The 144,179-nt window shown below is 37.8% G+C and overlaps 4 protein-coding genes across 6 annotated transcripts; all 4 read left to right on the top strand.

Annotated features, from left to right (window-relative positions):
* The first annotated feature begins 17,941 nt into the window (after positions 1 to 17,941).
* On the top strand, positions 17,942 to 22,253 carry LOC140241780 (uncharacterized). Its single transcript, XM_072321532.1, has 5 exons — positions 17,942 to 18,064; positions 19,040 to 19,100; positions 19,577 to 19,693; positions 19,974 to 20,429; positions 20,843 to 22,253. The coding sequence occupies exons 2-5, from the start codon at positions 19,040 to 19,042 to the stop codon at positions 20,911 to 20,913; spliced, it is 705 nt and encodes a 234-aa protein (XP_072177633.1). The 5' UTR covers positions 17,942 to 18,064; the 3' UTR covers positions 20,914 to 22,253.
* Positions 22,254 to 50,180: 27,927 nt separating this feature from the next.
* LOC140241339 (uncharacterized) lies at positions 50,181 to 74,236 on the top strand. Its single transcript, XM_072321071.1, has 7 exons — positions 50,181 to 50,380; positions 64,515 to 64,735; positions 66,548 to 66,622; positions 67,883 to 67,887; positions 70,515 to 70,941; positions 73,066 to 73,274; positions 74,024 to 74,236. Exons 1-7 carry the CDS (start codon positions 50,181 to 50,183, stop codon positions 74,234 to 74,236), a joined length of 1,350 nt encoding a protein of 449 aa, XP_072177172.1.
* A 10,171-nt stretch (positions 74,237 to 84,407) lies between these two features.
* LOC140241634 (uncharacterized) lies at positions 84,408 to 112,516 on the top strand. 3 transcript variants are annotated; one of them, XM_072321373.1, is made up of 8 exons: positions 84,408 to 84,597; positions 89,625 to 89,749; positions 96,518 to 96,717; positions 97,950 to 99,251; positions 99,803 to 100,008; positions 100,590 to 100,646; positions 106,867 to 106,954; positions 107,945 to 112,516. In XM_072321373.1, the coding sequence occupies exons 1-8, from the start codon at positions 84,478 to 84,480 to the stop codon at positions 110,650 to 110,652; spliced, it is 4,806 nt and encodes a 1,601-aa protein (XP_072177474.1). In that variant the 5' UTR covers positions 84,408 to 84,477; the 3' UTR covers positions 110,653 to 112,516. The 3 variants fall into 3 exon arrangements, with proteins under 3 accessions (XP_072177474.1, XP_072177473.1, XP_072177475.1); XM_072321372.1 differs by having other exon boundaries at positions 99,800 to 100,008; XM_072321374.1 differs by lacking the exon at positions 100,590 to 100,646 and having other exon boundaries at positions 99,800 to 100,008.
* A 4,976-nt stretch (positions 112,517 to 117,492) lies between these two features.
* Positions 117,493 to 138,417, top strand: LOC140242082 (uncharacterized). The gene is made up of 9 exons (XM_072321841.1): positions 117,493 to 117,558; positions 121,854 to 122,002; positions 123,136 to 123,309; positions 124,690 to 125,083; positions 126,750 to 126,838; positions 131,286 to 131,418; positions 134,838 to 135,024; positions 135,983 to 136,090; positions 137,955 to 138,417. Exons 2-9 carry the CDS (start codon positions 121,912 to 121,914, stop codon positions 138,141 to 138,143), a joined length of 1,365 nt encoding a protein of 454 aa, XP_072177942.1. The 5' UTR covers positions 117,493 to 117,558; positions 121,854 to 121,911; the 3' UTR covers positions 138,144 to 138,417.
* Positions 138,418 to 144,179: the final 5,762 nt, after the last annotated feature.

The following is a 144,179-nucleotide window of genomic DNA, read 5'->3' as shown; positions in this document are numbered from 1 at the left end:
TGCAAAATACATGGAGATATTATGGTCATTGAATGGCGTTATTAGATTGAGGTTTGGTTTCAAATGTTTGCAAACTGACCAATGGTTTAATTAATGTCAATCTTTCCGATTATTTTGCCGTTGATTATAGATCGCTGTCAAGCAGTTGCACAAGATGTTTGATCTAATGTAGATTATACATGTTTGTGTCATCACATTTTCCACCATTCCAAGCTTCGAATGTAAGCTACCTTAAATAAACTCTTACAAACCTCTATAGAGACTCAGTACTCTGTTCGCAAAATGCACTTGCATGATATGTTCTGTGACTTGAAGACTGGTTATATTTCTTGCACACTACCTAACAAAATGTGCTGTTTTGCGCTGGAAGTATATGCTACGTGCCATGTCAATACAATGTGCTTGAGTGGTTTTACTGTAACTGAATTCTGAAGAAGACGGAAATAAAACGTCATATTTTAGTGTGATAAAATGTCAATGGACTACTCGCTCTGTATGAATCAAACACGGCTCTGTTGCATAGCTAATGAGTGCTTAGTATCTCGCGAATTTATGTGTGTGTCAGTCGTGTGTGTGTGTGTGTGTGTGTGTGTGTGTGTGTGCTGCGTGTGTGTGTATGTGTTATGGATTTGTTTTCCTTATAAATATTATGCTACGAGAATAAAAAAAAAAAGCACCACTTCCCCTTTGAGAGATTTACCATCATCGCTACTGCAGTATAAGGGAGTTCACGGTTGCGATTTGCGCATGTGCAAAATAAAGGTCAAATGAGAATGTTTGTGTATTTGCCATTGACTTTCAAACGAAAAGAATCCTCAGGCAAATGAGGATTTAGAATGTTAAGTTTTGTGTTACACCTTGTTAGAATGCACAGGTGAAAGTGATTCATCAATAATGATTAACAAAGGCTGCACACGCATTTCATTGACATTGATTGCAAAGTTGGCATGCTTAAAAAAAAAAATGCTCTGTCACAGGTCCTTTCCATGTTATTTGAAAGTCTGTGATGTAGGGGCCAAATGAAACATGCGCTAATCATGAATTCCCTTATTGTCAGACACCGTTTAATTTATCGCGAGAGGACGTCATAGGTATTGTACACAGGAAGAGTCAAATTCATATATTAGTTTTATTTTTAAAAAAGTGCTGAACCACCAAAACTATAGTTACACCAAATTTCAAACAGAATGTGAGCAGCGTAGTTGATATTATGATTATGACACCAAAAGAAATAAATTATCACACATTCATTTATTATACCACAAGTGAATGATACGTGGGCAGTGTTTCCACAAGCCGTAATGTCTTGGTATGCGAAGGGCGGAGGGAATTCCCTGTTCATCTACTAACTGCACTTCCTGTTACAATGTTCACCCTTCACTCACCGTTTCTCGTGTCACAACAAAGAGGGCAGCATATCTCATTATGGCGTACTGACAACGGAATTACAAATGTTCATACTTGACTGGTGTTGACGAGTCGTGTGGGTTTAACTCGTGACTTGACATGACCTTGAAATGGAACAAGCAGCACAAGTGAGAAAAAAATGATGACAAAACAAAACCTAAATTTTACACAGAAAGGTACAAATTTTCATTCCATTTAGCAATCACTGTTTAATTCATAGGTTTAATTGATAATTACATTAATAATATGGATAGTTATAAATGTCGAGGAGACGATAATGAAAAAAAAAAGTTTTTATGTCTCATAAACTTTGAAAGTAAATCATATTCACATTGTATCCACAAAGGCAATAACAATAGCAGGAAAAAATGAAAACAAACACGAATTTAGTACTTCGACACTGCGTAGAGAAGATTCTGAAAAAAACAGGGAATATCGTGTTTTGTAATAAGGACTAATTACAAGCGCTCACAAAAAGCTTTGAAATATCAACACTCTCCAAGTGCGCCTTCTCTGTGTGAATGTCCAAAATAACATCATGGGTTTATTTTTGTATGTTAGAGTTCTTGTTAATGCATGTTATGTACTGACAGTACGTCCACGTGATTTATCAACAAAGTGCCGACATGATTTACTTAGTGAGTCCAGTCTGTACCAACTCTATCAATATTTCAGAATCTCGAATAAGGAACAGGCTGATATTCGAACGAGCGTCATTCGTCGTCTGACAATTTTCTTCTCAGCTGGTGTTCATGGAGAAAAGTTTGTACCGGGTGAATGACCAATGTTAACTAATTGTTAAATGAAATATCTTTCGTTAAAGAATTCAGTCTTCATTAGTGCTGTCGATGTCGGTGTTGCTCTCTCGCTTGATCCAATTGAGGGCGCTGTTCAAACATGTAACCCAGTGCCGTATATATACGCAACTGATTTGACCCATGCCACGTCAATTTCTGATTTCGAGATCATCTCTGAGCAGCGCTCAGTGGCGCAAATAACCACACAAAAAGTACTAGCACAGAACTCAAATTATGAGTCACATTAGCATGGTATAAAGCAGTCAAAACTGACTGAAAATATAATCACAAATATAGAACAGCAGTAACAAAAAAAGCAACAACAAACAAACAAAACAAAAAAAAAAAAAACCGACAGGAATAGATAGATGCAGACATAGAATTATTACAAGATTGCGTAAGGGGAAATGGTTATCAGATGCAGCATGTAAATTTTGACGCAGTGCATTTTCATAATTATTGTCGTATACCCAAACATTGTAGCTCGAATGAAAGTAAGTGGTCTTGGTGACAAAAACAAAAGAAATGACACATCCCTGACTACCCTGCTTGCTTGATTGTGTGTGTCTGTGTCAAAAATACAAACAAACAAATAAATATGTGCAGAAATAAGAATACAGATTATATGAAATTCAATGTAAAACGTTATCTATAGTGGCAGAATGAAAAATGAAAATGTGTGGAATGATCTGTGTGAGTTTGTTTTGGATTGATACTATTTATTGCTGTTTAAGCCTTGTTCCCAGCACAGCAAACCAACAGAAAATGATATTACGATACTGTATCATAAGCACAATGAAAGGGGAAAAAAAATAACTCAATTTCCGCACAATACTTTATTCCTTTCTGGCGAAACTGAAATATTCTGGATAAGTGAAGGGGTCCACCAAAGAGCATGTGGGTTCCTAAAAACTATGAAACTGAAAATAATAAAGTACGTTAAACAACGGGATATAAAAAAAGAGACAACCTGTCGCAGATGACGACAATAACATACAATGGTTGATGTAATTATGTAGAGGAAAATTCAAATATGATGCCTATATGAACGAATAAAAGTATCATTATATCACGTTTGCTTGTTTGTTTGTTTGTTTTGTTTGGTTTGTTTTATTTATACACGGGTTTAAATACTTGCACTCAGCATGTCCGTATGATAAACAGAAAACATGCAGTGGTACAATCAACGTATAAGATAAAACCTACAAAATAATCATTACAATGAAACAAAAAGATGAGAGAAAAAATAAAACATACACAACACTCTTTGTCAGAATCAAATACAAAAGCAGTAAAAACGTTAATTGCGGCTTTGATGACTAGAGAAATGTGATGTAACAAAGTTATTTAAATAAAACAAAAACCAGTACAATTTTAAAAGGTCCACGGATTTTTTTTTTCTTTATTTCAACTTTGTATTAGTTTCTTTCAGATTACGTATTGCCTCCTTGTTGGAGATGAACATGAATGAATAATAAATGTATTTTTTGGGGGGTGGTTTGAAGTATGAGCCATCATCTTTGATATCGTCAGGTCAGGGTATATATTCTAAGTAGCAGTAATAGCAATAGAAGTAATAGTGATGAATCATTATTGTCAATGTTACAATCATCATGCAAGAGTTAACTTTACTTTTACGGAAAGAATGATGCAATGAATGAATGCATGGTGCAATGATTTAACGCAAAATACCCCTCCACTTGCTAAAACCTTTAAGGATGCTACCCTCTTTGCCAGTTTTGGTCCGGCCAATCTTATACTCATGATGATTTTAACGGGCCGGGGATTTACGTCGCCACGCGAGTATATACTCGTATTATTTGCTGCAGAAATGCCCATTAGATGAAGATCCTGAACTAAGTGATCCAACGCCTATTTGAATTAATTTGCATATGAATTGCTCTGCTGGTGTGTACCAGTCATTTGTTCGAACAAGCCAGACGTTTACCGTTCTTTGTTCGATTCGTATTTACTGAGCAACGACCTTCGCTAATATGCACGCTGATTAAAGCAATCACCTTCAGATTGCGACAATACCAGCGATACGATTCCACGGAAGTGAAAGGACAGAAAAAACGAGCTTATATGAACTCAACCAGTTCCTGATGTTGGAATCAGGATGCTTGTAAAGCCAGTAGTTCAGGTGGAGCCTTATTTTATTAACTTTAAATTTTCCTGAAGCAATGTTAAGAGACGCTCCTCGTGATCTGTGCGAAATTGTTTGAAAAACGAAACACCAAAAACGTGAAAACTTTATATTGAGAACTATAGGGATAGATGCGTACTTCATGTAATGCAGTTCGTATTGGTCGAGTATTATACACTTACACCAAGAGAATCAAATCTTAGTTGTCAACGGAAACAGCTGGCCATATAGGACATGTATAAGATAGCAACGATTAATTTTGTTTAGTCGCTGAGTTTAAGGTATTGGTGATTACAGAATTATGATAATAAGGATTTAAATGTTTGTTTTATTGTAAAAAGATTATTTGCGTCAATTTCGCTTGACGCAAATGAAATGAAATGAAATGAAATGTTAATGATAAAAAGACTGCATGCACTTGATTGCAAAGGAGGAGAGTCACAGCCACGTAGATTACAGTATCGGTATAATGTGGTGACGTGAAAATTGTCTTATGAGTTTCAACACAAATAAAAAAAAAAAGAAAAAGTTACACAGATTACACTGACGTGTCGAAATGAAAAGCAAATAAAAATATTCCTGAAAGGGCTGCAAGCAACATTCAGTTCAATTAAGTTCAATTGAATTGAATTCAACTCAATTCAAATGAAATTATATTTAAATAGCACATTTTTGATGATACAAGTTCAAGGCGGAGAAAAAGAACAATGTATTTCAACAATAATACATACATGTGAAACTAATGTTCAAAATAATAGTGTTATTTGGAAAAGAGAGGCCCACGTAAAAGACAAGCTTGCATGAACGTGGGCCACTTAGAAAATTGAACTCACAATACAGAAAAAAAATATACAGTAGGAAAAGTACAAACACAGGCACAATTAAAACGCTCACAGTAAACAAAGACGGAGGACAAACAACTAGAGACAATTGGAAGGGGAGAGTGGGGAGAGGGAAGGGAAAGAAAAAGGATGAAGGAAGGAAGAAAGGAGGGAAGTAAGGAAGAGGACCAGTATCAGGGGTCCTCAGCGCTTGAAGGGCTATTGCCAGACACTATATCCATTGTCATGAGTAAAGTAATTAACATTAAAAAAAAAAGTTATGCAAATGAGATGAAAAAATATGTAGTTTATAAATGTTATCTAAGAACCAACCAAAACTGTCTTTGATTTTCTTTTGAATACAGCAAGACTTGATGAAACTTTTAAATCATCACATTTTGGTTCCAAAAGCTTGGTACTGTTACGTGGGCGAGGATGGTGCGGAATAAAGTTCAATGAAATTCATTGGATTTTATTGTCGGATACATTATGAAAACTGGGCCATTCCTACTAAAAAATAATCAAATACTTTAGACAGCTCATTTTTCTAGATTTAAACATAAATCAAATATCATGCATTTTCATGGCCTGTGTAACCTCTGGGCTGAATCTATCGCTTGACAGAATATGAGGGCTGTGATTTAGAATCAATTACTAGTAGATCAGCGCCTGGTAATCGAGGTGAGAAATAATGTTTAGTGTTGGACTTAATCGTTGTGAGTGTGTTAGAAGTAATTCTACAATATAAGATGATGCGTCTTCCTTGGGGCCAGACACATAGATTCAGTTTCCAGCTTGATTTTATATCTGCATTATTTCAACATTCCTTTACAGAACAACATACTTGATTATTATTAAATGAAAGAAAGATATTATTCAGCAAGGGGTGGAGGTTCAGGTGTGAGTTTCTTCAATTCGTCTCCCTCTATACAAATTATTGATAATATTGATAATCATTTTTCAACATTACCGACTGGAAAATATGTAAACAGAATTGTCATTTTAAACGATGAGTAATCAATGGCAGAGAGAGAGAAAAAAAAAAGAGGAAAAATCACGTAGGTATAACGCAGCAGGCTACTCATCGTCAGTCTATGCTTGTTAAATGATGGCAGCAGGGGAGGGGGGGGGGGGGGAGAGAAAAGGGAAACGAAAGGGGGAAAAAGATACTGATGACTGTGATGAGATGCAAATTAGGAGGATGGATATAAAATTCCGACAGTGAGTGAGACATTCATCTCTCTTCAGAAATGATGAAGGATGAAAGATGAAGGAACATCTCTGTATTTAACTTCCCGACGAGCACTGGCTGGAGGTTGACTATCGATTTCTCTTGCTTGTTGGTCGGAGGAGGAAGATGGCATTCAAGGATACCATGGCAACGAAGCGCCCCCTACCAAGACGCAAGCATCTACCGGGAGTGTCGCCTACGTTATATTATGTAATACATATCACTTAGCAACAGAAGACGCAGGGTCAACACGTGAAATTAATTGTCGGTTGTCGTACAAGTCGTCACCACTGGCATGTGACTGGGAGCAATCTTATCGGGGCCGGGTGTATGCAAAGTCGTCGTTCTTGCGTCTGATGTACAGTATCCTTATCATTTTCGGCCTTCTCCTCCTTCTTTCTCTCTCTCTCTCTCTTTCTCTTAACCCCTCCCCCATCTCTTTATCTCAATTTTGACTTTAATCTTCTCTGTTTGTTTGTTGTTGTTGTTTTTTTCCATCAATCTATGTCTATCTCCCCATCGCGTGAATCAGCACGGTATGGAATGTCTGTGACACCAATTCTTGTTTCTCTGAACAGCCATATGTTTTTTCCCCGTATGAAATAGCTATTGCAGTCTTTGCCGATAGATACCTGTGTAGTGTACTATGCCGACATGCAAAAGCTTTGTGAGGAATGAACAGAATGAGTGAACATTATCAATTGTGAGACTTAGCATCGGGTTTCATGATTTCATGTGCATTGTTTTTCAATATGAATTCTGAACTTAAGAATGTGTAGATTAGGGCAAAACAACATTGTTCCTTTCTTTGTTCCTATTCTTTTCCGACTCCTTCTGCTGCAGTTGCAAACCCTTGTAATCGTAATTTGAAATAACAATCATAATTATATTCGTGATGATTATCGCTATGATTAGGCTTCTTTGATTCAAGATTTCTATTATTCGTGATGTTCAAGATCACCTATTCTCATAACCATAAATATCATGCCCATGTTCATGTGTAAGTGATTAATGTTCTACTTTATATTTATAATCGGTGTTCTGAATGTTCTGTCATCAACCTCCCCCCCCCCCCCATTCCTCTACTACCACCAACATGACGGTATTGTCTATTATCAATACGCCCTGATATACAGGGTTCGCGTGAATCAGTAACGCATTTTTGGTAATCTGTATCCAAGTAATGCGTCAGAGACCTTCACATCTTTGGGCACACACAGTGATCGATCCTATATACCCTTCGTTCGTCGACACATATGGGGTGAGATGCGATGTCGCCTCCCATGGGCAGCCTAAGGTCTCCGATCGAAAATGAAGCCATCGCGAACCGAAAACATTTGGCAACAGGCGCCAGTTGTCAGGGTAGAAGTTTAGGTATCATAGTATGGTTGAAATAAAATGTGTCTGAAGTGGCAAAATTATCACAATGTGTGCTAATATTTGTATCATTTGACCTCGAACCATTGTTGACTAACCTTGTTTGGCCGATTTCCACCCGTAAAAACGTCACAATTTTCATACAAAACAGTGTATTGTTGTAAACCCATCAGGGAAATTTCTATAGAATATTGGCCCGAATTCAAGAAGGTTGTTTATGCAAATTTCTTGCGCTTAAATACGATTGACAGATTTCGTATGCCACCAGACGTCCAGTGACAAACGAGCGTTGATATGCGCATGACAAATTTTCGCCTATTTCACGCTTATTTCAGACCATGGTCTAACTTTGTACCTTGGTCTACGTTCACACTCACTTTGTGAATTTGGACCATTTTGTCTGAAAGTGTACTACAGTGTTCTTACATATGCATCTCCTTGAATTTTCCCTTGTAAAGTGTTACTGATTATTTAGATGTTGAACGTCTTTCTCATTTATTGCGGAAATGTTCAACTTGTCAGCATGCGTCACTTAATCTTTTGCCTATTTTTTTTTTTACTTTCAATCACTGGAAGCAATTAATTATATACAACTAAGTAAAGTAACAAATTGCATTAAAAATAATGTGTCTTACAAAGACTGATATAAAGACAGAGTAAAATTCACATGTTTTATTTGTACGTGATATTTGCACAAACAGAAATCAAGTAAATGTTATAGTGAATCAACTAATAATATTTCATTTAAAGAATCATATTTTTGAAAAAAGATATAAAGGGGGAAATATCATTTATAGTCCGATATATCTGTATAGGTCTACAGTGGATGTAGACCCATTCTTTGTTGTTGTTTTTGTCGTCTCTGTGCGAGGTGAACACAATATATGGGGTCAACCGTTACCCACGAGAACAAGCTCAACAAATCCCAATTGGTACTCCGCGGCCTTTATTCAGAATGAAGCCTCAGCAGGACCACGCGCTGTTCAGGGAGAAAAACAGTGCCTTTATTGTTGTTGTCTACGGGTGGTGCCTTGCCACTGTTACTATATCGCTGTTGTCCTTGTTTTGTTTGGCGTTTCCACGTCTTGTGATAGTGAAGGGAAGTAACAGATGACATCCAAACACTCTCTTCCCTGGATAATACACGATGACCGGGTTTAGCGTATGTTGCGTGATTCAAGGTCAGCCTTATGAAAGAAAGAAAAAATGGTACTACCTCGTTTACTTGTTCACCAAACATCGCGAGTAACCACAGAGCAAGGTAGTACACAAAGTAACTGCATCGCGACCTGTAGCCAAGTAATCATTGTGGTTACATGACAAAAGCTTTTAACTGTTTTTCATCTCTCTCACTTCTTCACATTTGTCATTCTCCCAAGCATAAATGGACTGTCATACAAGCCACCATTATGCAAATAGGCTTGAAATGTAAAGCCTTTTAAAGAGGGCATATCATGCCTATCTTGAGCAGAAAATATGTGACTATAAGAGATCGTGGAAAAAAGGACAAACGAAGAGACAAATGCTCTTTAATACCAGCCTTTTCGTTTAGGCTGTAAACTAAAATGTTGTACTGAAATATTCAAGGCGATCATTGATTAAGCAAATGATTGAGAAAAGTGTCGACGCAAAAGAAAGTGTAAAACTATACTCTTTTGCAGATTTCAGTGCAATATTGAAAATAGACAGGACAAAATAGAATCCGGTGATCCTCTAACAATGTCTATCAGCAGGGCGTAGGTGGAAAACCATGACAGAGAAAGGAAAATAACAGTAACAATAAACAAAGGAAATGTCTTCACATATTCAAGGACATTCTACAAAGGCGACCAATATCATACTACTCGGAGAAACGTGTGAACCTTTGAAAACGAAACCCAATTAATCTGATCTAGTGTTCAATAGTGTTTTGATTTGATTTTTTTTTCTGTTCTGTTCTTTGAGGTGTGAAAAGTAACTTTATTTGCCCAGAACTTGGTTTTAATCGAACGCGGAATATGTCACAATAATCGACCAACCCCGTTAGCATTTACAGGAAACCGTGGGAAGATCTCTGCTCATCCCGATACCATGGTTCTCCTTCTCCGTGGATCGTATCGGACTTTGCAGACGACCCCCCCCCCCCACACACACACACACACCAATACACGCAGACACACACGCGCACACGCACATAAAACACGCACAGTCACGACCAGATATTTGCCAATCACAACTTTTTTTGCTAAAATGAATATCTATAATAGAAGTAATAAAAACTATTTCTAACAATTACAAAGACAATTATTGTAACAACTGATAAAATTCGTACTTTTTTGGTGTCTTTAAACCAGATGTGATTTTAGAGATGATGTTGAAAAATACCTTTCGCTTCTCTCTCCCTCTCTCTCTCACTCTCTCTCTGACAATATGTTTACTTCTACTGTATATATACGTTTATATACATAATATATATATATATGTACATATATTATTCGTATTCATGTTTTATACATATTGTATATCTATATTTTCATTTATACGTATTATGTGCATATAGATAGATAGATATAGATATATAGATAGATGTCTTATATCATCTTAAGTAATAAGCTGTTGGTATTGACAGCATGATACATTTCTTGAGTTTTGTTCTATTTGTTATATATGAGTGACTAGAAGAAAGTTCAAATTGTGGACAATTAGCCCCCATAAATTATATTTCAAGACTGATAGACTGCATTGTTTTAGTGGCTGAAGAATTGATATCGGAGGATACTCAACACGCCTGAGAAATTACTATCTCTTTCCTATTTATGATTGGTTTTGTTGTGCCATGCAAGTCTCGCCATAAGGAGCGTGTTTCCATGGAGACAGTGAAAAGTTCTATCTGAAAACATGAATGGATCATAAATGCACAGTATCAATTTATCAATCACCAAGTATGCCTCATCATTATTTGAATAGTAACGAATCAGTATAAATTCAAATTTTCAATGTTATTACTATATTATCATTCAACACCGTTCTGTTTCGCGCGTGATGTGATTACTCACGGTAGATCAAGGCGTGGCCCTTTCATGACACCAATACAGCTGTCACGGATCCACCTTCAAAAGGAGGTGTTGGAGATAGGGCAGAAGTTGAAATATGGGAATACATTGGCTAGAAAAGGTAGGTTCCCCCCCCCCCCCTCGCCCTTCAAACTCCCTTGTAACCTTATTCATATTCTATACCCTGCCAGGAAAAGTTAGATATCATGCAATGAAATCATTAATATGAAGGGTGTTCTGCATCTGACGAATGTTCTTCGTCGCGCCCCTTCTAATATGTTACCTTGATTATTTTGTTCACACGTTTTCGTTGTCCTTTTTCTTATCCTTTTCATCGTGTTTGGATACATTTGATCATCACTATTTTTTTCTGGTGAAAAAATATGTGTCTTTTCCACAAGTTTCTCTATCATAGTTTGACGCTACTCGATTAGTGTCAAGACAAGAATCGATTTTCGTTGATGCGTTGATTAATTTTGATTGAACTTTTGTGTTTTGTTTTTAAACAGAATCAGAGTTCTCGGTTATAATTTGTTTTGATTATTTGCTAATGAAACAAAGCGAGTTTTTTTTTTTAAAGTTGATTCTGAATAAGCTTTTTCTCTATTGATTGAATTTTTTGTGTTTTGTTTTAGAACATGAGCTCTCACTTTTAATTCGTGTTGATTGTTTGCTAATGAAATGAAGTTATTTTTTTTGTTTAAGTTGATTTTGAATAAGCTTTTTATCTAAAGTTTAAAAAAAGACAAATTAATATGAAACAATTTTCATAAAAAGGAAAAAGGATTATGGGTGAATCTTGTAAATTGAAGCTCCTCAATGAAAAAAAAAAAATTCAAGACAAACCCTAACAGATATAATATTTATAATGAGATTGACCCTAACAGACATTCGCTGCTTGCAAGTGTGATAGCGCCCTCGCAGATGATGTAGGCCTGTAACTACAGTATAGTGGAGGTCATATTTCTCATTTGACTTTTTAACATCATAAATGCGTTTTTGATGATATTTGCCCCTACATCATATGGGAAATTACACATTCAAGGGTTATAAAGCTTCTCAAAGGGACACTTTTGAAAATCATGCCCTTTGGGGTTTTTTTCAAAAATAAATCGCGCAGTGTTGATCAGTTCTTCATAAGAAGAATACATAGATTCAATTCAATTCAATTCAATTCAAAATTTATTTCAAGAACATAAACATTTCACTTTCATTGGTAACAGAGAATAAGGTTACATAATCAAAACAAAGTAAAATTGAAAAGAGAACATAATTGTGGAACCTTGGGGTAACAAATAATGTTGTAATGAAAATTGACTGAAGTGATATAGATAGATGCAGACAGTTATCCTTGATTATGGGGGTGTCATCATCACCTTATTGCCTACAAAGTACTTTAAAGACTTTGTTTCGTCAAACAGACTAACTTTATGTATTTTGAGCTGTTTCAGTAGTAGCCAAAACAAAGAAATACATTAAAATAACACAGTCATTCAAAGTTTTGTGATACTGATGACTGCTATGTACTAAGATCTAGTACCAAAACAACATAATAAGAAAACAAATTGTAGCCAAGCAGAGTTAAGGGGGGGGGGGTAGAAGAGAGGGGTGTGGGGGGGGGGGGTAGGAAGGAGAGGGGGGGGGGAGGGAAGAAGAGATCTGACACAATAGATCAACATAAACCAGCAGAGCTTGTATGGGATGAATACTTCCCATAGACTTGTGTGCATTGCGTGCATTCTCTATATAGGGCTCACACGGGTAAATAATTCTCCATAGAGACGTGTGTTAAAATTCAAATTTCAAAAAGTTCTGTAAAATAGCTGGGAGAAATGAGGTGTTTCAGCTTCACTAACCTGGATAAGTGAGATATACCCTTTCATCCATCAAATTTCCAGGGTGGGTTCTCCGGCTCAAATTCTGTCCAAGGGTTCGCAAAGGCAGACTACGAGTTCTTATCACTCAAAAAATCACCTATTTTCCGTACACGTACCCAATGAAATATAGTCCCCTCAAATTCCATCAGAAAAGCTTTCATCTTCCAACCAAAATGCAGTTTGTAGAGGAATTCATACTCAATATCTACAGTTATTCAGTTTTTGCCAAACTACATCATTGATTTTTAAATAATTTTTTTTCTTCATTTATTTTGGTATCTTTGGTACGAATTTGTGAAGGGGTCTGGGACATTCTATTTCATTTACAGGTGTGAGCCCTATACGTACGAGCCATGTATCCTGTGTCAACATGCACTGTGTTGGGGCTTCCCCCTTTTGGTGGTAATTTCGCAAAGTCCGTGATTTTACTGGCACTCTACTTGAAATATTTTGCAATTTGGGGACTAATACCGCAGGTTGAACAAAATAACAGGAACGAATAGAGCAAAAGAAAACGAAACAACACAGTGCAATGCACAAGTATCGGTATATCTTGAGGTCGTACATAATTATGATATGGATGTATTATACACACACTTAGCACAAACAGTTTTTCCTCTTTTTTCCACTTGATCTTTATTGATTTCATTTAAATCGTACATGAATTAACCAATTCTGGGTATGATATGAAAAAAGACAAAACAGATACTATTAAAAAAAGAAATGAATGAATTTGCCATATACTGATGTAGCAATAATCTCGCTCTTCAACATCTTAATCAAATAAATCAGTAAATCAATTATAAATCAATCGCACACACATACACATACACACACACATGATATATGTGTATATATATATATATATATATATATATATATATATATATATATATAGATAGATATGGGTATGAATGTATAAAGTGTGTGTGCGTAGGTGTGTGGGAGTGTGTGTATATTGAGACATAATGAGTATTAGTTGCTGCACACAGACAGGCTTTAACGTCTTTTTTGGGGGGAAGGGGGTTATATAGGACATAACAATAGCTGAATGATAAAATTTTGAAATACTATGTATGCAGCAATGTTTGTACACATCGGTTTTTTTTTTTCTTTTCTTGCCCATTTCCCCCTTATTCTTATCAGATTTGTCCAAAGGATGTCAAAATAAATACCTCGTATTTACAAGATTTATCCACACAAAGCAGTGAACTCGACAATGTTTGGCTCGAGTAGTTAAAAACCCCAGCTCAAATTCTCGCTAAGTGTGCTATACATGTATCAAATAAATGCCTGAACGTGTGCAGCGCCCCAACGAAATGGATATAGAGAGTATGAACATCACATAGTTATCATCGTAAGAGTCTCACTGCTTTGTCACTGTTTGAATGTATATAGCTAGGATTGACGGACACGTGTTTCTTCATATCATCACGAAATGTCTAAGGATATCATATTCATAGGAATAAGACACCAGGGGAAAGGAAGTAACTGTTATACAAAGACCAGCAGAATTTCAGCTTATTTGACTGAGGTGCAGAAGGAGATAACTTGAGATAATCCATCAGAATCACTGATGTTAGATTTACTGAATTAATGTAGATCGATTGGTTGTCGTATACGTCTTCGTCGCATGGACACAAGTAATTTTCTGATGAACTCAAATCCAGTTGTCTGAACTTCTCAAAATGTAAAGTTTGAGCAGAAAGATTTGGAATTGCTTTTCCCACCTTCGCCTAGAGTATCAAAGCGAGAATATTCTGTATTATGAATAAAAATGTCGGGTTTTATATTTCTACGTAAAAAGGCATGGTCCTACCATGCGATCAGGATATTTCCCTATAAATGCATGTGAATTAATTCCACCCGCAGCAGATGAGCTTGGACCGCAGAGAGCAGAAAGGCTAAGCCATCTTTAGAAATAAAAAATGAGCAGAACCGGAACGCTCGTTGTATAAGGCGCTTTACCCTTGGTGATTGTGTCTGCCTAGCAACGGATAAACAAAACAGTCTTTGTGTTGTGTCTGAAGGGATCGCCCCCATCATCTGACGAAACTATATAACGTCTTGAACAATGTGACCATGCGTCCTTAGCGAAACATTTTAATTGCAGCCAGTGCAATAGAAGAGACTGCTGGGAGATCCGAGTCATAGGGCGGACGCAGACTACCGGAGCCCGTCCGCCATTACGTTCCAGCACGTGTTGAGAAAAACGACAATCTCTTCCCACAGCCTATCATTCTTCATCGTTTCAGCAGATCTTGTATTCACTCCGAAAAGGTGTCATTGAACAAATAATCAAAGTTCATGCCCTTTTCAGACCACGTGGTCATTGAAAACTGAAGCAGCACCCCCAGTATTCTCGGCACTTTCGTTCAAAGTGCATTCCGTTGTGTCGGCCATCTATATTTGGTATTATCAATTCTTAGCAGAAAAACGAATCGACAGAGCCTTAAAAATTTATATAAATACATGTTTCGTCTCAAACTCCGTCATACGGGAATTGATATATGTACTAATGAACACTTACACACACAGTCACACACACAAATATAATACAAATATAAAATAAATAAATTATTTGAATGATTTATAAATGAAATTAAATAAAATAGGTAAATAAATAAGTTGCTGCATCCAATCCCGATGCATCTACCATCTATCTCAAGTTTACAAACGCCGGTGGCACAGGTACTTAGTGGTACAATACCCCCACACCCTGCAATATAGTCTGTGAGGCTCCTGAGTTTCTCACTATTCTCCCTGGCTATTGTTACTCAAGATAGGAAGTATACACTAGGATTAATAAGAGAACAGTCTCCTTCTGTCTATGCGCAAGGGAAGAATATTAAGTGTGCATGCTTACTATTTGTAGCAGAACCGGTAGCAGGAGTGAGCTCTCCTACTGCGAGGAAAACGATTGCTATTGGGCTGTGCATGAAAGTAAAAAAAAAAAAAATCTATAAGATAATCTCGGGCGGTTGTATTCCCTGCGCTCACATGTGAATGGGATTGACATCTATTTATCGGTAGTCTTGTTTGGATTCATGTTTTTAATGTTAGTGCAATTTCATCACAACTTATCCCCCCCCCCCCCCCCCTTTGTCTCTATTTCAAAGTTGGCAAACTTTGAGTTAAATAATGCCTCTTTACTGAACATACTATATATCATGTACATCTATTCATGCGTACAAGACAAAACAGATGTATAGAAATAATCATACAGAAATCTGCTATTATTTACAACATCAATTACTTTCTAAATCTTATAATTTGGTTATCTTTAGTATCTTTAATTACTCCCTTTTCTGCTAGAATTACCCGGTCAGGTGTTAATCTAAATCATACATGAAGAAATAACTGCCTTAACCAAGTTTAATATTGTATAATTACGGCAGAACAGGATTTTTAGTTTTTTGCTAAGAGACGAAGGGACAGGTCTAAACGCAATTTTTGTGCAGTTTTGACATTTTATATCAGTCTTCCCTATTCCTCTTCTAAAAGGTCAATTCTTGATCAGTCAAAAGTAGTCTGAAAAGAAAGAGAATGGTTATAAGCACAGCAGTGAAAATAATTCAGTCAAAATAAGATGAAATTTAGGGTGTTTATAAAATTGAAAAGTTTCGTGTGGTGTTTTCTTTTTTTTTTTTTTTGCAAAATAGTTCTCGAACAGTTGGTATGAATGTGCAATTGAGTGAGTTGACGACGTCATCTCACACTATCCTATTCATCGTGTACAAAAGAAGAACAAACTGACATAAATTCAAATTTTCTACTGTTAAACTGTAAAAATTGTTGTTCCTGATCTAATGAGCTCAGAATAATGAGCAGTCGGATTTACAATGTATTAAGATACAAAACTGCGGCATAATTTTGAATGTTCCTGTTGTCTCTTTAAGAAGTATTTTGTATTAATTAGCAAAATTTCACTATATCATAATTTTTATTGTATTTTGATCAAATCTTAACAGTTGTGCTGACTTTCGTCTTATTTATTTATTTCTTATTTATTACAGTATCTAAACCCGTTCCATACGTGAACCTGGTGGCCTGCGCATAAAGTCTATGGGCATTTCAGAATTCAGTATGGAACGGGTTGAGTAGCTAATGAATAAAAATAAAGGGAGATGAATACTGCTTATCCAATATAGTAGCGAGTCATCAGATTGAAATTGAGTCAAAAGCGGCTGAGGTTATAGATAGTTAACATTCAAGTAACCTGGAATTCCCCATTAATCATTGTGAATTGCATAAAATCAAAGTATTGATAAACTTGTTCAATAGTTGGAAATTCTGAGGATATTATGGCGAAATAAAACCCAATCGAACAGCGCTAATACTCAAGCAAAAGGTTTGCTTCTTTTCTGTTTCTTTACACAAAACGGAAATTTTCGAACATGACTTTTGTTCAGCAATTGCTCTTTACTGCTGCATTAACAGTTGACTAAATCTATCGGCTAGTGGGAAGACCATGCTTCCCTAGCCCGTCTTGTAGATGGTTCCCTGGTGGCTCGCACATTGGGATGGCAACGTGCGTCATTCCGAAGCGAGCATGAACTCCTTTCCTTTTCAAAGATCTTCCACCGTGGAATCATTGCGGCATGGGGTACAATAGTGAATTGGGGGCATGGACGGTCTACGTTGGTGCGTCCACTGGAAACACTTAAGTGGGTCGGACAAAGGCCGAGCCCTTTACAAAAGGGATTATCGTAAGGAGCGTTGAGGCGTAGCACGGACGGGTCGATTGACTATGATTTAGGGGTGATCGATTTGTTGGGGGAGAAAGTAAAGATTGCTGAAAATATTGATCACCTTATGAATATTTTATTTCGCAGAGAAAGATTTGCGGCCAAGGATAAATGAAATCACTGCCTGCGACGCTATTCCATAGGATCTCTGTCCATATCTACCGTAGATGTTTGACAAATAGTCTGAGTTCTGATTCTGGTACTAGGAGAGCAAGAGCTTCTTCAATTAGGATGAAGACGATCAGACTAAGTTCTCGACGCTGGCTTTGGCTTGGATTCGTCCATTGTAATCCCGGACAGTCACACAAGGGAGTCTTAGTAAGAGTCTTATGCAAATCCACATGCCGCGTGTTATTTGGCGTCCTTCGCTACGACTGTAGTATCCACAGTGATCGCGGCAATATTGCCACGGTTGCCAAGCTATTGCCTAGCAACAGACGGCAGTGCCCTAAACATCGTCTTCAGGTGGGACCGACACCCATAGCGCGCCACACCGGTCTTTGCCCACATTGTAGAACTCGCGAGCCATTACGAAAGAAGGAAAAGTGTTGAGTTCCCGCACTTCCACATCTAACTTCAGGACTAAGTTCACAAGGTGTTTCAAATCTCCCTCTACAAAGCAACAAAGGTAAGCACTGACGTATTCCTAGATAATTTCTTTTTATTTTAGTTGTTTTAACCTAGAATATTTTGACGAGCCACTGGATTAAACGTTTATGCTCTGTGTGAATAGTTCTCCTGTTGGTTGTAAGACGTGAACTAGATAACGTATACGACCAGAAGTTCTCGGTTAAATAAAGTTATATAACTAACATGATGAGCACCTGTTAAATATAGTTTTTCCTTTATAACATATCCATGCAAACCATATACATTGTATTATGAATCTCGCTTTAATGATGAACGCTTAGACATTAGATCACGGTTATCCAAGATCACATGTCCTAAGGTGACAACTTTTTTTGATATAGTTAGTATAGAGCCCTGTCTATCCAGTTAACGCACTTGATAAGGTACATTTTGGGGGATAATTAATTGTATCTTGTTGAATGTGTTTCGTTTCAAAGTCTTTTGTCAAGCTATAAGGTATGCATATATCTTCCAAATAACTGTGGTGTGAGAAAAGATCACCGAATTCTCTTTCTTGTTTACTGTTTTTCAAACTCGATGCAATGTGTAGCGGAATATCAACTCTTGCAAGGGTACAACACTTTCCCCTTTTTTTTACATCCGCCATTATATTGCGCTTTCACGTTCAATCATTGGCTTGGGTGAGCGAGGGCGATGTGAACGTACAGTTCCTCGTTACGTAAGGTATTCGCTCTACAAAGAAAAGCTTGGACCACATTCACAAAAGGAAACGGGAAAGCTTATCTAAAAGAATAGTGGTTGGTAAAACATCAGCACGTATACTGCCATTTTTCATTCAGCGTTCAGAGCCCCTTCATTCTTGTTACCACCGCTCAATGCAGGAGCAACGCTTGGTTGTTGGTTTCTCTGCATGTTAAGTAGAACAGATAATGGAGTAACACTCAGGGAGATGAATGAGAAGACACACGCACATGCATCTTGTTTGATTCAATGTATCTCTATCTTTCCGCAGATGGCTAGCATGAACGCTCTCCTGTTTGCACTCATCGCCTTGTTCTGCCTCATGACATCAGGTGAGCGAGTCGATTTAAGAATATTGCTACAGATGAAATACTATATGCTCGAAAAACAAGAGAGAGAGAGAAAAAAAAAGACACCCCAAAATAAACATGTGTTACATTTATTGTTCTTGGTTTTTATCAGGACAGGGGTGAAGTTAACTTCATACTTTGCGACGTTTTCTTAGACTTCTCTTCTTCTTTTTTTTTGGGGGGGGGGAAGGGGGACGGGCGTATATTGTGTTTTTTTTTTTTTCTTGTTTTTTTTTTTTTTTTTTTTTTTTTTTTACTTTTACTCTTGGATGAGTATGCAGCTCACTGAATTCTTGTGCATTTGATCAGCCTCTCTCTTCTATCTTCATTAGCATTAGTATTTGTCTTTTTTTTCCAGCGCGGATTACCATCACTCATGATTTGTCTTTGAAAAATAAAAATGGTCGGGATATGCGTTTGATTATATTTTTTTTTCTCTATCTGTGTCCGCCATTCAGTGTCCTGCGACGAGGGGTCAGGTGACGAGGGGAGTGCTGCCACGGAAACGATGTTTGACGTGACAGAAGTGGTGACTGAGCTGGTGACTGACGAAGACGATGATAACTCTCCCTCTGGTAAGATTTCCCGCACAATCACGTGGTCAGGCGTCGGACGTTTAAAGCCTTGTTGCTTCCTTTCAAACATTTACGCTGCTGAATGCCTTTTTGAAGAGCAATGTAATGAAATTCTTCAGTCGAGTAAGGATTTGCCCATAAGAGGTTTGCATTTTTCATGAAAGAAAAAATCTTTCTTGAAGTGGAAATGGTAGTGTCGCATCACAACAAATTTTCCGAGAATCTTGCTAACAAATGTCTTACAGTACTCTTTTCCTTATTTCTTTTTTTGTCTTCACAGATATCCAAGCGTTTGGCTTGGTCATCAGCAACGACTTCGAAGAGTTTGTTCTTGACATCGACAACATCGTCACATACAGCGTCACTATCAAGAACGCCGGCGGCACGAACATTGCCAGCAGTTCAGACGAGCTATACGACCTCAGCCTCGTCCTCAGCGACAGCTCGAACCCGAATTCGAATTCAGCAACAACTTCCACCATTACTCCACTGCTGACGTCAGCGACGAACCTCAATAGCGCGATCGCTGCGGGTAGCTCCATCGTCATCGAGAATGTTCACACCATGATCAACATCGCCAGCGAAAACTGCACCACGTACGAAGGTGGCTACACGTGTATCGTCATCTCGAAAGCCGATGGGGCTTCGTATGAGGACTCGAGCTCGACGAACAACTATTACTGCCTGAGCTTCGGGGCTGTTGCTGACGGCAATGGTGGCACCTTAACGTGTTCGGGTAAGACGCCGTTTCTTCTCATTTTTCTTCTTCAAAGTCTGTGCCTCACTTACCGTACAATGTACTTGCTTCAAACTGGTTCATTTACGTAACGATCTCATCACAAAGAGTATTTCTGAATAACGCGATCTTGCATCTCGGCATGAGAGTACCGATAGGCTTGCATCTCACATACAGTAAATGCACAACAAGTAGATACTGTATGCGAATGTCCTAAAAATACACCTCCGAAATAAATGTACATCAAATGTCATAGATGTTTTCATTTACATAGTCGGTTGTATCTGCAAACAAAAACGAGATTTGCATTTAACGAAATCATCTATTAAAGTAAAAACTTAAAAGCATCTTTTTAACTTATTGTAACTTAAATTAACCGTATCGATTCTATCTTTCTCATTTTTTCCCGACAGCATGCGCCGCGAAAGTCAGTTTCATCGTCTTGCTTCTGTCAGCGTTGATGGTTTTCTTCACGTCTACATAGGTCGTCGAAATTCAGACATTCACTCCGAATTCAACATTATAAACTACTTTATGCATCGGTGTTGCCTTATCCCCAAGTTTCCACTTCGTGTTCTGACGCTCTCTTTCGAACATAAGTCATGTACATGATGCATTTCGATGATCTCGAGGGACTGCAACCGTCATGGGGTAAAAGCCCATGATCGTTTTATTCGTCATCGATTCTTTCCGTCCATCGTTGCTGATTGAAGCAACGAGTATTTTTTCAGTGTGACGAATATTGACGCGTGCCATCAATAGGGCGCCCCCACCGTCCTCACATCGTGCTGCAGCGTCCGGCAGCCAGTCAGCATCACTGGAGGTCAGCATGAGGGGTGCTTTTCAGACTGCATGTGTCAGTAGGGATCCACCAGAAGAGTGCATATTGTGACGTCACTTCCGATCATGACAAGAGCTGCGCACGAACTCCACCAGCAACACTCTCTGAAAAAGGCGGCGACCAGCGAAAGATAACGCCCAGTGGTGGAGACTCGTTTATTCGTTTACTACCGCTGAGGAGACGTATAGCAGAGTTTATGGTTGACAGGAAAATACGTTGATATTGGGTCGATGTGCTGAGTAAATCGTTTTGCATTCCAAAGCCGTCTCTGTTAATCATAAAGCTCTGTACTGTCAAAGTTACTAGTAATTCATGGTATGCCAAATTGTTTTCTTTCTTTCGATAGATCGCGTAAAATAAAGTTTTTCCTACTGTATATCTGGAAACTCTTCAAAATGCTACACGAATGGAAGCATGCCAATCATTTCTTGTTCATCTAGGAAGTTGTTTTTTTTTTTTTTTGTCCCTAACATTTTAAATCAAATTTTACCAAATTTTCTGCATTTTAACCCTGCATTTGCTTGTTTTAGAGCGGCCTGCCATGGAACGCACTGAAGTGTGTGACTTTGTACAGTGTAAATACTTTGATCCAAATTGTACATATTTATATAAAATATTCTTTAGATATGTCTGTATTGCAAGAAAAAAAAAAACCCTGAATGTGTTTGATACTGCTGCCCTGATTCACTCTCTCAATTCAGTTTTAAAAAAAATACAATTATTCCCCCTTTTTCATCGGATGAAGGACTTTTGTAATGCTTAAAATTGTCCAAATTCAGCACCAAAGACGTTGCGTGTCTATCTTCTCCATAAATCAAGAGCATCGTGAGAACAGGAGCAAGCTGTAAAATTATTTTTCTCTTGGAATGACTGCTTGGCGTTCTGGTTAGCATGACTGAAAGATTATGTCATTGATGCAATAATAGCATTCAATGTGTTTGTTTTTTATTTTTATGTGAAGTTTGGCTGACTACAAAGAAATACACTTGATATGAAAACTGATTTTTGTCTACCGATCATCTAATATTTATGTCTGATTTGTAGCTGGTTAGAGAAAGAGAGACATTCAGTTCCCCTACATTTATATCAGATAGAGCAAAGACAGATCATGAGTGCAAACCAACCAGATACGAGTAGAAGGACGGACAATAGATTAATGGAGAGTGAGAAAGAGTAATGGGGTGGGTCGAGGAGGAGAATACATCAGGGATGTTCTATAACAATACGGTCATTAATATCTTACCTTCATTTGCACAAGATGTTCAAACACACGAAGGCATACTCACGCATCACCACACCCACGTACTTACACACGTTGCTTTCTTTGGCTCACTGGTGCCCAAATGCAAGCTTCGATGCACATTTAAATTGTCACACTACATCACTACATCAAGTAGTGACATTTTGTGTGCAAAGCGACTGAGAAGAGGATGGAGAACAAGCGAGAGGAAGACAAAAGACACACAATGTGTCCTCATTCTATTGTCTGACATTGCACCAAGGCAATCAAATCAAATCATATGCTTAAGTGTGTGTTTGTGTGTGTACACGTAATACGTAGACAAACATTCGAGTAGGGCCTACGAAAGATGAAAGATGAACCATTGCACCTTACACTATTATAAGATATTTATATGCATATCGTATATACACACATACGTATGTACATAATATGTACAGTGTATATAGATACAAATATAAATATAAATATATATAAATATATATATATAAATATATATAATATATATATATATATATATATATATATATATATATATATATATATATATATATATACTAGCAGCACCCGCGGAAATCCACGGGTCTGAGGGCCCCATATTTTTAGATTTATATATATTTCTTTCGTCCCATTTTATTAGTTGAAGCGAAAGAACTTCCTGTTTGTTTATGTTTTGTTTTGTTTTGTTTTGTTTTTTTTTTGTACATGAGTCCCCTCTGGCCCCCACAGACACACATCTTTTCTCTTCATTCGTAAGCTTGAAAGAAGCTTACATTGTATGTCATGATTCATACTTCTTTTACCACATTTTCATTAAAAAAAAAATTATTTTCCCTCCCAACGAAATCCCATCTAATAAGTTGTCGTCCGTTCCCAATGTTGATACACCTGTTTGATCGATCATTACACACACATAATAACACACACACACACACACACACACACACCTTTTCGGTTCAATAAAAAGATGCAAATGGGTTATATCATCATTTATATCTCTTTTCCGACGTTTTTATTTGAAAAACCCGTCTGTGCTCCTTCCACCCGATGACAATCTCATCTGAGGGTTATGACTTGTTCCTGAAATGCACTTGATGGATCATTCATTGATTCCCCCTTCTCTCTCTCTCTCTCTCTTTCATTCTGATGTTCTTTAATTTCCTCTCGAGAACATGTGTCTATATAGACAAAGTCAGACTTTTCATTAAACCACCCCTTCATGTGACTCGGACTTTTGTGGTATTTTCTTACTTCATGTTTTATATATTTCATATTTGTTTGTTTTCTTAAAAAAAAAATTGTGGTGTTTTGTGTTTATAGTATAAATTGTCACTGGAAGTACGCTAAGAATTCCACTGCTCAATTGTACAGGATATGAATAAGAGTGTAAGAGAGGGTGAGAGAGGGAGAGGAAGAGAGAGCTCGATAAATTTCCAGAGAATATTTTCTGTCCTCTTTCTCTTTGTCTCTTTTTTAATTGATAGCATTGTTTTTTCTCCCCCTTTCGAGAACACGTGTCTGCATGCACGAAATAAGGCCTTTCAGAAAATGACCTGACAATCTGATCTGACTCACTGAGAGAGGGAGAGGAAGAGAAAGCTCGACAAATTTCCAGAGAATATTTTCTGTCCTCTTTCTCTGTCTTTGTCTTTTTTTTTTCTCTTCATGAAAAAGCTGAAAAGTGGCGTATGTCATGAATAATATTCAATTTACCACGTCATTTAAAAGAAAAAAAAAACCCACACAACGACAATATGTTTACATATCCTCGCCCGTTTATCTGCTTCAGACTGTACATTATCATTACCATCATTATTATATGAATACTATTATTGTATCATCATTTAATAAATATTATTTTGGGAAGGGGGATAGTCATTATAGGTTTAATAAGTAGGCATCCGTGGGTATCCATGGGTCTCAGGGCCTCGTATTTTTTCTGTATTTCTTTTCCCACGTTATGGGAGAAAGAAGAATATTTTCGTCGTCATTTGCTCCCTCTTTTTTATTTTTATCACCAAAACTTGGTTTGATGCACCATAGAACCATACATTTGATGTCCACTTGTAACTTCAAAAATTGGCGGTCAAAGCGAGGGTTTCCCCCGCGTCCGCTCGTCTTATGAATATTCATGTTTACAGCAGCCATGCAGTAAACGAATGAACAGCGGCGCGTGTACTCTGATATGGAAGGGTACGATCGGCGAGGACAAAATTTAAGTGGATATTTAGCCGTCCTGAACAGTCTGAGTACAATGATACCCGACTTGAGAGTAAACTAAATGACGTACCTGAGCTGCATAGTATCCTGCAGTTGTGCAAAATACAATAAAATAACAGCATTCGTTGTTTTCATTTGGGCACGCCAATGGCGAACGTCGCTGTACGTAAATGCCCTTGTACTAACAATGACCGCGCCGTGTATTGTACCATAATGAGTGTCCATATCACGCGCACGCAGATAGTGTTTCGTGTAACCATCGTCAATACATACACAGGCGCAGGCCACACACTGGCATACCGTACCCGAGAGTACATTGTGTGCGTGCGTGCGTGTCCGCCGGAATATGACAGAGATTTCGCTGCACGCCATCATCTTTTTGATTTTAGTATCCCCACTGTCTCTGCAAGCTAAAAGATGGACGATCGAGAAAGGCAGGAGTCCAGCGCAGGATCGGTGAATATTAAAACGCTCGGCTCTGACGTCACGCACAAAAATGCATTATGCATCTATCTCATTAATTTCTCTTTGTCGTCCTCGACGTCGACACGGAGGCGGAGCGCGAACGAAACCCGGTCCAAGGCATGTAGGAGACCCTCCCGCTGCCGACGGCACCGGTCTCGGGGGCCCGGAGCCGACGGCTCGGGAGGAGATAGACAAACCAGCAACGCCAGAATAAAACAGGAAATACATAAGGCCCCGACAACAACAACAACTTCGCCTTTTACTGTATAAGATATATATATACATATGTGTGTGTGTGTGTGTGTATGCATCAGGTAGATTTACCTTGTATGCTTCGAAAACGTACATCACGATGTCTTTTACGATAGCGAGACATATACATGTCCAACTAATGTGTAGACCAATGTTTTTCAACACAGAGCAATTTGAATTGGGGCTGAATTTGATATAACAGACGATTTAATAAACAGAGTCCACGTAATAAATCCGCTAAAGGTAGGAATTAGGATTACATATATAGGCCCTATAGGGCGCTCAATTGACGAACCTTCAAGTTTAATTGCCTTAAACTGTGTATTTATTGATTGGGTGGAAGAAACGTGCGACTTAGAAATGCAGATGAAAAGTAACGATTCTTTCGTCGAGTTGATTTTCTTGTGACCGCTCAGCCGGTGGTGGCGCTCTCTGGGCTGAGAGTACAGCTCCAAAGAAGACACACATATTCCTTGGTATAAGCTCGTCCAAGAGTATTACATTAGACCCAGTCAGTATAGTCTTTCTCTCCTTGAGCATGATGATATAAACCTCCGTAAACAAGAACAAGAACAACGACAACAACAACAACAACAACGACAACAACAACAAAACAGCAACAACAGCAACAACAACAACAACGACAACAACAACAACAACAACAACGACAACAACAACAAAACAGCAACAACAGCAACAGCAAACGAGGAAAAAAACGTAAAACAAGACAAAACAAACAAACAAATCAAAACGAAAGACAAACCTATAAAACACAAGTACAGAAACTAATGAACCAAAAGAAAAAAAAAAAGAAATCAACATTGCGTGCTTTATCCTCATATGCTAAAACCTCTGGTAGTGGAGTTTGCAGATGACAATTTCTAGGCACATGATTTGATAATTATTCCTTCGTCAAATTATGCTTTATGTGAGATTAAAGTCAGTTCGTAAAAATAGAAGAAGTATGCTGTGAAGCTTTGTTTCTTTGTGCGAATGATGGAATTTTCACTTTATAATTTTTATCATCAGTAGTTTCAGAGCTATCATCCTTAACGGGAAACTATATGTAAACTCGACTTTCTCTATAACAATCCTGCGTCGGAAGTTTTATCCGGGAATGTACAAGGGTTTCATTAGAATATGTAACGATAATAACATAAGATAATGCGTCTTAATGATGTTAGTATTTTTTGAAAATCTAGAAAAAAAAAATAAATGCAGTCTTACATGAAAGACGCATAAAAAAGGACCTGACTCATAGGTCGAGACAGAATTAAATTATTTCTGATAAACTACTTACGAGCAGTCCACGGGAAAAGATGTAGGTATGAATGTAACAAAAGTCTATGGAGATTCCAGGATATCATAGAACAAGTAGAATGGATTGGTTTAAGGTGACAAGTTCATCGATCAATTGCGCCAACAACGACAAACACACAAAAACACCCTTCTCGGAAGCCAAGCATGGAATAGACGGAGATTTTAGCCATATGTTGGCGAAGTACTGTCGTCAAAACATTGATACATTTTATACATTAATGATTTGTGACACCCTGACAATGGAAGGCGTTGATAGAACCGTCTGAATTTGTGGTACACGCCCTATTTCGGACGGCGCATATATACCAGGAGCGGGACAGATGCGTCTCCACTCCTCCAGCGTCCTACGATCAGTAAGGTTTAAAAACCTCAGACGAGTTAGTTCTACCATTGCGTCTTGGTCTAACGTGAGGTGAGTTTACACAATTACAGTTTTCAAATCGAACTTATGTATGAAATGCAGCCATAGGCGAAAATCACCACTATAATTATGAAATCTTAAGCAGAAATGCTTCAGGATGTTAATGAGAAGCAAACAGCTTAACTTACCAAGAACGATGTTTAATTAGATAAATGACATCTTGCGTTGAATTGCTTTTGTTGCAAGTTATTGACGAATTGCTGTTCGTATAAGTCACTAACAAACGATTATTCAGTAGTAGCCATGCTAAAAATGTCTGGAACTTCAAAGAGTCATATTGACAGTGCTTCTACAAAAGAAAACTATACATATATGCACCAACTCAGGTTATCAAGACCATCCAGTCATCTTCTTTTTTTTTTCAATTCAATAGTTCAATAGTTTATTTATTTCCATATCAAAAAAGAAAGAAAAAAGATAACATGATTCAAAGCGGTACAAGTTGTCGATTTGTCTTTCATTCGTCTAATAAGGGCATTTTTCCATATACAATATAAAGTATATGTACGAATGATGTCATAAAAAAAGAAACAATGCACTTTGTCAAGGCAACAAAAATAGTAAATAACCATAACGATGGAAAACAGTGTTCCACTAAAAAGCCAAACTTGTAAGATGTGGAACACTGGAACAAAACAACGACAGCACTAATTTGTTATACCAATAAAATATATTTATATTGAATTCTTTTATTTATAGACTATTGTACATTGATTTTACTCATTGATATAAGATGCTAATGCTATAAACAATACTTACTATGATTTTAGAATGCAAACATATAACATAGCACATTTATGGCACAGACATTATTTGGCCGGGTATGCATGGTATGCCAGGAAAAATGACCAAAAACGAAGATATACACGCGGCCAAACAAAACAATAACGACAACAATAATAACAGCACCAAACACAGAAATAACAGAAATGGAGAAAAGTGTACACACACAGTTACTGGACAACGAAGAACAAGGAAAAAGGAGCACAAGGAGCAGGGAAGAATGGAGAAAGAAAAGGAAAAGGAAAGGAATGGAAGAGGGCTGTGGACACGCTTACAAAAATCTCAAGGACAAGTGAAACATGGCAGATTTTTTTTTTCATTAAACGGAATTAACTGGTATATATACACGTAGAAAGCAAAATATTTTTTAAATTTATATTTGAATGTAATTAACTTAACAGATTTTTTGAAATCATTATCTGAGCTATTTTTTCTCATTATTTCAGTTAAACAAGGATATACATTCTTATCCCACTAGACAATCTGAACAATTTCATTTACGCAGTCTAGATGGCTCTGAAATCTATTAGACACACCGGAACCAATGATTTGGAACTCTTCCTTCTGAAATTTGAAGTTTAAAGCCTATGTACTCTCTTAAGAAAACTGTAAAACAATGTTGCTCTCTGGATATCATTGATTTCATTATGTCATTGTAAGTTTACTGTACATGAGATTCCTTCGTGGAAATATCGCCGTACTTAATCTATTACGTATATCATGCCACCGACCATGATCTGTAACTGTTCACCTGTACCTCGGAGAGAAAATGAATTTTGTCATGCCTTGCTGATCACTGATCCAGGTGACCTAACTTTTTGTAAACGTTTAGCGAAAGCAGACAGACCTCTCCTTTCCTTCCCCCTTTCTATCATATCTCCATGCAAGTCACCCCTCCCTCCTATCAGGGAGGTGCTAGAGAAGGAGTGACAACTACTGCTCTCCTTTGAAGTTATGCGCTCAACTACAGGTGTTACCCATGTGCTTTGACAAAAGAGAGCATCAATAATCGCGACTAGCGCTCTCACATCTGTAGAAATACTTACCCCTACTTCAATTCGCTCTCTCTTTCAATGTGATGGCAACAATGAATTTGTGTACCTTGAATTGGAGCAGCGAATCAAAATGCAGTGTAAAACTTACAATTTTAACAGCAAATAGTTTAAAAGGACGCTGGAACACGCTTTAGCGGATTACTTTATTTGAAAGATCAAAATATAGCAGATTAAAAGATAGAAAACTAACATGCGGAAATGTGCGCATTATAGAAAAATATTAGGTTTTTGACAGGGCCTAATTTTCATTTCATTTCGATTTGCGCATTACGAAGAAACTAGATATACATGTTTATAATATTGAATTCTTTCCTAAACTATACTAAATCAATTCGAGTATTTCATTTCAGATTTTACGGTGCGCATTACGAAGAAACTAGAAATACATGTTTATGATATTGAATTCTTTCCCAAACTATACTAAATCAATTCGAGTATTTCATTTAAAATTTTACGGTGAAATAAAGCTTGTAATTCAACGAAAGGTGAAATGCGCTCTTCGTCCCCGAACTTCGTCTTGCAACTAGAGCGGTGCCGAGCATAACTTCAAAGCGTAGTGGAATGCTAGACATCCCATTGTAACGCCTTGAACCCAATTTATTGTGTTTGCATGAATTAAAAAGAGTTGCCACTCCATCACTGTAACACCTCCCTGCTCCTACTTATTTTGACATATTTATTATGTACGAGGGGCGCATGGAAATCAAGCTACGCTTAAGCTGTAGCACTTCTGCCTTATTCATTGTATCGCTGGCACGTTTTGCTGTACATTGTAAAGGCAATTAAGAAAAACTATTTTGTAAACAACTTCTGTTTATGTATGCATGGCACCAACAATACATGTACATGTATGATTACGTACAATAATGATGCAGGAACCAAAAAATCAGGTCAAATCAAAAAGAAAAGTCATATATAAACACACTGGTTCAACCCGAGTATGGCGTTTTAAAGCAGAAACTAATCAGCTGTACAGAGATCGAAAGTTCGGGCTTATTGTTCATTGGCTTTTAAAAGAAGTCGAGACCTCGAAGATATCAATGTCGAATAGACTACAATTTGCTGTTGTAAACTTGCAAAAATAATCGAGCTCGCGCAAACAGGTAATTAATTTCACAGCCAATATCGAAGTATTGAATTTCATTTGTATTCTATACACTTCAAAATACGTGTGATAAATCGACAAACTGGGTTGAAAGAGGGATTTTTTTTGTGTGTGTGATAATTCCTATTGATAGTCCAACGACTATCAAGCTGACAACCTAACTCGAGTTTGACTTGTCCGAGAATTGAAACATGCGTAATGTTAATATCTTATGGGAATGTCAAATATGATAATCAGGGACGAAAATCGTGAGACGAGGAGATGTGTTAAATGTTCGCTATTATTTTCTTCATTAATATGCAGACAGCAGAAACAACGCTGCCATGGCGACAAAGGCTTGTATCTGCTTGTTGGCTGCGGTATTCATTCTTGGTAAGTGTGTCAAACCATTTCCTCATTATCACACCTCAAAGGGTAAAATCGGAAATGGACCATTTTTGTTGATGTTGTTACTAAAAGCGACACCGACCTTAAAGGGATGGTATAGTATTGGTGGAGATGGGGATTGGGCTTTTAACTTTTTGTGAGATTATGAAATAGTACAGAGCATACCATTCTTAGAGGAATTCAAAGTTTATTTGATGAAAATCGGTTTTAGAATGGTGGAGATATAAAAAAAAAAGCTGAGAAAAACAAAGCCAGCATAATTAAAGGTGAGTCCCACTTTTCATTAGGGCCGCTCTGTTTTAGATATCTCAGCCATTTCAAAACCGACTTTCATCAAATAAACGGTGGAATTACATCTCTCGTATTCCATAAGAGCTTCCTCCTTTTCTCGCTGAAAAAAATATGTTAGAAACGTAAAAAAATTGCGCGTAACAAAAACTATACGATCCCTTTAAGGCATTAAGAGGGCTTGAAACGACCTCTTTTCACTATATTCCCTTAAAAATACACAACTTTTTCTTATCCTTTAGAATGAATCTGATAATTTAGGATATTGAGAAAAAATGTATCATACTTCCATCTGAAGACGAGGAGGTTTTCCCGTAGATGGTATCATTGCAAAAATAGTTGAGTTCACTGAATCATCTTGGATATCATAATATATCGATCATAATCATTGAGTGTGGAGGTGGAGCAATCGTACGCTTGTACCGGCGTGCCTCTAAAGAATGTTAAGCACAATATCACGTCACTGCCAATCCACCTTATGAGATAAACCTTTCAAAAGGCGGGATTAGAGCTGTTTCGTCAACATTGCACAGCAACTAAGAAGGCTTTGGAATGTTAAAATGTCACATGCATGTCAGTTTTCACTGAATATGAGCATTCATTATACTACTGCGTACCCTGATCACACATGGAAATTAAATCATCATTTCATTGCACGGAGTATAGGCAGAAAACAATCTGATTTAGTCCATTATTTAGTAACCACGACAATCCCTATGCTGGGTGAAGAAGTTACAATTACCAATAATTGCAAGGTTATAGTACAACACAAAAATGATATGATGCGAAGGATACATGCTGTTTCGTTTATTCTAGGCCCAACAAAGAAAAAAAGACAATCAGTGATAGAGGACGTGTGGAAAATATTGTCGCTTTATCACCATGGATCGCAAAAACATGTGAAAGTTTAGAATTCTATTGCCTTCTGTATCTCTTGTCTACTTTTAATGAAACTTCTCTCGCTCAATTTTTTCGATTTTGCTCTATTCACTGAAGACAACACTGACATAATGTTGAATTGGCATTCTAAGCGGGTGTGAATGTACTGTTAAGGTACAATGTGAACCATTAAAGAGACCAAGAATCTATCAATGTCAGTATACCTAAGAAGGAAGGAACGTTATAGTGATAAAAATGTGCGTGTGTGTGTGTATGTTTGTGTGTGTGTATGTGTGTGTGAAGTTGTGATAATGCAATTGAATCAACATACATGTAATAAGATTTTTTTACTCTTTGCAAGGTGAAAATGATAACGTTGAGTGAGTGAATTGGAATGAAAATCAACTTTATTCCGAAATTGAGACAATGAATGTCAATTGGACTCGTATGAATTCACAGGAATCGTCAGCACGGCAGCACAGAATGACGGGTCATTCGAATGCTCACAGCTTGAGATGGCTAATCTCTTGGCAATCTACCCCAACTGCCCAAAGTGCCGTAAGAGCAGCCAAAACGGCGACCCCAAGTGTGACTGCGGCGACACGGGAAGCGGGCCGGGGTGCGACGAGTAGAAGTGATTAAATTCTCATCCTTGATTAGAAGAAGACGTGTTCACATGATCACGTCACACGGAGACTCAAAAAAGCCCTAAAAATGTCGTTTTTTAGGATTAAAAGTATATGATAATAACGATTAGACTATTATTCACCGACAAATAAAACCATACTGTTTTCTTATTTCTTGTATAGCAGTATTGACAACTTGTAAACCTAACATTCTCAGGGGAAGCTTGTAAAGTCATGTTCTAGGTATCCAAAAAGAGAAAATGCTACAGTCGGCTATGAAGAGAATCGGGAATAGAAAAACCTGAAGGCAGAAAAGCAGGAGTATAAAATATCTAGGGCACGAACAAATTCAGAAGGGAAAGCGAAACAAATGAAAAACTGTTAAAGCGGCTGACGTTCAAATAGAAATACAATTAAACTCTCTTTATAACTATATTTCGATGCATTGAAAGAAAAAAAAAGAATGTGTTTGATGCTGCTACCCTGATTCACTCGCTCAATTCATTAAAAAAGAAATGTGCAATTGTTCCTTCATTTACACCGGATCTCATCCCTACATCAAGGATATCGTGAGAATAGGAGCAAGCTGTGAATTTATTTTTCTTTTGGAATGACTGCTTGGCATTTTGATTCGTCCGACTGAAAGATTATCGATGCAATGCGAACATTCAATGTATTTGTTTGTTTTTTTATTTTTATGTGAGGTTTGGCTGACTACAAAGAAATACACCCGATATGAAAACTAATTTTTGTTTACCGATCATCTACTGTTAACGTCTGAATTATAGCTAGTGGGAGAAAGAGAGACATTCGATTCCGCTATTCGATTCCGCAAAGACAGAACATGAGTGCGTAGAATTGCGGTATCGTTGGATAATTAATTATTTTACTCGTATAGAAAATAGAAAAATGATCAAAATGGCCCTTTCTATCTTCTATCCAATATAGAAAATAGAAAATACAAATTTTGACCCTTCTCCAATTGTGTATTTTCTATTTTCTACCATTAATTGATAGTAGAACACGTCAAAAAAGCAATTTTCCATCTCTGTAAAAATACAAAATTGAAGCCAATTTTCTATTTTCTTTTGTGCATGTCGAAAGCAAAATATAAAATTGACGGACCCAATTTTCTAATTTAATAAACTAGAAAATTGAAGAGCGCCCTAAACGTCTAATTTCTATTTTCTATTCGAAATACAAAATAAATATTAAAGACCGCCCTCATCGTTGAAACGTGCGCGAGAATTTTGTAGTCTACCGTACTGAGACTGAGCGCAGAGAGCATGTTCAAAAAAAAAAAAGCAAAAACAAACACAAACACAAAACGCGGGCTGGATGCACGTGCGCTTAAAGGGAAGATAAACCCCAAGAACAATGTGGATTGAGTGAAAGCAGCAACATTAGTAGAACACATCAGTGAAAGTTTGAAGAAAATCGGACAATCGATGCAAAAGTTATGAATTTTTAAAGTTTTGGTGTTGGAACCGCTGGATGAGGAGACTACTAGAGGTTATGACGTATGAGTGGACTACAATATCAAGAAAATATAAAGAAAATACTACAAAAATCCATTTTTCATGAAAATTACAAATTCCATCAACTCGATATTGACATATGTTAAGGGTAGCAATTATTCCCCCTGCTTTCTGAAAGCGGTTGGTCCACTGCTCTTTCATAATTCCAGAAAAGTGAATTTTTGTTGAATATCCTTTATATTTTCTTTGTATTGTTGTCCACTCATACGTCATATCCTCTAGTAGTCTCCTCATCCAGCGGTTCCAACACCAAAACTTTAAAAATTCATAAGTTTTGCATCGATTGTCCGATTTTTCTCAAACTTTCACTGATGTGTTCTACTAATGTTGCTGCTTTCACTCAATCCACATTATTCTTTGGGTTTACCTTCCCTTTAATCCAGCCATTCATCGTATCTGACCCAAATAAGCATGCATGCGATAGATGTCTCGCGCAACTTCAGAACGCTGAGGGCGGTTTCTATTTTCTATTATGCATTCTGAATAAAGAATAGAAAGCAGAAGATGAGGGCGCTCTTCAATTTTATTGTTGTTGTTGAGAGAAAAAAAAAATCAAGATGGAAAATTGCACCTTCGAGTACTAAAGATGTTTAATCTCCTTACACCATGTACACCGTAGATTTATCGATTCGAGTGGAAGAAATGTGCGATATAGAAATATATACAATTTAAAGTACAGCTGTAACTGGATTCTTTCGTCGAGTTGTTTTCCTTGTGGCCGCTCAGCCGGTGGTGGCTGCGAGTATAGCTCTAAGGAAGACATATTATTATTCCTTGGTATAAACTCGGTCAAGAGTTAAGACCCACTGAGTACTCTTTCTGTCCTTGAGCATGATGATAACCTGCGTAAGGTTACGGTGCACCGGTCGGCATCTGCAAAACAACAACAACGACGACGACGACGACGACGACGGCGACAACAACAACAACAACAACGACAACAACCACAGGAACACATTGCAAAACAAAGCAAAACAAAATACAAACTTTAAACAAACAAAGAAAATATCTAATGAAAAAAAAAGAGAAGAAATTAACATTGGATGCTTCACCTTCAATTCTAAAGCCTCTGGACGCGAGGTTTGAAGATGACAATTTTATACACATTTTACGGTATGATAATGTGAGATTAAAGACAGTTCGTAAAAAAAAGGACTGATTGTTTTGTTAAGCTTTTTTTCTTTTTGCGATTGCTGGTATTTTCACTTTCATCGTTTTTATCATCAGTAGTTTCAGAGTCATCATCTTTTACGGAAAACTATTAACGCGATTTTCTGCATTACAGTCCTGATTTAATGGGATATTGTACCAATTGTTAGTACTGGAATATGAAACAGTAATACCATTGTATGTTGATGATGATGGTGATGATGACGATGATGATGATGATGATGATGATGATGATGATGATGATGATGATGATGTTAGTGCTTTTGAAAATCTACGCCAAAAAAAATTAACGCAGTTCTACATGAAAGACGCATGAAAAAGGGTCTGACATTTGTAAGTCATTATGACTAGTCGTAACAGAATTAACCTATTTCTGATAAACCGCTTACGAGCAGACCACGGGAAAAGATATAGGTATTGTGACGAAAGTCTGTGGAGATTCCAGGATATTATACATGTTATAGAAGGGATAGGTTTAAGGTGACAAGTTCATCGATCAATTGCGCCAACAACGGCAAACAAACACAAACACTCTTCTCGGAAGCCAAACATGGAATAGACGGAGATTTTAGCCACATGTTAACAACTTACTGCCGTCAAAATATTGATAGATTTTATTCATTTATTGGTTGTCACACCCTGAAAAGTAAAGGCGTTGCTCGAACCGCCTAAATTTGTGGTACACGCCCTATTTCGGAGGGCGCATATATACCAGGAGCGGGACAGATGCGTCTCCACTCCTCCAGCGTTCTACCATCAGTAAGGTTTGAAAACCCCAGACGAGTTAGTTCTACCATTACGTCTTGGTCTATTGTGAGGTGAGTTTACACAATTACAGATTTCAAATCGATTTTGTGTATAAAATGCAGCCATAGGCGAAAATCACCACTACTATCATGAAACCTTCAGTATAAAGAAATGCTTCAGATGTTAATGAGACGCAAACCACTTAACTTAACCAAGAACAATATGATATTCAATGAATGACATCTTCAATCGAATTGTTTTTGTTGCAAGTGATTGATGAATTGCTGTTCGTCATACGTCACAATAAGCACCGATTATTCAGTGTTTCAGTAGTAGCCATGCTAAAAATGTCTGCAACTTCAAAAAGGTCACATTGACGTTATATCGCTTCTACAAAAGAAAATTGTACGTATATGCACCGACTCAGGTTATCGGGACCATTCAGACCCTCTATTCGCAGAATTAATAACACTGAAGGTAAACGATATTAATTAATCTTTATTTGTTGTTGTTGTTGTTGTTGTTTTTTTTTCAAAACTCACTCTTTATGTTTCGCTTACATAACGGTTAGTTGCCATCTTCTTTTTTCTCATTCTTTCAGTTAAATAATGATAAACATTCTTATCCCACTAGACAATCTTATATAAATTTGATTTACATAGCCTAAAATGGCGATGGTTCTGAAGTCTATGAGACACATTTCACAGCCATTATCAAAATATTGAATTCTTGATTTCATGTTCATTCTATACACGTGAAAACATGACAGGTTTGATATATCGACCGACTGGGGTGAGAGAGGGATTTTGTTTTCTGTGATGATTCCTACATCGATATTCCACTGACTACCAAGCTGATCACTTAGCATGAGTTTGACTTGCCCGAGAATAGAAGATTCAAGATTCAAGATTCAAATTCATTTTCATTTCCATCAAAAAGACAGAGAAATTATATACAATGTACGTATGAGCAGTACATTTTTGTAATAATTGCAGAAACGTAAATTAACAAGGTGCATGTTAAAATGGAACATGTATAAAGTAATTATCTTACCTGGTATAAAATGTCAATTATGATAATCAGGGACGAAAATCGTAAGACGAGGAATATGTTCAATGTCCGCGACATTATCTTTGTGTTATTTTCTTCATTGATATGCAGACAGCAGAATCAACGTTGCCATGGCGACAAAGGTCTGTATCTGCTTGTTGGCTGCGGTATTTATTCTTGGTAAGTGTGTCAAACCATTTCCTCATTATCACACTTCAAATGGTAAAATCGGAAATGGACCATTTTTGTTGTTGTTGTTGTTGTTACTAAAAGTTACACTGACCTTAAAGGGATGGTATAGCATTGGTGGAGATGGGGATTGGGCTTTTAACTTTTTGAGAGATTATGAAATAGTATAGGCAGGTGCACATAACATTCTAAGAGGAATTCAAAGCTTATTTGATGAAAATCGGTTTTGGAATGGTAGAGATATAAAAAAAAAACTGAGAAAAACAAAGCAATCATGATAAAAGATGGGTCACACCTTTTATTACGACAGCTCTGTTTTGGATATCTTAGCCATTTCAAAACCAATTTTCATTAAATGAACGATGGATTTTTTTTTTTTTTTTGAATTACGTCTTTCGTCTTTCATAGGAGTTTCCTCGTCACCTCACTGAAAAAAAAATGTTAGAAACGTGAAGTAAGGTCGGAACAAAATCTATACGCGATCCCTTTAAAGCATGTAGAGGGCTTGAAACGACTTTTTCCACTATATCCCCTTAAAAAATAAACAACTTTTTTATCCTTTAGACAATCGTCAACATCGCACAGCAACTGAGAAGGCTTTGGAATGTTAAAATGTCACATGCATGTCATTTTTCACCGAATATGAGCATTCGTTATACTACTGCGTATCCTGATCACACGTGGAAATAAAATTATCACATTTTCATTGCATGGAGTATGGGCAGAAAACAATCTGATTTAGTCCATAATATAGTAACCTGCTCCACAATCCCTAGGTGAAGAAGTCATAATTACCAATAATTGCAAGGTTATATTACAACACAAAAAATGATGTGATGAGAAGGATGCATGCAGTTTCGTTTATGGGTGCGTTTATCAACTCTTTTTCTCGGCAGAAACAGATTTTCCAAACGGCTTTCAGACAATTTTTACGAGATGATAAACGCAAAGCTGTTTTGAAAGCCCTTTCGGAAGCCTTTTCGAAAGCCGCAAATTTGTGCTTTCCGAAACAGGTTTCCTGAAAACCTGTTTCTAGAAGCCTTTTGAAGCGAGACAAACGCAAAGCTGCTTTGAAACGGCTTTGTACTGCAGTTACGAACCATGCACGCCTTATATGACCTCTTCTCCTCGGGTCGAATTGCGCAATGCAGCTGCGCAGTGACAGGCCAACTATCGTGTTCGCGAAGAGTTGATAAACGCAACTATTTTGGAAGCCGTTTCTAAAGGGCTTTGAAAACGGCTTTTGAAAGCCGTTTAAACAGGGGAAAGATGATAAACGCAGCCTATTTTAGGTCCCAAAATGGAAAATGCGAGAAAAAAAAAATCAAGTGTTAGAGAACGTGTGGAAAATATGATTGCTTTATAACCAGTGATTCGCGAAAACATGTGAAAGTTTAGAATTCTACAGCCTCCTTAATCTCTTGTCTGCTTTTTGTTGAAACGTCCCTCTCTTGATTTGTTCGATTTTGTTCTATCTGCACTGAAGACAACACTGGCATAATGTTGAATTGGCATTCTAAGCTGGTGTGAAGGTACTGTTAAAAAAGAAATCCAGTCGAAGTATAAGTTAGTCTGATAAGAAAGAGTAAAATATTATGAGTTCAATGGTATAATTTTGATTGAAATTGGATGAAAAATAAAGAAGATATGACATTATGAAGTTTCGCTATTTTTTTTTTTTTGGAGGGGGGACAGTTCTTGAACGGACAATATGATTATGCAAATGACAAAGTGAGCATGTTATTGAACCCACACGCATATATATATATATATATATATACTTATATTCATATATATGTATGATATTATATATTTGTTTGTATGAATCCTATAAAAATGTGTGTGTGTGTGCATTTGTGTAATGCAATTGAATTAAAATATCGTAATAAGATTAAAGAAAACCAAAATCCCAAATGTCATGTGTGGACAACAATATAAAGAAAATATATACGGAATTCCACAAAAATTCACTTTTTTAGCATAATGAAAAATTACTTGACTAACCGCTTTTGGGGGAACAATTAATACCCTTAACATAATGTCAGTATCAAATTGGTGGAACGCGTAATGTTCCTGAAAAATAAAGTTTTGTTGAATTCCCATTATATTTTTAATTGTATTATTGTAGTCCACACAGGACGCCATAACTTCTAGTAGCCTCCTCATCCAGCGGTTGCAACACCAAAATTTTTAAAAAATCTTTTGCATCGATTGTACGATTTTCCTCAAACTTTCATTGACGTTTTCTACTAATGTTGCTGCTTTCACTCAATGCACATTTCTCTTTGGATTTTGGTTTCCTTTAATTACTCTTTGCAAGGAGAAAATGGTAACGTTGGAGTGAAGTGAAATGGAATGAGAATCAACTTTATTACGAAAATGAGACCATGAATGTCAACTGGACTCGTATGATTTCACAGGTATCGTCAGCACTGCCGGACAGGATGGCGGGTCATTCGAGTGCTCACAGCTCGAGATGGCTAATATCAAGGCAATCTACCCCAACTGCCCAAAGTGCCGCAAGAGCAGCCAAAACGGCGACCCCAAGTGTGACTGCGGCGACATAGGAAGCGGGCCGGGATGCGACGAGTAGAAGTGATTAAATTCACATCCTTGATTAGAAGAAGACGTGTTCACATGATCACGTCACACGGAGACTCAAAAAAGCCCTAAAATTTCGGTCTTTAGGATTGAAGATATGTGATATCAATGATTAGACTATCATTCACCGACAAATAAGATCACATTGTTTTCTTATTTCTTGTAGCAGTATTGACCACTTGTAAACCTAACATTCTCAGGACAAGTTTGTAAAGTTATATTCTAGGTATCCAAAAAGAGAAGATGCTGCAGTCGACTATGAAGAGAATCAGGAATAGAAAAACCAGAAGACAGAAAAGCAGGAGTATAAAAAGTCTAGGGCACGAACAAATTCAGAAGAGAAAGTGAAACAAATGAAAAACTGTTAAAACGGCTGATGTTCAAATAAATTCTTTTTATTCTTTAGATGCATTGAAAGAAAATAATGAATGTGTTTAATGCTGTTGCCCTGATTCACTTGCTCAAGTCAATTCGAAAACTTTACAATTTTTCATCCTTTTACATCGGATCTCCTCATTAAATAAAGAATATCGTAAGAACAGGAGCAAGCTGTGAAATTATTTTTCCTTTGGAATGACTGCTTGGCATTTTGATTCCCTGCGCCCGACTGAAAGATTATCGATGCAATGCGAACGTTCAATATGTTTGTTTTTTTTTATTTTTATGTGAAGCTTGGCTAACTACAAAGAAATACACTTGATATGAAAACTAATTTTTGTTTACCAGTCATCTAATGTCAATGTCTGAATTATAGCTAGTCGGGGAAAGAGAGACATTCAATTCCGCTACGTTTATATCAGATACAGCAAAGACAGAACATGAGTGCGTATGTATAAACAGCCAGAGAGAAAGACGCACGAGAAATTAATGGAGAGTGAGAAAGAAAGGGAAAAAAGGGATGGGGCAAATGCAAAAAGACACGCATTGTGGACCATTCTATTGTCTGAGACTGCATCACAGCAATCACATCAAATCATAAAGTATGCTAGTTTCATATATCATATAAATGGCATTATATAAGTGTGTGTGTGTGTGTGTGTGTGTGTGTGTGTGTGTCTGTGTGTGTATGTGTGCGTGCGTGTTGGTATGAGTGTGTGAGTGTGCTTGCGATTTAAGTTGACACACCTTCGAGTACTAAAGATGTTAATTCTCCTCACACTGTAGATTTATTGCTCGGGAAGGAAGAAATGTGCGATATAGAAATGTACTACAATAACGGTACAGCTGTAAACTGGATTCCTTCGTCGAGTTGTTTTCCTTGTGACCGCTCACCCGTTGGTGGCGCTGTCTAGGCTGCGAGTGTAGCTCCAGGGAAGACACCCATATTCCTTGGTATATAAACTCGGCCAAGAGTTAAGACCCAGTGAGTACTCTTTGTTTCTGTCCTTGAGCATGATGACAACCTGTGTGAGGTTATGGTGCACTGGTCAGCTCCTGCAAAACAACAACAACAACCACAACAACAACAACAACAACAACAACACAATAACAAAATAAAAAATAAAGCAAAACAAAATATAAACTTTAAACAAACAAACAAACAAAATCTAGTGAACGAAAAAGTTTGAAGATGACAATTTCATATAGGCACATGATATATGGTATGACAGTTTGTAAAAAAAGGACTAAGTGTTTTGTTAAGCTTTGTTTCTTTTTGCAGTTGCTGGTATTTTCGCTTTCATCGTTTTTAGCATTAGTAGTTTCAGAGTCATCGTCCTTAACGGAAAACTGTAAACGCAATTTTCTGTATAACAGTCCTGGGTTGCAAGATTTAATGGGATATTGTACCAGTTTTAAATTGGAATATGAAACAGTAGTACCATTACTTATGTTGTTGTTGATGATGATGATGATGATGATATGATGTTAGTACTTTTGAAAATCTGGACCAAATAATAAAAAATGAATGCAGTCCTACATTTCTGATAAACCGCTTACAAGCAGTCCATGGGAAAATAGATTATGCAGGTCATGTGGCAGAATCTATGGAGATTCTAGGATATTACAGAATGGATTGGTTTAAAGTGACAAGTTGATCGAACAATATTGCGCCCACAACGGCACACAAACGCAAACACTCTTCCCGGAAGCTAAGCATGGTATAAACGGAGATTTTCGCCACATATTGGTAGAGTACTGCCGTCAAAATATTGATAGATTTACATCGATTAGTTGTCACATCCCGAAAAAGGAAGGTGTTGTCCGAACCGGAAATTTTGTGGTAAACGCCCTTTTTTCGTGAGGCGCATAAACCAGGAGCGGGACAGGTGTTTCTCTGCTCCAGCTGCATGCGTCCTACCATCAGTAAGATTTGAGACCGACACCCACGAGTCATACAACCCACGAGTTATGCAGGTCACAAGTCATACAGCCTATGAGTTATACAGCTCACGAGTCATACAGCCCATTAGTTCGACACTAAGATAACAAGGCCCACGAGACCGACAAGCAGTGTTGTGTCTGTCGAAATCGTGGGCTGTTTTTACCTAGTGTTGGACGCATGGGTTTTATTTGCCTAGTGTCGAACTCGTAGGCTGTGTGATTCGTGAGCTGTATGACTCATGGACCTGTTTTCAATGTCGCACTCGCACTCGTGTATGACTCGTGGGTGTCGGTCTAGTGGGATGACCCCGTTAGTTCTACCATCTTGGTCTGACGTGAGTGTATTATATTAAGTACATATAATGGGTGTAAAGTCTAGTGATCATTATTTCCCCTCTGATACTCCTTGAGATTATTGCATGAAACTCGTGAAGCAAGACATGCTTTGAGGATTTGTATAATTTCTAAAGTGTAGACTACGAATATTATTCGGTAGAAATGGATCAATGCTTAGGAATCTGTACAGAGTGAAACAAGCCTCGGAAATCCAGCGAGGTATGTATCTCTTTTCGTATTTATATAAAGCCATATTTATTATATATTGCTACTTCCGTGCTAGATTCCGAGGTCAATTGTTCTTGCACTTCAATCCATTCCTTTACAGCTATATAATCGGTATGCATTGTAATAACAGAGCATCTACATGAATATACCCGTAACTGCTAATCTAATTAACATTTTGGTTTCAATTAACTACAGTCATACTTGTCTTAAGTTTGAATTTTTCATTTCATTTCACTTCATTTATTAAGTTTCCACACAAATCATACAGTGTTGTGTTTACAACACCCATCCATTACAAATTAACACATGAATTACAAGTTATATGTTCAGTATATACAAATAGCTTTTACATGGCACAAATCAATTGAAATCATTCTCAAGTACATTACATTCATCACGTATATGAATAAAATTGTGTGTGGTGGGAAACTACATAGAAACAGATGCTTGTGAGAGTAGGTTCCCCGAAAGAAAGTCAAAAAAATTGCTGTTTATAACGCACTTTTTACAAGTTCAGAAAAAAAAAGTACACGTGTTCTTTTAACAGATAATGAGAGTAAAAAAAAAACGGATAATAATCCACCTGGTATGAAATAAAATGAAATGAAATCCAACTTTATTCCTAAATGGAAACAATGAAAGTCACTTGGACTGATATTGTTTCACAGTTATCATCAGCGCCGCCGGGAAGGATGACAGTAGGGGCGATTGCACAGCCATCCAGTGGTATGGTTTCAAGGAGGCCCACCCCAACTGCCCAAAGTGCCGCGTGGATGCACAGAGCCAAGATGCTAAGTGTGACTGCGGCGACTCAGAAAAAGGCGGACCGGACGGCACAGAGGTGATCAGCCAGCAATCCAGCGCAAGGTAGCAATGTAGCGCAAACCGAACACCAAGAGAATACAGGATGTAATTATTAAAGTCATTGATGAATTCTTTCTGTCCCAATGAGCAAATGTGCACACACACACACACAAATCACATAATAACCTATGGAGAGGTAAATAATGTGGAACACATAGGGTTAAGTAATGAGGAGACGTGTTCGCATGACCAAAATAGTCTGTATAAAATGAGATAATAGATATGGAGACTGTGAATGCTCTAAAACAGCCCTAAAATGCCCGGCTTTTGGAGGGATATGACATGATTGGACGATTCACTAACAAATAAGATACCGCTTTTATTTCTCTAGTTTTATTGTGGCAGCACTAACCACTTATAAACCTAACATTCTCAGGAGAAGCTTCTAAAGTCATATTCCAGATATCCAAAAAGAGAAAATGCTGAAGCCTACTATGATGAATCCGAGGAAAAGAAAAAAAAATTGCAGATTTAGAAGGGAGGGCGGAACAAAAGAGAAACTGTTAAACGGCAAAATCAAAGGTATTAAACATGGATAAAATTTCAAGATATTGCAAATAGAGTTTAAGCCAGCCCCAGTTATTACAATTCCCGACCTCACGGAAAAGATTTATGCAACATAAAGCGAGGTGAATAGGCCTACATTCTCCCTTCTATTAAAAAAAAAAAAAAAAAAAAAAAAAAAAAAAAAAAAAAAAAAAAAAAAAAAAAACTCGCCGAACACGCTCGATACTTAATTGTGACGCCATTTAATGGAATCAGCAAGCAAAAGCAGACTACGTTCCATAGACAATGCAGGTTCAAAGGTGTAACTGTTTACCTTGGTGAGCGTTTTATTGATATTTAGCCGGTGTAGCAATGGAAAGAGTTGTGCGCCCGCTTCTACCCCTGTCGGAGCAAATTGCCTCCCTTCAGAACACCACTTAGAAGGTACGTAACAAACTATTTGAATATCTATACAGAGGCACGTTTATAGTTGTGTAGAGATCAGCAGATTTATCTTGAAAAGAGGGTAACTGATGATTATGAAATCAAACCAGATTGCGAACGTGGGTGGTAATGACAAGACTACAGCACACTTTCTATGACGATAGTCATCTGGATAAAAGTTCATTTTGTCACGATCAGTTGCAAATTGCCTGTTTGATGAGACTTTCGCCCGTTGGATCTGTATAGCCTTCTTCATATCGAATGCTATGAGAGAGTCGTTTTCCCAATAGCCGACGTAGCTGGCGCACGCCGATCTGAGAGAATGGGATTGTATATTGAGTATGGCCCCAGGTCTCGGTTGAAAGTTTTTCTGTAAAAACCTCACGATGGATAAAGGAAGCCGTCCACATTCGCAAACAACACGGAAACTAGTGTTAAGTGAGGATGCCTGTGTACTCGAACAACAATTCAATAAAAGCAGGTTTACAACAAATCTTGTGACATTGGTTTGTTAACTATGAATTGAACTATAAGACAAACGTGTGCGCTTTCTCCCCTTCCCTTTCTCACACATCCACACACCCACACACGCACACACACACACACACACACACACACACAAAATATTATAATTTCGGAACTTCAGGTGACGTATACTTTAAGGAATATCAGGTCAACGAATTGAATTCAAGAAAATACTCTTTACCGCATGTCTTACACTGATATTTCCCGCGTTTTAAATTACTTCGCTCCAAATACATCGCTTTGTCTCTTCAGGTCTTCTAGACGAAACAAACCAATATACACGTACATGTACAAGCATACATCAATCATTCATCCATTCTGTATTTATTCAGCCACTTATCTTTTCTCAGTGAAATCGGGAAATAAAAAGATGGCATGATACTCACGAGAACTGCATGGCAAATGTATCGAGAGAATTACAAAAATACAAATCCTCAGACATTTACTAAATATGAATTGCACGGCAAATCAGTAGCAAAATGAGAAGGGTCTACTTCCCAGAGAAAGAGAGAGAGAGAGAGAGAGAGAGAGAGAGAGAGAGAGAGAAACGCAAATGACAATGATGTCAAAATTAATATCCTTCAGAGTAACAGAATTTCTGTGTTTTACTCAAACACTCTAGGTTTCATGGCGACGACACTATCAGAATGCTTTTGCTAATCGCTCAATTCTAATACTATCAATATTTACAATTAGTTTTGTTTTATGTTCTCTGGGTAGTGTTCATTTTACATGATATGCCTTTCTGTACAAAACAAAGATTTTATGAAATTTACCATGTGATTGTGCCCCAAATGTAATAACCCTGTAAAATTCCTGAGACATTATGAATTATAACTTAATTGTCTATCAAAAAAGTTGATTAAAAAACCCCGAAAGATAGAAAGATATTCAAAACAGTAGCAATATTCCATTTATATAGTTCCTTTACAGGTTCTCACAAAATTTTCTGTACATGAACTTTTATGACAGGCTGTGGAAACCGACCAATGATTATAACAACAAAAGATAACAGATTCAGAATCACTTTATAAGGTACATATATCTAGATTGTTTGCAACATCAAGCAAAAGTTGCATAAATTACACTGTTGCTGTTTATTCGTCTGAGTTTCAATACCGTAATTCTGCAAAGCTATTGAGTTGGTACAATCAATGATAAATGAGCTTTCTTATCGCTTAAAATTGTGCTGTACTTTGAGGCCTATAGAATAGCCCTAGCACTGAATCCATTTCATTTTCATCAGCAAAGGGATGTAAAATATTGCATATATAACAAAGTAAAACAAACTTAAAGCTTCTTTTATATTAATATGGACAGAATTTCAAAATATCGGACCGGAAAAGAGAATACAGATACAGCAAGAACAGTTCTGGTTAAAGATAAATGATATTCATTGGATTGCCGGGTAGGATATGAATGGAAAGTTTCATCTTTTATGAACATAAAGCCAAATACAGAAGGGAGAGAATTATTGTTAACCTTTACATTGTCCGAAATACAAACAATGTAAATCGTAAGTGTTTAGGATGTTGTTTTCATAAATCAATAAAGCATCAGTATGGCACCTCGCCCTGGCCTTCGTTCATCTGACCTTACTCTTCAGATGCCCGTTACACATCTCAAGGAATACCGAGACCGGGCATTTTCCTCTATCGCTCCTCGCCCATGGAACTCCCTCGCATCTATATTCTCCGTGAAAGTGACGATGTGAATCACTTCAAAACATCACTCTAAACTCACATTTTCACCGGGCATTCAACTGCTAACTCTCTTGGAGGAGTCTGCGCCTTTGAATGTTTCTATATCAGATATATGGCGCTAGACAAATCCTGTGGATCATCATCATCATCATCTCCATGATTCCTTACTTAATGATACGAAGATCCTTTTCTGTAGTAATGATATTCTTTCTTAATGAGAGTTACATGTGTTTCCCTCAGGTGAGTATTCCATGGTTTAAACAGAGCAATATCAAAGTAGAGTATAACATGAAACGAGCATTTTTGGAAGAAAAAGGAATAACCTTTTTTTAAACGCCTATATGTTTCTTGAGATACTACGACATAATATTTTTGTAGTCAATATGTAATTTCCAGGTAAGTCTTTTATCAAGAATACAACCAAGGAAATTGATTGAAGAGGTTTCCTCTATAATTGTGTCATCCAGGAGAATATTCCGTGGTAGAATTTCCAGAGAATTGCTAAAACACATACACTTAGTTTTTCTTGTAAATCTATCGACAATTTATTTGCATTTATACACTGAAGTAATGTTACAAGTTCAATGTTCAAAGCATCATTCAATACATCAGGATCAGTGCTAGATAAAAACACATTAGTGGTGTCAGCGAATAATTAAAAAAAATATTTAATGAATTTGACAAAGAACAATAAAATGGGTCCAAATTAAAGGACAAGTTCACCTTCATAAACATAAGGATTGAGAGAATGCAGCAATATTAGTAGAACACATCAGTGAAAGTTTGAGGAAAATTGGACAATCGATGCAAAAGTTATGAATTTTTAAAATGTTTGTGTTGGAACCGCTGGATGAGGAGACTACTAAGGCTCGTGATGTCATATGAGTACAACAGTATAAAGAAAATGTAAAGAAAATTCAACATATTTTCACTTTTTTTCGCATAATAAAAGAGCACTTGACTCGCCTCTTTCTAAAGGCAATGGGAATAATATTACCCATAACATGTTAGTAACGGGTCGAGGGAATGTGTACTTTTTCAAAAGATGAAATTTTGTGAAATTCTCTTTATATCTTCCTTATATTGTTGTACGCATGTGACATCATACACTGCAGTAGTCTTCTCATCCAGCGGTGACTGCACAAAAACTTCAAAAATTCATAACTTTTGAACGGATTGTCCGATTTTCCTAAAACTTTCAATGATGTGTTCTACTAATATTGCTACATTCTCTCAATCCTTATGTTAATGAAGTTGAACTTGTCCTTTAAGCTTCCTTTCGGAACACCACAACTGACGTTTTGCATAATAGATTTATAAACATTCATGAGATAAATACATATTGTCTGCGATTAATGAGGTAGCTCGTGAACCACGCATGGCCTTTCCTCTGATACCATGATAAATAATACTTGGAGAAGTATCATGGTCAAATGATATCAAAAGCCATGGAGAAGTCCAGAAAGATTATACAATGTATATCGTGCGTTATATAGAACTGCTCGAAGACATTGAACGCTTGATACAGAGAAGTGTGAAATAGCACATTTTGTGGGAATATCATGTGCAAAGCATTCGACAAATCGGGCAGCAAGTATCTGTCTTGGTCTAGCATGAAACATGGGGGCGCTTTCCGTCATAGTGTGATGTGAAACAAGCGCTGTGGCATAGTGGATAAGACTCCCGACTCCCGATCGGAGGACACGAGTTCGAATCCCGCCGAGTGCTTACGTCCTTGGACAAGATGTTTTACCCACCATGTCCCTCTGAGTCTCGACCCAGGAGTATAAATGGGCACCTGGCAACGCTAGGGTAATAATAATAGCAGGGCCCTCTGGTAGATTAGTGGCAAAACTGAAGAGGCTACCATGGGTAAATAAGACCTTATTATGATATTGTTATTATCACTGTTTGTGCATTTCGCCTCAGATGAAAGAATGTGAAAAATATGACTATACGGTTTCTGAAACTCACAGCAAAACAGGTTACCTGACAAAGAAGAGCAGTTCCGTACACATGCACTACAGAGCTTGTAGAAGAACCCATCTATCTCGGCATCTGCACATTCTTCTCCCATACACGCGACGAAGACCCGCAAGACCTACATTGTTTGTTCATCATCAGTCTGTAGTTTAAGCTGATGATAACGGCAGGTACCGATACAAATCGAGGCTACAAATTTTGAGTAACAGTTATAAAGAAGCAAGACCACATACCCTCAAAACAAAGTTTCTCTCTCAGAAATGATTAATCACTTAAGTTCCTCAAATCTTGCAACAGATTTCAGAATTCTTCGTGATTATTCAATGGGTACACGCATGATAACAATAAATCACTTTGAAAGTAAATATACATGAACGAAATAAGTGCCATCAGTGCCGTAAAATTAACACATAACATCACAATGATTATCATACTCACGAGGAAAAGAAAACTTTGGAGAATATGTTTTCTGGCTCTTCTTGAACGCTTACTTTTATCTACATTTTTACTTCATCCAGCAACATTCTTCTCTAGGGCGATATTTCCGACTCCACATTTATGCGGCCTCTTTTTATTTCTCTGCCTTTGTGGTTTTGTTTTTTAAAAGGTTTAGCTACAAGAATGTTTCATCTCGGAATAACAAGCAACCAAGGTCGTCACCATACCTTCCTTCACTCCCTATTGAGAAAAAAACAGCAACTTTCGAAAGAAAAATAAGCAAAGAAAACTATGTACCATATCGGACAAACTAGTGATCTTCTCTCTGTTATTCAGATCCGGTGGAGCTCGACTAACTCCACAGGTCCGTTACCAAATCTAGCCCCGCGTGTGCAGTCCAGTGTGACTGTACTAATCCTTTCCCCTACCACCAGTCGGTACAAGTTGTTGGTGACAAAGGACCCATCCAGGACCTGAATCGGGGATTAAAGACTTGGTTGTCTTGAGACCCTGTGAACAAAATCTCTCCCCGGCACTGAAGACGGGACCGCATTGAATGGGGTGATAGAACTCATCAAAGAATACAGAAGCTTTTCTAGTGAATATGGAGTAAAGCGTCATGTTCTGAAAGCCGTTCTCGAGAGATGGATTATCAGCACTAACTGCGGGGCACGCTTAAGACTCTTCCCTGGCCCTCTGCCTTATAAGAATATTGTTTTTTCTCTTTTATTTTTCTCTGAGCAGAGGACAATGCCGACTTTTTTCCGAGCTACGTGTAACGGGATCGCCTGGATGAATAGTGGTCAACACGTACGTAGTGGTCACTCTCCCAGCTAACGGACTTTGAATGGACCGCTATCAGATTCGACAACCAAAACGCTACACGACAGGGCCCACGTTGGTTTGTTTGAGACAACAAACGGTGCAGATGTTGCTGGACGCATTGCAAGTTTTGAATTACTTTCCCAATTCCGGAAAAATTCATGATACGATGGAACTGGAACTCAATTTTTTTAATTAGATCATAGAGGGGCATTACTTCGGAGCATAATATTTTGAGAGAAACTAAATTACTCTCCCTCCTTATACGGGCACACGTGACCCGTGATTCATGCTCTTGTGTGTTTTCAGAGGGAAAGCAAGTGACCAGAATGTCACAAAGCAAAAAATCAAACACTTGTGCAATGCATGAATTACAGTGGTAATTCCAGATTAACATTCAATCAGAAAAAGAAACATTCGAGTATGGAAAAATCGTATTACCCAAGCACTGGACCGGCAGAGCCAGCGGTATATCGACCGAGGAGCCCGGCCGCTGCGGTAGGCGAGAGGTCGCTGCTGACCGCACACTCTCTTCACCAGACGCACACTCCGTTGTCAGGGTACGAAAGTAACCACACGCCTGTGCACTTCAGCGCCTACAACACCGGGGCACAGCCTATGAAGTGAGTGGCCAATCCTACACAGATTTTCCTCTGTCTTCACTAAGTGGTTGATTTTCTACAGAAGTATGGTTTGCTATGTACGCACATTGTACCTGTCTCTTATTACATATCTGTTTGAAATACTGCCGTACATACTGTAGCTAGGCCATTCCATTTGATTCTATGTGTATGTGAGTGTGTGTTTGTGAAAATTGACTTTACAGTCTGACTGTATATTGCCTGTTCTTCAAAATGTTCTACGAAGCGTCCTAGCTTGCTAGGACGCTTCGTATACGAATAAAACGATACGAATAAAACATACTTCATGTTTTCAGCGTCAAGACTATACCAAATTAGAAAAATAAATCCAAGAGAAATATTTCTGGCCTCAAAAATATTTTTCATACACAGTCAAAATGACTGGTATCGGTACCTAGACAGGTGCCTTTAAATAGTGTAATGAAATATTGGTAGATTTAAACCAATATTATATACATTTATTTTCGTGTGCTGATTTCTTCTGTGATGACATACGGCTTTCTTGCTTACATTGTACCCCACGGTATGTCCACTTCTATTTAGATTTCAAAAACTTTATCAAAACAACCGCTTATCAAAAGGCCATTGAAAAAAAACACGATAAATCTCAAATATACATAGGACCAGCTATACTAAATTTATGTAATATGATTTTATATACAATGTAAATATACGCACATATACTCACATATATTTGAGTGGGTGTGTGTTCTAGATATATATGCATATGTATAATATATATTTTAATTATATGTACATAAGTCCAAAATATTGGCGTTCATCCCACTGTTGCTGTGTTTTAAAGAAAGAAGAGAGAGAGAAAAAAGCTTCATGCGCCCGTTTTATAATATGTTTACGTAATATATATAAAGAATGTAAATGCGTTCTTACAGTGTATATAATATACATAGCGTGCTTCTCAGTGTGTGTGAGTGTGTGTGCGTTCACGTGCATTTTCTGCATACAGCTGTACATGGTATGATTTGCTTTAAAAAAAAAAACAACAACCGAAATATATTTTTCGACTTCCAGTACACTGTCTGTTGAAAAAATAAGATTTTGCAGCGCAAGAGAGAAGAAGACAGCTGCTGATTTTTGTTCATATTAATTTCATTGTTAACATGGGCCTGATATCGAATGAAATTCAAATACAGAATATCATAAACCCCAAAAAATGTATGCAAATAAATATTAAGCGGAGATATGAAGTGTTTCATTACACATGTGGTATAGCGTCATTTTTAAATATATAGGCCCATCATCCGTTGGAGGAAAATAAAACCTTTCCAGTGATAGTTAACTCACTCGTTATATAGCAAGGAGCATTCTTGGAGTTGTTATTAAAACTTTCCTATCATATTTTCTTATTTATTTATCTTTCTTTCTTTTATTTTTTTGCTCTAGCCCTCATTTTGCGATCAAACTGTTAAACCCATATTCTTTTCTTCGGTTTTGTCATTTAATCAATTGTTTATAACATCTGTAGTTTAAATTTGGTATAGTAACATTATAAGTTTTGATATGGTATGACTACAGACAGAGACTGGCAAAATTACAATTTGTTTATACACATGACGATGATGAAGGAGTTTTTGTGAGGTTTATTTTTTCCAAACATGAAACAATGTATGAATATATACAATTAATCTGTTAATAATTGTATGTAGAAGAGAACAAAAACAATACCAAAATGATGAAAAGATACCATGATTGATGCACAGGTTATTGACATTTCATCTCATTTGTTATTCTTTTCCACGCAAAGTGCACTTGTAGCATACATCTACAGGTCAAGAATAGTATACCACACATTTGAAGATTCTGACTGAAGTTTACATAATATTTCAGGGTACACAGTGGATTTAAATCAGTATGGAATAAGTCATAATCATATTGGAAAATTCAGATAATGTATGAGGGAACCAACAGAAACGCAGGTGTTGTGGGGTAGGTCCCCAGAAAAACAACAACAAAGAAACAAATAAGCACGGCGATAATAGAGCTTCTTCTTGCCAGCGCGCCTTATATTCAGTATTTAGTTGAGATTCAGCAGAGGGCATGTGCATTCCAATCCATCACTGGTCATCTAACCACCTGCAATAAAGTAACTGCATGCTCCTGATATGTGCGATATTTGCTAGTCAAGTGTGGTGGACAGCACTAATCACCTTACCTGGGCCAAGTATGTCATAGAATGAGGTCCTTCGAACTATCCGCATTATCACCTTGTTGGCATGTCCTTTGATATGCAATTTTATATATGTATGTAGGTATATACATATATATATATATAAATATAAACACGTATATACTGACAGAGATAGAAAGAGAGAGTATTTCGGCCTCTGGCACAACACACACTTACAAACGAACAGATATGATAATTATCCAGCAGGCAATTTTGAAGAGATACTGTAAGCAAGGCACGTGTCCGAAGTGCCTTTTTTCCCTTCTGCGTACGCACACGCCAACGGTATTTTCACAGCTCATTACCTAAGTGAATCTGGCAGGTGTTTCAACAATTTATGAGAATACCAAGAGTGGGTAAGGATTACATTATCCAATTCTAGTTTTCTGATTTGCAAGAAGTATTTTGAAAGCTGGTTTTTCAATCTTTTCCTTGACTACCTTTTATTCGCAGTAGAACTGATGAACTTAAAAGAAAAAAAAGGCCTTCATTGCCCATCGCGCAGATGCAATTCATGCTTAACGCTTAGAAATATATTTTTGTTTATATTTACAGTAACTTTTGAAAAAAAAAGTTTTTAAATCGTACAAAATAAGCATAGGTATCCAATTTGTGACTTACCACTGTTAATGGGACTTCAAAGAAAATGTGTAAGCGGTTGTCTCAAAGTGAACATTTTAAACCTTTAAATAAACCATATTTCAATCTGTTTTGAATTCCTGGAAATCGAGAAATTGATACAGATACCACTGACTCTGCCATTATTTCATAACCATAGAACACTGATGTGTTGATCACATCATAAAAAAGTCATTTTGACATTCAGATAATTGGAAAAAAAAACTTTCTCTTTCTGCCTTGAGCAAAACGAAAAGAGTCTGAAAAATTATAATAAAATTGCCATATTGTGTAAAGAAGTTGTGTAGGAGCCGTACATTCAAAGTACAAACTGATAATCCTCCAACGTCAGATTGCATGACTTGAACTCAGCCATTTTAATGTATGTACAAAGGATGGAGTCTACTCTGAGTCACCACATACATGTAATAGGCAGAATTTGGCTTGAAGGAGCAAGGTTTCAAACAACTCTCTAGGTATTATAATTGATTCAGAGTTAAAATGGGGCCTACACAGTGGGCAACTGTGTGAAAAGGTCAGCAAGATGATGGTGGGTTTTGTTTTTTGTTTTTGGAAAGAATAAGAGGATTTCTCAAGGAATCAAGTATGAAATTGCTGTATAACACTGTAATTCCACTATATTCTGATGGTATTTTGGTGGTATGATCTGGCACGCAGCAGCCAAAGCCCACGCAGAAACGTTAAAGAAACTGCAGAACAGAGCAGGCAGGATGATACTCAAAGTAAAGTCATCATAAAACAATAAGTGAAATTCATGATAACTTAAATTGGGAAACTTAGAAAATCTCAGCACAATTCATGTTTATTCGACGGATGATGTACAAAACTTTTCATGAAATGGCACCTAATCAATTACGTGATAGATTTACTTACAAAGTAATCAATTACTCTTTAAGACAATGTGAGAAATCATTGAATTTACCGAAAATATTTCTCAAAATTGTAAAGGTACGTTTTTATATCATGGCAGCAAATTATACAATGATCTGCCTTTGTCTGTTAGACAGTGCAGCAGCCTAACTAATTTCAACGAACAAATAGACAATAGTGTATGTATAGATTTTGAACTGTAGAACAGTATATTTATTCAAAATGAATCCATAAACATATATGTATATACAATATACCCTGTATCATCAGAGGTTTAAGGTGAGTACCTTGGAGACAAAAACATATTCATATCACTTTCTTGGTAACAAAGAATAAGGTCAGCAAAACTATGTGAAAAGAAACGAAATTGCAATAATTGTAAAATCTTGTAGTAATCATACATTGTCATGAAGGCTGAAATGATCATAGTGAAGTAAACAATTTATACGCAAGGCGCGAATAATGACCCACTTGAGAGATGAAGCTTGCAGTTGACTCAAGCAAATAGAGCATAATTGGATAAACAGTATAGAATGATTTCATCAAATTCGAACTTGAGATGATTTAGTGAATTTTAAGGGATTGAAGCTTGTAGTTGACTCAAGCAAATAGAGCATAATTGGATAAACAGTATAGAACGATTTCATCAAATTCGAACTTGAGATGATTTAGTGAATTTTAAGGGATTGAAGCTTGTAGTTGACTCAAGCAAATAGAGCATAATTGGATAAACAGTGTAGAACGATTTCATCAAATTCGAACTTGAGATGATTTAGTGAATTTTAAGGTCTCACATGGTTTTACTGCATAGTAACATTGCCACCGACGATTATTTACAGTATACAAAATAAATAAGCTAAGGAGACTGTAACCAACTCGTAATTCCTGCATTGCTTAGTTTTAAATATCACAAAACCTCAGTATTCGGTCTGTAAGAAAGATTGGGACATACATTTTGTAACGGAAATTGTAATTCATACCAGAACATTCTGTTAAAATCATTATTTCACCGTCTTAGTTACATCCAATTTAAGTTCTTAGTTTCTCGCGTAGCGCTATAATCTAAACAGAATGTGAAACGTATACCCTATCCATGATAATTTGTTGAGAGTGAGTTCTATAATTTTCATTAAACAGTCTGATCTCTTATTTGAAACAAAAATAATGCAAATTCAATGTATAATATCATTCCAAACAGGAACATTCATGCAACAATATCTGCATGGTGCATTGCCAGTCTTTTGTCAAAATGCGTTATCTCAACCAGAGTACAATGTATTCACTCCCAAAACAATATTTTACAAATATTTCGCCCACCTCTTGCTCCAGATTAGTCGGAAAGTCAACAACATTCAAACAAGGTCCAATGCTATGGAATGATGTGCTCGTAAAATTCTTTTCGAGTCCTGGCAGCAATAAAGATAAAACTTCAGACTGAAGCACTTTCTGTATACAGCAATTGACTCATGTTTGATTTGTCACTATTTCTCCGTATTTCATTCTTCAACTTAATTGTTTTATACTGCTTGTGTATGATTCATTTCTCTCTGGTTGAACAGCTGACCACAATTTACAAGCCCTGCTTCTTAGTTGACCACTCATTTTTTAGTGGACCCTTCATCTTTTTTTCTTCTCAGAACATAAATAATCCATTTTACGCATGCCTGGAAACACTCTTTACATACATTCGATTTGCTGATTATAACTTTTTTTCCATTTTTCAGTGAACATCGGTATACCCAAAATAATCTTTAAATTCTTTGTTTTATGTTCTGTGAAAAAAAAAATAATTTGCATGAAATAAGTTTAGTAAAATTGGTAATAATCATGTCTACCCCATCACTGTGACACTGTAGTTATCGTTGATTGAATGATGGAAAGAAATAAAATGAAAAGGAATCAAACAATTCAGCAACTGCGACAATTTTCCCAATAAAAGTCGTCGTTGCTGTGCAACTGTACAAATTAAGAATGAAAAAGATACTTACTTTGTTCCCTCTTATTTCACTTTTTGACAAATGAGGTTTGAAGGAATTCATGATGAGGTCAACGGGAGACTTGTGACACCAAAAGCATCATCAATTCGTGTAATTTGGATTTGTGATTGCTCCTAATATTCCTTCTTTTTTTTGTGAAACACGTAAAACTTTCAAATCCAAAAGAGTTTCTTGTTCTGTGGCTGAATTGAAAGATTACACGTGAATCTTTCGAGGCATTGCATTTTCATTTTACATCGCAGACGACAAATAAGATTAGTGATTTCATTTACTTGCGCTTTCTAAATTCAATAGCGTGCATACTGTAATTTTATTACATTGATAAAACAAATCTTTTTTTTTTCACAAGTTCACAAGGGGGTGACTGAAAATTCGATGCTTTTTTCTTTGCATGAAGTGAGGACCACTTCACTTCGTGATTTTGTTTTTCAAGTGCAGTAATCAATTGCAGGAGCTAAATCAATCATTAACATGCAGAAGGTTAATTGGTCGACGCCATGGTAACTATAAATGCTGCCACTCGTAATAGTAAATTGCAAAGCTCTCTATGTTATGTGCCCGGTCTTCATATTGGTCTTTGCTCTGCTACAGACAGCACAATTCTTCTTCGTGTACAAAATGGAGACGTAGCAGACGACAATATTTTTCAAACTAAACTCATGCTCCATCTTAACTATGGACTCAGCTGCTATATCAAATATCCGTACATGGCATCCCATTCAAAACTCTGAAAAAAAAAAGATCTTCCAAGTCATCAAAATTGACATTCCCGTCACTTCTCTCTGAAAAGAGTATGTTGAGATTGCTATATTCATACGAATGAACCATCGTTCTCATAATCATCATTCTAAGTCAAAAGAATAACCATACCGTCGATGAAGAAACATTTTATTAATTCGACTCGCTGTCTTGAAGGCAAATTGAAATTTAAATGAAATTTAAATGACATTTAAACGAGAAAATGTAGTTTTATAAAGGACAAAAAAAAATGAATGATGTTGCCGTCAATCTTGCCATTTTGCAAATATCCTGGTAAAATGCTCCCTTGCGTCTATCTCCAGAAATGTGTTATACAATCTATTTAATATTTCTTTTAATGGGCATAAGTCTGAAGAATGGCGATTGGGCGATGAAGATATTGTACCCTCGTTATTTGAAGAGAATCTCAATTCCATTAAAAACGTTTACAGAGAAAAGAGACATTATCAAAATAGCTAAAGTTTGAGAAACTTTATGGGAGTTTAAAGTTTACATGTCTCATTAAGAATTGATGTGCAATTTATAAGTGCAATTTATTAAAGTGCAATTTGGCTGAGGTGATGACACAGTTAATCACACGTCTCCATCTGATAACTCTGAAAAATTATTCTGAAGTGTAATCAATAAATTTATGATTAATCACTTCAAAGAAACTATTCCGTACTAGCAATAATCTTCGTTTCTTTTTGTTTATTTTTATTTCATAAAAAATGAAATTGCAATAAAAACATTTGAATTCACACAATGACACAAAATTAGTATAACAGTGCAATCGAGGAAAATAATGTCAACTGTATAGTTGTGACTTGTATGACAAATACCGAATCAAAGTTGTTGAAAGTGGAGGAGACTGCTAAATTTGTAGTTTGCAGTCTCCTAATAAAAGACATCTTATTCCTAAACTAGTAGACCTAGGCAAGTTGCCAGAGGGAAAAAAACAAACAAAAAGAAATAAACATACAGACATAAACACACAAACATACGAAAAAAAAAAAACTTTGCAGTGGCTTTTTTCAGATGACAAAAATGCGCGGTTTTTATCATCTTTTAGTTGGAAGGCGATGTTATAATTTCTCAGCCAATGAGTATGTGTTCAACAAACGTTAAGCTCTGTCTTATTTTTTTTTTCGTCCGAATCAATAGATATCTTAAGAGTTTTGATTTGTCTTATTTTGTTCAGCAAAATACACTCGAGCATGACTCAAATGTACTTGTTTCCTTGCATGTTTGTTTCGAATATATGATTCCACAACAATGATGCTTCAGTGAGTCAGAAACAGTATAAAACCGAGTGATAACATCTTTCAGGTAAGACTCTTCTCTAATGCCAAGGTCCTCAATCTATAATTATGATTATCATTTCCAACATCACCAAAGGTATCTTTGACGTCAAAGTTTGATTAAGAAGAATAAATGTTGTGATATTGTGGACAAAATCGTGAAGACGTATGCACAGGAATACTTTATCTCTCACGTGTATAAAACTTGTACTCATACTGAAGTGCAGGCTTATCTTTGGGTAGAATGGTTTCTTAGTGCTGACTTCGTAGTGCTTTGGAAACCCAGAGTAAACTATATAGTAAACCATTAGCACTTTGAATCAATAGAAAAAAATAAAATAAAAATAAAAAGATCAACTATCATCATTATCATTATTAACATTAAACTAAAGAAGAGGCATACAGTTTTGCTGTGTGATTTATGACGTTAACGCTGTCATTCATCTTCGACCACTTGTAAATCATAAAGACTTGCGCTACTTGAAACAAAGTGACTGAAACAGTTCTGAACAAGCGCTAGACCTGCATTGGTACTCTGATTAATGATAATGTTCAAACATTCAATAGGATGTTAAATTTTGTGGTGGCTCGATGTTAGCCAATAAAGGTGTGTGTGTGTGTGGGGGGGGGGGGAGTTAATGACAATGCGGGAACCTGAAATCATGATAGCATGAAGTGATATTCGGATAGACTCGTATAGGAATTTCATCAACGATATTTAAGAAGGGACTTCTTGTCTGAAGACGTTTGTCCATGAAGACGATTCAAATGTCCTTCCCTAGTCCAAAAATCTAAGAATTTAATTGATGTTTTTTGAACAGGAAGTTGGCGCTAAGTAAAGTTGATGTCTCTCTTTATACGACGGGTATCACGTCGTTGCATCACGATCGGTTGTTGAAGCAGGGAAGATCTTATTATAGAATGTGAACAAGAACCGAGTGTGGTTATTCGGAGAAACATATGGAAAATAACGATACAAAGTGTGCATTGTACTAAAATAGCCCACTATTACCATTACTCACTGAGATAAAATGACGAATACCAGAGGTACGAAAAGACGCCGGAATATGAAAGCACTCTGAACCATTCCTTGATGGTCACTCCAGATGAATGGAAATATAACAAGCATCAACGATGGTCAACAATAAGTGTACATTCTACACTATTGTGGCGTTACAAAAGTTCACGAGTAATCAGAGGTATGACCGGGGGTGCCCACTGACCAATACAATATCCATCACACTGACCAACGCACCGATAGCCTTCGCATTTTTTCTATTCGTCATATTTCCAGGGAAAATGTCTTTTCTTTCGAATTTCTGTAACTTGTGGGCTTCCGCATCAAAGCAATTGAACGTTTGAGTGATCAACGTTTGAGTGATCAAACTTCTCTTTTATTATGGTGAATTATCATGGACGGATCAAGAAATGATAAATGTACATTTATCAAATTTGTTGCTACTATAATTATGACAATAAAATGTAAAATATTTCGAAATAAGAAAAAAAAATTGCGGGGATAGTGGTAAAACAAGATGTCAAAATATGTGGATTGTGGAAGATGATATTGTGGCCCACCCAGTATTAGTGCTTTAGTCTATGTACATTTAAGTCTCGATTTGTTTTAGATATCTCCTTGCGAATAGCGCGTCGATATTTCTGTTGATTTCAGCGGATGCAGTTTTATGCTTCAATCGTAGATATCAAGCCAAAGTCATTGCAAGTATATCGTGCCTGAGGAAGATGTAAAGTAAGGAAAGATACGTTATAAAGGGTTTTGAATTCAAATTTACTCCCGTATCGATTACTCTTTTTTTTTAAACCTAAAAGTGGAAGGTTAATAACCAAGGGGTGCACGTCATGAGCCCGATAACCCAAGAATCACACAGCCCATAAGTTCGACACTAAACAAACAAGGCCAACGAGATCGCTACATTAAGCTCCGTGATGGAATGTCGAACTTTTGGGTCGTTTTTACCTATAATGTCGAACTCGTGGAACTGTTTTGCTTCGTGTCGTACTTCTGGGTCTTGTTTGCCTAGTGTCGGACTCATTGACCATATTTGTCTAGATGTCGAAATCACGTGCTATGTATGACTCGTGGGTTGTATCACTCATGAAACTTTATTCAATGTCAAACTCGTGGGCCGTGTGACTCGCGAGTGTCGGTCCGGTGGGATGACCTCGTTACGACATGGTAAATGAAGATAAATATGACCGTTTGTTGCAGGGTAACGTCAAGCAACGCTCGCACTAAAAGAAAAACTAACAAACAAACAACCCTATCTGGAGCCCATTTCCTCATTAGGTTGAGCCGTAACGACATTTCCACTGGAATGTTTGCTTCAGTTTTAGCTTAGGCAGTTCGAGGATCAAAATCTTTCCAGATTTAAACGTCTGTTCCTATGAAGCTTTCATCCGGTGCTGAAATAAGAACCATTTATCACTTGCGTAGCAAAAAATTGACATGATAGAAAATTATAGTTCCAACATAAACTTAGAATTTTCTGTAATCGTAGGATGAAAACTACAATTTCATTTCCCGATCTTGTTGACAGGAAAAAAAAAACACCTTCTACTAAACATACAGTAATGGCTAGAATAACATTAAGGACCACTGTGCACTGTCACACAATTTAGGACAGTTATCCAATAATGGGTTTTGACAGTAAACCCATGACGACCGAGTTCAAATAATGCGTAAACAAAAGCATCAAAGACATTAATGATACTTCCGATTTCCCTTCTAAAGGGTAAAGGGAAGCCTTAATTTATTTATTTTTATCTTTACCCTAAATTACATCAACATTTTGGATAGATTACAAGAAGCCCGCCACTTCACTGCAAGGGTTTCAAAGTCAGAATTTTCTCGTCAGTTTCATGGATTCCTCAAGCTTTATGTCGACCCCGTTTTGCGCTCTAAGTGAAGGCGTGCCCGTGCGGAGGCGTTTGCCGCAGCGAGGAGAGAGCGGCGGACCGAGCTCTTGTCTCATTGGTCTAGTTAGAAAGTAACAACAGAAGCCCGGTATTGTGTGCGATTATCTGCTTGAAGAAGACACTGAAATATTCGACATAAGTTTGCGAGACGCTTCTTATACATCCACTCTACCGTCCACCTCTTCGGTAGCCAAACAAAGGGGAACTATGGAGTCAGCGGGTCTGGTGGATACATTGTTTAAAGATTAAGACTGGTCCTCAGCTCCTTGCCGAGGCTTCTCGCCTGGGGCGCATGAGGTTGCCGAGTCCTCTCCGTCTTGTTCCCGCCATATTATCCTTTCCCCCCTCATCCCATCACCCGCCTACAATCCCTGCTAAGTCTCCTTTTCCAAACCCTGACCAATGAATAGCCGCCCATATACTCTATACAATTTGGTGAAAAACTGATTTTACTCCTTTTTACTTACCCTTTCTAATGCTCCCTTTCTTTCCATCCTCCCCCTTTGCAACGTTGTGCAGGAGACTTAGAAAATAATTTGTTTTTCACAATAGTTGAGGATTTGTTAGTGAGAATTAATATTTTTTCTGCCTCGGTGATTAAATCAGGGTTTTTTTCACATTCTCTCCGTTGTTGTAATGTTACAGCCTGCGGGTGTTTTTATGTTTGGTTTGTCGCTCTGAAATAAGAACAGACTCTTCGTAAACATGTCAAGCGGTTTGCAACGCGCCCGTGTTTGTTAAGGAGTGACAATACAGACGAATTGCTCCCAAGGTCCGTCATAGTATTGGGGAGTAATGCAAATTAACGAAATGCATTGATGGGCTCAAAGTAGACGGATTAATCTGAGGAAAGGTATTTCTGAACGTTTAAATGTAGTTGATAAGCTTGTTTCAGAAGATGGATACGAGCAGTGAGGAAGAATAGAGTCAAAACACATGAATAGACTTTCAGACAAAATTCTAGCTTCAATCTAAAACAAGTTTTCGGGGTTACACTTCTTTTCAAAACCTCGACAGCTAGGCGTGAATTACAATGCAAACTGAAACAACTATTACGGAAGGAGACAAAGCAACTCCGATATAGGGTGAGAAAAAAAAATATCTATCGTTCATACTAGGGAACGATAATTGGTTATGTTCAATGCAAAAAGTGCCATAAAACACGTGAAGAAAAAGGAACAGATCCATTCATTTTTATCTTAAATCTGTGTGTCTCCTCGTGTACAGATCTGTTCGGTATTTGTGTGTGTGTGATTACGGTCCTAGGCAGATGCAACTTTGATCAAGAGTTACTTTAGAACTAATCGAAAGGAAAAATCGGCTCCATCGTCATGATGATACTTATGATAGCAATAAAAACAATAGGTTCGAATAATTAGAAGGATACAAATTTCACATTATTATATTTTTCATGAAACTGTGATACCACAAGCCCATATGCAAATCAGACAAAATGGGATGGTAAGGTGGATTCAATGACATTTCCTCCTGCGGTAATTGCTCCCATGAAAATGTCTGCACGCTGCTTCAGCCAAACATAAATTCTACCCAAAGACATAGAATAACCCTAATCCTTATCCAAACTAAACAAAACCCTATTACAACCCAAACCCTAACCCTTAGTCCTTGGAGAAAATGAGACCGGAGCAAATGTTGCAAAATCAAAAGTCGTGTCACCGATGATGTTAGATATCGCCTTACAACTTTCCGCGTTTGTTTGTACATAAACTTATGAATATGATGTTTTGTCTTAAAAACGTTAGCAAGACTCTTTGCAAAAATCTATTCAACAAAATCTCTCAATATTGCTACAAAATTTGTAATAGAAAATAAGGTTTGACTCTCATTGAATCCATTTCTAATCGAATCCTATACATAGCATGGAGATTTTGCGAGGACTTGTTGTCAAGTCAGTGAGAGCTTTGTAAGATGATTAAAAAAAAATGAAATGTCATAATTTCTTCGTTGTCATTATTGTTTTCAATAATACTTTCACTGCTCTGTTTGTTTGATATTTACCGAGGAGATTCAAAAGTGGGAGAGCGAACTTGATCTAGGTGCTAGATGTCGTCATCTTTGAGCAATCTGAGGATTAATTTTTCATGGTTTATTTTGCTTGTTTATACATTTATGAAATAGACATATAAAACAAAAGGCAATGTGCGCAGAAGTGTAAATCAGAAATATTAAATGTTGTGAAAGTGTTTAAACTTATAGGCTCTTGATGGAAAGCCGATTTTATTACTTTCCCGCGTAATTCCGACAAATAAAATCGACATTTCATAATCTTCAAGTTCAGTTCTTTAATGTCAAATTAGTGTCCAGCCACGCCCGGTCGAATTATTTTGATTTTTCGTTCATCAATATTTGCGCTTTTTTTTTTTTTGCGCGTCCCCGCGTCTTTGACATTATGCACATCTTATCTCTTACAATATAGGGACACGAGGGATGGGGAAAGTAATTACCACAATAAAGACATCGTCTTCTTTAAAGAGTGGCTGGTCAATGAGACATGAATCAAGTTTCTCCCTTTATCATGTGAAGCAGGTCTAGTTTGGTACTGACTTCAAATATATTTGAATGGCGACGTCAAAATTAATTCAAAAGGATTAAGACTGTTTTTACGTCATCTCTTGAACCTCTTTGATTTTACTTGTACGCCAAAAAAAGGGGGAAAAAGAAAAATGAGCATGGAGGGTTCTTTCCCTTTAATAGTATCGAAGATTATAATTGGCATGCAGACGAGCACCTAACACATGAATTACTCTAGGAATAACACAACAAATTGAAAGCGATGACGAAAAACCGTGTCTTCTATATTTTCCCATACGTCTTGAAACGTATACAGTATTGAAACATGCACTGGTAAAAGCATCTATGTGTCGGAACGGGTATGTATTTAGCCCCGTGTCTTTGGCCCGAATTCACGAAGGTGGTTGTGAAACCGTGGTTTAAACAGTGGACAACTTTTATGGAGCGCCAAGTGTCACATGGCCTGTTTCGTTACGAAATCAGTCATTTCGTCGACGAAATGACAATTTCGTTGACGAAATGTTTATTTTGTTAACGAAATGATCATTTCGTCGACGAAATGTTGCCATTTCGTTACGAAATGATCGTTTCGTTGACGAAATGACATATTTCGTAAAGAAATAGGCCATGCGACACTTGGCGCTCCGTACAAATTGTCTATGGTTTAAACCATGGTTTCAATTATTGTACCACCTTCGTGGATTCGGGCCTTTGTGTTTCGTGATAATGTTCTTCTCATGATACCCACTATCGTCACATTATACTCTGATATACTAGTACACGTTGCGTACCAGTGTATCTGATACAAGAAATATGCTTAAGATTGGACCAATTCATCTTGAAAGTGTTCTCTTGAGCAGAAAAAAAGGAAGAGCGAATTGACAACCCCCACCTCTTGTCATTCTTTCCCACAGGAACATTCCCATATACTCTGAGAGCGAATTTACGAGACCCCCGCAAATGGGCCACATGCCAACTCTCCATTCTCCAGTGGTGTTACCAAGGAAACCGGTGCCAGATTATTCATTAGGAGGCGTGTCGAATATTCACCACCATCATCACCACCATCATCAATCCGTGATGCCCCAAGGAGCGGAACCGGCCACCCATCATGGCCCCGTTTTACCTTACTCTGGTTAGTCGTCACTCCATTAAGGGTCAATTCCTACCACTTAGAAGTCATTTTAACAAGAAAGAGAACAATATGATATGTACAGCGTTGAGAGATTGATCAAAATTGGATAAAAAATAGGAAAGCTATGAACTTGTGAAGTTTCGCTTATTGTCACAAAACTGTTCTTGAACAGTCATACGAATAATGCTATTCAGTGAGTTGATAATTCGTCACCCCCAACTTGGTATAATTATTGTACATAAAACCATAATATTATACTTTTTTGTTGTTCAAACATAATCATGGCTAGTCTCAAGCTAAATATATCTGACTGATCATTACTTTGAAATTAGTCAGTCAGGAAAAACATGTTTTATATTTTATAGCCGAAAAATCGAGTTATCCGTTCATTTATCAGTCAACAGAAAAATGTGAGCTGATGACGTCATCAGCTCACTCGTTTTTTGTATTCATATCAACTGTTCGAAAACTGTTTGGCAAAAATTAGCGAAACTTCACAACACCTCTAATTCTCATCAATTTTTACCAGATTTTTACGGTTGTGATCATTTTTTTTTCTTTTCAGACTAATTCTTAACTGGTCCAGAATTGCCCTTTGACTTTGTCTGATTTATAATAACACCGGTAATGATGGGAAACAAAAAAAAGTAACTTATAATCAAACTGAAATAAGGTGTTACATCAGACATCTAAAATGTATCTTCCTGCTGTCTGTTCTATACGGGATTCCACCCTTTAATCTTAGGTTAAGTTTGCACATTTTCGCTAAGGTAAAGTACTTGACTGAAAAAAAAAAAGACGATGAACTATTTCATCCACTCCCTCTTCACATGAAGAAGAGAAAGATAAATTAGGATCAGAATCTAGACTCTTTTAGGGGGTTTGGTTTTCTCTTTAACTCATTTCATTCCTGTATCTTCTTAGTTGAAAAAGTAGAAAAGATGATTGAGTTTCACCGTTATACGTTCCTCAATATTTTCTTCAATTTGCAGCCATATATCCGTCGGTTATCATAAATACTTCGTCTTTATCGTTGATAATTCATTGGAATGAGGCCAATAAGTATGAATTCATATATAGGCCTGACTATAATTATTGGCCCTTTACAATGTGTTTACATGGGTGATGTCATAATCATCACACCTGAATGTTTACATTTTCGTCCGTTTTATAAGAATGCTTACATGGTTTCTTATGTTATCATTATATAATTGATTTCGAATCATATTTATGTTCCACTGTTGTATTTTGTTTTCAGTGTCTTTGACAGTTTGTAAGTTTTAGCTAGTAAAGATGGGTATGTGTTTATTATCAAGGTTTTTATATTCATAATTAAGATTTTTGTGTACGATTTTATACAATTGTGAAGTGAACAGCAATTCAGCGTATTGACTGCTGTGTTCAGTTCACTTCAGTTAAGTATGGCATCTAATTCCGTCCATCCATCAAAAACTGAAGCAAAATGAAGAGTACACCTGACACAATATTGAATGACTGTTGTGTAATTCTGCTATATTTTTGCTATGTTCCATCTACTGTGCAAGTCATTCAATAAACCACATTAGTCAATCAATCAATTCAAAATATGACTTTATAGTGAAATAAAACTCGAGGTTTATGAATCAATGAATTACAACTGATGATTGATAGGATGTTGCATACTTTGCATTTGAGAATACGTCTTACGAGCAAAGTTTCCATAAAGTTGTAACTTGCAAAGAAGAAGATGAGTTTCTTCCAAACAGAATGATCTGTTGAAAATGTGAGAAACAATTCGTAATCTAAACTTTTTTTTTCGATATGCCCGAACAGAATTACTTCGGGACAGTTACGGCATGCAGGGAGGCGAACAGCAAGGGTACGGCGGCTCATGGCAGAAACCTAGCAGTCTGATGAGTATTGATACTCCACGGATAGCCAAAGATATAACACCGGTATGTCAGAATATTCGATGAAATAAAATATATATATATATATATATATATATATATATATATATATATATATATATACATATATATATATATATATATATATATATATATATATCCATATTCTTAGAGTTGAGCTATAGTAACAGAGTGAGATCAATTAAACAAAAGTGGTAGACATTATGTTCAACTGAATACAAGATAATACCGACACTATTACTACTCTACGATTCAATGGGAAGAATTACAATGATTTTTAATCTTTTGACAAAAATGAAAAAGAAAAATTCCATGAAGATTCGAAGGCAAATAAATGAAAGACAGGTGGGGTGATGTCATAAATCATCACACCTTTGTATAATATCAGTTATGACCAATTTTACTGTACCGTGTCAATTTACTCATTGTTTATCTAATTTTGATGGACCCTTTTTTTGTTTAGTTTTACTCTATTTTTAAAGTGGTATTTCACTCTAATGGTGTATATTATATGGCACAATATCAATGTGTTGTGTGTATGTGTATCTGTGTGTGTGTGTGTGTGTGTGTGTGTGTGTGTATACGTATGTGAGGCTCTTTCAGGCCCCTCCCCCTCCAAGCAATCACTATTTTTTTCCGCAGCATTACATATATTTGAATTCGTCTTTCAGGGATTGAAAGCACATTATTTTGTTTGAGGCGCACATAAGGTATGGGTGGTAGATTAAAATAATGTACGTTTTCTTGTGTATCATCCTGCTGAAAATAAATATATATTTGCTCTTAAATTCAATACCTGTCCAATATCAAAAGCTATCAATATGTACTTCTTTAATTTGCCTAACATACTTATTTTTCGTATTAATCGTTTCTCTACAAACCAAAGTAAAAGGGTCTTGAAATATATAAAAACAACACTATACATGTCATTGGAAAAAAAGTAACAATGGCAAATGTAATATTTCCGTGAAAACACGTGAAAATTTTATGTTCCATATATAGCATTCCTCTCTTGTATAGTAATAGTAATGATAACATCAAGTTATAAAGAGCAGACCGTACTTATTTTCTTCTGCAAGAGCTTCCGATACGCTTAACAATAGCAGTTAAATTAACAGTTAAATGAATAAATGTATTTTGAGTTTATCCGATGCCGATGAAATCTCACTGCATGTCTCCTTGGTTTTACACCATTTAAAGGCATTATGTATTATTTGCAAATGAAACAAAAACCCAGCTTTAGTGCTTCAAATTAGTTCCAAAATGTGAGTTAGGGATAGAAGCAACCAATGAAAAAAAAATTGAACCAGTGTAGTCAATGTTTAGTATTGTTAGATATACAAAATATGAACATTAGTTATGATAAAAATGTTTCTAGGCTAAACCATCTACAGTTATGGTTTAGCGGGGAAAATAGTGATATCTCCTTATACAGTATTTTATGATTTATCACAAATCTTTTCTATGGTAGGATGTTTTGTGATACAACTGACCTACACATATGCATCAAATATGATATCTCGCACATTTTCTTTTTTAAATCACTGCTCCCAATGGTAAACAGTACCTTTAATTATACATTGTGTCTTTTAATGAATGGTGCCGTCCACATAAATCATTACGATTACATATCCTTGTGATTCTAACGAACATTAAAGGAACACATCATCTATAGGTGTCAACAATAATCGTCAGATGGACAGCGGACATGGGGATTTTATATGTACTGTCTATCACACTGTTCTGTAATATCACTGTAAGTGTTCCCCTGTGAATGTGTCACTAAATGAATGTCCAATAGTCAATTATAATCATGTTCTATATAGAACATGATCAAAATTTTCCTGTTGATTAAACTTGAATTGTTATTGATACATACGGATTTCATAAAAAGGTAATCATGATTATTTTGATGCTAAAGGAAGACGTGATTGATATGAAAATACCAGGAAAAGTATTCACAATATACTCTGTGCATTAAACATTACCATACGCGTTTATATCTTGGCTGTTGTGGCACTAGCTGTTGTTGCAATGTAGGGGCCTACACAAAGTATGACATGATATTGTGTGGAGTGAGGCAGAATGTTCCGTACATCCAATCTTCTTGCCTTATCGATTTTCGAGCAATCGATTTTCGCGTTCGGTGTGTGATAATTTTCATGAATACCTGGTGGCTTATAAGTGGATATTAATTCATGCCAGTTGACGAGGACTGAAAAGCATGGAGACATTTATTTTGCAATTTTGATATCAACAACGCGATTTATATTGTGTGCTAATTCTATATTGCAGACGTAGTCCATGCACTTAAGCGAAGATATCAATGGAAACAGGCTATGAGACTCTGTTGAACGGTTTGTTGGAGCACTTTCAGATCAGTACATAGCAAAGGTTTACAAACATGAAGACATGACTCTACATCCACAGCAAACGTCAATTTTTCTATCACCTTAAGTGAGGCGCAGTCCCACCTCCCTGCTCCAACCCAGGTCCATGGTGATATAAAGCTTTTCTCTGTTTTTGTCTTTCTTTTCTTGCGTTATCCTGTCCCTTCGCGTGATTGGATATACTTCACGAAGTGTAAATGTAGGTTTTTTTTAGATCCAAAGGGGTCTACGACAAAGATCTGTTTACAGGTGTGAACAGGAACAAATTACTACATGATAAGGGGGCGCCGAACCGGGGGTTAAATAAGCTCTTTAAAAATAACAAAAATGAAATCACAACAAAACTCATAACTCTGCGATGGTTCCGGAGGGGGGGGGGGGGGGGAGGGGACGACCCTGATCCCCATCGGCACGCATCCCCCTTCACACACACACACTGAAAAATAAAATCCGAAACAAATAACGAAAAAAAAAAAATAAACATCGACAAAATTGAAAATGTAGTGGTCGACGAAATAACATCGTCTCTAAGTAAATCATTTTAGTACAAAAACTCATGATTCTAGGAGTCATGTAATTGAGACATTTAAACAAGGTCAATTCAGCCGCATGAAGTTACCCTAGTTGTGCATGACGGAATACAATGTACATTACCATTGAAAACTTCCTTCTTTTTTGACAGTGTATTATAAAACAAACAAATTAAAGGGATCGTTTAGTTTTGGTTGAGACCTAATTTCAGGTTTCTAACATTTTTCTAACCTCTTATGAAATATGAAAGAGCATAATTCCATGAGGAATTCAACGTTTACTTGATGAAAATTGGTTTTGAAATGGCTGATACATCCAAAACAGAGCGATTCTAATAAAGTGTGGGACCCACCTTTTATTACGATCGCTTTGTTTTACTTTGTTTTTGGATGTTTCAGTCATTCCAAACCCAATTTTTATCAAATAAACTTTGAATTCTCCTTAAAATGGTATGCTCTGTACTATTTCATTGAAGTGTTTTAAGATGGTACAAATGAAACCATGGTTTAAACCATGGACAAAAACCATGGAGCGCCAAGTGTCGCATGGAACATTTCATCGTTACGAAATTGGTCATTTCGTCAACAAAATGACCGTTTCGGTAACGAAATTATCATTTTCGTGGACGAAATGTCCATTTAGTCACAAAATGTTGTCATTTCGTTACAAAATAATCATTTCATTGACGAAATGACTGATTTCGTAAAGAAATATTCCATGCGACACTTGGCGCTCCATGGTTTTTGTCCATGGTTTAAACCATGGTTTCATTTGTATCACCTTCGCGAATTCGGGTCTAAGTGTTTTTTCTAGCCAATAATCTAAACATCATTTATTCATAATAAATATTAATTGGTCTCTCAATTAGTGTCAGACATGAATAGTGTCGTAAAGTGAAAACTAAGAAATCATTTGTCAGGTCTACGTTTATCCTGTTTTTGCTTTCAGAATGGAACAGCTGGTATTCTGCCTTGCGCCGATCTTTTACCTCACAACCAAACCAACTACCTGAACTCATCCTCCGCAGCAGCTGCTCGATCACAGTCCGCCCACAGTCCAGGCCACCATCCCACCCACCACCCGCATTCCGCCAATCCGAACCCCCACCAAGCGTCACCATTCGTCCCTGCAGCATCCACGCCCACCTCAATGGGCGGAGCGTCGTACGAAGACTACGCCTCCAAGTTGCGCTCTTCGGCCGACGAGAGCAGATTTCCACTACCGTATACGTCGACACCACCGACTTGGAGGAGTGGTCATCACCACCATCCGTCCCAACAGACAGCCCCACCCCCACCGCCACCTCCTCCCCTCTACTTTTGTGGGCGGATGGTACAAGTCAGATCCAAACAGAACAAGAACGAACACAAGAAAAGTAAGAGAGTCCTTTAGAATCAGTACTGATTTATCAAGCGATAATCTTTGCTAGAACAGACTATTGTAGAGTAGGCTTTTTAAAAAATAAATTTTCATTGACTTTTTCTTCTGCTCACCGTGAAAATATTGACGGCATGCATATATACATCCTAGACACTGTCCCATGCATATTTAAGTAAATTTTTGGTGAAAGTGATGAAAAACCTTTCAATCAAAAACAGAGGCAAGGATGACGATCTTGTTGAAGGAATATGGTTGTAAACATACAAATACATATATCGTATGTGTGTGTTTGACACCTGTGTGTGTATGTGTGTAGAGTGAGAGAGACGGACGGACAGACATAGCGCATAAAGATATCTTGTGATATAAATTCTCTATGCATCTCATATCAGCGTAACACGGTGTTGAATGTGTAAATGTACATTAATTTGAACACAGTTCAATTCAATTCAAGTCAATTTATTTTCATATTTCTCAATGAAGGAATAAACATTTAATATAGAAAATTAAAGTGAAACACAATATCCGCCTATAATGCACAATAAATTATTGTTAACATAATATGACGTGGTGGTCAATCTTTGTCATCAAATGATCAAATAAAGCTGAATAATATCACTTTTGAAAGGGTGATTATTATTCATCCATACATTCTTCTCCCAACCAAGACGCCTCTGTGACAGGGCCATGTAGTGTTGGAGATAGAAAAGGTGAAGGGAGTGTCAGTGAATTCCTAAGCAGTGAATTCAGATGTATCGTAGAATCTTCTACCCTGCTAAGTCCTCGGAGAAAAAAAAAAAAGGTTATTAGAAAATCTCTCTAAATGTCACATGACATCTCTGTGAACGCTCTTAATAGAAGCTTAATTTAGACACACTATATTATCAATGTGACTGTGGTATTCCACATTCCCCTCCCGATAATTCGCTGTCAAAGATTAGGAAGACCTATACATTCGAATAATCACCTCGTTCAAAACGCCGACGAATTTAGGCGCTTGTATTCCAATCACACTCGAGTGTGTCCAAGAAAAGCTACTTGACAACCTTTTGAAATATAGATGTCACTGTTCGTCCAAAAAGTTTGTGATGAAATCGTGCAAGTAAGTTGTTAGATCAACGAATTACAAAGCAAATCTGTGTCAATAACAGTTAGTGTTCAGAATAGTTCCAAATTGCAGAGAATAGGCAAACGTATAACCCATACCCTTTCATAACAGGGCATGAGGTTTTATAGATGACTCTGAGTGTAGTTACGCACTCAACAAACGATCAAAAGGAATAGGATTGTTTACCCCAGAGTTCGACACATCCGTCCATGGATAGCGCTGTTTCCAACTTACTGTTATATCTACAACGAATTGATTATCATATCCCCCGTTTACAGCATTTATTCAACTGCAGGATTTGAGGGGAACTCTGACGTGTATATAAAATATCATGCACATGAATTCAAAATTTAAACTTATTCAAAGAAAATTGCTGAGTGAAGACGGGCTTCCATCAAAGAAGTATCGACTTTGGTGAAAGTTTCTTTGGGGCCGTAATTGAAAACTTCATAAAAAAAAAGAAGATGCGTAGCTTGTTTGTTTTCTCAAGATGAGAATATTTACATTTGTCAATTCATTTTCGTCTTTTTTCTTTAGTTCAGAGTGAGTGCTTTCAGTCATCACTCAAGACTGTATCCATAGAGATGTTCTCAAAGACAAAAATACGGCATATTGGTAACCGCTCCAGTAATGGGGAAAGAGGAAAAACCTAAAATAGATTACTGTATTACACATCTCTGTCCGTATTAGATTAAAGTCGTCATGTTTGATAATTATTCTTGCTACAATATAATATAGGCTTACAAATGTCGTTATTAACTTTCTGATTGTGCGCAGAAATTGTTTTCCTCTTTGTTTTGTTGTACAGCACAATTTAAAGATTAGGTGCTACTTTGCGTTTTACCTGGTGATTCTGACCTTAAGTACATTCATTATCCTGTACTTTAAAAGAAAATACCTCCTTAATCCATTATCCCATTAAGCGTGAAACATTTGCTTACCGCGTGATATTAATGCGACTTCTTTACCTTCTAAATCTTATTTAATTCCTCTGTGCCTACCTCCTTTCAGACAGCAACCAGTGCACCATATGCGGCAAGTCGTACGCCCGACCGAGCACGCTGAAGACTCACATGCGGACTCACTCGGGGGAGAAACCGTACCGCTGCCCGACCTGTAACAAATCCTTTTCGCAGACGGCCAACCTCACGGCGCACATGAGGACGCATAGCGGGGAGAAGCCCTTCAGATGCCTCATATGCAACCGCCAGTTCTCGCAAGTGAGTTTCGGTGATGGCGGCTAGCAACCAGTCACACCAACAGATTTTTACCATTCTCAACGGTTCTCTCAAATTGGCTAAAAACAATGTGACGTCTGCTTATTAGCATTAGAAGAATGTTTATCTTATTCTTTAAAACAGGTGAGTGTTCATCATCTGTGAAACATCTTACCCGATGAGTGGGTTTCGTCCATCCAAAACGGAGATAGAAAACAAAAGAAAATAAAGAAGGAAATCAACAAAAGTCTGAAATGGGGTCAACTGAATAGTGATGTCATCTCTACGAAATTCTGTTGAGATGTGAGTTTTTTTTTATACATTTGCCTGTAAAATGATAATAGGAAAATAGTCTCTGGGACAAGAATAGTGACGTGAAACATGTTGACGAAAAGCAATGACCTATCACTGACACTGGAGTGAAACTGGTTTTCGGAACTGAAGAAATTATGTAAGAAAATAAACAGAAATGACATCATGAAAAGTATCACCTATAAGTTCGAAAATCACAGATACGTTGTAGTATGAAAATGGAAAACTTCCCTGGGTTTACACTTATTTGACAGATACAGTGTAGGCCTAATCCTGGAGTATCATATAGTTTGCATGAATAAAGACAACAACAAAATCTCGTGATTCTCAACATCTGAAGGCTTAAACTATAAGATGTAAAAATGATATCATTTTAATCGGAATCTAGATAAGAATGTGGTGACGATGAGCCATTTTTATCACCGTTCATTTCACCCCAGAGCTCGTCGGTCACGACGCACATGCGCACACATTCAGGAGAGCGCCCATACCGATGCGCGTACTGCCGGAAGGCCTTTGCAGACAGCTCAACCCTCACCAAGCACCTTCGCATCCACAGCGGGGAAAAGCCCTACCAGTGTAAAATCTGTCTCCTTAGATTCTCGCAGTCTGGAAATCTTACGCGCCACATGAAGGTCCACAAGAACGAATAGGTGGGGAGAGAGGGCATACACATCCTGCACACATCATCTATGAAAGCGCGATTGCGCCATCTCAAGTTTGCATGGTGCAGCTGTACTACTGGCAGTGACTAGTGGCTCATCCCAACTCACACGAGGAATCCTTCTTCTTCTACTTCTTCTTCTGATTAAGTCTGCCTCCTTCAATAGATTTAAGATTCTTGCAGACTGGTGCTATTTACATTATAATACAATTTATTTACAGATATTTACAAGCACATAGAAAATTTGACGAAAATAACTAGCCACTGTGATCAACCATTAGACGGTTTCGAAATGATCCCACAGATGGCGCTGAAACAATTTCTGACGACAGGGAATTCCAGTTCCTTACAGTTCTTGGAAAGAACCAATGGCGATGCGATTCAGTTCTCGAATATGGTACCTGATAGGAGTGTGGTTGCGAGGCTCTCGTCAACTGAGTAGCCTGTTTGATAATAATTAGTCCTGTGCTGAAAGAGGAGTAAGATTATTGTGTATTTTGTACATCATAATTAGACTGTCATTTTCTCTGCGCTGTTCCAGAGTGGTCCAATCAAGTTCTTGTAACATTTTGGTGACACTCGAGGTGTTATGATAGCGATTTAAAGTGAAGCGCGCAGCTCTTCTCTGGACCATTACCACTTGGTGGATTAGGTTCTTGGAAGATGGGTCCCAAACTGTGGAAGCATACTCAACAATCTTATTGGTCGAACCAACGTTTTGTAAGCTGTGGCTTTAACATCAGAAGATTTTACGCGAAGATTGCGTCTTAGAAATGCAAGGACGTTATTGGCTTTATTGACAGTATTGTTGATGTGTTGGGCCCACTTCAAATCAGAAGTGATGGTTACACCCAAGTACTTCACGGATTCAACAGATTCAAGAGGGGCGTTATTTAGGTGATACACGTGTTGCACCTTTTCTTCTTTTATTGGATATTGTCAAAACCTTACACTTATCTGTGTTCAAATCCATCATCCATTTTTTCGCCCATCAGTCACCAATTTTGTTTAAGTCCTCTTGAAGATTTTGCGTATGATGTTGATTGTCGATGGTCATGTAGGAATCCGGAGTACTAAGTATACTTTTATGCTAATCGATATTTCGGATGAGCGATGAACACACTGTGGAATTCGATGTGAAGGATTGCGAAGGGAGGTCGCCAAAAGAATGGGAGTAGGAGGAAAGTGAATGACTCCAGCAGGCTGTACAAGTAGCTAATACCCGCTGAGGTATAGATGGCTATACGTGGACTATATAACATACAGACTCTAGTAACGTGTAAAAGCGTACAAGAGCGCATGCTGTTGCATTATAAATATGTCGTATAGTAACGTAGACGGTAATGCACTTGATGTATTCAAATTTTGAAAAATACACCGTGTACTACTAATGACGGGGAGGGGGATGGGAGAGACAAAAGACTTGGCTCGGACCAGCATTAGCACTGATCAACACAACATTTTGTTTTGTGGGGTTTTTCGGGGAGGGGTGGGGTGATACTTTCCTCATATTACCACTCGTATAGTCAGAAGTTGTTCACGTGCACAGAATAGTTGCTTAAATAATTATATTCAAAGCAAATTCTTCAATACTTTACTAACAAACCGACATAACAACGTCATTTGTTATGTAATTATCTAATCTAGAATTTGTACTAAAATTTAAATCTGGGTATAGATTTGTTGCAGCAATCTTCTGTAACATAAATTCAATGTTTCAGTTACGGTTTCAATTTCGTAAACCTGTCTTTTTTATTGTTTCGGGTTCATTTCTCTTTCTTTCCCTTCTGTGCATTTTTTTTAAAGCAAGTTTACCTGATATTCTACTTTCTTGTACTACACTGCTCTTGGCATGTTGGACAATCTATACCTACTTGTCTGACTGATAATGTATACCAGTACCACTGTTGCTTGAAGATGAAGTTCATTTGTGACCCTATGGTGTGGTCTATGTGAATAGATTGGGCTCAAAAAAAATGTGCAAGATATGATTTTGCCATTCCATGTACTTTTTAAAGACAGTCGGCAAAAAAAAAAGCAAATTTAGTCTTGTATTAGCTAAGTAGGCTTACAGTATTGATATATCGCGATTCCACGAAATGTCCAGGTGGCGCCATGAAGGGTGCCATCATCGAGTGCTGCATGAAACTTTAAACGACAGATGGTTATCTCACTGATATCTATGATAGTAGGTACATGTATCTGGGTATCTCAACTGCGCATCTTGGCGCCCTTATCGCCCATACTAACTGTGCATGGAGCTCGGGAGATCACAATGATCTTGGTGACAATCTCTGTTGAAAATGCGTGCAAATTTCCGTTAGAGTGTGCCTGGTAAGATGGAGTCGCGGCGGCTTCACACTCTTGTTTGTATACAGCGTGAATTGGTATTGATATCCAGATACTCCCTTATATAGAGAGATCAGTGAGTGAACCAAAACACCTGTCTACGTCGTGATTATGATGAATTTGAAATGATAAGCGAGTAGCTCCACGGATGACGGGGAGTCTCATTTTTATACGTGCCAGTGTGTTCAGAAGCCACTGAAGATTTAAAATGAAGACTTTAGTGCGAAGGTCTATAAATTGAGAGCACAGACAATCACCAAGTGCCAATAGTCTCCATGCCTTTTTTCTGTGTAATGATGAAAGTGAAATCAAATCATATTTTACAGTTTTAGACAATCACTTTGAGACACTCCTTTTTCCCAAGTCATATACATTATTCTTACTGAAAAGAACGCATTTAGCTTAGCTTAGATAAGATACTTTAAATCTATGAATGTGCCGACTGAATGATACGTACGTACCGCCGTTATGTTAATGATTGCATATATTGTAAGTGACCAATATTTCCAAGGGAATTACAATTGTATCAGCAACTAGTCGGCACAATATCAGATGTCGCATTTGATTCGATGTGAAAACAAAAATTCCACGAACAATGCCCAAAGTGTCGAAGCCTTTCCCTTTTGAAACAGATTGAAAGTGTTTCCATTGTAGAATATAAGTTCAAAAACGTAAGTTAAAATATAAGTTCAAACATAGATAAAAGTCAATTTTTATGTCATTACAATCCATATGAATAACTGTATTCTTTTCGATGTGTTTGCTGAGAAGACACAAACTTCTACTACACTCTACGTGTGCTAAATTTAATCATGACTATTTCATTTGGCTCACAGACATGGTATACGAACCTCTTAAGATATATTCTGTTACTCAAAGATGGCGATTTCATTTTTTAGTACCTACATTGTATTCTTGAAATGCTGATTATGTTTATCGTGATTGAAGATGAAATGTAAACAGTCGTATATTCTCACGAATCACGAGAATATTGCAAAGACGATTATTTTTACTCGACATTGTAATGCCGCGAAAACAACCCAAACTAACTAACCTTTCAAATCGAATCTACGCAACGTTGTTCCTTTGATTTAGCTAACATTATTGTTTTGCTGTCTCATGCATTATACTTTCACTGCAGACAATGTGTGTGTGCTTTTACAAACCAAGTGCATGAACGTTTAGAGATAAGAGTGAAATGAAACTGATAATCTAGACTAATTCGTAATTGATCACTCAAAATGGCCTAGGTAGGAAAAATCTTCCTATCGACTCGTTAAACTTTATTCTAGTCTTCACCACATTTTGACTATTAGGAAATGCTTATTTGCATATGATCGGAGAACATTTCATTCCACGATTTCAGGTTGTGTTAAACGATATTACCTCAAGTTTCCCGCAAAAAGAGTAGAAGTCCCTGCTAAATATAAAACAACATCAGCAATAACCTAATTTTATGCAAAATGAAAATCAAGTGTTTTACTCTTCTAACCAGCACTCCGAATCATCATAATTATTTGCAATTTTTTACTAATATTCAAAGAAGAATAGAGCATTATGTCTTCAGAAATTGAAAACGTATACACCCTAATGACAGATATCTGTTTTAATTATTTTGAATGTTAATTTTTACGATGTTTTTATGCATTTTGTATTATATTGGAAAAAAAAATCTCCAAAGGAGGATTAATGTTTGTTTATATTTGCTGCGATTTAAAATCTTTAGTGTTATTCTGACAATCAATTCATTGTGGGTGTTTCTATGTAAAAGGTGAACTAACCTCAGAAATATATTTTACCTATGATCTAAAATTTCAGTTTTCCAACAGTGTGTTTTCTTGTTTGTGTACTGTTGCGTGTGATTAATGACAAGGGTCAAGAAGTAGGTACAAAAAAACCAGCAAGACACGTTTGACAGTATACCTCCACCAAAACCAAAAATGGCAGCATATTGGACTTGTGATTTGCAATTGAAGAGTTTTATCGAAAAACGAGCTAACTCCATTTTTGATTAAGTTGAGATATTTGTGATTAAAGCTGCTAGAAAACAAAAAATGATAAGAAAATACAGGATTTTTTATCATAACTTCTAGAATATTCTTTGTTACGTCACAAGTGAGGGATTACTGGAAAGGTTTAGTTTTGCTCTATCTGAGGATGGATTTACTTTGATTTTTTTTTAAATGGCGCTTAGCTCATTTTGCAATAAAAACCCTTCAATTATTGATTTATAAAATGATGTATGTGTTGAATAAAAAAAAAAAAAACCGAGTTACTGAACTGAGAAGTAGAGAGAAAGGGGGAGAGAGCTAGGTGGGGGTGTCAACATGTTGTTATTTGTTAAGAACAAAAAAAGAAGAAAAGATTGGGACCCTATTAAAAGAATAATTTGCCCCAGACAATACTGACATCAAATCAGACCATAATAGAATATAAACAAAATACATTGTCATATGTCAGCAAGGTTCAAATGTTTTTCTTTTTTTTTGGGGGGGGGATGGCTGTAGGATGCCATTTAAAAATTCTAAAAGAATCCTTGAAATATCTCACTCAACTTAAAGACATTATGGAAGAGTTATCATTCGGTTAGGGGAAAGAATATACATTAAAGAATTATTATTATGTTAAGTAGAAGAAATAAAGATTTAAGAATTATTATTATGTTAAAGAGAAGAAAATAAAGATTAAAGGATTATCATCGAAAAACTCAATTACATGAAGGAAATATAATGTCGGAAGCCACGTATTGTTCGGTACAAAACTAGAAGTAAATGAAAAAGCAAGTGAAGTATCTTTTATCTTTTCCACTACGGCAGATTTTTTTATTTATTTTTTTTTTTTGGTAGACTCTCTTAACATTGTTAAGAGTTTTATCGCAAATCGAAATAACTCCATACTTGTTAAGTTGACTTTTTTTTATTCATGTTCAATATTTCACATTTCATATTCAGCCTTCATATTCCATTTGATTTCGAAGTAGAATATATTTAACACAACAGTCAATTTTAGACACAATTTCACAAATGTATAAGGACATACACGTACATGTGTAATATGAGGAACCTACTAAAAAGCAATGCTTAAGTATAGGATGTAGGTTCCAAAGTAATATAAGCGTTTAGTACAACATGCTAATTACGAAAGATTGTGATTAAAGCTGCTGCCCCCCCCCCCCCAAAAAAAAAAAAAATCAGGGTATTTTTAATCATAAATTCTAGAATATTCCCTGTTATGTCACAAGTAAGGTATCACTGGAGAGGTTTAATTTTGCTCTATCTGAAGATGGTCTTACTTTGAAATGCATATAAGTGGCGCTTAGATCACTTTGAAATAAAACTTTTCATGATTATATTGTGCAAAAGCGAACAATGGCTAATTGAGGTCTCCCTTCAGATCATGACAGAAATCCAAATTAGGCTGATCAAGTAGTTCGCTGCTGCTCAGAAAGGTGTATTCCAAAAGAGCATAACCAGAATCAAACAAATTAACAAAACAAGTTGTTCGGATGGTGAATACACTTGTATGTTAATTATGTAACATTAACATACTCACGCTCATTTTCACATTGCACAACATACAGTGCAAACTGAACACTTCCAAATTTGGCACTCAATTTCAAAGAATAATATACGGGGATCGTACTGTAAAACAAGACCACCAGATGTGTAGGAAACGAGTGGTATTTGATACAGTTTGGAACTTCGGGGTACAGCTACTTGCAAAGGTGAAGAATATTAAGCATGGTGGAGGGAGGTGAAGACACGAATTCCGACTAGCTGTGTGTGCTGTTAAATAAAGTTTAAGACTTGATTGGGAATATTATTTTAAGGAATACATGGCCGTGATTACTTGAAAGTGAATTTGTCGATTCTTTCCATATCAAACAGAGGGAAAAGAGAGAAGGGAGAGAGCGATGGGGGGGGGGGGAGAGAAGGGGAGAAACATAAGAGAAACATGAACATTGACATTCTTGGTGTCAAAAGTTGATGCTTACAGCTGAACAAGAGATGACAATGCTAAATAAGTGTAGTTTTGATATTAGCGAACAGAGAGTACAATTAAAATGCACAAACTAAAAATCTCAACTGGGTGTGACGGTGTATTTGTGTTATCAAAGAGGTACCGACTTCAGTTGAGTTTTTTAGTTTGTGCATTTTAATTGTCAAAATTTCATCTAGCAGCGGCATTGTGCTCAGCCTGTTTTGTCTCGTTAGACTGTAATGCACGTGCACCGCAGACGTCCATGGGTTATCGTCAGATTTGGTCTCCATGGTGAGTAAACTTTTTTTTTTTTTTTATTGCAACTGAAATCTTCGAGGAGATTTGTTATAAAAACAACTCGACGCAAGAAAAATCGTTTTGAATAGAAAACTTATAGGCCTTGTTTGCTGATACATAAAGCAGCTGCTATATACACAACTTAATATGTAGGCATTGTCTGGTGATTACGCAAAGATCGAGGTAACATCAAAGAAACAATGTGAACACTGTGGAACATAGAAGAACAATGACAATCTGCAATCTGAAATATCGCACCTGTCATGATTTCTGCTTCGGTCCTCTCAATTTACAAAACACAAGTCAAAATGAATATAGAGAATTCATGGGCGTCACCAGAGGGGGGGGGGGGGGGGTGCGTTGGGTGCGAACGCACCCCCTTCAGGCAAAAACAAAAACAAAAAAAGAAATCAGTCTGCGAGCGACCTCAACGCCGGACGCTTAATAGTTATTCTTTATTTATTATCTTTTCATTGTTTTTATTTCTATTCTATTTTTTTGTTTGCACCAGGGACAAGAAATTCGAGGGGGAAAAAAAAATCGCACCCCGGCTCTGGCAGCACTGATTTCATACATCTCTATTTTACAGTGTTTTACAGTTCCATTTATCGACCGTACAGTACATATCGTGCGGTACGGTACACGTACGGTACACGTTTGCGTGTAGGTGTACGTGTGCTGCAAGAATATAGGGTCAATGTCCAGCACTTTATTTCTGACCAATCCAAATTGAAAATGCGAGACCAAGTGCGAGCCTTAGCTTCATAAAGATTTTGGAAGGGGAAGCATTGAATTTTGCCCCCCGCCCCCCCCCCCCCCAATTGATAATTCCCGAGATGAGAAGATTTTCTTGCATTTTGACAGAAACAAAGTTCCCCCATAAAAATATTGCAAGGGTAAGCATCTGCCCCCCCCCACACACACACACACATATTCATGATTCCCCAGATGAGAAGATTTTCTTGCTTTTTTGATAGAAAATTGTCCAAATATTTCATCCAAAGAGTGCACCAGGTTGCTGAATTTCAATTCTAAAAATGAAAAGTCTGTCTCTTGTGGGAGGGGGATACCCCTTCCCACACCCAATCCCGTTTGGTCTATTTTCCGTGGACTTACTACACTTTAGAATGATAGATTTACAAATGTTTTATCGCAAGTATGCACCAGACCTGTCACTCCACTTAAAAAAAAAATGCAAAAGTTCCATCGTGTGGGAGGGGATAGATTATTATTTCCTTTCAATTAACCCTTTCCCTTAGTTTTGCGCTTGGTTTCCTTTCATATTATCAGTACACTGAATGTCTTGGGGGATTTAGAGCTTCCTAAATTCCAAATGTCTTTATGAGCTATTTTCATTTGAATTCGAATTTTTTGTTGATACCCCTCTCACACCCTCCCCCGTTAGGTCTTCAACCGTACACTTAGCAAACTTGGGGATTTGACAAATTTCAGAATACTTCATCAAAAAGCATGTTTAATATCTGTCACATGAATTCAAATATATTCAAAAGTTCCCTCATTCTCTTTGATTTATGTTTCCCTCGATAGGTTCCTACAAACAGATTAGACTCGACACATTTGGGGACTGACAATTTTCGGAGTATTTCATGGAAGTGTGCATCAGGGATCAAAACGATTTTTTGCCCCCCCCCCCCGTGCCCCCTGTAACAAATAATTGATCAATTGCTGAAAAACCAACACGAACAGTAAAGGCATTTTTCTCGGCTAAAAGTCTAAAAAATTTTCGCACATAACGGGGCGGATAATACACTAACAATTTACATTATTATATCTATATAAGTAAATTTAGTGTATAGATGGTAGCCTCGCATCCTCGAGTGTGCACCCTGAAACATATATTTAGTAAACCTCACATTTTTCCTGTTCTTCTATGCTTTTATGTTATAAGGACAAATTATATGGCTCGAACAATATATTTCAGACGAATGGTATAGTATACAGTGACAGTGATTCGCTCCCTCTGCCCGTACTAGTAAAGTAAAATGAAAAGTTTTTATAAGTTATGATCTCATTACTTCGCAGTGGTTTCTTTACTATGTTTAATACCCTAGAAATTTGCTTTTAAAATGCTCTATAAACGCGACTTTTATACCCTGCTGTACAAAAAAAAAAAAAGGTCCCTACCGTCGGAGTGGGTATCCCTCTCCCACACCCTGTTATAATCACAGTTCTTTACATTTAATTTTCCACTATGCTTAATTCCCAGAAATTGGCTTTGAGATGCCCTACAACGCGACTTTTGTACTCTGCTTTTACAAAAAGTCCCTACCGTGGAAGGTGGTATCCTCCTTCCACACCCTCCCCCGCTCGGTCGCTTCGCTCCCTCGACGAGGATCTCACACCGTCATTAATGTACCCCTCCCCCATGTTATAATCACAGTCCTTCACAGTGATTTCTTGACGATGTTTAAATCCCTAGAAATTAGATTTAAAATGCCCTATAAACGCGACTTTTACACTCTTTTTTTTTTTTTTTTTTTTTTTTTTTTTTTTTTTTACAAAAAGTCCCTACCGTGGGAGGGGGTATCTCCCTCCCACATCCCTCGCCGAGGATCTCACACCGTCACTAATGTACCCCCGTAAACCAGACAATGTTATAATTACAGTTCTTCACAGTGATTTCTTTACGATGTTTAAATCCTTAGAAATTAAATTTAAAATGCCCTATAAACGCGAATTTTATACTCTGTGTTTACAAAAAGCCCCTACCGTGCGAGGGGGTACCCCCCTCCCACACCCTCGCCGAGGATCTCACACCGTCATTAATGTACCCCCCCCCCGTATGTTATAATCACAGTCCTTCACAGTGATTTCTTTACTATGTTTAAATCCCTTGAAATTAGTTTTAAAATGCCCTATAAACGCAACTTTTATACTTTTTTTTTTTTTTAGAAAAAGGTCCCCACCGTGGGAGGGGGTACCCCCCTCCCACACCCTCCCCCGCTCTGTCGCTTCGCTCCCTCGCCGAGGATCTCACACCGTCAGTACCCCCCCCCCCGTATGTTATAATGATAGTCCTTTACTGCGATTTTTATGCTTATGAATACGTGCCACTCAAAATGTATGTATACATGTATAATATGTACAGTGTATGATGTAAATGTACATGATGATACAGGAAACAATAAAACAAATAAAAAAAGAATCTCGCAGGTTACATTTAGTGACAAAACGCACCCCACTTGACAAAAAGCTGGTGACGCCCCTGGAATTATTGCACAACAAGTTAGTTTAGTACAACTGTACTTCGTAAATATTGTAGCCGCATCGTTGTCAGCGTCTTCGAAAGAAGATGAATGCTATGCATGGCCAAAAGCGGGCGCACTTGTACATGCATACTAAGCTCACTGTGCATAATATACCGTGCCGTATATACTACGGCACTGTGCATATTATGCAGTGTGCATGTGCCGTACGTGCATTATGGGTCATGTCCGGTAAGCACCGCTAGCTACATGCGTAGGATATACACACCCCGCCCCACAACGCGAACAACTTCTGCGCGCTCTTTGGGCCAAAGCCAAAGAAAAGCATTTTAATCTGGATCTAGATCTGTTTGGTCTATACCTCCATTAGTCCAACATGTCGGCAACGGCGAATGGAGTTGATCCTGCACTAGTTACCAGGATTGTAGACAGAGTTAAATCCCAGGGAATTTTCGATCAATTTCGTCGTGATTGTCTTGGCGATGTGGACACAAAGGTAAGCGCAGCTCAGCCGTGCCCGTGGGCTGTGAGCATGTGTATGATTATGAGATGGAACCAGGGGTGGTATTCTGTAAGGATCCTAGGACAGCTCTCGCTCCTAAATACGCGATTGGTATTCTGTAACACCGCGCGTAGGAGGAGAAATAGGATAGTGACGTCAGCGATCCTTATTTCTCTCCCAGTTTAGGATAGGGGCGTAACTTGATATGTTAATTAGATGTAATTAGATGTTAATGAGATCTTAAGATAAGTGGTATTCTGTAAGCACAAGTAGGATCAAGTTTAGGAGCAAAAATAAGGATAGCCTCTAGGCAATCTTTCTGGCGCTTTATGCCGGGCTATTGCGTATACAGGCCTACTGACGACCTGCTGTCTCTTATTTTGTATGTTCATGAACAAGAAAATAAATACATGGATCGTATAACAGAGTTATCTGTTCCTCTCATACTGAGGATTCTAAAACTGCAGTCTATAATGTTCGAAACAATTGTATTCTTTATCTAGCTGGTATGTGTTTATTTGTTTGTTGTTCGCCATTTTCAATTCAATTCACACTTCATTTTATTCGGCACAAAATAAATCAAAAGTACATTATGTACACAATAACAACAAAAGCTATTATTATAATTTTTATTAATATTGTAATAATGACAATAATAATTAATATCATTATTAATATTATAATTATTATTATCATTTTTATTATTATCATTATTATTGTCATTATTGTTGTTATCATTATTATTATGCTCAACGTCCGCCCGAACGTCATGCGGACGCAGTGCAAGTAGCCTACCTTCGCCGCCCACATTACGTGACCCTCGAAGTCGTTGCTATGAAGATCTAGTAAGAAAAAGAAACGAACGCAGTGCGCTTCTAGGTCGCGTGAAGAATAAAGCAGGGCCGGCGGAACGTTTTTAAAAGCGTGGGGGCCTACTTCCGGGTTTCATGAGCTAACAAGAAGAAGAAGAGAGAGAGAAAAAAAGGTCTAAAAGGTTTAAGACGTACGTAGTGTGTGACAGTCCATGTACATGGGTTAACATTTTTTTATTTCAAAATGTAAGTGAACTTACGTGTTTATACGGTTACAACTCGTTATTCCGAAGGTTCATTATTCCGAATTTCATTTTCGAATTAACAAATCTTCGGAAGAACGAACCTTCGAAATAACGCCACAAATGTACGGATTAACGAACCCTTTTTCATTTTCGGATTAACGAACCTCTAGGTATAGGGAATTTGGGTGTTTCGGATTAACGAATCTTCGGAATAACGAACCTTCGGAATAGCGAACCTTCGGAATAACGAACAGCACCCGTTTATACAAGGATATCATGGAGCTATAGTAGCTCCATGTTTATATCTTTGTTTAATCTATCATTAATCTGATATCATTGCCCTGCATGTAAGTGTATACTACCATAAAGATAGGGGAGAGCTAGCGGGGAGAATTAAGTGGGACAAAAATTGTGATTTTATGAAGTTTCTCGAATAACTTTCTGATATTAATAATGGGGCACACATGTATCGGACCCAAAGATTTTTGATGCTAGCCACATAGCGGGTTGCTACGCAATATTCCTATACGTGTCGTATTTGTGTTATCATTGTTTGTTTGGTTTTTTTTTTTCTGGGAGAAGTGGAATATTGGTTCGGTTTAAGTGGGACAAATAGTAACAATAACCAAGACATTATTACAAGCATATCGATCATAGAATATTGTGAGCGCATGTGTGTGTGTGTGTGTGTGTGCATCTATCATTATTTTTTATATTTATTTAAGAAAATCTTATATATTTTATAATAACTTTGAATTAAGGGCGAAGTTTGGCATGCAGTGATGATATCCCAGTTTATCCCAACATCCTCCAAAAGTAAAAAAAAAAAAAAAAACTTTAAAAGCAAATTAATGGAAATCGTAAGGTCACATTTATTATGTTGGGCTAGCCTAAGTGCGTGCTAAAGCTTTGATAATCAAAATTGTATTCTTAACTGTAAAATTAGACTGACAAAACATTTTTAACTCCTCGCACAGTAGAGCTGCGTGAAGCGCGTGTTTGAGCAATGTAGATCTTGGGCGCGCATTGCGTAAAATTAGCCAGATGATTGGCTTATAGATACTGCGTCGGGTGTGTCCTGTCTTTCCTCATTAATATTCATTATTCATAAATGACTGTCCTAGGATAGGCTTAGGACAGGCTTACAGAATACCGATTTTGCCTGTCCTAAGGGTATCCTATTTTCTGTCCTACGCGCGCTCCTAGGATCGAAATAAGGATCGCGCTTACAGAATACCACCCCTGGGACTGGTGACAGCTGGTCCCGGTCCATCAGCTGTCCATGGGAAATTTAAGTTGTCTCATCTTATTCTTATCCCAGGCTGTAGCAAGTGGGCCCGTAAAGAGAATGAATTGATTATAAGGTAATGATCTGACTCATGATCAGGTTGGAGGCATCTTACTCTTAGGCCGGACGGCCGCAAACATAAACACCAACACGGTAGTGAGTATGTGGGAATACGTTAAAATGTTCCCCCACCACATTGCACACTGACTGCACTGCATGACATGTAACTATACACAGCCCAGTCGCTGTACATGGTACGTCGCGACAGGGCTGTACGCGCGCGACCACCAACCACTAGGAGAGCGACGTAATCGTATCACGATAGCTTTGACTTTTGATACTTACGTTCATTTTTGTCACCTCAAACCCATCGAGTATACTCTTCAATATTTACTCTACATCTAATGCTATCAGTATTCAAATGTACAAAATGAAACTTACCGAAATTGATCATCATATCCAGCATGTCCACACCGTACACAATCTTTCACGCCAGGCCAAGTTTAGATATCGGGTGGTCACGTGATGTGAATGCCCTTTCAAAAGGTCGCGCTGTCGACCGTGCTGTTACACTCAAGCAGCGTACGCACGGTTACTAGTATACAGCTATAAACTGTACTGGGCTTGGCGGCGGCTGGCGTCTGGTCGGGCCAGCGAGGAACATTGAGCTCCTGCAACGACGAAGCGCGACGGTCAGGAATTGCGCCAGAAAGTGTCATTTATTTGTTCCACGGACTTATCGCAAGTGGTCTCCATGGACCCATTGTGGCGAACTATTCTTCTATAATAGAAACATGCATTTAACGTGAGTAAAGTATTCTGTTTAAAGGAGAAAAGTATACATGTTCCTAAGTTTTGTAGTTGTGTTGAGGTTCCTCACTTCGAGGCTGCATGCCGTGCTCGTCGGACGCTGTTTTCGCATAGCGTAACAGTGTCTGGTCGGGCTACATGACATGTAACATGAGCTGCCCCTATCAGACAATGCTGATGTCTTAATATACATTTCGGTTGACCGAAAAGATCGGTCTGTATCTGGTCGTCGGGGATTGTATTCCGCGGAGGCTGTGTCTGGCTTCTGATGGATCCTACCCAGAGCGATAACGTCAAAATAGATAAATAAATAAATAAAAGACTCCTCTGGACAGATGGATCTTTCTGTCTAACTTAACAACATTTCGGGTGTGTGTGCTGGTGTGGTGTGAAAGCCTCATGACTCTTGATGCAATAATCCCTTGTCGCAGCTCTTGAGTCTTACTCTTAGTCTTACTCGAAGGTATTCCCAGGTTCGATAGTTGTGCCGCTCTCGTGCAGTTAGGCAGCTGCAGAAAAATCTGTCTTGTGAATATCACTGGAAGTCTAATAGTATTCCACTAGAGAAAGGTTCTAGGAAATACTGCAATCCTAGTAAAAAGTGAAATGTAAGTGCCTGTTTCAATGTTTGGAAGAGTTTTAGTAGTAGGCCCAGATCCAGTGCAAACAATAAATAATTCAACCACAACACTGTCCAAAATCTGACCGCACCGCCCGCTACATGTGGATACTGAATAGAAACTACAATGTATATTAAATATAAAATACCCAATTCTACTAATTCTACACCTAGGTTTGTAGGTCAATAGCTTGAGGGCTGAAGGACATTGTTTTGCTCGGGGATTGGATTTCAACCTCGCACCTGGGCCCCCTTTCGTAAAAGATGTTTGGATAGCAACTCATGCTGGAATGATAACTTCCCATAACAACAGCCACTCAGGAAGCTGGATTCTTGTCCATACCATGATAATTGCCATTCCAGCAAGAGTTGTTGTCTAATTAGTATCATATCAACTTTAATCAAATGGGGCCCATGCTGATAACAAAATTCCAGAAGAAAGAAGAAGATAAAACATGTAATGCTAGATTTGTGAACAGGTCAAGTATTGAATGGCGACTGTATGCTTAAAGGGAAGGTAAACCCAAAGAGCAATGTGGATTGAGTGAAAGCAGCAACATTAGTAGAACACATCAGTGAAAGTTTGAGAAAAATCAGACAATCGATGCAAAAGTTATGAATTTTTAAAGTTTTGGTGTTGGAACCGCTGGATGAGGAGACTACTACTAATGACGTATGAGTGGACAACAATACAAAGAAAATATAAAGGATATTCAACAAAAATTCACTTTTCTAGAATTATGAAAGAGCAGTGGACCAACCGCTTTCAGAAAGCAGGGGGAATAACTGCTACCCTTAACATATGTCAATATCAAGTTGATGGAATTTGTAATTTTCATGAAAAAATGGATTTTTGTAGTATTTTCTTTATATTTTCTTGATATTGTAGTCCACTCATACGTCATAACCTCTAGTAGTCTCCTCATCCAGCGGTTCCAACATCAAAACTTTAAAAATTCATAACTTTTGCATCGATTGTCCGATTTTCTTCAAACTTTCACTGATGTGTTCTACTAATGTTGCTGCTTTCACTCAATCCACATTGTTCTTGGGGTTTATCTTCCCTTTAACAATGAAAAACAAATACTGCAAATTTTCATGTAGTGTCGTGTCATTATTGAGGCAAAGTAGCATTACTACTATTCAAGGCCTGTTAAATTTTGTGTCAAATGCATCACTGACGTACTATTTTTCACATCTGTCAGTTCTAAATGAACTTGATGATGTCACTTTGTCTGTCTTTGCAGCCAGCGTATCAGAACCTGCGATCAAGGGTGGAAGGTTATGTTTCCACTTTCCTAGCAAAGTTCACATGGACTCCTGACATGAACAAAAACCATCTGAGGAACAGCCTGAGACGACAAATCACTGAGTAAGTGGAATGAATACACTGTTTAATGTTGGTAATTGCCTGTGATGCAAAACTATGTCTTTCCTAGTGAGTTATACTTTCATTTCTTGCAGTGATATTCTTCTGGGATACCAGTGGGGTAGTCCACAACTTGGAAATTTTGGCTTGTTGCATGCAACAAAAAAGAAAAAAGAAGAAATTAAATTATAAAACCCCACCTCCTTCCCCCCCCCCCCCCAAGCCCCTCTCCTTAAGGGGGGAAAAAAAGATGTGTTGTGCATGCTTGTGCACTTGTGCGATATCACAAGTGAAGCGTTATTCACACAAGACCCTGGCTGCCAGAATGGGCCCTGAAAACTTCAGCCTCGAGATGTTCTCAATGGTGCTGTTATGGCTGACCTTTTAACGTTACTTTGATAAAACATTGAATGAGCTGTGATCCAAAATTTTCAGCCAGCATATTTGGTAGTGTTCGGACAAATGCATGTTTGACTTATATCTGAGGTTTAATTGTTAGTATGTTTCTGTTTTTATTTTTTTTATGCCTCCGCCAACGAAGTGGTCGGAGGCATTATGTTTTCGGGTCGTCCGTCCGTCCGTCCGTCCGTCCGTCCGTCCGTACGTCCGTCCGTCCGTACATCCGTCCGTCCCGTTTTGTTTTTGTCGATATCTCAAGAACCGTGTGGTGGTTTTACATCAAACTTGGTATGAGGGTATATCCTGGGGGGATGATACTTTGTTTGGATTTTAGGGTCACGGGGTCAAAGGTCAAAGGTCACGGGTTATTTTGTGAAAAAAAAGGTTGAAAATTCATGTTTTTCTCCATATCTCGCAAATGGTTCAAGGTATCTTCATGGAACTTAGTATATATGCTTGTTCCAGTGGGCAGTGATTATCTAGGGAAAATGGGGGGTCATGCTTCAAAGGTCAGGGGGTCAAAGGTCAAGGTCAACTCCTCAAAATATCACTACTTTCCTTATATTTATGCAATGCCTAAAGGTTTTTGGTGTTTTTTTTAACTTGATGTATGCATGTATTACCCAATATATATTCTGTGGGAAGTTTCTTGCCAAAAGGTCAAGTGAAAGTGCTGAATTGCACTTTTTCCTCCATATCTCAAAAGTAACTCAAGATATCATGAAATTTACATATTTATGCATGTTCAACCTAACAGTGATTCTCTTTGGAACTGTGAGGTCAAAGGTCAAAGGCCAGGTTTAGATAATGCTATTTTCCCATTTAATACTGAAATTATACTTTTTCTCAATACCTTGAAAATTACTCAATGCATAAACTTATAAAAGGGTCAAAAGTCAAGTAAAAATCATAAGTTCCCCAAATACCTGCACTCTGACATTTTAATCATTCATCCAATTGAACCTAGTTCTAGGAAAGTGAACATTCAGCACATTTGTGGCAAACCTGTCATTTTAATATTTTCCAATTGTGTGAAACTGTCATCACACATTGTCAAGATATTGTACTATAGACCTATTAGGAGAACCATGCATTATGGCGGAGGCATATCAGTCGCCGTAGCGATATATCTAGTTTAAAATGTGATTTTCAGGTATTGGTACACTTTAACATAAATGCACAGGAAGGATAGTACACTGTTAGCACAATTCCCGCCATGGTGTCAATCTTATGGTAGTGCTCTGATCCAGCACCTTACAATGCAGCACATCTATATTGGTCTTGGTTTCACTTTATTCAGACTTCAGGAATTTGTGATGATGCATGCAAAGGAAACAAGCCAAATAGCTCTATCACACACACACACACACACACACACACACACACACACACACACAAATCCAACTCAATAAATTGTTGATGGTTTTGCAAGCTCTGTTTGATAGCCAACTGTATGTTTTCCATCTGAAGAGGGCTGCATACCTCTACAGAGTTCATAATAACAAGCATTGAGTCATTGAACTGTATGTCTTTCAAGTATTGTTCAATGGTGTGATCTTTCTCCATTGGCTGGTTCAATCAAGTAGCATACTGTACACATGAATGTATGCCATTTATACATGCATAAAATTTGCTATATATGAATGACCGCAGATCTGACAAAGTAACAGAATGGCTGATCACATTTATATATTCATATATATATAATCACATACATTGTATATATTCATATATATATAATCACATACATTGTATATATTCATATAATCACATACATTGTATATATTCATATATTCATATAATCATATATTCATATATTCATATATACAGCTGTATTCACATTATCATATAGTCCTATATGTAGTATGGACCTATTGATCATTTGTGATTATTTGTAATTATTTGTAATTATACAGTTACAGACAAGCCTGATTTCACATAGACCATGTACAAAGTACAGCCGGGCCAAAGGCGGGGCCTAAGGCCGGACCCAAGGCCACGGGCCTTAGCCCGGAACCAGGGGCCCAGAGCCCAAGTGGGCCCCGGCCCAGGGGCCCAAAGCCCAAGTGGGCCCAGTGGCCCAGGGGCCCAAGGCCGGGCCGAGGCCAGGAGCCTAAGGCTGCCACCAGACTGAGACCACTAGGAGTACCAGTCATGACTTGCTGTGATAATGATGTGACAGGCCTGTGCATACACATATTATGTAAATACACTGTACAGGGCTGTGCATATTATGTAAATACACTGTACACTAACTATACACAGTCATGACTTGCTGTGATAATGATGTGACAGGCCTGTGCATACACATATTATGTAAATACACTGTACACTAACTATACACAGCCCAGTCGCTGTATAAATCGCGACAGGGCTGTACCTGAGCAGCCCACAACACAGAGCAAACACAAAGCAAATTTTACGATTGCATTTAGTTTTGATACTTGACATCATTTTTTGTCACCTCAAACGCATCAAAGACAATCTTTATTAATGAGACTTCATACCGTACCTGTTTTCCTGGGGTTATTTGTGGGAATTCTGTGATCTGGGTACTATTCGCAAATCTAACAACATGTGAAAATATAAAATCCTGATCATGTAACATGCATGTGTACGAACTGTGTTTACTGCTGTATTCCATGAACATGAATTCAACAACTACTGTTATATCCTGTAATATGAGCTGCCAGGACAAAACTCACATACGCTCTGATTCTGTATAGCAATCACTTTCAAAGCAATGTATTGATACATTTCTGCCAGCTAAAAATTCTTGGATGTTGGTTCACCCATGTGAACGGGTACAGAAACTGAAGCCTAGGTGGTGGGTTAAGCAGAATTGCTGCTGTCCTTGCAGTCCCACTCATATGTTTTCATGTTAGTCTAATGCTAGTTTGTGGCAATAAGAGAGTGTGCCAAGCAGTTTGCCAAGCAGGGATTCAGCTGGATGTCAAAAGTGATTAGCCATTCTGATACTTGAATTTAACAATACCATTTAACAATTCCATACCACCTAAAACCCCAACCCTATCAAATTCATTAGAATTTCTGCTATCAAAACAATGATAGGATAATCTGCAGACAAAGTAGATTTTTTCTGTCACAAATCTGCTGTTACTGTGTTATTACCTCCGCCAAGGGGGAAGGTTATGTTTTCATGACCGTTGGTTTGTTTGTTTGTTTGTTTGTTTGTTTGTTTGTTTGTTTGTTTGTTAGTTAGTTAGTTAGTTAGTTTGTCTGTGTGCAAAATAACTCAAAAAGTAGGTAACGAATTTTGATGAAACTTGCAGGAAAGGTTTAGATTGATACAAGTAACAGATGATCAAATTTTGGTAGTGATCTGAGAATTTTGGAGGAATTTATGAAGGATTTTTGATATTTTGGCAGGTAGGGTCAATGAACTTGGGAGTATTTGAGGTTTGCATGCGCGCACTAAAGTGCGTGCTCTAGTTTCTGCTAGGGCGAGGCGCGCCGTGCAGCTGAGGGTTTATGACGTAACAAAGGCTTCTATATTGGGAAATTGGGCGACTTTCAGCACACAATGCTGTAAGTATGTATGGGTGAAAATCACTTCTATGGAAGAACAAGATCAGTGGTGGAAATGAGCTGCATGCTTGGCGGAGGTCTGCGCTCTCAGAGTGCTTCTGTAGTTTTGAATGTCTTCCTCTGTGAAAAATGTGAAATCAATGAAAGGAAAAAATATGGTACCTGGTAAATATTAATAGCTGTGCACGTTATTCACACATGTACTATACAATGTATGACAGTAGCATATATTCAGTCACAAAAAAAACACTGATACATGTAAAGGAGTTAAAGAATCAGCAGACATAGTTTTACAAGATGTATTGCAGAGTTCAATTAGTATTAGTATTAGTAGTTTGTAGTAGTAGTAATAGTAGTAGAAGTAGCAATGATGATAATAATGATAATGGTGGCTACTTGTATAGCGCACAGGTCCGCTTTTTAGTGCTCATGGCGCTTCATAAATGAAAAGATAGATATAACACATGTTCAAACATGACAACAGAGAAGAAAATGGCAAACAACAACAAACACATACCAGATAAAGAATACAATTGTTCCGAACATTATAGACTGCAATTATAGTCCTCAGTGTGAGAGGAATAGGTAAAGTTTTGAAGTTTGGATTTGAATGTTTCTGTAGATGACAATTATAGCTGTACACACAGAGAAAATGTTCCAGTTAAAGAGGAATGTAGTCATACAAAGTGTATGTATTTCACATTTTTGTCCCCGCCGAACGAGTTCGAGCAGGGGGCTATGAAACGGGCTCCGTACGTGTGTGTGTCCGTCTGTCCGTCCGTCTGTGCGTCCGTCCGTCTGTGCGTCCGTGTGTGATCAAAATGTTCAAAATGCTACTCCTTCGCCATTTCTAACCCGATTTTGATTCTGTTTGCTTTATATGATAGCACTACATGGGAGCTTTGAAACTTCTATACAGAATTTCAGTTGTGACCTTTGACCTTGACCTTTGACCTGTATTGTACATTGCCTACAAAATGCTACTCCTTCGCCATTTCTAACCCAATTTCGATTCCGTTTGCTTTATGTGATGGCACTAGGTGAGGGCTTCAAAATTTCTATACAGAATTTTGACCTTTGACTTCTTTGACCTTTGACCTTGATTTTTGGTCTATATTGTACATTTTGCTACAAAATGCTACTCCTTTGCCATTTGTAACCCGATTTCAATTCCGTTTGCTTTAAGTGATGGCACTAGGTGAGGGCTTCAAAATTTCTACACAGAATTTTGACCTTTGACTTCTTTGACCTTTGACCTTGATCTTTTTACCTACATTGTACATTTTGCTACTAAATGCTACTTCCGGCGGGGACATATATTACGCACCGCGTAATTTCTACTTTTCCTTGTTCAGTATTTTCAATCTTTCATATCCATATGCAATGGGCATAATGGACTCATTTGCATATCATTTGCATAGTATGCTATCATGGGGTGTGAAAGTATGCTGAGTGTTGACATATAATAGGTCATCCACTCATTGTATCCCCCGAACAGAGTTCAGAGGATACTATGGATTTGGCCTCGTTGCGCCGCGTCCGCCGCAGAGATTTTCTTGTGAGCACTCTACTGGCTGCAGTTCTTCTTAGATCATCTTCAAATTTGGCATGAAGGTGTGTTATGGTAAAACGAAGACGCCTATTGTTTTTGGTGATGGTGCCCTCGCGTGTTCCGTCTTTATACATGAAAAATTAGATTTAACAGGGTCTGTTTGTGTGTGCGACGCTGGCCTTGCTTCGTGACCAATTTTTTTTTATGCCTCCGCCAACGAAGTGGCCGGAGGCATTATGTTTTCGGGTCGTCCGTCCGTCCGTACGTACGTCCGTCCCACTTTGTTTTTGTCGATATCTCAAGAACTGTGTGGTGGTTTTACATCAAACTTGGTATGAGGGTATATCCTGGGGGATAATACTTTATTTGGATTTTAGGGTCACGGGGTCGAAGGTCAAAGGTCACAGGTTATTTTGTGAAAAAAAAGGTTGAAAATTCATGTTTTTCTCCATATCTCGCAAATGGTTCAAGGTATCTTCATGGAACAGATATATGCTTGTTCCAATGGGCAGTGATTATCTAGGGAAGTTGGGGGTCATGGTTCAAAGGTCAGGGGTCAAAGGTCAAGGTCAACTCCTCAAAATATCACTACTTTCCTTAATGCAATGCCTGAAGGTTTGTTTTTTTTAACTTGTTGTACAGTGTATGCATGTATTACCCAATATATATTCTGTGGGAAGTTTCTTGCCAAAAGGTCAAAGGTCAAAAGGTCAAAGGTCAAGTGAAAGTGTTGAATTGCACTTTTTCCTCCATATCTCAAAAGTAACTCAAGGTATCATCATGAAACTTACATATTTATGCATGTTCAACCTAACAGTGATTCGCTTTGGAACTGTGAGGTCAAAGGTCAAAGGCCAGGTTTAGATAATGCTATTTTCCCATTTGATACTGAAATTATACTTTTTCTCAATACCTTGAAAATTACTCAATGCATAAACTTATAAAAGGGTCAAAAGTCAAGTAAAAATCATCAGTTCCCCAAATACCTGCACTCTGACATTTTTAATCATTCATCCAATTGAACCTAGTTCTAGGAAAGTGAACATTCAGCACATTTGTGGCAAACCTGTCATTTTAATATTTTGCCAATTGTGTGAAACTGTCATCACACATTGTCAAGACATTGTACTATAGACCTATTAGGAGAACCATGCATTATGGCGGAGGCATATCAGTCGCCGTAGCGATATATGTAGTTATATCATATAACACCGATTCATTACCGATTCACACTAAAAACTCCTTTAATTAATGTACTGATTAAATTTCAGATCAGAGATGCTGGCTTCGGGAGTCGAGAGAATCATTGAACAAGTCGTAGACGCCCAGGTGCAACACATATTTCTCCCCCGCATAGAGGCAGTCGTCAAGGAGTACCTCCACAGTGACAACAAATCTTCTACCAGTGGTGATCCCATGGTTGCGGAGACTTTCAAAGCAGTGGATGGCAGCTCTGTGACCCCTCAGCCAGGTGAGTATTTTAGGATTACCGTTAGGATAGGGATTATGTGAGCTGAAAACACAACAACACAGTACCAGAGGTGGATAAGACTATGCCTTGCATTAATTAAATGTGGAAATTTTTGTGTATTTTGCGCTAATTTTGGCCAGCGCGAATTTTAAAACCCGCGAAAATATCTTCGCAATTATCTTTACAAATTGAATTTGCTGAATGGCATGCACCAATCATGGAGTGGGAATTCAAATATGTTTTTGAGCCACTCACTGCAAAAGATTGATGGTGCGAAAATATTGACATTATCAGTACTTCTGTCAGGTCTCTGATATCTTGGGTAATGAGGTGACTCTGTTGGAAGGGTGTCTGGCTTGCAATCGAATGGCTCAGGTTTGGGTTTTGATTCAAAGCCAAGTGAGTCTTGCTAATCAATGGTGGGTGTTACCATGTTGTCCCCTCTGGTAGAGGCAAAACATGTGACATTATTATTCGGATATGATATAGAATGGAGGTCCTTGTGTGTGACAGAGTCGCAACAGATGCATTCAAAAGAGCCTGCTTCATTCATTCATTCATCGCACAGAGCAGGGTGCATAACCTGATGAGGTGGTCCCACCCAAAAATGCTATGGCCCCCATGGAAGACCAGCAGCACTATTTTAATGATAGTGCAGCTCAATGTGGGTTTTTAAGATATATTGTCTTGTACATTTGGAAAGTGAAAACAGACCAAAAAAAAAAAAAAAAAACTCTACCAAGAAATTAACACTGCTAAATAGACATATTAACAATAACAAGAAATGTATCACACCCATTATGTATTTAACAAAATGTTGCATATTTTGTAACTTCAAGATTACTCTCGAATAGAATGATGTTATTTACACAAGGGTATGAATGATGTCAACTGTAATTTTACAGTACAATTTATGTCAATGAGAAAAAGGATAGAATAGCAAGATTACCTTCATCAACTGTCATGCATAAATCTGTCATGTCAAGTAATATTCTGCACTGTCAAAGAAGATTTGTATCAGCAAGTCATCAAGTCAACCTCAAATCATCATGACTTGGCTGAGTGAAAACTGTAGTGACTTTTTTTTTTCCACAGTGATCTGAGTTTGAATCTGATTTTTCCATATAATGTCCATATAAGTTGTAAAGTGTCCTGATGGTACAATGTTGGGTCAATAGATTTGACATACAAGACATGTAGAGTATGTTTGCTATCTGTGGTTGTTTCTATAGGAAGCAGTGGCCAAAGTTCAAGTCCAGTAGTTCCTGGTGTGAAGGGATCCCCAGCTGATAGCCCCCACATCGCATGGGGCACATCACCTCTTCAGACTCCAGTTTCCCAGCCAAAACCACCCCCACTTCCCGGTGAAATTCTTGATCATCCTCTCCCTCCACCTCTTCCCGAGACGAGTTCTATTCAGGAGCAGCCTAAGCCACCTCCCCTTCCCAAAGCGAAGGAAGCTTCTCCCCCTCCACTCCCACCAAGCATTGTCCCGGAGAGGCGGCGAACCTCTTCAGTGTCATCAACCCCAAGTCTGGATTCAGTGTCCTCCGGCCCACTGAGCATAAACAGCGATGATGGCCAACTCTCAGAGAAACCAAAAGTAAGTGAGGAAAAGGCACAACCTGTCACAACTACACCTCCAGCAAAAGCAACGCCAGCAAAGGCACCCCCGCTAAAGAAGAGAATCAGTATTGTGAAGAAGGTGGTGGTTAGGAAAGCTGATGGCACCAAGGTTGTCAGGGTAATTAGGATGGACCCAACCAAAGCTACAGCCAAGAAACTACTTATGAAGGCTGCAGCTAGAGCATCAGGAGAGCAAGGAAGCACGCCCAGAGGGAAAACTTCCTCTCCATCAAATGTACCAGTCACTAGTGTGGATGAAAGCAGTAAGGATTCTGTGGGAGAACAGAATCCAGAAAAGGAATCAATTTCCCCCGCTGATGAGATTCCAAGTCCGGAATACACTCCTACACTTGGCAAGAGGAAGCATTCTTCAAGCACAGGGAGCCTCAAAGGCATCCTGTTAGACAGAGCAGGTCATCAGACACCAACTGCCAGTGAGGTTGACTCCCCACCCCCAAGCAAGTCAGCACTCAAGGAGTCGGGAATTTTCTCCAGAGACGAGACGCTGTCGACGCAGATGTCGTCAGACAGTGAGAAAACTCCGTGGGAGGAGGACCTGTTATCCAAGCATCTTGAAGATGTGTCCTCACCAGGCTCAGCACTGGATGACGAAGACAAGACGAAAGACGCTGACAAGGATGACGAAAACAGGACGAAAGACGCTGATAAGGATGACGAAAACAAGAAGAAAAATGCCGATAAGGATGATGACAGCAGAGACTTCTTCCCTGAAGACATCCCTGACCACATGTCTGACTCAGACAGCCATGTGTCTGATGTGACCGTCAGTTCCGTCCACACCAGTGATCTGTCATCATTTGATGACAAGATAAGCTCCTCATCAAGTTCATCTGCCAGCAGTGACGAGAGTGGTGGGGAGGATACTGATGATTACAGTGCAAAAAAAGGTGAGCACTTTGAGCTTTGTTTCAGCATTCACCAGGGAAGAGTTGTCAAATTCATGTTTTCTTTTTCCCATAGTAAGCATTTTCTTTGATGCACTGGGTATTATCAAGACGTCTAGACAGTTACTGACATTGTAAAAGTTTGTAGGCAAGGAAGGGGTAGATGAGGCTGATTACAAATTCAGTAGAAAATATATGGTAAACTAGAGGTATCAACAGTGGTAGATTTTGGCATTAACATCACAAGATACTTCCATTGTAATTACTAATAGTTCAATTAGTCTGATTTTAATGATTAATGAATGAATGCATGTGTTTGTGTAGACAGACTGTATATATGTGCATGCATAAGTATATGGAAGTATGTTTATGGATATTTGTATATGGATATATCTCACATTTTTATTCAGTTATTGTCATTGGTTTATGGTGTGGGGGTGGGAGGCTTCTCTGAGTTCATGTGTGATGTGAAAAGTAAGTGCTTCTGTGATATATCTAAATCCTGCTGACAGTGAAAACTGAGTTTTGTTCTGCTTGACTTTATCATCTAGCAGCAGCTAAGCCAGAGTCTGAGACCAAAGACAGTGCGCCAAAGTCCATTGCGATGCTGCTGGCATCGAAGACGAACCCCGAGCGCAGTGTCTCCCCTGCCTCATCGGGCGGGAAGTCTTCACCTCGCCCTGGAGAGGCGAGATGGAAGAGGCAGTACATGAGCGACAGCGAAGACGAAGCGACCAAGGCAGAGAGAAGGAAAAAAGCCGTAAGAAGCAATCAGTTTCCTTTGGACAAATTATGCTCATTCATGTTCCATTCTTGGCTGCCTTCATGTCACTTACCTTTGTAGTGTTCTTTGTGCATACGTAGAATCAATCCTATCCCAGCAGGTCAGATTTTAATTTTTTTCTCTTTTTTATTTCAGTAGAAAGTAGTGCTATTTATCCCTTACGTATTAAAGATCAAAACAGCAGTGAAGGTCCCTGCCATTTGAGCAAGTGTCTCATAGAAAAGTAATGATAGATGTATGCACGATCGGGGACTAGAGCATGGTTATTTTTACTGTTACTCCTATTGGCCATTATGGTTTGAGATTCTGTCACTGGCTTCACAGCTTGCTCATCATAATTTTCTTGGTCATAGGTTTTAAGTGCTCTCATATGTCTGCATATCTCACCACATATATACATCCTACACAGGTGCGATGACTGGGATCACATGGGGGGAAAAAAATGACATTCTTAGATCCTCCATATAATAGCAGTGAGCTGGAATAGGGAGGGAATGTATTCAGGTGCATCCTCAAGTCACAACATCTATTGTTTATACTCTTGTGTCGTGAAACAGGAAACCAAAGCATGGATTGCCCAGCACCACAGTTCACATGGAGCCAAAGCCCAGAAGGTGCTCACTAACGCCTTCTCCTAAATACGTGTGACATGAAATTGCAGTTTGTATTAATCAACCTCAGCAACCCTAAAGGTTGGGATGAGTCTTTTGACATTTTCTGTCTTTTCTTCTTCTTCCCATTCAATTCACCCACTTTATCAATCATCAAAAAATTCTTTAACAGCAGGGAATATCTTTTCAAGATTGATGTGAATCAGGCATTATATACTTTACTGTCACATACATCTGCATCAACAATTTACTCTTCCAGCACTCTTTCCTATGGGACACATCTCAAATAGAGACCGATTTTCAGCATTTTGCTTTTACTTAGCATTCAGCTCTGTGATGTATTCATTTCAATACAGTTCCCTTGCACATTTTTTTCTCTTTTTGGTGGAAATATTGTCAAAGAACTGTTTTTCGTCAAGTGTTGTCCTTGTTCTGTCATCGCAGCTTTCAAAAATAGTTACAACATCAATTAGTTTGCAAGGTGCTTTAATTTATTTTCAGAGCTTCTTCCCCCGTCCTAGTGTCAAATATCTGTTCTGTCAAAAAATGCTTCTATACAAAAAAGAAAAAGATAGAATGAAGGTGATGGGTTTCCCCTATCCAAGCCTAATCGTTGATAGATGTTCAACTACTCACTGTGCTTTCTGAAATAGTTGAGCCAAGCGCTCTTTCATAAATGCTTTAACCCTATTCTAACTGGGCTATTTGAGACCAAGTTTTTACTGGGGACCCCCCCCCCCCCCCCCCTTCAGATCTCGGCCACCGATCGCTGCGAAATTTTGCTTGAAGATAGAGCTGGATGTCAACTACAAGATTACATGGTCATACAATAGAAAAATATTGCCTATCTATTTTTAATAAATTAATTATGCAAATTTGTGCATGAAATCATGTTTTCACCTATAACTCCATTAAAAAGACTGAAGTATTGCTAAATTTTTGTGTCAGAATTCCTCAAGACATATCAAACAATTTTCATGTAAAAACATAGCACAATCAAAATCAATTTCTTTTGTTTTTTATTGTTTTGTTAATTTCTTATGTATTTTATTGTTTTTTCGACCTTTTGTTTTCTGTTGTTTTCTTGCCCAAATTTGTTGTAGGCACTTTTTCAGGCTTATCTACACTAGAATTGATTAATTTCAATGGTTAAAAGTTGAAATAATCTAATTAATATCAATTTAACCAAAAAACACAATTTGCATTCAATTTGCACACGATATCATGAATTTGAGCTGTTTTCGGGTTGACATGCATATGCATAACATTACGTAACTTCAGAACAGTGTACCCGGACGTCGCAAATTTGGTCTCAAAATATGCGGAAGACTTCAATGAAAAAAGTCGTGAAACGAGGCGGCAAAATCTTTGCACGTTGCGGAATCGTGGCGCGAAATGTCGAGGGGGGTCAATTTGACCCCCCCCCCCCCCAGTTAGAATAGGGTTATTAAAAAGCAAAAAATATGTTAATTTCTTTAAAATATATTTTGTCTATATTGTCCTGACAAAACTTCTGAAAATGAGGTCTTCTTATCCAGCAATAATAGTACTGAATTTTAAAAAGTGTATATGTGTTCGTTGATGGTCCAGTTTTCCTCAAACTTGGCGGGTGTGTTCCACTGATACCGCTTTATTCCCTCAATCCACATGTTTAGGTTTCATTTCTTTTAAGCAAGGAAACAGGTATTGACACTCATGAACAAATATAATGATATGCAATTTCTTTTCTGGAAGTATCAGAAACATCTTCTAAAAGTTGACACATTGGTGCACCTCAGATTTATACCTTGAAAGCATGTCTCATAATAGTGGGGCAAATGAGATATCATAAAAACAAAACACAAAAAATGATAACAAACACTTGACACAATGGCATTTTGCCATGATGTATGCTTGTTGTTTTGCAACTTTAAGTTGTCTTTGTGAAAGGGATGCGCATTTTACTCTTGTGAAGAAATGTCTGCTTGTTTGTTCTTTTTGTTGTTCCTATGTCATAAAGTGGAACCCCACTCAATTTGTAAATTGACCTCAAATAGAGTAAATCAAACAAAGATACCATGGCACAAAAGATTTAGATGTAATTGAACAGAACAGCATGTTTTGTGGCAGTCACAAATGCTGAAATTAGTGATGATGTAATGGCATAACCAGGTCTCCACTCTCTTGCACACAAATTTTCACAAATGAAATACTGTAAAGTTTTATAGCAGTGGCAGATTGAGGGATGAGATTATGGCTGCTGAATTATTGACCAAAAGAAAGATTTTGCAATTTTTTTCTTTGTTTTTTGTGGGTTTTTTTTTTTAATACAAACCATTTGGAGAGCTATCTTCAGCACTGACACTTTCTTGTTTAATTCTAAATAGTGTGATTATGATCATTATCTTTTACATGGAAGACGAGAAGCTCTAAAATTCCAACACATTATGAAGTTCTAATGAAACTTTTACTGACCTGTGTAATTGATTTTACTCCATTTATTAAGATATGGTCAACTTAAACATGAAGTGGCTTTTGGCATTGAATTACGTGCTCAAAATACAAATCTTATTCATAGATACACATTGTCTCAGCTGGATAAAGCATGCTATGGCATGTATTTGTAGTGAAAGAAATTTCTTCATTCACTACATCATCAGTTGCTTTCATTGATTGCATGTGCAGCAAAATTCAGTTTGATCACAAGAATCAAATCAAAGTCATTCTTAATGGAGCATTACCACATGGTAGATTTGATTTTTGTCGCACTAGCTCTGTTCTTTGGCAAGCTTCAATGCTGTAAGTAATATCCCACATATAATTTCATGTTGAATCTTCAGCTACTGTAGACTAACCTTTGGAATTTGCTTTGACAAACTGTAAAAGAAATTGTGATGTGCACAACAATGTACTTCACTCTATATAAAAAAAAGAAACAAACATTTCATTGAAGTAGGAATTATAGATAAAATGGTGTTTTGTGTTTTCATTTTTGTTTTTGTTTTTATACCTCCGCCACGAAGTGGTGCCAGAGGCATTATGTTTTCAGGTTGTCCGTCCGTCCGTCCGTCCTTCCGTCTGTCCGTAATGAATTTTGTGGACAGCGTAACTGAAAAACATTTTAAGGTATCCTAATGAAACTTGGCATGTATGTGTATTAGGGGGTGAAGTTGTGCCTATCAACTTTTGGGTGCACATGCTCAAGGTCAAAGGTCAAGGTCAAATACATAAAATTTCACTATTTCCACCTTATCTATGCAATGCCTGAAGACATTTTCTTGAAACTTAATGTATACATGTATTACCCAATTAAGATTCTCTGGTGAAAGTTTGGGGTCATGAGGTCAAAGGTCAAAAGGTTAAGTAGAAATATTAAAACTTCACTTTTTTCTCAGTACCTTGGAAATTGTTCAAGATATCTTCATGAAACATAGTATATGTACTGACTGGCAGTGATTATCTAGAGAATTTAGGGTTCATGGGTCAAAGGTCGGGGGTCAAAGGTCAAGGGCAACACTTCAAGTTTTTACTACTTCCCTCATATTTATGCAGTGCCAGCAGGATTATTATTTTTTTTAACACTTGGTGTATGCATGTGTAACCTAATAGAGATTCTCTGGAAACTTTCTTCTGTTTTTTCTTTTTTTGTTTGCCTCAAAGGTCAAAAGGTCAAAGATCAAGGGAAAGTGCTGAACTAACTTTTTCCTCCATATCTCGGAAGTGGCTCAAGTTATCTTGAAATTTACTACATATTTATGCATACCTGACAGTGATTATCCTATGAATTTTAGGGTCAAAGGCCACATGAAAATGGTAACAATGTACTTTTCAATACAGAAATTGCACTTTTTCTCCATACCTTGAAAATTACTCAATGTATAAACTTATGAATGGGTCAAAGTCAAGTCCTTAAATCCCCAAATACATGCTCTCCTATTCATCCAATTAAACCTAGGTCATGGAAGGTGAACATCCTACACATTTTGTGACAAACTTGTCATTTTAGTATTTTGCCAATTTTGTGAAAATGTAATCACACATTGTCCACATGTACTATAGACCTATTAGGAGAATCATGCATTATGGCGGAGGCATACCAGTCAAGGCGACATTTCTAGTTTTGTTTTTGGTTTGTGCCATAGTTGGTTCTTTTGCACTTACATTTTTTGCTTGTTTGCATTTTTTAATGAAGTAAACGTTTTTTTACCTCTGCAGACATATGAAAATTGTTTCACCAGAAAAGAATACATGAAACCGTAAATGGTGGTCTTTTGTAGCCATCCTGTAACCATCTTGTAGCCATCCCGTTCGATTTTGCTCTATATATTACTGCCAACTTAGCATGGTGTAGATTGCCATTTCCTGCACATTGCAGGAAAGGTGGCAATGGAAAAAAAAGAGTGTATTTTGTTTGTTTGTTTGTTTGTTCTTTGTGTTTTTTTGCAGAGTCACTGTATGTGTTTATGCATGATGTTATTTATATATACATATATATATATTTTTTTTTTATTTTTTTTTTATTTTTTTATATTCCACTCAAACAGCTTCACTGTGTGGTTTTTTTTTTTAACCTTCACTCAGTCATTGTGTTTTGCTTATCGTTTACATTTTCATTTTTCACGGCTTTTCTTTTCCTTTTCATTACTGGGTATATTTCTGTTCCCTCTGATATCCTGGCATAGATGATTTCTTTGATATTCCTTTGAATATCGTACATACTCGGCCCCACATTTTGACGAATTGCTGTGTATTTTTAACATTGATAGCAATTTTGAGTGAATTACTAACTGAGTGAAGAGCAAGCATGACATGCACATGCAGCTTTGTTGTCTACTAGGAGTGTGTGAGGATTGGGTTAGTAATACTGTCTTAGTCTACCTAGATTCTTTAAAACTTCAACATATGTTTGTTTTAGGGCATTTGAGGAAATGATTGCTTTTGTATAGTGCTATCTAATCATATCATATCTTCGAAAACGGGGAAATAAGACAGGTTTTGTCTTTTTAATGTTGTCTATGTCATTTTTGCATACAACTAAATGCATAAAAAAATTTTTTAATCCAGTCTCTCTCAAGCCACTCACAATGTGAATTTGTGATGATCCTTTGTGAATGATACCTTGTTTTAAGCAACATTAGATAATTTACTTGTAAGTAGAAAAAACAAAATTCCTTATCATAACAATCCAATGCTGTATGATTGGCTGCTTCAGTGTGGTAGTAAGGCGGTACCCTTTCATACTTGGCTTTTGCTTTGTGATTAAGATTAAGCCATTGTGGTATGGTTTTACTTTCATTTCATTATGCTTATACTGTATGTACATCTTATAAGTAATCTTATGGCAGCTGTTAGATGCATGAAGCATTCACAGGAAATAAAGGTGATATTTAGGAAATGCTGTTGCTGCAATACGACACATCATGTAGTTGTACATAACTAAGTGCCATCTTCAAACAAAATATGAAAATGCTTGCAAGCACAGAGAAAGACAAATGTGCTACTGTACGAGCTGAAATTTTCGCGTACAGATATTTTCGCGAATTGCTACTTGGAGGACATTTTCACGTGTTGTTAATTTCGCGGTTTCGAGGGTCTAACTGAACTTAATTATTTGCGCGTCGTTATTTTCACGTGTTGTTATTTTCGCGGTTCAAAGGCGATTCGCGAAATTCGCGAAAATAAAACCACCGCGAAAATTTCAGCCTGTACAGTATTACCGCACATGTCTATTTTATGCCATGTTCCACACTTCTGTTTTCACCTTGCATTCCAGACGTGATTTCATAAACGCACAGTTGAACTTTGAACTCTCTCTAATATCCCATAACATTATTATATCAAGGTCGAAGGAACAATGCAGAGATTGAGTTTCCTGTGCACGGAGGCAAAATAATTATGAGTTGTGACATTCAATGTAACTGAACAATTACTGTATGTAGAAATGAATGCTGAGGACCAAGCTCTACATTTCCTAGTGACATAAAATGTAACTGGACTTTTTCAAGCAATACAGAGGATAAAATCTTCAGCAAAATGTTACATTTTTCTCTCATTATTCTTTCTATTTTCCTTCAAAAGATGTCAATAAGGTAGCAAAATATAAAGCATATACATGTGGCTTTTTGCCAGGAAGACCATATCTATCTGTTGTACATTGCTAGGTGTGATTATTTAATACATATCCATTGATATAAAAGCATTAAATGTTCCATTCTTTTCTCATTTTCTTGTCTCGATGTCTCAGGCTGAGGCCAAAGAAGAGAGAGCACGGCGTCGACAGCAGATGAAAGAAGAAAGAGACAAGGAACATGGAGAGAGCCCCACAGAACAAGGTCAGCATTCAGTCATTTGGTAGTCAAGAAACTTTGCTTTATTCTCATAGAGGATCAATATTCTCATATTGTCAGTACTCAACAGATGGTCCTTTACCAAAAATTAAATCCAAAAACACTCAGAAATGGAGAGTAAGTACTTCATCCATAAATTGAAAAAAAACATTGTGGTACATTGTTCAAATCAAATGAGCTCAAATCAAATGAGAAATGACATATAGGCAGTTGATAGAAGTGGCAGTTGCCGATAAATGCAGTTTGTTGTTTGTCTGTGCACACTCTTTGTTACAAGTAATAATATTCTCTGAATGTTGCTTTTAGATATCGAATGCAAGAAATGGGGAATACTACAGTAGCATTCCTGATGATACATACAGTGCAGCAGTATGTAAATTCCACCCCATCAAATCTGTCCTGCTTTACAAAGTGCTTTGCTTCTGTTTGTCATGCAGATGTTCCATGTGGGATATGAAAAAAAAAAAAATCACTGCTTTAGGAATGTGAATGAAGCTGTCTCTTATGCCATTACACCAAGGCTGATGTAGGCTTTATGATCTAGCATTCTTGGATTGTCTTCTCCTCTGTCCCTTTGTCTGTCGACATGGGTGACCATTGAGGATGTGGTTAGCTGATTACAGCTTCTTTTATGAGGTCAAAGGTAAATTTGTCAAGATGGAAGGTCATATGGGATATCAATTATCAAGCTGGGGTTAACATGTTGTTTGTCATTTCACTTTTCCTTGTAATAGATTTTAGTTTGACTATTTTGTCCTAGTCTAGACAGTTTGCTGTGGTAAGTATGATTAACTTATTTGTAATAGACTGTAAAAACTTGGGATTTTGATAAGAAAAATGTATTTGCTAGGGGTTAAAATCTTATGTTAAAGATTTTAAAGATCTTTGTTGAAACGTTTTGTTTATGTCATTCAAGGCAGTTATCCTTCAACAAATTGTGTATGAAAAATTATATGTGTGCTTTTGTTTCTCCAGAAAAACGAAGGCAGAAGCAAGGAAAGCTTGAGGAAGAGGCCGGTGACAGCAGACTCTCAAAGGAGCAACTTAAGGAGCAGAAGCTGCAGGAGAAGAGGCGTGAAGCCAAGCGACAGCGCAGCCTCCTCTCGCAGAGTGACGCCAGTGATGCCCAGCAGGTGCCCGAGGTGTCTCCCACAGAGGGGGAGTCACAGAGCAAGGTGCCAGTCCCCTTGCCGCCGATCTTCAGGCAGGGGATCTTCTGCATCGAGAGGAGGAAGGCACTGGTGCCCTTCCACTACCTGCTTTCATTCAACCTGACCCAGAAGCAGATGCTGAAGAAGAGCCAGGTGAGAGCCAAGCTGCTCCTCTCACGGTCCAAGGAGGAGAAAGATGGCAAGAAGACGTACTGCCGGTTTTCGTTCCAGATAGCATCAGGAAAGGGGAAGAAAACGCCGCGCTGGATGGAGGAATCCTCCAGGAGGAAACAACGGTTACAGGATGAGGAGGAGGAGGAGCTACTGAGGACAGTCCCAGCTGCCACAGCTGAACAGAGCACAAGCCCTATCCCCTCTGAACGTGCAGAGTCTCCGCCTGTTGCTGACATGGAGACAAGCATATTGCAGGAAGATGTTGAAAATCTTTTAGGAAAAGCCATAGGGACTGATGTTGGTGAATCATCAAAGTCGCAAGAAGAAGCTATCGCAGATTTCCATGATACTAATGAAGGTGCTAAGATTGACTTCCCGGCTGAGGCTGTAACTGGACCTGTTGAGGAGAAACCACCCTGTGATGAAGAGAAAGAGATTCTGGTAGAATCATTGGGTTCGCCAATATCTGATGCTGGTGTGGATGATGATTCAAAGACAGTGGGAGAAGAGATTGAGAACCCAGTGGCAGAAGAAATCCCGAGTTCTGAGGGCAGTGCTGCCATAGTGGAAAAAGGACCGGATGGTGAAGAAAATGTGCCTAAGGACAGTGAGTCTGAGATTGCTCAGCATCAAATGACAGATGTCTCAGAAGCTAAGGAGTCTTCACCCACTTCTCCTCCTAGTGTCTGTAAAGTTGAGCCCAAAGATGATACGTCCGAGACTGACCCACACCAAACAACCAATGTCCCAGAGGCTAAGGAGCTCTCACCTGCTTCTCCTTCAAGTGTGCTTAAAGAGCAAAGTGCTGAACTTGTTAGGAAGCCTGTGGATCCAAACACATTGGAAGAGACTGGAGTATGTGAGGGTCTTGAATCTGGAGATATGAAGCTGTCTGTCGAAAAAGAAGTTGAAGAGGAGCAGAGTGAAGGTAACAAAACAATTTTGCCAAAGGATGAGACAGGAGCAGAGCTTGGAAAACGCAGTGAGACGGAAAAAAGTAAAAGTTTGACAACAGCAGAGGAGAGGACAGGGATTGCATCTGTTGTGGAATTAGAGAGGGAAGAGATATCAAGTGATGAGTGTGAGTTTGAGGAGTCTGACCAGACAAATCTAGGGAGCCATTCAGCAGCCAGTAGGAAGCCCCTACCCCTGTCATCTATTTTCCAGCAAACAGAAGCCATTTCATCTGATGAAGAACTCGTTGATATCGCTACGCCCAGCCAGAGTTCAAAGAAGTCCAAGGACCAGAGAGAAGAAGCTCCTTCAGAAGGGGAGGTAGAAGAAGATGTTTTACCCTTGCATGAAGAATCAATTACAAAGGTGACAGAGGATATTTCTGGAGATGAACTTTCTGATGACCCAGCCATGGCCAACCCTCCTACCCCTACAATGGATGAGCCCACCGAGTTTGAAGGACTCAAAGATGAGAGGAGTGATGGACAGCAAGCTATTCCCATTGTCCTTGTCCACAGTCCAAAGGGAGGTGGCCGTGGCTCTATCAGAGGAGTGATCCATGGAAGTTCTTCCCAATCCCCCAGTGATGCCGATGGACAGAGGAGGAGGGAAGGCACTCCCAAACCTGGAGAAGGAGAGGAGACCAGCAGACTAACAAGGAAGAATGAAGAAATTGAAGAAGGGGAGTTAGATGCAGACATGGAGGAGGGTGAAGTGCCTGATGAGAAAGACAGAAAATCCCCGAGTCAGTCAGGTTACAGGGAGTTAGGGAATCAGGAAGCGCAAGAAGAGGAAGGGGACTATGGGAAAAAGTCCCGCAGGAGAGCATATTCCCCTCACCCATCAAAAGAAGATGAGTACTTCCACTACGGTCGAATGAAGCGTTCACGCCACCAGTCCCCGTCACCAACCCAGTCCGTGCCATCGTCAGATCCGGACTTAGAGCAAGCAAAACCTGCCACCAGGAAGCGCACGAGGTCTGGCGGTGCTCCGCACAAGGATATGCAAGGAGCTGGCCCCAGCAATGAACCAGAGGTTGGTCGCGTGCCATCTGCCCTCATGGAGCGTAGATCATCCCGCTTCTCTCGTAGAGTTTCCCCGCCCCGCAGGTACTCTCCAAGTGAGTCAAGGGTGCCACCCAAGGTGAAAAGCCACCGGCAAAGCCCGCCTCCTGCTGCTCCACCTTCATCCACGAGACATGAGACCACCCCACCCCCACAGCCTCAGCAACATCGTCATTTCACGCGGAGGATGAGTGGTAGAGATGAAGAGAGGAGATCACATCGGTATGAGGACATGTACTATTATGACAGCAAGCGATCTCGCACGAATCCCAGTCCTGCATCCGCTACAGGCAAACACACAAAAAGGACTTCAGCTGAAGAAAGGAAAAGGAAAAGATAAGATATGTACATGTCTTCAAAACACCCCTCAAAAAGATAAACACAGAAAACAACCCTAAGTTATTTTTGTGATCAAAGAGTTGGCATGATTATGTGTCAATGTCAATTGGATTTATTTTCAGATGCGTATTTGCAGATGTAATTGTTGAATTCTGCTCATTTATTTTCAGAATTATGCCCTCATTGCAAATTAATGATTGGAGAGCAATGTGTAATGGTTAGCTGTCTAGGAAATGCAAGTTCTCGTGTATGATCCAGGATATATTTAGTTGATGAATGTGGCACTATCTTCTATAATGATCCATCTTTATACTTCCAAATGAAGTTCCATGAGCCCTTTCATTTTTTGCTTCTTTCCTGCAGATTTTGTATGTGGTAACAGCATTTGGAGTTTGATTTTAACTCAAGTGGTAGCATCTCTATGTGAAAAACAGTTTGGTACTCAACAGTTAGGAAATATACTTGCCACAAAAGACATTACTAAACATGTGAGTTGTCATTAATTCCATCATTTGTGCAACCATTTCTGCCAAATATATGCATTTAATCGATTGGATGTGATACAAGTGTATTCTGCAACTATATTTCTTCTTTTTTTTTTTGTACTTCCTGAAGAGGTAAAAAGAATAAATGAAAAGCCATTTATGAAGCATAGAATGCCCAGCTTGCTCTTGTATCTGAATATGGAATATATATGTGGCATAAGCTTTTAGTACATTTGCAAGGCTAACTTATTTTAGATACATGTCTCCAAAGCTTTACAAAGATCCATTCCCCATCACCATGGATACCATACTTACACTGTTGATGGATATCTCGTCACATTTCTTCACTTCTACATATATTTAAAAAGGATAAGGAAGACAGATGTGCAAAGATATGTAAACCAAGGAATGCATGTAAAGTCATGCAAAAAAAACCCAACAACACTTTTTTTTTTTTTTACTACGGTACATCATGGTACCCTGCACTGCAAAGTTATGTTGCAGATAGATATCTTGTGATATATCAATATATGTTGTACTTTTAATCATAAAATGCCATGATCATCTTTTGCTCACGTCTACGTAGGTGCCGCATTCATTACAGGCACAGTGCCAAGCATGTGTATTCACGCAATGAATATTTTACACAGTCATTGTCTGTACCTACTGATCGTGGTGGATTGTATTAAATACATGACTTGATTTTATGGTTGAGGTAACCTAACTTCTCAGTGTGGCTGACAGTGACTTGTCTGTGTGTCTTTTGCTAGAATCAACCACTGTTATTCATCTTTTGTGTCGTCAAAATGTATGAGACCGAAAACTCTTTGCACGCATTGAAGGTTGAATTATTGCTCTAGATGTCGATATTTAGTTTTGCATATTCTCACCGTGACGGAATGTGCCTTTAAACCATTGACAGGCAAAATGTAATGTGACAAGGCCATATTGCTTCCCAGATTGTACTAAGATTCCTTTCAAACACTGGTGTTTTCATTGAGTTGGTATGAAACGAATATGTACAGTAATTCTTCACAACAGTTAGCAGACACAGAACCAGAGAAAGTGTGTTGACTCAAAGTGAACAAAGTCGATGATATGCAAGTGTCTGCAACTAGTCATTTACACAGAGGTAAAGACCAATATCTCTTAGGTCATGTATATATGTGGTAGCAGGATGTTAGGAAATTGACTGCTCGTCAATAAACCCTTGGAATTTTTTTTTTGTTTAATCTTTGAACTTTATACCTTATATTTCATGATGGAGGCCCTCTGAAATAAAGTGAAGGGCAAAGTAAGCTGTGAGTCCACTAAGTAAAGCATGTACTTGGATTTACAGGCCTATATTGTCAGCTGAGAACCAGAAGGACTATATCCTATTTTTATTGGGGGGGGGGGGGGAGAGGGGTGTTGACTTATTGGTAATCGTGTTGTAGAACTTGATCTCCTCTACATTGTGGTGTCAATTTTGAATTAATCTATTTTCAGTAAAATGATCAAAATCAAAACCACATGGGTGCTGTTCTACCCTACATTTTGGACAATGCTTATATAATCTACCCACTTTAGTTTTTTTTCTTTAAAATTGATTTGTTTTTATTCACACTCAAATTTTAAAAAGCGATAACACCCTTCTGGTTCTCAGCTGAAGGTATGTGTGTTCAGCTATGTGAACATCCTTTTATAATACTGTGATCTAAACACTTAAGGCACAATATCTCTCTCCTGGTCGTAAATTGCTCCTCATAAAACCATGGCTGTCACTGTAGCAGGTATTTAGAAGCATATAGAATGAAAGAGATGTGGAGAGTTTTTCTCCAGTCTTACAAGCAGTCCGTGACAGCCGACGAGATGGCACATGTCAAGGAGCGTGACGAACACACCTACATGTGCATATTAATAGACACTATCTCGAACACACAAACTGACAAAAGAACCTGGACAGTCACATTGTCAAGTATTCTTGTCCTGTTTTATGTTTTTATTCATTAAGTAAATAAATATTTGTTGACCGATACTTGGTAATCGATGTAAGATATCCTCAGTCAGGACCAGTAAATCATGTCAACATGCAATTTGTTGACTTCAGAGATGTTGACCTACGTTAAGAAGTTTTTGTACGATAACAAAGTGTGAAAGGACAGCACTTCTTTATTATATTGACTGCAGCAGTTTGTTGACTCATACACAAGATCAGCTTATGCAAGGTTTACTGTTTGGGTTATAAGAGGAATTCATTGCATTGATATTTGTTGGAAACGGGGTGGCTTGTGTCAAAATTGTTCATAGAAAGCATCAGAAAACGAACTTTATTGCTGAGTTTACTCTCAAGAGTATGTATATGTAAAAACTATACAGAGCAAGAAAGGAATTGAGGAGTATTTCAGTTTAATATGTTTTAGGTTGAATTTTTTGTTCCTATCAATAAGGACCAATGGCTGAAGTACAGTGTATTTTTAAAAATAGTTCAGTTGATACTTAGTACTGATAATGATCCAAGGGAACATAAGGAACTTTACCAATGTTGTCAAATGTATTACTGAATACATAGTACAATACCTGTTTTAACTATGCCAATTACAAAGTTTAAACAGGTTTATGTATATATAGAATGCTGTGTTGGACCTTAACAAACAAACATGACAGCATATTAAACAAGGTCCCTCCAGAATACAGAATACAATTTGCAGATATTAAATGACAGTGATATATTTTAGAAGGAAGGGCTGAGATGAGAAACCAAGAGGGAGGTGGGGAAAGAAAGAAAAGCAGAGGGAGTTGTGAAATGTGGTGTAGGATTTTCAGAGGATAGTGCAAGTTTGGCATCATTGAAATGCTGCACACTTGGCTACAGCAGTAGTAACTGCCTTTGTGGTGACAAAATTCACATATTGACCAAGGTCACATATCAGCAATCAACATCACATGAAGCAAGGATGTGTTTTTTTAAGTCTCTACTAGTCATTTAATAACATCTAGCTTCCCTTCATGTTCAGTTCCAGTGACTCATGGTTGCATTATTATTTCTTTTAACATCTTTGCCCTTACATGGTAGACTGTAATTTTTTTGATGCACAAAGATTGATCATGTTTGAGACCAGTTCATTCAAAATAATGCTGTACATGCATTAATTGTCTATTTGAAATTTCTGTGAACTTTCCTGTTATGTACTAAGATTACATAATGCACGAAAGATCAGATGATCAACATGGTAGGCCGTGGTTTAAATGTCATGAAGTTGAAGTAGGGATGTATGTACTCAACTGCCATGTTTAAATGTCAGATGGAAATTTGCTGGAATACAATATATCTGCAAAAGAAGACATTAATCTTTATAATTGAAATAGATGCCAGAGTTTTGACAGCTTACAATTTATGTATGCATATGTGGTGCTATGAGTTTGGGTGATATCATGGCAATTTTTGTGGCTGATAGACCAGCTTGATTTGAGTGAAAAGGCATGGTTTTGTATGCAATGAAAGCTTTTTCGAGTGTCGTACTGTGAGCTCTGATATCCGTAAAAAAAAATAAACATTCATCATGTACACCTACTGTTTGTTACATTTATCTGTTTTGTTGGTACAGTGTAAGATCATTACTGAGTAGTTCATGGCCGTCAACAGTACAACTCAGGCTTGTAATGTCTAAATAACTGGATAATACTATAATTGCATCGCAAAATTAAAGGAAATGTCATATTTCTTTTTGGTCCATGTACACTGTCCTGCTATTCAGCTGTGTATGTACACATTGACTGTAGTCATAGATATTCAGTATTCTTGGACATGAGGGCAGGGAATTATTACCACAAGCACACACACATATGCACACACACATTGTGAGTAAAGTTGGCTGCCTTCTACTCTCCTCCCCCACCCCCTGCTCTCCCCCCCCCCCCCCTTTCTCTCTCTCTCTCTCTCTCTCTCTTTGGAAGGTTTTGATAGTAGGAAGAGTTATAAATTGAAGAAGAGACAGCACACACCTAACAATTCCAGGGAAATTACAACATACATAGTGGCCACATACACGGTCTTTGGCAGTTTTGATAAATTATGATTCATCTGCTTCAGTACATACTGTAAATGTGTGTTTGTGTGTGTGTGTGTATGTTGAGTAATTTGTAGTCCACATGTTGGTACATATATATATATATATATATATATATATATATATATATATATACCATAGTTATGGGTAAACTTGGCCTCTTGTAATGCGCGCGCTGGGGGCTGAGTTTACCCGCTAGGCCAAGTTTACCCAAAACTACGGTATATAGGGTGCCTATATAATCAAAAATCGAACAGAACTCAAGAAATATATCATGCTGTCAATACCAACTTGAAGAACACACATATTTAGGCTCCTAGCTGCCCTTGAAACCAGTGAATCAAAATCACTTGACAATTTAAAGGTTAGGGATCCTGCATTTTTGTGTTCTTCAAAGAAACTGTTGGTATTGACAGCATGATGCATTTCGTGAGTTCTGTTCTATTTTATATATATATATGTATATATATATATATATGTATATATATATATATATGTATATATATATATATATATATATATATATACATATATATATATATATATATATTTCTCCCTCCTTTCTCATATCTCACATATATATATATATATTGTATATATATATATTATGTGTGTGTGTGTATACAGGGGGCAGATAATATTAGTACAGCATTACAAATGCTGTACAGGAATTCTGTAAGGGGGGGGGGTTGCCTTTACAAAATTAAAGGGGGTGCATGCACCCCCATTTTTTTCTCTTGATTTCTTAATTGTTTTAAAAAAAAAATCCGAGGGGGGGGGCGCCCCCCCCCTCTGGATCCGGCACTGGTATATATACAGTATATATATGGAGAGATATAATGTATCATGGAGTGACGACATTACATTTTAATATTTCCATTCATGTGATTGCAGGTGATATCACTGTTATATTCAAAATGTCAACTTTCTCACATTTTTCAGTATCCAATTTTGATAAAATTTGTTTCTTTTTCAGTCTTGTCGATAACACTGTTGTAAATCCTACTGTAAACAAAATGATGTTGTTACTTAACATAGTCACAAGACAGACGCTCTTGAGAGAGAATATATCTGTGCGTGAATTGTTTCAACAAACTTTGCTTCGAAGTTGAATGGAAAGTGCAATGAAACAGTCAACCTATCATAGGGTTCCGTGACAGACGTGTCGATCAAGATTTTGGAATGCATTACCATTAGTGACAAGTTCTCTTAATGTCACAATCACTGCAAACGTTGACCCAGGGAGGTGGAATTAAGAGAGAACACCTCCCTGGTTGACCGAAAGATCGGTCTGCATCTGGTCGTCGGGGATACCATTCTGAGACCGCGTCTGGCTTGGCTTCACGGATCCCCTCCAAAAGACTCCTCCGGACGTGGAAAGACAGATCTTTCTGTCTATGCAAACCATGCAAACGTCTAGAAGAGGGAGTGTACGTGTACCGAACAGTGTGTGTCACACACGCACTTTACTGTTCTGTGTGTGTACGTACTACGTGTATAACCGAAAGGGGTTGGGTAACCAAAGATCGTACTTGAGATGGATGATAATTAGTGCAGTCGACAGCAACCAGTGTTCGCACCAAAGAGATTATACCACAAGAGGGCGTAGTCCAGTGGGGAGGCAGCCGCGCGAGGGAGCTGCCATTTTGCGTTGTGGGAGCCGCCATTGCACGGATCCTGTACAGTTATTAATCAGTAGGTGGCAGCGCACTGTGTAATGCGCTCGACTTCAATATTCGGCGCAGTGACCTTGCGTTGTTTTATTGTGACGTCACAATGGTCATGTTGAAGCGTCATAATGGTGCTGATGTTGTTTGATTTTATGGCGTGAGTGGGAATGTACGCGAAACAAACGTCATAATGCTCAAGTACTGTCTAGTCTACACCCAAGTTCCCACTGTTTATTTTGGGAATAACAAAAAGGTCTGGACTCTACCAAATGGTTCAAATGATATGATATCATCGTAGAAACTAATATTTAAACAATTAACCACATTGTGATTCTGGAAATGAAAATGTGTAATGAAGAATAACATATAATTCCAGATATGATATGAGAAGATATGACTTGAACGTAGACTTAGATCCAGTGCCAGGAGCTGAGTGTGCGCTCCCTCTTCAATTGTGGACGCACTATTTGTACGCACGCGTATGGCGACTACTTACTCTATAGGTATAATCTCTTTGGTTCGCACCCAGTGCGTAATTTTGTCTGTCATATGCCGATTGCGATAATTGGAAACGTAACGCCTATCGCTGCTAGTCAACTAGCCGAACACAACATAAGGAACAGAAAGTCACCGCATTTCTACAAGCTTAACTGTGATTTATTAATCTAACGGGGAAAAAACACCGAACAACTGCGTCATGGTGGTAAGTCGTTTTAGGTGCATGGTAACGGCGCTGCGACTTTTCTTCTGCGGTGCAGGGTTGGACGGAGCAGCAGGCCGACTGGGTCGGTACTAACTCCGGCGCGGGGCGCTGCGCTGTAACTGATAACAGGTTGGGGTCGCTGGTGCGGTTGAGGGATACTGGTACACCCTCGGATCTATGTGCCGCTGTCATTTCTGTAACACACTTTTCCACGCATATTAATGTACCGTATGTGCGTTATATGCATGTATAATAAAGTACTTTGTACAGTTTCATACATGCGAAGGTAAAGTTAATCCTGGAGTGAACATACAGCGCTATACACATTCTTTAGTGACTTTACGGATCAAACTCTCGTAAACAGTGATGTAGAAGTACGTAAAGTAGGCCTAGCTAACAACGTTAGAAGTAGAACTTAGTGACCACAAATGCCATGCCAGCTAGTTGACCGAAAGATCGGTCTGTATCTGGTCGTCGAGGAAATGTTTCGCGGAGACTGTGTCTGGCTTCACAGATCCCCTCCTTCAGTTATAGTCTATACGGAGGAGAGCGATAAAGTCAAAAAATAAAAGACTCCTCGATCCGGACAGACGGATCTTTCTGTCTACAGTAGCCAGCTAGTAACTACATGTATACACAGCCCAGTCGCTGTACATGGTACGTCGCGGCACGGCGTAATTACAGCGTCTGGTCGGGCTAGCCAGCTAGGTGCTATTTTACAACGTACAGGTACAGTTTTAAGTTCAAGAATAGAAGAATAGAAGCGGTATTGTCAGTAAATTTAATTGAGTGGGCCTACCGTAGTTGTGGATAAACTGGGCCTAGCTATTAAGGATCTGGATCTGGATGAATACGCTGAAAAACTCTGGATAGAGTATCACTCGGCACTGTGGTGTGATGTGCAGCTAATCATAACAGAGGTGACGCTGGAGCGCTTCTTTAAATGTATCAAATTTATGAATCTGCTTTATATTACTCGGCAGATTATTCCAATCCTTCGCTGTTCTATGGAAGAAGGAGTTGGCGAGAGCAGTTGAAGAACCGTGTGAAGTAGAATAATTATCAGGATGATAACTTCGGGTTGTCATACCTCTCGGTGCTTGAGAGGGGCTGATATTATTCACTGTTGATTTTAAGCTCCAGTCGCGATGCCAGTAGCAGTATTTGAAATGTATGTGGCATGATAGACGGCAGCGTATTGTCTGTATGCCACAATCTCTCACAAAGAGCGAGTTAGTGTACTACAAGGTTTGCCAATTTTTGGATTGTGATGGAGTCTTTACACCTACGCTACATACAGACAAGTTGTTGACAAATGTAGTACCGTATTAAAGATAAAGTAAATGAGAACAGTGAGTTAACACATAAAAGTACCAGGTATAACTTTCAAGAGCATTACGTGTAGGATGCACAGTCAACAACACATATAAGTAACATGGCAGTATCCATGTTCACTCAGACTTATTAAATGCAGTGATCGATGTGTAGACACATTTGTACACAAAATGTACATTGTAGCACATGCCTTGATACTTGATACTGGTACTAGACTCTACTGTATTTGATGAGCTAAGGAATCCCTCTGGGATGAACTAGATGTGTTGTGACAAATGACTCATGGGTACATGTACACAGCAATTTCAGTGTTGAAATCTAACAGGCCTATAAGATATGAAGAAGTGATTAAATGTACTGTTGTGTCTGGTCATTTAGTTGAACTGTCCAATCAGAGTGTGATTTTTCAAAGCAAAATTTAATATGGAATCTCTCTCTGAAAGTGGAAAAACAAAATCTACAATCTTAGGCATTTGAATTTGTACATCATTGAAAAAAAAAAAAACGGGCTATAGCTCCAGACTAAAGTAAAGTACATGTAAGATTTCAGGGAATATTTGTATGGAAGAGTTTGCTTGCGTAGCAGTGGTGTAAAAATGCATACAGTACTTAGCAAGTTGTGATGCGATACCAGTGACAGGCCTGTGCATGCATTGTAAATGTAAATACACTGTACACTATCCCTGTCGCTGTACCGATGTATGGTAAATCGCAACAACACAGAGCAAACACAAACTCGTACATCACAAAGCGTTTTGTCTTATTGATGATGACATTGAAAATGCAGAGCTGAAAATCACAAAGACCATACAATGTAAAGTAGGGTTTGGGGCCAAAGGCTGGGCCAAAGGGTGGGCCCAAGGCCCGACCCATGGCCAAAGCCCGAGGCCCGAGGCCAGGTGCTCGAGGCCAGGTGCCCGAGGCCGGGGGCCCAGGAGACCAGACTGAGACCACAAAGAGTACCAGTCATGACTTGCTGTGATAATGATGTGACCAAGGAGGTTCGAGAAATGGAGTCACAACTGTCTTATTCGCTTCGATCCCATGCTCGAAGCCGCCACTCAAAAATATTTCAGATGCGAAGACAATTAATTGACTCGTGTCTCATTGCATAATCACCAGCCCCTTTCCAAGGAAGATACTAGTATGTCTTTGTGATGGTAATTACTTTTCGCTATCCCTACTTATGGACGATGGGCGGTAGACAATGGTAAAGGCACAGGGGTGCGCGAATAGAAATTGCTCAAATATTGCTGAAATGGATATCAAAATTACTTGACTGTACGTGTCTGTACACTAATCTGACATATTAATTTATAAAGAACTATTCTTGGAAGATGATACTATATTAGTTTCATTTCGCGGAAATTAGGAGAAAAGTGATATCCCTTTAACCGGCTTTCCATGAGGGTAAAATTTCAAACACTTTCACAAAATACAGCTCAGATTTACACTTTTGCACATATTTTCGAATGGAATTGACTTTTCTTTTATATGCTTTATCATTAGGTGAAATTTCATTGCATTTGATATAAACGAGCAGCATATACGCGATATTATGTTAGCGTTAAAAATGAATCTTCAGATTGCTCAGAAAGATGGCGGCTTCAAGCATCGGAACATCAAAGGCACAAATGCACTTCTGTGGAATTCTTTTGTCCATCCATAGAAAACTGAGAGCTGAGCGAATGATTATAGTCAGTTGTAACTCCATCTCTCGAACCTCCTTGATGTGACTGTCTCTGGAGTCATGTATGAGCTGTGCATATACACATGTAGATACACTGTACACTAACTATACACACCTCAATTGCTGTATAAATCGTGACAGGGCTGTACAGTACCTGAGCAGCCAACAACACAGAGCAAACACTAAGCGAATTTTACGATCGCATTGAGTTTTGATACTTGACATCTTTTGTCTCCTCAAACTCATTAAAGACAATCTTCATAATTAATGAGACTTAATAGATACGTATAATAAAACACAAAAAGCCAGGCGAGAAAGTACCCTGAAACTGGAAGTTCTGGCATTTAACAAAAGGAGTTTTCCACATATAAAGGAAATTGTTTTAACATACCAACTGACACTTGGCCTCATAAATTCAGTGGTGCAGTGAAGTTACAAAAAAAAAAAAAAAAAAATACATGTACCCCTATGCCTATGTGTCACCAGTGAAGTAACGAGTGTTGCAAATATTCAGTGCTGTCGCACACCATGCAATATGTATATATATATACAAAATTGTATATCATATTTTTGTACCACTCCTTGGTACTTACAGGATTGTAAGTACCACTCCTTGGTACTTACATTGTACTTACAGGATTGAGGCCTTGCATACTGACTAGTCATGTATGACATCACCTTCGTAGAGCTTTAGATTTCAATTTAGCTGTCTAAGCCAAACAATACCCTAGATGTTTTTTTTTTCTTTTTTTTTTTCTTGAGCTCAAAGCTTGTGTGTGTAGTTGTACTGTATCTCAGCAAACTACCCATGTTCTGTAGACATGATGTGAGTTCATAAGATACATGTAAATCTAATGTCCATGTCAAAAGATATGCTTCTCTGAATTAATTCATGGGATGTAGATTGTACTGATTTATCACCCAGACCTGGTTGAGTCAAAACACAAACTTTTCCAAGCAGTAACTTCAAAGTTTACATTCATATTGAATCCCTAGAATGCCTCTAGAGTTAGCTGCAGAAGCTTCTGCTCACAACCCACTGGGAAAGTGACTTAGTACAGTGTATTGCGCTGTGTCCCGAATGTTTTTAGTGTCATTTACCAGTTTTCAGACTGCAATAGAAGATGTCTACTGGACAGTCAAAATACATGGACCAGTGAGGATATGCCTAATTTGGGGCCATACTGCACCTGAATAAATTCTATATATGTTGGTATTTGATATTGACATATGATTTTTTGTTGTTGTTTTATTTACCACATCATTCCAGTGATCGTGTTAACTCCGCATGTCAGTAGTGAGGGAGGCTGTGTGTAGGATGCCCCAATATGTCTGAGGAGTGGAAGGATAGTGGATATCATGTGTACAGTGGAGCCTGGTACAAGATGGTCTTGAAGACTGCCCTCCTGCTGATGCTAGGTAACGAAATTAATCCTGTCTATAGACTTCGCTTCATCCTTTCTACACAGTATTGATATATGTTCCATTGTTTCCATTGTAATCATATCTAGTACAAAAGTACACTGTATGTACATGTATATACATCTACATAATGTAGGTTTAAATAAACTATGTCTAGAAGCAACAAGAAAGGAAATTAGATAATGAAGTATTGTTACAATTTCAAGTTTGACTCTGATTGTGTAGCAATAAGGTCGAGGTACTATAGGCAAGTTTCTGTCCTACGATGGTCTCCGTGTAGGCTCTTTCACTTCTTAGAAACTTTTTGCTACACACCTGCCACAATCAGTTTGGTTAGCCTGAAAGTAATGTAAACTAGTAAGAAGTATTTCCTTGATAAGATCACGTGATCTGTATCACTTTCTATGAGGGATGTTTACACCAATGAATACTTCTTGTTTTTATGCGTGCAAACAAGTTTCCACTGTAAAGATTTCTGTTTCAATGCAGACCTACAGTTGTACTTGTGAATCCATTTTCAAATGCAAACTTTGCCTACATCCATTAACCCCGTTGAAAACGAGTCCCAAGTATACTTGGGCAGGTGTCTATGGGAAATGCGTGTTGTAGCAAAATCAGTCCATCCTCAACAGGTTAAACTAAGAAAATACTCTTAGCAATTGGTTTTTTTTTTTTTAAAGGGATGGTATAGCTTTGGTTGAGATACATGTATGACTTTAGATTTCTATTATTTTATTTTTTTTTTGTGAGATAATGTGAAACGTCTCATGAAATATGAAGAAGCATGTAATTCCAAGAGGAATTCAACATTTATTTGATGGCAATTGGTTTTGGAATGGCTGAGATATCCAAAACAAACTGATACTAAAACATTGTAAAAGGTGGGACCCACCTTTTAGTAGTAATAGTATCAATGTGGTTTACTTTGTTTTTGGATATCTCGGCCATTTCAAAACCAATTTTCATCAAATAAATTTTGAATTCCTCTTAGATTGGTATGCTCTGTAACATTTGACAATTGGTTTCTTGGTATCTCGCAAAGAGTCAAAAGCTTAATCCTCATCTCCACCAATGTTATGTGTTCAAGAAGTTTCTCCTCACTTGAGATGTCCCTGAATTTTTGTCACCAGTTGGATCCTCGTGGTCATTGTCATGGACGTCGTGGTTCACAGAGGCTCGACTGAGGAGAAGCATCCACAGTTCTGGCAGCCTCCTGCCCGATGGCTCCTTGGTATTGGAATTCAACTGCTCTGCTTTCACCCAGGAGTGTTCTGCCTGTGATCCTGGGAGTGTTGCCAATTTACGTGAGTAGCGATTGTTGTACAGGTGCAGCAGTCAATCAGAAATTGGCATGCACTTGTGTCGTGGTACATTTTACATACATTCTTCTATTTAAAATTCATTTTACTTTCTTTTGAGGAGGGGGATATAGCTTACTATGACTAAGTAAATTATTGTGTAAAGTTTGCCAGCAAGAAAGAATTCCAGAAATTCATCAGTTCCATCGAAATATATATTTTTGGAAAGCTGAGACACTCGATTAAATCTCAGTTGCCTGATCAGGCCACCAAAAAGTGTGATCCATAAAGTTTGGTGGCCCGACATCAAATTTTAATGGCCCTGGGCCACCGCCACCCCAGATTAAGCCCTGATACAGTGGACTCCCATTATAATGAAGTCCTCGGGACCGGCAGTTTTCTTTTGTTATATCGAAATTTCAAAAGAATCAATAAAAAAAGCATAGAAAAGAAAACGTTGCAGCTTGAATATTTATTTCGTTGTAACCACAATTTCAATATCGCGTGTTTGTTTTAATGGGAGGACACTGTATATGGAATATGGATTCTCAACAGTGCATTGTGTACTGCAGGCGGTCAAGTGCTGTGTGTCATGGTTGTATAAATTGTGCCTTCTCTGTTACTGGTAAATTAATGTACTAGAGATACTGGTGAATGCACATTTCAGAATACCACAGGCTTAAACCATATTGATATGCTCAAAGAGAGAAAAACATCTTCAGCTAATGGTTTCACCTGTGTTTAAGATAAAATTACACGTATGCCACTTTATCCTTATCTTTGCTAATATTGCCGATGTGTAATCATGAATTTGGATGCAAGATCATGTCATACAATGTAAGTAGCCAATGAATCATTGTACAATATCACAGCTGAGATTGAGTTTGAGGACTCTTGACCTTTGGCCTCAAATGTTGCAGCTTTCTGTACTCTGGTTGGTAGAGGGTGTGCACAGGGTACTGTGTAAACACCATGGTGCTTTCAGGATTAGTGTGGCCCATGGAATATTACTCGTGCAGTGTTGGGTACAGAGGACCCAAGTGTTATCAGTTCTGGAGGCCGAGTTCAGCAAACAGCCCTGGCAAAGTTCACGTTTGAATACGAATCAAATCAAGAGGCAATGTACAATAGTGAGGCAGGGTGTTTGTATACAACACCACTATAAGATATTGACACGAGTGAATTCTATATGAGAATACTTGGTGGAATTTCAAAATTTGGAGTTGATGATGAAATGATATATATGTCACTGATATACGTACAGTGTATTTGATATTGAAGTAAACTTATACAGCTGTTATAATGGGATATTGTCCAAGGTCTTTCCACAATTTTTAAAGAAAAAAAAATCTGTTGTGTTTTTTACATGCTCGTGGTACTATTCAGGTGAGAAAGACTGTGCTTGCTGTGACAAGAGTGGTTCCTGTACAAATGAAGAACTCTGTGTACAATGCGGTGAAGGCGAGTACCAGCCTGAATCCGGCCAAACGGAGTGCCTCTTGTGTCCCAAAGGTTCATTTTCAAATACCACGTCGGCCACGAGCTGCACGCCGTGTCCCAAGGGGTACGCCCAGCCCGGGGAGGGTAACACCACCTGCGACATTTGTGAAGAGGGCTTTTTCTCCAACAAGACGGGCCTCTCAAAGTGCTTCACTTGCCCCCGTGGAAGCTTCTCCAACCACACGGGTAGCCACAACTGCACAAAATGTCCAGCTGGCCAGAGTCAGCCGGACCTTGCAGCGACCGGGTGTGAGCTTTGCCAGCCAGGGTCGGCCAGTAGGTAAGTGGATTTACGCCAAGAAGAAGCTGTCAACAATTGTACACTGATATCCCAGCAAGCAAGGAGGAAATGGCCTACAAGACATACATGTAGCATCCCTGCTTTGTTCTACTGTCTGCTGATTATATAATTCCATATTCATTGCTATGGACAACAACTGCTTTTCTCTGAATTAGGTTATCTCCACCTTTGAAGTAGAAATAAGCTATTGGACACTTATAAATGATATAAAATCATTAAATTTGAACACACTGTCTATCAATGTCGTCAAGAAAGTGGGTATTTTAAAGGCATTATTTACCATTTGCGGATGAAACAAAAACCCAGCTTTAGTGCTTCAAATAGTTCTAAAAATGTGAGTTAGGGATAGAAACAACCAATGTAAAAATTTGAATCAATATGATTAATGTTACATGTAATTATTGTTAAATATACAAAATGTGAACAATAGTTGTGATAAATCTGTTTCTAGACTAAACCATCTACAGTTATGGTTTATTGACAAAAACAGTGATATCTCCTTATATTTAAGGCTTTATTGCAAAATTTGTACATGGTAGGATGTTTTGTGATACAACTGACCTACACATATATGCATCAAATGTGATATCTAGAGAATTTTTTAAATCACTACTCCCGAAGGTAAACTGTGCATTTAACTGACAAGGGCAGGAATCATTTTCATGGGTGACAGATGCAAAACTGGCTAAGTGGTACAGGTGACTGTCAAGGCCCCTAACTGTTAAAATTTTAAAAACTCAAGCTCCAGAATTCACATAGCCAATTCATGTTAAGATACACTGTGAGGTAATAAAGACAAATTGAAGCGTTTGCTTATGGCAGAGGCAGAAATAGCCCGGTTGTTCACTCAAGGGGGTAATGAAGTGATGTGACATAAAAATTGTTCGTTTTCTATCCAGTAATGCAGCTAAGTTTTGTTCTGTCAGGATGCCTTTCGACACTTTACATTGTAGGTACAGAGTAATTACTGTGTGTAGTGCCCTTTAAGAGGTAGTTACAACTAAGTTACTATCATACTATCAAGAGATACCACAGCAAAACTGTCAAAGTTTGAAGTTATCTGGAAGCTCACAAGAGTGCTAAGCACGTAGGGCTTTCCTTGTTGACTCTCGCAGTGTAGGAAAGGCACAAGCAAAACACATGTCATCATGTTTGGCTCTGATTCAATCAAAGGTCATCTTTTTATTTCTTCTTGGTTTTGTAAAGGCCAAATGCTCTATAGAAAGAGAAAAAGTTACGGTGAGTCAAAGCTATGTGAAGATATGAATTGTGATATTAATTAGTGATCTATCAATCTCTGTTTTGAGTCCATGTACACTTTTTTTACCTATTGCTGATTGGAACCTGGGGTGTCATGTGCACATTCAATAGAAATTTCAGAATATTTTTGTATGAAACAAAATTGTTTGCACACACAACCAAAATAGCAAACAAACAATCAAATACCAGTAAAGAAACACTCCCCCCCCAAAAAAAAAAAAAGAATCTACAACCCATGAAACAAATCAAAACAAAAAGTCTTACTACATTGTATGTCTTTCTGTATGATAAATGAGTAATGGCCCCATTGATTATACCAGTTAGTGGTATGCCATGTCATATTCTGTATATTTTGTATAAATGCCAGTGGTTCCTCTTCCTGCAGTGTGCCAGGAAGTCCCCAGTGTACCGAATGTGAGGCAGGAACATTTGCCAATGTGTCTGGCAGCAAATACTGCACACCGTGTCCACCAGGTGAGGTTATAATACATGTAACGCGCTAGGCTTGTGAGATGTTTATCTCTGAGATCTGTATGTTTGTTTGTGTGCGTGTGAGTGTACGTGTTCGCATGAGTGTAGGCTTGCATGTCCTTTCTTGAAGTGAACTTGTATCACACTCATGTGATCAAGTTGAGCCAAGTTTGAATTCTTCTGTCGTATGCTTTAACTTTATTTTGTGTCATTGGTGTAATTTTCCTGTTGTAGTGCATTGGATCTTGAAAGTGGAATTAGTTGATGCACAGTGCTGTAGTTTCTGCTAATTCATTTTGTATTGTTTGCGTAATCCCCATACCATGAAATTATATCCCGACTGAGGAACAAGGAATCAAATTGTGTGTGATTAATGTACAAATCTCTGTCAAAACAATGTCAAATTCATATCCTTTTATAAGTTATTACTGTCTCGCTTGCAATTGTAACATTATGAAATTCCCAAACTACTCCATCATTCAGTATCAGGAAGGTTTTGACAAAATTGCTCTTAATAATCATATATCGATGTTTATTAGTAATTGATGAATTTCCTGACTTTGCGATATGTTCTCTTTAAATGACATTTGTGTGAATTGACGTAACACAAGACAAAGGCTGTTTGTCTAGAGAGCCTTGTGCAGATGAGAATACTTAATGAACTTTGATGAACTCTTTCCACTTTTATTTGTTTGTTATCTGTATCCTTCTTCTCTGCTACTCTTTTAGTTATCATTGATAATGCAATTTTACATTGTGTGTATCGGTGTAATGACATCTCTGTGTGTATTTGTTTCCGTAATGTCCTCACCAATACGAGATTTAACGGGTAACTATACTTCAATGTATGATTTCTGTCGCATTTTTACCTCAAACATTTAAATGTGGGTTCAGTTAATGCAGAAATAATAGACAAACACATCAGGGAAGTCAGAGGAAAATTAAGCAGTTGTTACAAAATCTATGAATAGTTGAAATTTTGGCAAACCCATGTGCTGTCGTCACTAGACTAGAAGACTTCAGCGATTTGTGATTTCTTAGCAGTGGAACTGAGATACATGTAAGAGTGTTCCAGTTGTTTTGATTTTGCGAGCATAATGAAAGATCACTTCACCTACCTCTTCCAGAATGCCTTTTCTAAATTTTCTCAAACATAACTTGTGCCTTAAAAACTAGTTAATGTGCATGCACTGAATTCAGATAATATTTCGGGTAAAATTCCCTTTGAAGACTGGCAAAATAATCTCAACCCAAATGTATTGCCAGGATGAGCCCACAGCACACATGAAATGAATTTCCACAAAGAATTTTTTTCCTCCAAACTGGAGACCCCCTATTCAGACGCAAGCCAGTTTATACTAAAACTCGATAAAGAAACGACGTATAAAGAATCATCGTATAGCCGATAGACCGTTCAGATGCTAATTTCGACCATTCCGGAAAAACGTCGTATAGATGTGCAGTTTCTCACTGTGCATGTTGTTATGGTCATGAGTGACAGGTACAAGGTCACCTTTCGTGCTCGCTCCCATTAAGCCCCGCCTAGTTATACCGTTCTATGGTCGCCATACATTCAGACGCACAATGGATACGATGGAATGCTGATTCGTTATCGAGTTCTAGTTCGAAACGATGCTCTGACCGTCGTTTCGCTATACGTCGTTTCGTTATACGTTGTTTCATTAGTTAGCGTTCAGACGTATAAATTCATCGTATAGCTATACCGTTCTAGTATAAATTTTTTGTGTCTGAATGCCCTGAGAGACTACTGTAGCATGAGTTCTCAGTCCTCATCAAGGATACCTGCTACTGACACCATTTTTATGAGTCTTGGGCCACTCTTCTCAAAGCAAGTAACAAGACAGATCTAAACACATTGACCTTCAAGCATACCTTTACTCACTACTATGGTGGGATAAAATAAAAAATTGCAAGCATTGATATCCCACAAACTGTTAGGGTCACATCTTCGAACAGGTTTAATACATACAAAGTGTATTGATGAAGGACTGAATGGTTGACCTGGGATTTTATGATACTTGTATATGAAGTGAATTTGCAGCACCATATGTATGATCTGTCATATGATTTTTAAAAAAAAGTAAATACACATAATATTCATTTCAGTTTTCTAAAATTTGAACTTAACATTTTTTTTTTTTTAATTTGACATATTTGTATACTCGGTTCCTGATGGTTATAAAAGATGTAGGTATCCTCACTTATTACATGTTGAATTTTGACCATGTCATTACAAAGAATTTACCAGAAGGTATTAAGTTCATATTATATCTGAAAATTGTTTAAAATTGTAGAAACTTATTTTGAATGTAATCTTTATTTAAAAAAAAAAAAAAAATGCTGAGATCAAATTTACAAAAACCAGCATTACAGAAAATCAACACCATTGTGAAAAACGAAAACAAAACAAAAACAAAAACTGTACCCAAAACAGGACAAAGAAATACCATGGTGAAACAGTTAACTCCTTGTTTGGAACATCACTGGGCATTATTGAAATGTGGATGATTAAATTGATCTTACAAAACAGCCTTAAGATTTTTTTTTTTCTTTTGTCAGCCAAATGTAGATTCAATGAGCAAGTGACTTTATGATACAAATTAAAGTAGAAATATAATACAAGTAGAGAGAATGGAAATGAAAAACACAGTGTATCGAACAGTGATTGCATTTGTGAGTTTTGATCTCTGGTTGATCAAAACAAAGTGTTTCTTTTTTGTTATATAATGTGTCTTAAGCATAGAATTTGAAGAAATGTTTATTCCTTGAAGCATTTTCATGGGAATACATCCCCCACTTTTTTACTGTTTGTTTACAAGCAAACAATTCTTGTGGAACGTCTAGTATCAGGGATATTTATTATTCACAAACATGACTAATAGAGAAAGCGTATTTTGTGAAAACCTGTCACATCTACATGTATATGGTAGTCACAGCATGAAGGAGAGAAAAAAAAAATAAATATCACTTTATGAGCACAAATGAAACAAGAAAAAAACTGCAGTGAAATTTCAAGTTCATTATCCACTGTTGAAAGTCCAAGGTACCAAACGTGCCCAATTCAAAATCATTGCTGTGTATTGATTATCAAACTGTGTACACTGTAAACAGTTTCATTGCTCTTTATTACTGACAAAATTATGTGCTCCAGTCTATATGATTTGTATGACACCAGGGTAAAAACATTGTTGGGGTTAAAGCCCTTGTATTTGTACTAAGTATACATTTTTAGATTTGATATAAATTTTTCATGTCACAGGGGATGAGAGTATCAATATAAGGGCATTGGTCTACAGGTCAGTGCTGATAGTGTTACCATAGTAACTTGTATTTCTATACAACAGTTGCATACTTGTCTCTTTCTTTTAATGTACATAGTCCAAATATGACTGTATGAACATTTTAATTTTTATATTACGCAGATCCTTTTCTTTTTTTTGGGGGGGGGGGGACCTCTTTGTCTTTGGTTTCAGGTCAGTATGAAAATATCTTGTAATGGTGGGTACAAATACGTGTACTTTTTAGTGATGAGTTACAGATACACAGCTATATTGCAGGATAATTTTGTTTTACTCTGATTTAAGTAACAAAAAAGTATTTGTTTAACATTCAACTTGTAAGTAATACTCTTCTGTCATTGGTTATCAAGGAATGCTGAGTAACTTGAGTGATTTAAGTCCAGATTATGTTTTTCTGGTATGTAGGCTTTTTGTTGTAATTTTCTTTCAGCATGTAAGGATGTCTCGAAAGCATCAGAATTCTACGACAGTAATTTAACCAAAATTTCATGATCATGAATTTTTGACACCCAAAACTCTCTGGCTTGTTTTTTCTGCACAAAGATGGTTTCAAATTAAGACGATGGTTTAAATTCAGTCCATGGACTAAAATAAGTGTGAAGTAAGCGTACACTGTACCTTTCACATGTTTATTACTAGGTATTGGATATCTATTGGCATGTGCAATCTGTCAAGCACATTTACGCGCACAGAATTTGCATTTGATAAACCATGGGCTTGATATAAACCACCTTCGTAGATATGGACCCTTTTGTCTACAATTTACCTAGTGTACATAGTATGTAAGCAAAAGATATATTCTGAATTGTACAGTTCATAGAGAAGCATGTGCTGATTATGTGCTTTATAAATGCAGTACAGTAGAAACTTGGTATAAAGAGATCTGATATAACAAAATACCTGATATGACAAACTAATTTCGTCTGTCTCAATAAATGTATTTCCTTTGTATTATATTGTTTATTGACAACTGGTGTAACAAAATATCCTATATAATTATAAAGAACAAATTGTCTTGGTCCCAAGGATCTCGTTATACTGAGTTTCTACTGTATTATGATTATTGTTATTATTCCAATCATGCGTGTTCCTGATCTCATATATTTTCATTGTATGTGTGTCTGAAACAGGTAAAGTCAGTAGCATGCCAGGGGATGTGAACTGCACTAGCTGCCCAATTGGTTACTTCCAGTGGTTCTCTGGTGAGACTGAGTGCCAGCCGTGCTATGCTGGGTCATACTGCAACCGCACTGGCTGCTCAGCGTAAGTCTCTTTCCTATTAAAGAAGGGTTATACAGTTGAACCTCTATTATCCGGCCTCCCTTTATCCGGATCTCTCTATTATCCGGACGCAATCTCGCCGTGATTTTTTTTAGTCTTTTTTAATAATTACGGGAGGAAAGGGGGATTCCCAACTCCTTGAGAACTCCTACACAAACGCACATGAATTACATATAGTTGATACATTTCTTAATAATTATTTAGGTAAATCATCCCAAGAATTTATAAAAGAAAATGATTTCATTCTTGAAACACGAACCTCTATTTTGGGGTCTGTTACTGAGTGTAACAATGAAAAGGTTGCAGTATACACATTACTACATGTGGTACTACAATGGGCTACATCAGTACACTGTACATGCAATGTGTATGTATATGTACATGTATAAAGCATTGAGTCTCCCGTATCCGGCCAAATCCCTTATCCGGACGAGCCCCGGTCCCGACTTGTCCGGATACGAGAGGTTCAACTGTATATCATTTTTGTATAGTGTTCATAACACACATTGATGTATTTATCACCATATCTATCCACCTATTTATCACTCTATCTATCTATCTATCTATCTATCAATCTGTATATCTATCTAGCTGGCCTCTCAAATCAACAGTCAAGCAATACTTTGGTGTGGGTTCTTCATGGGTTCTTCTGTTACATTTTGGGAAGAATTTGAAGTGGATTTTTGTGGAAAAGGAGCAAAGATTAAGAAAATGATGACAAATGAGCAATGAGGATTAGTATGTCTTCTAGCTTTACAGCATGTTAGCAGTGCTGTGGACATTCTTATGTTTCTAGGTTCTATGCTCAAGGTTTGGTTTCTAATAATATACCATGGGTTTCGTGTTGATATCAACCTGGCATTCAATATCAAAAGAAATTGCAAGTATGAGAGATGATTTGTGCTTGTTTACTTCAATTTTTTTTTTCTTTTTGTGGGGAAGGATTACGTACACACCCAATAAATGCCATTGGGTGTGTACAAGTACACTGATATGATCATGCAATTGCATGATTCACATACCAGTATCTATGCTGAGTAAAGAAGCTTTCTATACATATCATGGTTTAAATGGTTTCCACTGTTTCACATCATAGCAAGTTATATCCCGTAATTGTAGCAAGTGGTTTACTTCCTCTTTGAAAGGGCCTCAATTTATTTTATTATTTTTTTCTTTCAAATCAATATACAGTGTATATGCATGTCACATTGTATGTGTGTGTGTGTTAAAAAAAAAAACAAACAAACAAAATGTTGTTGGCCATACAGAATATTGAATGAATTAATATTGAATTCAAAGAAGAGACAGTCTGCAGTGGCCTTTGTAGGGACATGCTCAAACTGTCACTGTGAACTGGCTTATTGTAGTGAGCACTGTGTCTATTTTACTGCAGCTATTGATGGGAAAATTTATAAAGTTTGGAAGGATGTAGACTAACCTTGTTGGCTGAAGTACAAATACATTGCGTACCAGTTAGCTACTGGGTTAGTCGGAAAATGTATGGCTTTCAGTGCAGTTTGTTATTGTTTCTCCGAAGATACTTTGTGACATGTTACTGAGAACTAAGAAGAGCCATGCAAATGTCACATGCCAGGAAGTTTAGTAATCTAGCCACCAGTCGGCTTCCTTACACCTGAATGTACACGTATGTACCTCCTCGTCTGTGAATCTTTCCTGTGCTTTGAGTGCTGGTGGGCACAGAAAATCCCATTGCATTGTACACACTGTCCAGAGTCCCTGGCACTGGCTGGGTTAAGTTTTTGTTTGTTTTGTCTTGTTTGTTTTTGCTGTCTGCTCGAGATTGATCTCTCTCTCCTTTTATTGTAAGCTTCTGCAAATGCTTTTCTCCCATTGTGTGCAAAAGACAATGAAATGGCACGTGGTGTCCTTTGCCACACAGTCACAGGGTCTGTTCACATGACCGCCACTGACCTTTCGTGCCCGTTGATGGTCAGAGACTACAGCGGGCTAATTCCTGCTGTTTGTTAAAACCTTGACTGGCCGTGGATTTGACAAATAATTGTGTAGCCAGATTAAACACCAGTCATTATTTATTTGAAAACCAAAATTGTAGCTCTCTCACTTGTGCGGTACCATGTACACAATTACAAGGACTCTTTCACAGCTAAAATGGCTCAGTGCATGAATATACATGACATATCTTGATATCATCACCAATGTTTGTTTGATTTTTATTTGTAATTATTTTATTTTCCCCATTTGTCTTGTCTGTCTTGTAAGATATCTTGACAAAGAAAGATTCATTTTTCATCTTTAAGGGGGAAATCCACCCTGAAAATTAGTCTGCGTACATAAATAGGAGCAGACACATTAATGAGAGGAATTAGGCAGTGAAAGTTTGAGCAAATTCACCAATGAAACTGAGAAAGATATGATTTTTGTGATGTTCTGAATCACTCAAAGTAGCAATTCTGTGTTGTCGCATGGGAATTTCCCCCATTTACTGTAAAATAAGAAGAGTATAATTTCCCTTTTATAAGTAGTTATTCAGTCGTACCTGCACCATAGTTAAAATCATTGTAAATGTTTTTATCTATAGATCCCCTGCATGAAAGAAAAGAAGAAATGTATTCTGTCATTTTAAGTTTATATTATGAAAGAAAGAAGAAGAGATTTTAAGGAATTTTATGGAAAGGGCTAATTGAATGCGAGCTCACATACTACTTGTATAACAAAAATGTGATTCTCCAATAGAAAAAGAATACTGGTTCTTCATGGTAGAGACAGTGGCAGCTTGCATTGGCACCTGTAGGGGTATGCAGAAGGGGCGGGGCCTAGTGGTTATTACCCACGCCGATGAAAATCGGCAGGGGGTTATTACCACCGCCAAGGGAGGAGGTTATGTTTTCGTTACCGTTGGTTTGTTCGTTTGTTCGTTCCTTCGTTCGTTTGTCCGTGTGCAAAATAACTCAAAAAGTAGTCAACGGATTGGGATGAAACTTGCAGGAAAGGTTGAGAATGACATGAGTAACAAACAATTATCTTTTGGTAGTGATCCAAGAATTTTTGGGGAATTTATGAAGGATTTTGATATTTTGGCAGGTAGGGTCAATGAACTTGGGAGTTCAGGCTGTGCGTATTTGAGGTTTGCATGCGCGCACTAAAGTGCGTGCTCTAGTTTCTGTTTGGGAGAGGCGCGCCGCGCATCTGAGGGTTTATGACGTAACAAAGGCTTCTATATTGGGAAATCGAGCGATTTTTCAGTGGATGAAAATCACTTACATGTATCTCTATGGAAGAGCAAGATCATTAGTGGAAAGTAACTGCTTGGCAGAGGTCTGCGCTCTCGGAGTGCTTTTCTAGTTATTTTGTGAGTTCTTTTTTTCTTTTAATCTCGTCTTTTGACATACATGGATAATGAAGGTGCTTTCCCCACGTAGGTGTGACGAGTGTCCAGCCGGGAGAGAGTCCAAACACAAAGCAGCATACAATTGTACCATGTGCGAGCCTGGGTTCAGTAAGCCCCTGGCCTCAACCAGTCTCTGTAGCCAGTGTGCCAAGGGCTACTACCAGACCCAGGCGGGACAGCTGACCTGCCGTTTGTGTCCCGAAGGTTTCTACTGTGCGGTGAGTCATGCATAATATGACCATTCTCATTCTCATCAGTTTTAATTTTTTATTCTCTTTAGAGAAGTCAAGAGTAGTCCAGTTTAGCAAAGGAATTTTTTCATGTAAATTATATGAAGGATGTTAGCAAACTTATTTGCTATACTTGGACTGACTGCAGTCTCTAGACCCACAAGGGTACTTCTTTCTTGTAGATTCATTTAGCAAAAGCTGTTTTTCCAGAAAATTGTTATGAAGCATTTTAGCATTCTTATTTCTTAATAGCATCCAGTTCTTTCTTGTTAGAACAGCTTTTTTCATTATTTTAGTTAATACTGTTTTTATTTTTCTATTGTCCTTCAATTTTGCATACTTAGTGTGTGCTTCTATCTTGTAGTTTCATTGAGCAAAAGCTGTTTTTTCCAGAAAATCTTTATGAAGCATTTTAGCATTCTTATTTCTTATATAGCATCCAATTCTTTCTTGTTGGGACAATTGTTTCATTATTTTAGTTCGAACTGTTTTTAGTCTTCTGTTGTCTTTCAAGGACTGTACTTTGACTTCACTGCAGAAGGCCAGCAAACCTTTCCCACTGCCATACCTTGTGGTTAACTGCAGCCAAATTGTTGTTGTGCTCTAAACCAATGTAATGCCATGTTCCTTTCTCTCTCTCTCTCTCTCTCTCTCTCTCTCTTTTATGAACAGTATACACAACTGGAGTGACAATTTGCTTTTGAGCTCTTCCCTTGTGGATAGACTGCCGTCAGTCCAAAGATGACTGAGTGTTATACATGCCTCTAATAATTGCAGCAATCTGTATCAAAGTCAATGGATAAGATGTGTAAGCACTGGCAATTTATCTTGGCCCAGGCACATGGGGGGGGGGGGGGGGAGGATACCATTAGTATGGGGCTAAGTGAGTGAAATAAGTGAGTATCCTCAGTTTCTCACATTGTTATTAATGTATTTCCTCTGACAGTGCTTCTCATGCGACCCAAAACCTTGCCCTCCGGAAGCCTCGTGCCCAGCAGGTAGCTTTGAGCCAAGGTACCAAACTTGCGGCCCGCTCTTCATGGAGAAAAACAAGGTGAGATTCGTCCAGACAGAGATGTCCAGTTTGCAGCACAACACATCCTATCCATGGTACTTTTGTAAGGAATTGTGACATTGATATCAACAAACTGAAATGCTAAAAATGTAGTTTAGAGAGAGTGTAAAACTAATGAAGTAGAACAAGTTATGCAGAGCTGCCAACAATGTAGAAAATATGTTGTTTTGTACGTGCTCCCGCAATACAAAATAGACTGGCAAAGTGTGCCATTGCCACAGTGATTTAATATCCCCTATGTTCCGTAGTACAGATTTTGTATGTAAAAACTCTGCATGGCCTCTCCTAGAATGTGAGCGATATACACTAATAATAGGAAATATGTGCAGAATTGCTGCATAAGCAGATCATATTTTCTGCGTATTGCACAGAAAGCGCTGATGCATTGCGGTGTCACAAGCATCCTATATAATTAACACTCATTGTCTTGCATTGTCACATCATATGCAAAATTAACATCATCAGTTTGTCAAAACTGTGTGGGGGCATAAGGGAGACACAGTTTATGTAAAAGTACTGGTATATATGACTGAGTTGATTGTTTTTTTGTTGTTGTTTTGGTGTGGTTTTTTTTTTGATATTGTTGGGAACTAATTTCTCCCATTCATCTGTTATATGTGCTTTTGATATTGTGTGTGCATTTGTGAGTGGTATGCTTTGAAACCAAGGTAATGTAGTCAGAGACCAAATGATACTAATTTGCACTGATTTTTTTTTTTTTTTTTAATGCTAATTACCATTATTGATGCTATTTTGTCTTTGTTGTGGTTAGGTGTATGAGAAAAGTCAGTTGACAGGTCTTATCTGACTAGCCAAATTCATTTCTTTTTGTGTAAATTCAATTTGTAACACAATATGCAGTATTCATTGTCCATATTCTATAAATCCTCTGTTGCTCTTGAACTGTTTCTTTTTTAATTAATTTTTATGATGATACACAGCAGGTTACATAACAAATTTATCATCAAAGAATATTGATCAGTGAATGAAAAGCAGTTCAACTGATTATACATGCTTTGGTCTGTAACTGTGCATTTAGATTGATGGGGAAAATTTTAAACATAAGTCATATCCATGCATTTTTAATGTACAGATAGGATATGATAAGATCATCATAGTAACGCAAATACTATGTGAATCATATAATACTAACAGTATTGCAAATAGGTGAAAGTGGCCTTTCTTATTGACAGCGAGATTTTCAACCATCAAATAAAGCAGTGTGACATATTCATTGGGATATAACGATACAGGAAAAATGAGTCAAAGGGAAGCATCTGTGTGGCATTTTTGATATTAAAAAGGAATAAAAGGAAACCTCAAAAACAAAGACACACTGTTTTTGTCCATATTTCCAAAATCAAAGTGGAATCCTGTCCGGAAATTGATTTAGTTTTGATTCAGGAAGTATGATTCAGGAAGTTTGTCACCGAATCATAGGAACATGTCGTTCAGAAATTGCAGTAATTAACTCTTGGTGTGCCAAGCACTTTTTCATCAGCATTCAGTGTAATCCATCCAAACTTGACCTAGTTGTAAAAGTAGCAAGCGCACTGGAATGTAACAATGTGCCTCAGTCCAACAGGAAGGGCATGGTGACGCAAATGGGGATTAGAGGGATTAGGTAATGGTAATTCATCAACAGTTTGTACCTAAACCTCAGAGCCACTTGGTAAAGAATGCACTTCACCATGCTTGCCAATCATTGAACAGAGGAAAGTAAGGGCTATTAGTCTTTCAATTGAAAATGTCAAATTGTCTCAGAGAGTCCAATTAAAGAAAGGTGTACCACAAAAGAATCAGTCTTCTAAATGTGCATGGGTTTTGTTTTTATCCTCTCCAGAAATGTGTGCCAACCATTGGGTTCTACTGCCTTGTTGCTGCCATTGGGGTGGTGACCCTCGTGGCAGTCTTCATCCTCTTAGAGAGGTACCGGTCCAGGAAGCACTACCTGAGGGCTAGGACAGAGGAGGAGGAGAGGCTACTCTCCTACCAAAGATCCACTGAAGAGCCTGTATACCAGGGATTCTAGACTCTAAATTTTTGTTGCCACTCACAAGACGCCACAGCTTTCTGTCTTTGGCGGGGATAATGTGTGGAAGCTACGGGTCTTTGATATCGAATGCTGTGAAATTGAAAGTATTCCAGGATTGCTTTGGTGCCGGAAGTTGGACAGAAGAAAGGAATGAAGTACTGGAATTGCGCCAAGTTGGTCACAGCTGTAAAGAAACTGAAAGTGCAACTTTGTCAAGAAGGATGCATCCATTTTGTCTTCCAGATTTAGTGTCAAGTTGGCAGCCTTTTTTTTTTTTCTTAATTTCGTTGTTTTGTTTTTTAATTGTTGCCTGTTTCTTTTGATAGGCTTTCTTCGAGGATAAGGTGTAATCCTTTATCTTTGCAGACTCTGACTGACTGCGATTGAATGATGCTATGAGCAATATATTTTTACATCTATGTGTGTAGTCATGCATCTCTTGTTTATCAAAACTTTTACCTGAGCACAAGTCATATGATAGAAGGAGACGAAGAAGTCATGTACACACAGAGGGAAACCAACGCCGCGTGTGTGCTACATCTGCATACATTCATTGAGAGTCTTGTGTGATATCACATTTAGTGACCACCTTATGCATTTGACCTTGTGCTGCGGTCATCAGATGGACTCAAACAGGACTGATGAGGACAAGGACCAAGCGTCACTGTTTCCATTGGAGCTGATAAGAAACTTGGGTCATCTCTGACTTTGGCCCCTGAGGCTATCCATGTGTATTTGCCATCTTTCATGCGATCTCTTCTATTTTACATATGAGGTTAGAGGCAACTCAATCTTATCTTGTACTCAAATATTTTGTTTTAAACACTAACATGAAAGCATTTGATCAGGCTCATTTTAAAGGCTTATTTATGGTGCAGGTGATTTAGACCTGAAGGAGAAAATAAACAAACATTCATTATCTCTTTCCATGTGTTTCTCTAATCTCCCAACCCCAACTCTAACTCCAGGCCCCCACCCCCCCCCCCCAAAAAAAAAGAGAAAAAGAGATAAAAACAATTACTTTAGAGACTGTTGTATTTGAATAAGTCACTGGCAGTGTTAAGAGTACCAGAGGTCAGCTTCAAAATGAATTTTACTTTTCACAAGACAGTCCCAAATTTGTGTGCATTATGAACCAAGGCATTTTTTTTCTTCCTTTTGTAGGTGCTAACTGTTTTGAAGTGGTCATTGCTTCCGTATCATTTTCTTTTCTTCTTTTTCATTGCAAGTTGGGTCTTTTCAGATCTTTTGTGTTGAATGTCTGTGCCTGCAATGATAAACTTTGTGCAAACAAGTAACTTCTGTCAGTGGGGCAGAGTCTCCTATGGAGCAGGAACCTCCCTGAAAAAAAAAAGAATAAATAAATGAAAAACTCATGAAGGAAATTGTGAAGTTACCACCATCATCCATAATAATCACTGCCTGTAAAGATCTCTCAAGGGATGAACATAATTATTCTACCTGTGATTTTCTCTTGTTTCCACCAACTTCTCTCTTCACTTTCTCTGTATATTTCCACCCCTCTCCTCAGAAATGTATTGTGACATAGTGTAAGGATCAGACTGTCACAACTGCATGCAAGATGTGACACATGAATGGGTTCTTGTCCGAATTCCGAATGTAATCCTGTTTTGACACGCTATCTGTGTTACTAGTAATCACTTGGCACTCACTGTCAATAGCAGTTCTCATACCTTTTTTTTTTTTCTGTTCATTGTTCATGTAAAGGTATTTCACTGCTTCTTTGAGGGTAAAATCACTCTCTTGCACTATTAAGAACCTCATGTGGGGAAGAAAAGACATCTTCTAGTCCCGTCAGAACAACAAGAAAAGATCTAATAATAGAAGCACTGCTCAGTCATTGATCAGGGTCAATTTGAAAGGATTCTAGCTGATGGTAGTGTCTGTGACCTATTCCTGTGACAGCTAAATTTTTAAAGAAAAAGAGTATTTGTACCTTGTTTTTATCAGATCTCTAACTATTTGCATGTGGTTTATGTACGTATATAACTATATAGAAGTGTTCTAAATTTGCTTTTGTATATAAATGTTTTCCAATGAATTACATAGATGTATATTTTTGCTGTAATTATTTATAGATGTGGGCTGATCAAATCATATGTGCAGAGTATATTGGCTTTAAAATTTATGAAGATTGTGCAATGTTAGAATTGATACATTCATTTTTGAATTCCTCTTCTTTTTTTATGTAGAGGAGGAGCAAGAATTATAGTCATAGCTTGGAAGAACAGGCATTCGGATTAGGGCAGCCATTTCTTGAAGTTTCAAACTTTTTAGCATGGACTTGGTAGTCTCTGGGATTCGAATCATTCCAAGTAAATTGTACGATGCTTATTGTAAGAGTAATCTACAGTTTCCGATCCAGAAACTTTCAGACTCATTATGAATACCTATGTGGGTGTCATTTTTGTCATGAATTTCTGTAAATGTGATGTTTCTATAATTCATTCCTTATATTTATACATTTTGAGAAGATATTACCTCGTGGTCACCGGTACTTATCTTAACTTGGTGACACATTTTTAGCAATTTTAGCCAAATTGTAAAACATGTAGACATCGGACATGTGTAATCGTGGCTTCTCTTTGACAAGATGTTTTTAAAAAAACATTACACATACATACAGTAGTAATGCACTAGGGGCGTTTATATTTACACCAAAATACTGTGTTTTTCAAAGGCCAATTTTTTTTTTTTGTGTGTGTTTTTTTTTCATTGGCATTTAACCAGTGTGGACTCAAACTTCATAGTTTTCTTGTGATTTTGTGAAACTGGGGAAGTTCTCACTCATGAGTTTCCAGAGTGTGGGTCTGGTAGCATGAATTCTCACATTTTTTTTTTATTCACACGACATCCAGCAGCTGGCACAGGCTGCCTTTAAGTTGTGTGTAACCTTCCTTTATGTGTGTCCTGCTTGTGGGCTCCCACACGCCGTAAATTTGTGCAGCGTACATGGGATCCACAAGCACAGTGTATACCATACCCACGGTTCCGCAGGATCGGAAGACATTTGAAGACATATCTTAGTGAGTTTTGATGGAGGAATAATAACTTGTGAGTTAAAATCTTACGATATTTTCAAACTAGAATGGGTGTACGCTCTCTTCAGTGATTGAAGGATATGACATCATGCACTGCCTGGGATGCACTGTCTGAGTAGGATAAGGAAGGCAACAATATTCATTTTAGTACGCAGATATTTTTAATCGAAGAGAATAGTTATAGTGGCTATAAAATTACTGCAATAGACGTACATAACAAACACAGTTTGTGAAAGAGAAGCATTTATGTGTACGCAATGGGGATAGTCTACTAGGCACTTTAAGAAATGTGTCTGAGGATGATTTTTTCTTTAAAATGTACTTTTTATTAATATGAGGATATTTTTCAATGGATTAATTTGTATACTTATTTGATATGGGGAAAAGAATTGGCATTTCTTCATGCACTTTGCAATACGAACCTCTTAGAGAGCTTAATGCAAGAATGTTTCTCAATGGATTAATTAAAAAACTGATTTTACATGAGGGAAAAGAAAAGGTATTTCTTCGTGCACCTGGCAGTAGTAACATAAGAGAGAGTTTACGCATGCAAATATGTTTTGATACAATGGTTTATTATTAGGCTTTCGTCTTGCAAGCAATCTGCAACACCATGTCATCATTGGCCTCCGCACTTCAGTGAAGTGCGCTTCTTTTACATGCGTGTCTGTCTGCTCCCCCCCCCCCCCCAGCCAACCATACACATGCAGTGTATGCTTGTTCCAGAAACCCCACTACCCTCTTTTGGAATTTTTTTGGAGTTTGAAACCCCGGAACCCTAATTCAGAGGGAGGGATTTTGAAATTACCCCTAATTAGAAATATTTGGGGGGAAAATACTAAAAGACCCCCCTATTTCAACGATTTGGAGGGGGGGTTGCCAACTTGAGCCCCAAAAATATACCCCTTTCCCCCCAAATCAGGAACATGCATGCTGTACAGATGACCACCTGAGTCGGGTCGGGCTACTCTCACATTGATGCGCATGAAGAAGTTTCTGAATCTTAACTAATTGTAAGGTGAACAACTGACGAGGGACAGAGTCTACCATGAAATGGAGGAGAAATCAATGTGTCAGATACATTTGACAGACTCGTATCATACCTACCTCAAGTTTGTAGCTGTCTTCTGCACCGTTTTGTGAGTATGAAGAGGAGAGTGTAAGGTGACATCCAGAAGACGCACAGAGTCTTTTTCAAGCATACAAGAGCTGTATGTACATTGCACTATTTGTGCTCTTTCTAATTTGCCTGGCCGCGTGAGACTTCATATTGCGACCACAAGTGTCATATGTCGAGCTCCTCAACTGGATACATGCGATCATTATCAACTTACATGCATTGTGCTATAGCTGTGTTTCATGTCTGGGTTTTGCATTGTCTTGCAGAATTGAGGTGCTGTATATTGTGAACATGAAGGGCAGAATTAAGGTCACAGTATTATGCATTGGTGGATGAGTATTTAAGTTGCGGGATTGCTTTATATAGTGCATATGAGGAATGTGTGTCGAATATGCTACATGTAAATACAGAAAACCTGTAAAAGTTACTGGTGTAGAAGAGATGTGGCAAAAAGGTGGTACATTGTGTTTTGAATCATTTCATTGTTTGGTGGAAAAGGGCTAGATTGAATGTCTGCTGAGAAAAAAAACAAAAAACAAAAAACAAAAAACTCTTCATCTCATGTGTCAAGCACTCTGGATGTGACAGCATTTTTATTGTGATAGGCAAGTCACTGAGGCATTGTGATAAGCAAGGAAGACCTCATATTGACAGCAGATGGAATCAGGACAGAAAGGAAACTTGTGAGGTGATCAAGATTTTGTGACACCCCAGACCATTTAAACCTTGGTCTGATGAGATATTCCAAGAACTTCCATAGAAAACTTGAATTGATTTCAATGGTTTACTGCACAAGAAGTTTGTATTTCCTTCCCCCCCCCCCCCCCCCTTCTCGGAACTTTCTGTGTTGTCAGTTGAGTATTACTGACAGAGGGGCGCTATTTGTCAAACGTAACTTGTGGGACGCCGGGGTAAAAAATTGGACCAAATGACAACTTTTTGAGGACTGTTGACATCAGGAGTCGGTCTACTCTTGACCATTTGGCACAGCTCAAATGAGAGAATGAAGAATAAGCAAAGCATTTTCTACTGTTCTTTACGATGTGTAGAATGAATATGCCTTGCTGGTGTTTGACCAAACCATGAACCCGAATTACAATGTACCATATTATTTCAAATACATTGTACATACTGTGATATTTCATTGTCATGTCGTGATTGTGGAAAGAGACAGTACAAAGTTTAAAGATTTTCCTGTCAAAGCAGATTTCTGATGGTGCTACGCCACTGAGTTATTGGGATTATATGTCTATACCTGGGGGGTGTTTCATAAAGCTGTTCTTAAAGTTACGAATGACTTAAGAACGACTGGAGCATGTTCTGATGTGCTATACTTATCAGAATTTCAATAATTCAGCACAAGATCTGATCACCAGTCGTTCTTAAATTGTTCGTAACTTTAAGAACAGCTTTATGAAACACTCCCTGTATCAATAGCATGAAATTATTGTGAGCAAAATAGAGTATGCCACAATGTCTCGTGATATTGTTGCTCTGATATGTGCATGTACATAGCAATACAAGTACATTTTAATCCTCAAAAAAGTGTGTTGCAGAGTTGAATTCATACATTCAAATTATGTTTTAGCACATATTTCACCACAAAAGTTCCATCATACCCTCAAACCGAGATGGAATTTTAAGGGAGGTTCTTTGTTGAGATACTGTACTTAAGTTTTAGCCTGCCATAATAGTTTTCATCAGACATTGTTATACTGTGGATTTTGCCTATACATGTACTGAAAAGCATTTTGTCTTCCTGTTGTCCTGTGAAACATTTAAAACTGCAGGACTGGTATGAAAGTGTACTTGGTTAGCTTGTAGTCATTTCATCACGTTCAGACATCCTCT

The sequence above is a fragment of the Diadema setosum genome, chromosome 18 (assembly GCF_964275005.1).
Source record: "Diadema setosum chromosome 18, eeDiaSeto1, whole genome shotgun sequence".
NCBI classification, from domain to species: Eukaryota; Metazoa; Echinodermata; class Echinoidea; order Diadematoida; family Diadematidae; genus Diadema; species Diadema setosum.
Note: the sequence above shows the minus strand (reverse complement) of the source record. Positions and strands in the feature narration are given on the sequence as shown.

Excerpts from the sequence above, each read along its gene's own strand:
- LOC140242082 (XM_072321841.1), top strand. The coding sequence starts at position 121,912 with ATGTCTGAGGAGTGGAAGGATAGTGGATATCATGTGTACAGTGGAGCC. Across the intron at positions 125,084-126,749 it reads CAGCCAGGGTCGGCCAGTAG|TGTGCCAGGAAGTCCCCAGT; the intron begins GTAAGTGGATTT and ends CTCTTCCTGCAG. Across the intron at positions 136,091-137,954 it reads TCTTCATGGAGAAAAACAAG|AAATGTGTGCCAACCATTGG; the intron begins GTGAGATTCGTC and ends TATCCTCTCCAG.
- LOC140241780 (XM_072321532.1), top strand. The coding sequence starts at position 19,040 with ATGGCTAGCATGAACGCTCTCCTGTTTGCACTCATCGCCTTGTTCTGC. Across the intron at positions 19,101-19,576 it reads GTTCTGCCTCATGACATCAG|TGTCCTGCGACGAGGGGTCA; the intron begins GTGAGCGAGTCG and ends TCCGCCATTCAG. Across the intron at positions 20,430-20,842 it reads TGGCACCTTAACGTGTTCGG|CATGCGCCGCGAAAGTCAGT; the intron begins GTAAGACGCCGT and ends TTTTCCCGACAG.
- LOC140241634 (XM_072321372.1), top strand. The coding sequence starts at position 84,478 with ATGTCGGCAACGGCGAATGGAGTTGATCCTGCACTAGTTACCAGGATT. Across the intron at positions 100,009-100,589 it reads CAGAGAGAAGGAAAAAAGCC|GAAACCAAAGCATGGATTGC; the intron begins GTAAGAAGCAAT and ends GTCGTGAAACAG. Across the intron at positions 100,647-106,866 it reads ATGGAGCCAAAGCCCAGAAG|GCTGAGGCCAAAGAAGAGAG; the intron begins GTGCTCACTAAC and ends TCGATGTCTCAG.
- LOC140241339 (XM_072321071.1), top strand. The coding sequence starts at position 50,181 with ATGGAAAAATCGTATTACCCAAGCACTGGACCGGCAGAGCCAGCGGTA. Across the intron at positions 50,381-64,514 it reads ACCGGGGCACAGCCTATGAA|GAACATTCCCATATACTCTG; the intron begins GTGAGTGGCCAA and ends TCTTTCCCACAG. Across the intron at positions 64,736-66,547 it reads CCCCGTTTTACCTTACTCTG|AATTACTTCGGGACAGTTAC; the intron begins GTTAGTCGTCAC and ends ATGCCCGAACAG.